General features: G+C 49.3%; 5 protein-coding genes across 10 annotated transcripts; 2 read left to right on the top strand and 3 right to left on the bottom strand.

Moving 5' to 3' along the window:
- Positions 1 to 3,156: 3,156 nt before the first annotated feature.
- Positions 3,157 to 7,428, bottom strand: LOC115080857 (zinc finger protein 629-like). Its single transcript, XM_029585308.1, has 2 exons — positions 7,307 to 7,428; positions 3,157 to 6,145 (listed from the first exon to the last, which is right to left on the bottom strand). The coding sequence occupies exon 2, from the start codon at positions 6,104 to 6,106 to the stop codon at positions 4,670 to 4,672; it is 1,437 nt and encodes a 478-aa protein (XP_029441168.1). The 5' UTR covers positions 6,107 to 6,145; positions 7,307 to 7,428; the 3' UTR covers positions 3,157 to 4,669.
- Positions 7,429 to 14,340: 6,912 nt separating this feature from the next.
- On the top strand, positions 14,341 to 25,395 carry LOC115080286 (zinc finger protein 497-like; the record flags this gene model as incomplete). The annotated part of the gene is made up of 3 exons (XM_029584436.1): positions 14,341 to 14,443; positions 19,977 to 20,300; positions 23,708 to 25,395. Coding segments are annotated over exons 2-3 (1,794 nt in total), but the record flags the coding sequence as incomplete, so codon positions are not given.
- Positions 25,396 to 42,097: 16,702 nt separating this feature from the next.
- Positions 42,098 to 107,404, top strand: LOC115080850 (coiled-coil domain-containing protein 106-like). 5 transcript variants are annotated; one of them, XM_029585297.1, is made up of 7 exons: positions 42,121 to 42,677; positions 101,843 to 101,941; positions 102,347 to 102,457; positions 102,650 to 102,757; positions 102,950 to 103,126; positions 105,038 to 105,247; positions 106,356 to 107,404. In XM_029585297.1, the coding sequence occupies exons 3-7, from the start codon at positions 102,427 to 102,429 to the stop codon at positions 106,670 to 106,672; spliced, it is 843 nt and encodes a 280-aa protein (XP_029441157.1). In that variant the 5' UTR covers positions 42,121 to 42,677; positions 101,843 to 101,941; positions 102,347 to 102,426; the 3' UTR covers positions 106,673 to 107,404. The 5 variants fall into 5 exon arrangements, with proteins under 5 accessions (XP_029441155.1, XP_029441157.1, XP_029441159.1 ...); XM_029585299.1 differs by lacking the exon at positions 42,121 to 42,677 and adding an exon at positions 100,069 to 100,300 and having other exon boundaries at positions 105,041 to 105,247; XM_029585296.1 differs by lacking the exon at positions 42,121 to 42,677 and adding an exon at positions 100,070 to 100,300.
- Positions 70,946 to 75,478, bottom strand: LOC115080852 (endothelial zinc finger protein induced by tumor necrosis factor alpha-like). Of its 2 annotated transcripts, none has more exons than XM_029585300.1 (2): positions 75,382 to 75,478; positions 70,946 to 73,570 (listed from the first exon to the last, which is right to left on the bottom strand). In XM_029585300.1, exon 2 carries the CDS (start codon positions 73,470 to 73,472, stop codon positions 71,295 to 71,297), a length of 2,178 nt encoding a protein of 725 aa, XP_029441160.1. In that variant the 5' UTR covers positions 73,473 to 73,570; positions 75,382 to 75,478; the 3' UTR covers positions 70,946 to 71,294. The 2 variants fall into 2 exon arrangements, with proteins under 2 accessions (XP_029441160.1, XP_029441161.1); XM_029585301.1 differs by having other exon boundaries at positions 75,369 to 75,459.
- Positions 81,140 to 86,246, bottom strand: LOC115080853 (zinc finger and BTB domain-containing protein 17-like). Its single transcript, XM_029585302.1, is given in 3 exon segments — positions 81,140 to 81,821; positions 81,823 to 83,285; positions 85,697 to 86,246. Coding segments are annotated over 2 exon segments (1,593 nt in total). The 5' UTR covers positions 83,239 to 83,285; positions 85,697 to 86,246; the 3' UTR covers positions 81,140 to 81,644.
- Positions 107,405 to 142,515: the final 35,111 nt, after the last annotated feature.

Here is a 142,515-nt window from a genome sequence, read left to right as displayed (position 1 = left end):
CCTTATGAGCAATGTCTGTACTGTAGTGGAAGGGGTCTTCTGCAACCACCATTTCCCGGAATCCATAGCATTGGTAAAAACTCCCCTGTTGTCCTGTCATCCTTTCCATCTGAGAAAGCACTAAATTCCTCTCTCTAGGGTCCATCCAACTGTAAAGGGACCGTAATCTTCTCCTGCCCTCTATGGAGAGTGGCCATTTCACCTGAGAATTGCCCCCATTGCATCTATGGACTAAAACAGCAACCATCCTACTTTATACAGCTTTTCTAGGAAATGCAGGCATTACTAAGTGCCAGAGATGCAATGGGAACAAAGCATAGAAACACAGAATATCACCGTAGATAAGGATTGTAAGACCCACCTGGACTGCCCAATTTTATTTAGTTTGCAATGCCATAGACCTCAGTCAGATGTCCCTATGTCTGCGTCAGCACAGCACAACCATGTCCCTTCCACTGCGATGGAGGGATTCTCCCCGGGTCGATACATTGGAGGGGACTTTTTAGCACATGGGGGCCAATGTAATAAAGTGCACCCAGCCTAGTGGGGGTGGACGCGTGTTTTAGATGAACGTCCATAACTCCTGATGCAATAAGGGCATCAGTGTGTCCAAAACGTACATCCAAACTCGCACGTAGCTAATAGCGCTCATCACATGTAAATTCCAGGTAGACGAGGCTATTAACTATTAGTCCGTGATCCACGCTCGCCCAATGTGCCCTTGTTAATGTGGCAAATTTAACACCAGCCCCGGAGCTGGCATTAAGCCTTGCTGCATGTCAAGGGCTCACAAAAAAAAAAAAAAATCCTGCTTTCTGTGGTACCTCCGACTTAGTATCACACCGATACTAAGTCGGAGGAACCACAGAAAGCTGTATCATGACAAAACGAAAAGGGGGAAAAAAATTCTGGGTGCACAATTTATATGCTCCAGGCTATGTATATTGTGCCAGTAGTGGGATAAAATGAATGCTCGTACTGAGCGCCTGTTTTCCTAATCTGCACACAGCCTGATGTGTGCAGATTAGCCTGATGAAATGGACGTGCTAGGGATGACAATTTCCCCTAGCATGGCCTTTTTAACACGGCAGCACATGGTACCTATTGCACCAGGCGCCCCCAGGGGCTGCGGCTGTGCGCGCACTAGGAAAACGGGCTCTCAGCATGAGCGCCCGTTTTGCCATACGCTCTGATTGCGTCGGCCCCATGGTGTGGCACAGGACGGGGGAGAGATTCCAGGAAAACAGGCTGGCGCAACCGGAATGATTCCTTGCCGGCCAGAAAACATTTTGCTACCTGCTAACCCAAGAACAGCCCTGATAATTAAAAAAAAAGCAAAAAAGGCTGAGAATTGGTTTGTATCCTGTTCCGACATTGGTTACCTGGAGTGCTTGCCATAGTTATATCACCTCCAACTTCCCAGAGGCCTGAAAGAAGCCACTTTCGGGGCTTAAGAGCACAGGGTTTTGCCAGTTTAGTATATGAGATTACAATGTCCCTTCAAACAACAGCTCACACTCCTCATGAGAAAGGTGCTGCAGATTTTCCAAGATTTATGTTGGAGATTCAGGTGATCAGATTTGCAGATGACACAAAATTATTCAGAGTAGTTAAATCTCAAGTGGATTGTGATAAATTGCAGGAGGACCTTGTGAGGCTGGAAGATTGGGCATCCAAATGGCAGATCATTTAAGGTGGATAAGTGCAAGGTGATGCATATAGGGAAAAATAACCCTTGCTGTAGTTACACGATGTTAGGTTCTATCTTAGGAGTTATCACCCAGGAAAGAGATCTAGGTGTCATAGTGGATAATACATTGAAATTGTCAACTCAGTGTGCTGTGGCGATCAAAAAAGCAAACAGAATATTAGGAATAATTTGGAAAAGAATGGCAAATAAAACGGAGGATGTCATAATGCCTCTATATCGCTCCATGGTGAGACCGCACCTTGAATACTGTGTGCAGTTCTGGTCGCCGCATCTCAAAAAAGATATAGTTGCACTGGAGAAAGTGCAGAGAAGGGCGACCAAAATGATAAAGGGGATGGAACAGCTCCCCTGTGAGGAAAGGCTGAAGAGGTTAGGGCTGTTCAGCTTGGAGAAGAGGCGGCTGAGGGGGGGATATGATAGAGGTCTACAAAATCATGAAAGTTCTTGAACAAGTTAATGTAAATCAGTTATTTACTCTCTCAAATAGAAGGACCAGGGGGGAACTCCATGAAGTTAGCAAGTAGCACATTTAAAACAAATCAAAGAACATTCTTTTTCACTCAGTGCATAGTTAAGCACTGGAATTCATTGCCAGAGGATGTGGTTAGTGAAGTTAGTGTAGCTGTGTTTAAAAAAGGATTGGATAAGTTCTTGGAGGAGAAGTCCATTACCTGCTATTAAGTTCACTTAGAGAATAGCCACTGCCATTAGCAATGGTTACATGGAATAGACTTAGTTTTTGGGTACTTGCCAGGTTCTTATGGCCTGGATTGGCCACTGTTGGAAACAGGATGCTGGGCTTGATGGACCTTTGGTCTGACCCAGTATGGCATGTTCTTATGTTAAATGAGGCTTTCAGGTGTGGAACATGCCAGAGACTCCAGGAAATGGTAAAAACAAAACAAAACCTCAGAAGACTGGGGACTTGGGAGGAATGCAGATGGCAAATGGTGGCTCGGGGGGTGGGGATTAATTCACCTCCTAGAGCCTGTTCCGAACTGCCCCCCCCCCCCCTTGCTGCAAGCTCACAACGCCCCTCTCTGGAAGGACCGAGCGCCGAGGCCAAAGCATTCCTTACCCACCTACCTAGAAGCCTCGGCGAGTACGAAATGCAGGGGCAACAGCAGCGGGGGCTCCCAAGTCCCATCGTGCAATCAGGCATGGCATGGACCCGCTCTGCCCTCCTGCAGGTCACCGAAGGGAGAAGGGGGTCAGCACAGCCCGAGAGGATATGCCCCCTCCCCCGCCCCATGACGTTCCATCTGAGAAATGGTTTGGGAAGGGTAAACCCTCCCTTCTTGGCCCTTCCGCTTCCCCTGTAGGGTTGACATCACCACACCCAGCCGCTGGTTCTTGAACAGGACTGCAGATTTTATTGGGGTTTTTATACAGCTCGCTACACGCCACCCAGCCCGGCAGCCCTGACCCTCCCCCCCCCCCCGGCGGGTCCTGGTCTCGTGCCCGCCCGCGCCCCCCTCTGCTCCCGGGAGCCGGGCTCTTGAGGCTCATGCAACACCTCCGGCAGTCCTGCTCACGTGGCAGGGAGCAGATCAGGCGAGGTACGGAAGGGGGCTCAGTTGAAGGTGATGGCGAGGGAGGGAGACGTGCTTGCTTATGAATTTTTCTGCCAGCTCTCTCTTATTGGAAATAAAATAGAGGGGGAGGTATAATCCAATAAGAGGGTGGGAGGGGGACGGGACATGTGCCAGGGGAGCGCCTAGCTGGAGTGAGGTACATCTGTATAGACTTTTCAGTTCCATGATGTGCGGTGAAGCCAGAGAGGACTCTTATCCATGGGTCACCCTCCGACTGCACCCAAGTCCTTTGAAACACGGCTTGCTCTGCCTCTTGCAGACTGGATCTGCTTTATTTAGTGGTCTCAAGCAAAGAAACCCCCCAGAATAATATTCTTGCTACACAGTAAATGACACAGTTACTGCAGAGTGGAAATAGAGCTGGAAGCTCAGGCTGATGTCATTACAGAATGACTGGCCTGCCGCTGTCCAGTGAGGTAAACACATCCTTAGCTTCAAATGCTGTCTTCTCACTGCAGTAACCACATGGTGGAATACAGATTTCTAGCTAGCAAACTGGGACAGATGGGAGCTGGGAGCTGCAGGGCAATCACACACATAGCCATCCTTGCTCTTGTACTGCAACTGTACTGGTCCCTTTGCTACCCTTAACAGATCCCCGGCTACCTTGGAAAGCATGATGAAGATTTTAGTCAAATGCAGGAATCAATCGATGGCTTATAGCCAGCCAATTAAAAGCATCCTGTGGACAAAACTCAGTTCACATCCATTTCATTAAAACAAGGACTGATCTCCTTTATGACCGGGGTGGCATCTGTCTGAGCCAAACAGGGTGTGCCACAGTACGGTGTCCCGGCTCTCTCATCCGTGGCCTGCGCCGCATCCGAAGCCCAACCAAGCTCTTCCCGGCGTGAGATACTGCAGAGCTAACCAAACTTCTTAATATCAAGCTGTGTTTTCCCCCCAGCCTGCAACAAATGTTTCAGGAAGGGAGTCCCGGGCTTTGCTGCTTGATGGCATGCATTCTTTGCGGGATACAATGCCATTTCTTTAGGACTAGAGGTAACCAAACAAGACGGGTTTTGACACAGAGAGAACCTGTCCGGGCCTTACGCCACGCAGGCTCCTGCACTTCCTGATTTTCCTGCAGGGCCAGTGTACCCATGGGTGTAAAACCCAGGACTGGATCAGGCTGTCCCAAAACTGCGTTAGCCCAGCGTGTAAACTAGATGAGGACATGGCTGTTACACTGAGCTCCCATGCTTTGGACATGAAAGAACACAGCTTGGTCTTCCCCCAACCACATAGGCTCTGCAGGATCTCTCTAGGGGCGAAATCACGGGAGAGAGAGGGGGGGGGGGAACGTCTCCATCCAATATCGGGAGGGAGGTTGGGGGGAGAAGACTTTCTGACGGCACCGAGTTCATTCCGTGTTGTCCTCCGCCGGCGTGTCCTTGGTGGTGTCGCTCCAGTCGCTGCTGTCCCCTGCTTCCCGCTGGTAGAAGGTCTCCCGGATGTGCTTGCGCTTGATGTGCCGGCGGAGCGTGTTGCGCTCGGTGAAGCGCAGGTGGCAGAGTTCGCACTGGTAGGGCTTCTCGCCCGTGTGCACCCGCTGGTGGCGCAGCAGCTCCCCGGACTCCCGGAAGCCCTTCAGGCAGATGGCGCAGCGGAAGGGCCGCTCCCCGGTGTGGATGTGCTTGTGCCGCTGCAGGTGCGAGGAGCGCTTGAAGGTCTTCCCGCAGGCCTTGCACTCGAAGGGCTTGTGCTCCGAGTGCGTGATGCTGTGCCGCTCCAGGTCGGAGAGGTACAGGAAAGTCCGGAAGCAGACCAGGCAGTAGTGCAGCTTCCTGGGGCCGGGCGGCGGCGAGGAGGAGAGCAGCGGAGGCGGGGGGGCCTCTTCCGGGGAGCACTGGGGCTTCGCCCCTGCTGGGTTCTCCAGGTCTTTCTTCAGCACGGTGTAGGGCATGCCCTTGTCGTCGATCAGGAGGAACTGGCCTTCCCCCGTCGCCTCCTCTGAACTGCCCTGAGGCTGAACTGCTAAGGCCCCAGGATCAGGCGTGCGGGCCAGGGGGCGGCTGCTGCTGATGGAAGAGACCATGGATTGCTGCTGGGAAAGGGACTTCTCGGGGAAATGTCCGAAGCTAGTGGTCGCCTTTATGCAGTATGGGCCTCTGACCATTAACCCAGGGGACTGGGGGCTCCTGGAATACCTCTTCAGCGGCATCCGCCTGGGAACCCTCTGCCCGAGGATGGAATCTTCTAGGCCATCCTCAAGCGGCGGGCTCAGAGTCCTCCCACTGCTGGACTCTGGCACTGGATCCCTCCCCGTTGTCAGCATAGAATTAAGTAGTGGTCCCCAAGTGGTTCGCCTCAGAGGTTTAGGGAGGGGGTCTCTGGCTGACGCACTGAACTCGCTTCTGCTTGCTGGCCCCCTGTTGGTCAAAGTCTCTGGGCTTCCGGTCTCCTCGCGCTGGTGGGTGCCGCTGCCATGGTTGAAGAACGGCGGAGCGGGTCTGGCCCCGCGACGGAAAGAGGCCAGCTTGGCCAACGGCTGAGCGCGCAGGCCACCGCCGTCCTGCTGACTGACCCCTTGGTTCTTTGGCCAAAAGTGGAGGCGGCCACTGCCTCTGCCGTCCTCGATGCCGCTGCCGCCTCCATCCCACCGACCTTCCGGCTTCACGGCGTTTGGGCTTTCCGAGCTGCAGCTGCCGTCCAGCGCCAGGCCCAAGGCTCCCTGCTTCTCCTCTCTCTCTGGGCAGTAGCCGATGCCACCAAAGGTTGTACCAAAACTCCTTCCGCCGCCCGACTGCTCTGCCTTCTGGGGCTGGAGGCAGACGGCGTTCCGATTGGCTGATTCCATTGGGGTTTGCTGCAGCTCAAGTCGTCTAGTCGTACATTGCTGCCAAAACAACAAAGTTGCATACAGTTACGCTTATAGGCACAGGCTGGATGTGTGCACATCCTGATAGAATGCACAAATACCGGCTCCCTTCCCGGGAAACCCTCCCCCAGCTGTCTTTCCCGTACTTTGTATCTTTATATAGCAAACTGGAGCTATTATTAGAGACCTCAGTATTAAAGGTGGACAGGTAAGCCTATAACTAGAGTTTGCCAGGAAAGGCAGAAGAAACAAACGGACAAAGATACTGAAAAGATTGACAGTGCTCGGTTTACAATGTCTAATGCACAGACAAGCTAATATATTTTATCTACTTATAATGTCACTGCGGTTTCAAGAGCTCAGCGAAACAGCAAAATGCAGAGAGCGCAGGGGCTGAAAATACCAGAGGGAGACTCCAGCAAAATGCAGAGAGCGCAGGGGCTGGAAATATCAGAGGGAGACTCCAGCAAAATGCAGAGAGCGCAGGGGCTGAAAATACCAGAGGGAGACTCCAGCAAAATGCAGAGAGCGCAGGGGCTGAAAATACCAGAGGGAGACTCCAGCAAAATGCAGAGAGCGCAGGGTCTGGAAATACCATGGAGAGACTCCAGCAAAATGTAGAGAGAGCAGGGTCTGAAAATACCAGAGGGAGACTCCAGCAAAATGCAGAGAGCGCAGGGACTGGAAATACCATGGAGAGACTCCAGCAAAATGTAGAGAGAGCAGGGTCTGAAAATACCAGAGGGAGACTCCAGCAAAATGCAGAGAGCGCAGGGGCTGAAAATACCAGAGGGAGACTCCAGCAAAATGCAGAGAGCGCAGGGGCTGAAAATACCAGAGGGAGACTCCAGCAAAATGCACAGAGCGTAGGGGCTGGGATAGTGGCAGAGGTGGCCACATAAGCCCTCCCCTGCAGTCTGCTCTCATCCCAGGGATGCATCTGGTTTGTGAACAGAAACGGGAGGGAAGCACCAATTTTCACCGGTACCAAAATCAATAAATTACGGTCTGCAGTCATCTGCCCATGAAAAATTGAAATGCAAAAAACCCCCCCAAATATAAAGTCCTTAGCTTTTTGAGTAAAGCCAGGTGAGATTCCCCCTGCTTCAATGTAACTAGTGAAGCAGCAGAAAGCTTCTGGCTAAATGCAAACATTCAAAGCAAGAGCGAGCTGAATACCTTTCTTTCATTGTGATCCCAATGCAGCTGCTACCCAGGCTGGGTGGGAGGCAGCCGGTGGGGCTGGAATGGCAGTCCGGCAGGAAACCTCTGGCTCTACCTCTGGCTCCCTGCTGGATGCCTGGAACAAAGGAGCCTGGGCTCCCAGCGGGGCACTAGGACCGCAGGGGCGCTTCCGCCCAGCCAACCCGCTCACAAGAAGCCCGCTGGGTCCTATCGCCAGCGCCAGGTCAGCCCGCCCCTCCTCCCCAGGGCTGGTGGGAGGGGAGAAGCTGCCACCTCATTCTAGGTTGACTGAACAGGCTGATCCAGTCCTGGTTTCGCTCTCAACCGCTCCCCCCCCGCTGCATGTTGGGTAGCATAGTTCTGATTTTCTCAATTGATTTTTCCCCCAGCCTGAAGAAAATCTGAATTCCAACAGCCTGCCTGCACTGCAGTGCACGGGGAGGGAACAATGGGACCTGGATCGGCTTGGTCCATGGACCTGAGGTGAGGGGCAGGTTGTCACTCTACTGCCAACCAGCTACCTCACCCCAACACGAAGCCAGCCACCAGGGCTGACCATAGGAGGGTGAGGGGTCCAGGGTGAATAAACCGCAGTGGGGCACTGGAAGGAGAGTGCTGGGGATGTGACTATTATGGTGGTTCAGGACCCCCTTTCCAAAGTGTGGGACCCAGGGTGGTCACCCCATTTTACCACCCCCTTAAGAGAGCTCTGTCGGCCGCCAAGGAGACTCCAGTAAAATGCAGAGAGCACAGGGGCTGAAAATACCAGAGGGAGACTCCAGCAAAATGCAGAGAGCGCAGGGGCTGGAAATACAAGAGGGAGTCTCCAGCAAAATGCAGAGAGCGCAGGAGCTGAAAATACCAGAGGGAGACTCCAGCAAAATGCAGAGAGCGCAGGGGCTGAAAATACCAGAGGGAGACTCCAGCAAAATGCAGAGAGCGCAGGGGCTGAAAATACCAGAGGGAGACTCCAGCAAAATGCAGAGAGCGCAGGGGCTGGAAATACCAAAGGGAGACTCCAGCAAAATGCAGAGAGCGCAGGGGCTGAAAATACCAGAGGGAGACTCCAGCAAAATGCAGAGAGTGCAGAGGCTGAAAATACCAGAGGGAGACTCCAGCAAAATGCAGAGAGCGCAGGGGCTGAAAATACCAGAGGGAGACTCCAGCAAAATGCAGAGAGCGCAGGGGCTGAAAATACCAGAGGGAGACTCCAGCAAAATGCAGAGAGCGCAGGGGCTGGAAATACCAAAGGGAGACTCCAGCAAAATGCAGAGAGCGCAGGGGCTGAAAATACCAGAGGGAGACTCCAGCAAAATGCAGAGAGCGCAGGGGCTGGAAATACAAGAGGGAGTCTCCAGCAAAATGCAGAGAGTGTAGGGGCTGGAAATACCAGAGGGAGACTCCAGCAAAATGCAGAGAGTGCAGGGGCTGGAAATACCAGAGGGAGACTCCAGCAAAATGCAGAGAGTGTAGGGGCTGGAAATACCAGAGGGAGACTCCAGCAAAATGCAGAGAGCGCAGGGGCTGAAAATACCAGAGGGAGACTCCAGCAAAATGCAGAGTGGCTGAATATGCTAGAGAGTCTGCTATGTTTAGATTTATGTCAGCCTATCTCTTTTCTGAGTCCTACATGCCTTCCTGATCCGAAGGCCTCTGGGGAAGGAACCTGTAACTGGCAGATCCACTTCCATAGGTTTGGGGGAGATGGATCCTCCTCTCTCCATGATTCAGGATTCTCCTGCTCTCCTCCATTCTACCCTCCCTGCCCCAGTTTTTCAGAGATTATATTTCCCAGGACCTCTAGCATCCACCTTCTGAATTAAAATTCCTGGAGCTTCCAGGCAGGGAGGGAGACTGTCAGCTAAGCTAAATTGCAGGGTTGACTTGGCTTTTTTTCTGCTTCTGTCTCTGTGCACTTTTTGCCTTCTGAAATCTCATGGCTCGTGCCAACAAAGATGAATGCCCCCTGCCCCCCATCTGTTAGGGTTTGATAGTCTCGGGGTGGTGGTGGAGGTGTCCGGGAGGGCACAGAGTCTAACAGGATAAAGATCCTGCAATAGACTAAATGCACGATAGAATCTTTATGGGTAGAAATCCCAGGTGTGTTGCAGAAGAGTATAGCGATGGGAGTATACTACCATCCACCTGGCCAAAATGATGAGACAGACAGTGAAATGCTAAGAGAAATTAGGGAAGCTAACCAAATTGGTAGTGCGGTAATAATGGGAGATTTCAATTACCCCAATATTGACTGGGTAAATGTAATGTCAGGACATGCTTGAGAGATAAAGTTCCTGGATGGAATAGATGACAGTTTTATGGAGCAATTGGTTCAGGAAGCGACGAGAGAGGGAGCAATTTTAGATCTAATTCTCATTGGAGCACAGGATTTGGTGAGAGAGGTAACGGTGATGGGGCCGCTTGGCAATAGTGATCATAATATGGTCAAATTTGAATTAATGACTAGAAGTGGGACAGTAAGTAAATCCACGGCTCTTGTGCTAAACTTTCAAAAGAGAAACTTTGATAAAATGAGAAAAAGAGTTAAAAAAACCTGAAAGGTGCAGCTACAAGGGTTAAAAGTGTGCAACAGGCGTAGACATTGTTAAAAAAAATACCATCCTAGAAGCGCAGTCCAGATGTATTCCATGCATTAAGAAAGATGGAAGAAAGGACAAACGATTGCCAGAATGGCTAAAAATTGAGGTGAAAAAAGCTATTTTAGCCAAAAGATCTTCATTCAAAAATTGGAAGAAGGATCCAACAGAAGAAAATAGGATACTGCATAAGCGTTACCAAGTTAAATGTAAGACATTGATAAGACAGGCTAAGAGAGAATTTGAAAAGAAGTTGGCCGTAGAGGCAAAAACTCAAAGTAAAAACTTTTAAAAATATATCCGAAGCAGAAAGCCTGTGAGGGAGTCAGTTGGACCGTTAAATGATCGAGGGGTTAAAGGGGCACTTAGGGAAGATAAGGCCATTGCAGAAAAACTAAATGAATTCTTTACTTTGGTGTTTACTGAGGAGGATGTTGCGGAGATACATGCTCAGGAGACAGTTTTCAAGATGAACTGAACCAAATCACAGTGAACCTGGAAGATGTGGTAGGCCTGATTGACAAACTGAAGAGTAGTAAATCACCTGGACCAGATGGTATACATCCCAGGGTTCTAAAATAACTACAAAATGAAATTTCAGATCTATTTCAATTAATTTGTAACCTATCATTAAAATCATCCGTTGTACCTGAAGACTGGAGGGTGGCCAATGTAACCCAGATATTTAAAAAGGGATCCAGGGGCAATCCGGGAAACTATAGACCGATGAACCTGACTTCAGGGCCGGGAAAAATCGTGGAAACTGTTATAAAGAATAAAATCACAGAGCATATAGAAAGATGTGATTTGATGGGACACAGCGAACATGGATTTACCTCAGGGAAGTCTTGCCTAACAAATCTTCTACATTTGTTTTGAAGGGGTTAATAAACATGTGACCAAAGATGAACAGGTAGATGTGCTATATTTGGATTTTCAGAAGGCGTTTGACAAAGTCCCGCATGAGAGGCTTCTAAGAAAACTAAAAAGTCATGGGATAGGAAGCAATGTCATTTTGTGAATTGCAAGTTGGTTAAAAGACAAGAGAGTAGGATTAAATGGTCAATTTTCTCAGTGGAAAAGGGTAAACAGTGGAGTGCCTCAGGGATCTGTACTTGGACTGGTGCTTTTTAATATATTTATAAATGATCTGGAAAGGAATACAACGAGGGAAGTTATCAAATTTGCAGATGACAAATTATTCAGAGTAGTTAAATCACAAGTGGATTGTGATACATTACAGGAGGACCTTGCAAGACTGGTAAATTGGGCATCCAACTGGCAGATTAAATTTAATGTGGATAAGTGCAAGGTGATGCATTATAGGGAAAAATAACCCTTGCTGTAGTTACACAATGTTAGGATCCATATTAGGAGCTATCACCTAGGAAAAAGATCTGGGTGTCATAGTGGATAACACATTGAAATTGTCGGCTCAGTGCTGCAGCAGTCAAAAAAGCAAACAGAATGTTGGGAATTATTAGGAAGGGAATGGTGAATAAAACGGAAAATGTCATAATGCCTCTGTATCGCTCCATGGTGAGACCGCACCTTGAATACTGTGTACAATGCTGGTTGCCGCATCTCAAAAAAGATATAATTGCGATGGAGAAGGTACAGAGAAGGGCTACCAAAATGATAAAGGGGATGGAACAGCTCCCCTATGAGGAAAGGCTGAAGAGGTTAGGGCTGTTCAGCTTGGAGAAGAGACGGCTGAGGGGGGATATGATAGAGCTGTTTAAAATCATGAGAGGTCTAGAACGGGTAGATGTGAATCGGTTATTTACACTTTCGAATAATAGAAGGACTAGGGGGCACTCCATTAAAACAAATCGGAGAAAATTTTTTTTCACTCAGCGCACAATTAAGCTCTGGAATTCATTGCCAGAAGATGTGGTTAGTGCAGTTAGTGTAACTGGGTTTAAAAAAGGTTTGGATAAGTTCCTAGATGAAAAATCCATAAATCATTATTAATCAATAAAGAATAGTAGCTTGAGATCTATTTAATGTTTGGGTAATTGCCAGGTACTTGTGACTTGGATTGGCCACTGTTGGACACAGGATGCTGGGCTTGAGGACCCTTGGTCTGACTCAGTATGGCACGTTCTTATGTTCTTATGTATGTTTTGCCTGGGGGAGGGAATGGGGGTGCATAGGGATCATTGCTTCTTCAGCATGCAGGCTGCCAGTGCTCTCCCCTAAGGAAGAAAAGGGGTGGGGAGCTTCTGTGGCCAAGCGGGGGGGGGGGGGGGGGGGGGGGGGGGGCTATACAGGCCGATCAATTCCTGCTCTTCTCCCATTGCATGTAGGGAGTTGTAGTTCTGATATATATAATTTCCCCCACCCCTAAGAAAAGTGCAAGGGACAATGCAAGAATTGGTTCGATCTATTCGGATCCATCCAGGATAAGGGGACCACATTGGTCTCCCATCTTTGTGAGATTCAAAGCCGATCTGTGGAAGATGTTATGCAGTTAAGGGACAGAGGAGGGGAGGCCTCAAAATTTACTAGAAAGGGAGACTGTGGTGCCTGTGATCTGTGGCAACTTACACCCAGATGCTCAGTTTTTTTGTTTTGGGTTCTGGGGGATATTTACTCCGACCCCCAGCTAAGACATGGCTGCTCCATAATGCCCGACTTGGGTTTGCTTCCATGTACCGGATTAAAAAACTTTTTTTTTTTTTGCCCCTAACACGGTTTACTGCACAGTAGCAAGGGATGAGGAAGTTCAGAATGTGTTCTGGGTAAGAACTGATGCCTTGGGCCAATGCTTGTGTGTGCGCAGCTGCTCCAGGACACCCAGCTACAAAACGGTCTCAGTTTACCACATCAAATTAATTTGCTGAATATGGTTATTTTTCTTATTTTTAAAAAGTTGAGTACTGCAGAGAGAAAACAGAATTTGGACTTGGACCTTTGCACATTGTGGAGTCATCAAACATCTGGACAGCTGATGTCCAAGTGACATTATAAGCCAAATTCCTCCCTTTGTACAGAGTTTAAGCTATTTCAGTTTTTACAGCTGCACTTTTTTTTTTTTTTGCATTATTTTAAGCCCCTGCGCGCTCTGCATTTTGCTGGAGTCTCCCTCTGGTATTTCCAGCTCCTGCGCTCTCTGCATTTTGCTGGAGTCTCCCCCTGGTATTTTCAGCCCCTGTGCTCTCTGCATTTTGCTGGAGTCTCCCTCTGGTATTTCCAGCTCCTGCGCTCTCTGCATTTTGCTGGAGTCTCCCCCTGGTATTTCCAGCCCCTGCGCTCTCTGCATTTTGCAGGAGCCTCCCCCTGGTATTTTCAGTCCCTGCGCTCTCTGCATTTTGCTGGAGTCTCCTCTGGTATTTCCAGTCCCTGCGCTCTCTCTGCATTTTGCTGGAGTCTCCCTCTGACATTTCCAGCCCCTGCGCTCTCTGCATTTTGCTGGAGTCTCCCCCTGGTATTTCCAGCCCCTGCGCTCTCTGCATTTTGCTGGAGTCTCCCCCTGGTATTTTCAGTCCCTGCGCTCTCTGCATTTTGCTGTAGTCTCCCCCTGGTATTTCCAGCCCCTGCGCTCTCTGCATTTTGCTGGAGTCTCCCTCTGGTATTTTCAGTCCCTTCGCTCTCTGCATTTTGCTGGAGTCTCCCTCTGGTATCTCCAGCCCCTGCTCTCTGCATTTTGCTGGAGTCTCCCTCTGGTATTTTCAGCCCCTGCTCTCTGCATTTTGCTGGAGTCTCCCTCTGGTATTTCCAGCCCCTGCGCTCTCTGCATTTTGCTGGAGTCTCCCCCTGGTATTTCCAGCCCCTGCGCTCTCTGCATTTTGCTGGAGTCTCCCCCTGGTATTTTCAGTCCCTGCGCTCTCTGCATTTTGCTGTAGTCTCCCCCTGGTATTTCCAGCCCCTGCGCTCTCTGCATTTTGCTGTAGTCTCCCTCTGGTATTTTCAGTCCCTTCGCTCTCTGCATTTTGCTGGAGTCTCCCTCTGGTATTTCCAGCCCCTGCGCTCTCTGCATTTTGCTGGAGTCTCCCCACTGGTATTTTCAGTCCCTGCATCCTTTGCATTTTGCTGGAGTCTCCCCCCTGGTATTTTCAGTCCCTGCATCCTTTGCATTTTGCTGGAGTCTCCCCTCTGGTATTTTCAGTCCCTGCATCCTTTGCATTTTGCTGGAGTCTCCCCTCTGGTATTTTCAGTCCCTGCATCCTTTGCATTTTGTTGGGGGTCTCCTCTGGTATTGTCAATCCCCCGCCCCTAGACCAGTCTCCTGGAAAAGCAACATTGAAGCAGAGAACGTCCTGCAGAAACCCTTAGTCTGTGAGCTCGGAGGGCGGCAGGAGAAGGGGGGAGTTGGCTTGCGAGAGGCCAGTGCCGTGTGTTACTCGGGAACCAAGCTCGCAGCAGCAAGTTGCTGGTGGTGGAAATATCCTGTCACTCTTTTCCTGTGGCTGCAAGGGGAAAAAAAAAAAAAAAAACAGCTCAGGAGGGGGCGGAGGGAAAGCAGGAGAGAAAATAAAGCCTGGAGGAGGAAGCCCCAGCTGCTGACAGCCAGCTAGGAAAGGGCATGCAGGTAAATAATCAGTGAGCACCCAGGGACAGGCACTGCTAATGGATGGGGGGGAGGGCATCTCTGGGTTGTTTGCTTTCCCTTGCACTGTGCTTTGGACACAATGCTTAAGTGTTCCTCATTGCACTGCTAATATTTGGGAGACAGGTTGTGTGTGGGGCTGCCAAAGAGTGAACCGGTCCCTGGGGCTTCTTGAGGGTCTCGGGGATTGCAAAGCTTTTGGTGGGTGTCCTGCTGCAGTTGTTAGGGATTTCCATCTGGCATATGTGCCCTGGGGTGTGCTGTTTTTTTTTTGTTTTTTTTTGGGGGGGGGGAATGCCAGAGGCTAAATAATGAAAGAGGCGGCATGGGCTGGAGACTGCAGCAAAATGCAGAGAGCGCAGAGGCTGGAAATATTAGAGGGAGACTCCAGCTAAATGCAGAGAGCACAGGGGCTGGAAATACCAGAGTGAGACTCCAGCAAAATGCAGAGAGCGCAGGGGCTGGAAATACCAGAGGAGACTCCGGCAAAATGCAGAGAGCACAGGGGCTGGAAATACCATAGAGAGACTCCAGCAAAATGCAGAGAGCGCAGAGGCTGGAAATATTAGAGGGAGACTCCAGCAAAATGCAGAGAGCGCAGGGGCTGAAAATACCAGAGGAGACTCCAGCAAAATGCAGAGAGTGCAGGGGCTGGAAATACCATAGAGAGACTCCAGCAAAATGCAGAGAGCACAGGGGCTGGAAATACCATAGAGAGACTCCAGCAAAATGCAGAGAGCACAGGGGCTGGAAATACCATAGAGAGACTCCAGCAAAATGCAGAGAGCGCAGAGGCTGGAAATATTAGAGGGAGACTCCAGCAAAATGCAGAGAGCGCAGGGGCTGAAAATACCAGAGGAGACTCCAGCAAAATGCAGAGAGCGCAGGGGCTGGAAATACCATAGAGAGACTCCAGCAAAATGCAGAGAGCACAGGGGCTGGAAATACCATAGAGAGACTCCAGCAAAATGCAGAGAGCGCAGGGGCTGGAAATACCAGGGGAGACTCCTGCAAAATGCAGAGAGCGCAGGGACTGCAAATACCAGAGGAGACTCCAGCAAAATGCAGAGAGCGCAGGGGCTGGAAATACCAGGGGAGACTCCAGCAAAATACAGAGAGCGCAGGGGCTGGAAATACCAGAGGAGACTCCAGCAAAATGCAGAGAGCGCAGGGGCTGGAAATACCAGAGGGAGACTCCAGCAAAATGCAGAGAGCGCAGGGACTGGCAATACCGGAGGGAGACTCCAGCAAAATGCAGAGAGCGCAGGGGCTGGAAATACCAGGGGAGACTCCTGCAAAATGCAGAGAGCGCAGGGACTGCAAATACCAGAGGAGACTCCAGCAAAATGCAGAGAGCGCAGGGGCTGGAAATACCAGGGGAGACTCCAGCAAAATACAGAGAGCGCAGGGGCTGGAAATACCAGAGGAGACTCCAGCAAAATGCAGAGAGCGCAGGGGCTGGAAATACCAGAGGGAGACTCCAGCAAAATGCAGAGAGCGCAGGGACTGGCAATACCGGAGGGAGACTCCAGCAAAATGCAGAGAGCGCAGGGGCTGGAAATACCAGAGGGAGACTCCGGCATTATGAAGACGGAGAGCACAGTATCCCTGAGATGAGGATGCAGCGAGGATCTTCCCTATCCCTACTCTTCTTTGGTCTGGCACTGAGCCTGCTGAGTATTCTTATTTCCTCTCTGGGCGTGATGAATTTTCATCTTCGTTGCAGAGATGCTCTCGCCTCTTCTCGTTTTGGATGACTTTAAGCTTTACAGCTCCTGAGATCACCCTTTAACGAAGCGCTCTGGGCAGCGAAGGGGTTATCGGGTGTTGTCAGGATGATGTTTTACCTGGGTGAATTCCCGTTAAAAGAATGCCCAGGTACCATTGAAAATGCTCTCTCCGACTTGGGGCCGCAGCGGAAAGGAGCTCGGGCCGGAAGGCAGATACCAGTAGTTAGGGCTGGGTGAAGGTGCACTAGCGCAGCGTAGGTTACCCAGAGAGAAAAGGCCCAGCGAAGCTACCCCAGGAGGCATGAATCGATTTCGGAAAACCCCTGAAACACCACAAAAGAAAATGCAAGCCGTCGATCAGCTCGCAGGCTCCCCCCCCCCGGTCTCCTCTAGTTTGGAATGGCAGATTGACCCGATAACAGTCGGATGTCCAAAGAGGAAGATTGCTCCGTGCCCCGTAGAGTGAGGCGTAAGAATCAGCCTGCGGGCCGAAGGAGGCGTGGGCCTTTGAGAAAAGAGATGGTGCTTCCCGACCTGCCGGCATGGGCCTTCAGGCATCCCCGGGAGCGTCAGCCGATCCCGGTCCTCCAAAAGCGCTGCAGTGCGGAAGTCCAAGGAAAGCTGCTGGAGGAAGCCCACGGGGATCAACCCTAGGAATGGTTACGGCCAGGCGGGCTGGGGAGAGACTGGTCATGGCTACAGGGGGACAGGGCACGATGGGCAAGAGGGTTTGCAGCCGGCACGGGAAGGAAACCGGTCGAGCGGATAAATGCAGACCCTCTACCACAGGGCTCGTCGCTGGGATGTCGGAAGGGCTGCGCAGAGGAAGGCACGAGAAGCTGGACGCTGTGCGAACACTATAGCATCTCTGTCCCAGAGCAGCACTGGGATCACGACCCCGAGAGAGACGCGCAGAGAATGAAGACGTTGGGATCACCCGGGACATCCCCATTCCCACCGATAACAAGAAACCCAGAGACAGCGGTAAAGCAGAAAATCACAAGGATAGCATCGCTGATAGGCGGGTCGGTACCAAGCGGCTGTTCTGTGGATCGTATGGAGAGAGAGAGAGAGAGAAGATCCTCAAGTAGCAAGAGATGCAATCAGAGACCAAGAAAATGTGGCAGAAAGATACAGAAATATCCCTAATTGTATTGGGCCCCACCAGCCTGATTAAGAAAAACTTCCAGACACATCCAGACCCCTCACCTGTCCATTCCACACCCTGTGAGCTCCAGGCGGAGGCGCTCTTTAGCACAGAGCAAGTATTAAGAAGAGCGATAGCAGTGCATTTGGGCCTGCCCCGGCTTGCGAGTGAAGTTTGCCCCCCCTGGCAAGGTTTGCACAAAAGTAGCCCGCTTTGTGATGCTTTCCTGCGGGAGCGCGCAATCCAGCGAGCGGACAAGCCCACGGGAGAGATCCGCGGTGCATCTTAGGCCGCTAAGGGAACTCAGGAGAGGCTCTGTCGGGGTGGCTGAAGGGGACTCGTTCGAGAGCTCTCGGGTGATGGGAGGAGGGAGCTCCCGGGGGATTGCAGGAGGCGCGCAGGTCATCCGTACCGGTGGTAGCAGAGAGGAGGCCGGAAACTACTGGCCGGATAGCACAGACGAAGGAAAGGAGGGGGAAGCAGCTATAATCCAGCGGGTTGCAGGATCCGAGGCAGGAACGTTTTTACCACCCGGAGATTGTGTCAAGCAAAGCTGCTCGATTTTTGTTTTCTGGATAGGGCGATACGAGAATTAGATCAAGGACATGCGCTGGATGCGGCCTACTTGATTTTCAGCAAAGCTTTCTGACACTGTCCGGCCTAGGAGGCTCATTACTAAACCGAGCAGCCTGGAGGTGGACTGGGTCAGTAAATGGTGGCGTGGCATTCGACAGAGGTGGGGTGGGAAATGGAAGTCACTCAGAGGAGAGAGAGGCGATAAGTGGAGTGCCTCAGGGGACCGGTTCTGTGCAATATTCTGGTGAGCGACATTGCGGAGGGGTTAGCAGGGAAGCGTTTGTCTTTTGGAGAGTGATGCTAAGATCTCCAGCAACAAGTACCTGGAAAGTACCCAGACATTAAATAGATCTCATGCCACTAATGCCAGCAACAAGCAGTGGCTGTTCCCTATTGATTAACAGCAGTTTATGGTCTTCAGCAGAAATGTATCCAAACATTTTTTAAACCCAGCTACACTAGCTGCCTTATCCTCATCTTTTGGCAACTAATTCCAGAGCTTAATTGTGCGTTGAGTGAAAAAGAACTTTCTCTGATTAGTCTTAAATGTGCTACTTGCTAACTTCATGGAGTGCCCCCTAGTCCTTCCATTATCTGAGAGAGTAAATAACTGATTCACATCTACTCGTTCAAGACCTCTCATGATCTTAAACACCTCTATCATATCCCCCCCCTCAGCCGTCTCTTCTCCAAGCTGAACAGCCCTAACCTCTTTAGCCTTTTCCCAGTGTGCACAGACCGCGGGGTGATCATGTCCGATGGCCTCCAGGTGGCGACGCAGTGCGACAAGGCGGTGGGCCAGAGCCGGAGGGATGCAGGGGTGCGCAGGGAAAGGCATAACCGGCAGCCGGAACACCGAGTCCAATTCTGGAGGCCGTACCTCCGACGGCTAGAGGCGGTCTAGAGAGAGGCTACCAAAACAGTGGCAGGGTCTGTGCTTTCCATGAGATGAGTCTTCGGGACCTTAAGCTGTGGAAACCTGCAGGAGAGGAGCATGATGGAGACATTCAGGTCTACCTCAGACCCAAGAAGCCCAAGTGTTCCTTGGCGGGGAAGGTGCATCATGGCATGAAACCCCAAGGAGGAAGACGTCGGGGGAACGTGGCCAAATCTTTGTGGAGCAGCCCTTTGGGGCAGAGGCAGTGGAGGCAGCGACAGAATTCTCACGGAGGCCCGAGATGGAGCACAGAGGGTCCCGGCGCGCTGAGAGCTGCAGGGGAAAGTAGTGACGGTCGCCGCTAACAGAGTGGCAGGAACAACGGCGTCCACTGGCGAGTTGCCAAGCCCCCCCCCCCCCCCACGTCTCTCTTAAGTTTGTTCCGGATCATTTCCCCTTCGCATGTCTTCATGCTCTCGGCTGCTCCTCTGCCACCCTCTTACCGCTCTTTCCCGGTTCTCCTTCACACCAGGGGTGGGGGATTTTGGATGTAACCGCTCGCCTGTCCAAACCCAAGCTTAAGGCGAATTACATTTTCAGGTGCAATAGGTAGGTCCCTGCCCCAGAGGGCTTACAGTCTAAAAGGCAGTGATTTACTAAGGCTCTTCACCCAGTCTGTATCTATGGGTAAAATCAGGCCCGAAGTTTGTACCTGAGGCAACGTAGGGGAAAGAGACTCGCCCGCGGCCACGAGGAGCGTTAGTGGGAGGGGTGGGATTTGAACTCTGGTTCTCAGCCTGCTGCTCTTAACTGCTTGGCTACTCCTGCTCTCCTCTCCCCTTAGCCCTGTCGTTTTGCCCGCTGTTTGGTGGAGCTGACGGTCCAGGACCCGGCACGGTGGGGGAGGGGAGTGGTCCTGGTTCGGGAGCAGAGGGCACAGGAGAGTGAGTGGGTGGCGTGCGGGGAGGATCTTTTAGCAGCATACCAGTAGGCTTGGCTGGCCGTGGTTTGATATTGCAACTGCCAGCTTCGCCAGTGCCCCACAGCGAAAGAGAGCCTGGGATGGCACCCCCCCCCCCCCCCCGTTATCCTAACTGCGAAGCGCCCAGCTTTCTGGGATAGCTTTTGGTCAGCTCTTCTCGGGGGTAACGTCTGTCTGTCTGTCTGTCTCTTCTTTTCTTGCAGACTCTACTCTTGGGCAGAGTGGTGGGCAGAGCAAGGCAGGAGACCGATGCGAGCGGGCACCCTTCGCCTCCCAAATGTGACCCCAGAGTGGGAGGGAGCTTGATGGCAGGGGTCTAAACTCCCCTCCCCCCCCCCCCCCCCCCGAACCTGGATTTGCTTTTGCCCCTGCCGAAGTGGAGTAGGGGCAGGAAGAGAGAGGGAGACACCCCCCTCCCCCGATGGAGAGAAACAGCAGCTGTGGGCTCGGAATGACGCTCCCGCCCTGCCTCCGCGGCAGCGACGCGGGCCAGAGGCAGGCAGATGGGTCCCAGCGCGACTGGAAAGGTACGTGAAACGGAGCCCCCCCGCCCCCGCCCCGTGTTGTTATAGCTGGGAAAGGCTAAAGTCGGCCTTCTGTGGTACATTTTGCCACAAGGGGAGACCTTGGTTTGATGTATGTCGCTCCCCTTGTTGGCGGGGACTGGGGGGGGGATGCTGCAGTGGTAGCACTCACAACCCATGCGGGGGGGGGGGGGAAGAGGTGTGAGGAAGGAGTCCTAGCCGTCGTGCAGCGGTGCCACCCAGTGGCACACGCATGTGGTCATCAATATCTTGGCTAGTAGGCTACAAAGAAAAGGCTGGACACACAGGGGTCCATTTCAGCCGCTGTGTGGCTCAGCTAAGTTAGCCCGGGTATGTCCTAAACCAGTCAGGTTTAGGACAGCCCTGCAGCCCGGCCAGAGCTAGCCGGGTAGGTTAGTCAGCTAACTCCAAACACTGGAGTTTGTACCTGAGGCAATGTAGGGGAAAGAGATTCGCCCAAGGTCACGAGGAGCGTTAGTGGGAGGGGTGGGATTTGAACTCTGGTTCTCAGCCTGCTGCTCTTAACTGCTTGGCTACTCCTGCTCTCCTCTCCCCTTAACCCTGCCGCTTTGCCCGCTCCTCCTCTCCCCTTAACTCCAAATATTGGAGTTGACCGGTTAACTTAACCGGCTGGCTCTGCTCCTCCTCGGAAACGCCTCGTCCCTGCCCCCGGAATGCCCCCAGGTTATCCGGCTGGAACTTAGCTGGATAAGGGCCAAATACAGCCGGGTTAGCCACTGTAATGGAATTGTTTCTGACTGCTCCGGCTGAGGATGGGTGTGGAGGTTGGGCCATGTGGATTCAGAGTTCTCACCCAGACACAGGACTAGTCTGAAGGCCACAGGCCGACCTCCGACTGGCTCCTATTTACCATTTTGCACTGGGAAATGCTTACGAACAGGCAAGAATCTGTTTACTGTACTTATGCCAGTTGTTCCATGGTGAGAAAGTAAGCAGTTAACTTATACTAAAAGCCAGAGGGAGAGTGAAGGCCACACAGCTGCACCTGAACTTGATAAGAACTCAGAGGGAGAGGCCATCGCTGCCTTTCCCAAGCATTTAGTGTAGAAGGAGAAATAACCGCTAGAGAGAGAGAGCGAGCCCTGGATGTGATAGCACAGGCTAATCCTTCGGAAACATGCAAGCATTTTAGGTATCTATGTAGCAATTGTTATTGTCTACCGTAACTTCTGTCCTCCTATTGCTCAAATAAACTTTCTTTCTTACCTGGAACCATGAGGTACTGAATCCAAGTTTGTGTGTGGCTACTTGTGTGGGCATAAGCCCCCCCCCCAGGTCTAATCCCAATAATTGGGGGTGCTTGCATTGGGTAACCCCCGAGGCAGGCCTGTGTGCATGCAGGCGATGAGCCCCTCAGGTAGCCCCCAATATAGACCTCCGAGCCCCTGGGAAGAATGCCAGTGTGCACTGTCTGAAGCCAGAGCAGCCATTTAGGCGGATAACTATGATGTTATCCGTCCGAATGGCTTTTGAATATCGACCTCATAGCAAATACCTTCCCCCCACGTTAAAAAAATGCTTTATATATTCTTTTAGGGGTCAGTCATATAGAACATCCTGTGTCACCTACCCCACAGAGGTCAGCTCCAGCAGCGTTTCGGCTTGGCTGGTCCCATTTCAGGGCCGAAGCCCCTCCGCACCTCACGCGCGTACGGATAAAACGAAAGAGGAAACAGTCCCCATCAGTCCAGGCCAGCCAGCCTTTCTTTGCGCGATTTCTCACTCCGCTTCTTTTTTTTGCCTTGGCACAGGCGTTGGCAGGACTGCTGTACTGTGTGGGGTTTGTTTCCTCCTTTTCTGTTTAATCGCTTTTCCCCGTGCTTGTTTTCTGAATCGTAGCACCCTGTTCTGACCAGAACACACTTTCTCCTTGCATAAAATCAATCACTATTCTTCTCTGTCTATACAGATGTCTAAAATAATGTAGAATATAGATTAGCATAATGATTAGATATCTATACAAGTGTTCCTCTGGTCCATAACTGATATACATTTAAAAAATGAACAAAAGTAACAACAACGTATATGGTTGTATACTATTAAGTAATTAACAGAAAGCATAAGGAAACTTAGCAAAACTCTCTGTAAACTACATTGACAGTGTATTAGATGTCTCCCGTTGCCAGCTGCCTCAGGACTCCATCTCATGGTGGCTGAAGGGGCCTGCAGGATGGCCACCATGGATTCCATGCCGCGGCAGCCAAAAAGGGAGAGGGTTGCCAAGTATTCCATCCCACATCAGCTGAAGAAAGGGGTCTAGGGATGGTTGAAGAAGAGGGCCTGTGTTTGTGTGTGTGTGTGTGTGTGTGTGTGTATGTAAATGTGTATGAGGGAGCCTCTGTGTATGTGTGTGTGGGGGGGGAGCCTATATTTTTGTGTTTATGTATCTCTGTGTATATGGGTGGGGAGAGCTTGTGTGTGTGTGTGTGTGTGTGTGTGTGTGTGTGTGTGTGTGAGCCTGTATATATGTGTGTGTGTGTGTAAATGTGTATGAGGGAGCCTATATTTTTGTGCGTATGTATCTGTGTGTGTGTATGGGTGGGGAGAGCTTGTGTGTGTGTAAGAGAGCCTGTGTATATGTGTGTGTGTGTAAATGTGTAAATGTGTATGAGGGAGCCTATGTGTGTGTGTGTGTGTGTGAGCCTATATTTTTGTATGTATGTATCTGTGTGTGTGTGTGTGTGTGTGTAAGAGAGCCTGTGTATATGTATGTGTGTGTGTGCCTGACAGAGGGCTTTGCAAATAGAGTGTATAGTGAAAAGTGTTCTACATTGCTCCGGTTGTCTGATTCCCAGCTGATATAAATGTTCAAAACCAAACACAAGTGCAAAAAATCAGTATTGTTTTAATGTAGCGACAAGTTACGAGAAGAGCCTTTGTGGGTGAGAGAGCAGGTGTGTCCGTATGGGAGCCTAACAGAACAGCGCTCTGCAGACGGACCATATTGCCTTGGCGCAGTGCACCTGTCATGGTTCTGGGCGCCACCTGGTAGCCACAGGCAGGCATGACAGTGTGACTGACAGAACCGACTGACCCACACAAGCCTTTGATTAATGTATATACCGTACACAGATATAGATAGATAGATAAGACCTGAAGGCTTGTGTCGGTCAGTGATGTCGTCATGCTCCCACAGCTATAGGCAGGCATAGGCATACACAAGCTTGCACAAGTGCACAAAAGCTCCCACACGCGCACACACCGGCTCGCACACTCCTACACACGGACAGAGGCAGACACAGGCTGTTATAGACCAGACTTCCCAAGCAATGCCAGGCACTTTTTGCTAGTGTACATATCTATATATATATTTTTTTTAAATATAGATTATTATAATAGAGTTTTTAATGAGTTTTCTTTCTTTGCAGAAGGAGCTGCCGATGGTGAGGACCAGGGCTGCTTGGGATCAGCTCTGGAGGAAGAAGGGACAGAGATTTACATCCTCTCTGATCAGGAGGGTGGCAGCGGTGAGGAAGAGGCCCTGGACCATTTGGAGTTTGTGCTGGGGGAACGTCCCCTGCAGGCCTCCAGGGCAGCGGAGGACAACCCCAGACCGGCACACCAGCACCACCATCGGCGCCACTATGAATGCGAGGCCTGCGGGCGCCGCTTCTCCGACCCGTCCAACCTGCGCCGCCACCGGCACATCCACACGGGCAGGCGGCCGTACCCCTGCGAGACCTGCGGGGCCACCTTCCGCCAGAAGTCGCAGCTGGAGCGGCACCGGCTGGTGCACACGGGCGAGCGGCCCTTCCAGTGCGCCTTCTGCCCCAAGGGCTTCCGGGACTCCACCGAGCTGCGGGTTCACTACCGGGTGCACACTGGGGAGCGCCCCTACCGCTGTGCCGAGTGCCAGCGCACCTTCTCTCGGGTCTGCTACCTGAAGAGGCACCGGGAGAAACACCGGGCCCTGCCCGAGCCCACCTCGGACCTGGCACGGGTTACCCCAGCTCCCACCGCCCCTCCCGGCGGGGGCTTCCCCTGCACCTTCTGCAGCCGCAGCTTTGGGTGCAAGAAGCAGCTGGAGCTGCACCGGCGCGGGCTGCACCTGCGGACCGGCCCCTCCGGGCAGCGGCTGTACGAGTGCGGCGACTGCCGCAAGCTTTTCAACAACTCCTCCAACCTGCGGAAGCACGCGGTGATCCACACGGGGGCCAAGCCTTTCCGCTGCACCGTCTGCGGGCAGCGCTTCCGGCAGGCCACGCACCTGGAGCGGCACTACCTTATCCACACGGGGGAGCGGCCTTTCCCCTGCCCGGTCTGCGGGAAAGGGTTTCGGGACACCAGCGACCTGCTGAAGCACCAGCGGGTGCACACGGGCGAGAAACCTTACCAGTGCCCCATCTGCCAGAAACGATTCAAGCACCTGCACAACGCCCGGGTGCACCACCAGCGCCATGCGGCCGCTTCTGCCGCCGAAGGGGAGGCTGAGGAAGCGGCGCCAGCCGAGCCACAGGGTGGCACCGGAGAGGAACGTCGTCATGCGATGGAAACACGCCCCGGGGAGCAGCACCCAGCTGCGATCCAGGTGACCGGGCCACGGTGGCCCGATTCGATCCACGCTGCCGCCGGGGCGCGCTGCCCAGACGGGTACCCTGGCAGCGGGGTGCAGGGCACGGCCCCCGCCCCTGAGGCTACCGAGAGACTCCGTTGCCCGGCGCCCCCTCCCCGGGGGAAAGAGGAGCAGCCGCCGTCCGAGCCGCTGAGGTGCAACTTCTGCCGCAAGGCCTTTGCCCGCATCTCCGGCCTGCGCCGGCACGCCCTCATCCACACGGGCCACCGGCCCTTCGACTGCCACCTGTGCGGCAAGACCTTCCGGCAGCTCTCGCACCTGGAGCGGCACAAGCGCATCCACACCGGGGAGCGGCGCTACCGCTGCACCACCTGCCAGAAGGCCTTCCGGGAGTCCAGCGACCTGCTGCGCCACCAGCAGGTGCACACCCGGGAGAAATGCTTCCGCTGCCCCCTCTGCCTGAAGACCTACACCCAGCTGCGCTACCTGAAGATGCACCGGCTCAAGCACGGCCTGAGCCCAGAGGAGGGGGAAGAGGAGGAGGAGGAGGAGGAGGTGGTGGTGGGGGGGGGACGACAGTAGGGGGATGCCGGCTGCCCTTCCCCGGCCTGGACGCAGCCACCCCGGCCCCCGCCGTCTTCCGGAGAACCGCAGGACTGAAAGAATCCCTGGAGGGGATCGAAAGGGTTTTATGGCAAAATAGACTTGGTGAAAGTGATGCTGGGAGGAATAAAAGCCTCAGAAACAGTATTAAGGGATTTGGGAGGGGGGCATTAAAATGCATTGGTATCTCCAAGCTTCTTTTTCCTGTTGGGTGGAGTGGAACCAATACTGTGAATGATTTGCTCATGAGTTGTTAACGCTTTGTTGAAGAGATTTGCAGAGAGTTGGGGGAGGGGGGGGGACGAGACGACTCGACCGAGTAGAAAATGCCTGGCGGCCATTGCCAGACCTGGCTTACAGCCGTCCCCGATGCATCTGTGGACTTCTGGTTCCTGCTTTGCCCCGAGAAACCTAAAACTACCGATCCATAGATGGGCCCCCCCCAAGGGAGGTAGAACCACAACTGGCTCAGCCCGGACCCTGCCACTGCTCAGGTTGCGATGCAAAGGAGGCGTAAATTGCGAAGCAAAACTTTTTCAAACACTTGAATTTCCCATGGTGGCGGCTTGCCAAAGGCAAGGAAAAATAAAACTATTACTTCTAGATGTTTCTAATGCAGTGACCGTGTGGACTCTGTGTGGAGGGGGTGGGGGGAAGGTACCCTGACACACTCTGAGGACGCACTTTATGTGGTACCATGGAGAGGGTTGGATGCCCCATCCAGGGGCATGAGACAGAAGGAACGGATGTACCTTCTGCCTCCCAGCGAAACTCAAACGGTCTGGCCTAAATATCCGTAGCTCAGGAGAGTGGGGAGAGGGGGAAAATGCTAATCATCTTGGCCTGTCCGCGATTGGGTGGTCACCTTTCCTCTTTGCCAGATGCACTTTGAGACGGGGTCGGAAACTTCATAAAAGAAGGCCCTGGAAGGGCTGCTGTTTCTCTGGTAACCCGGAAACTAATATCATCTCCCTCCAGGTCCAGGGTAGTTGGCCACCCTAGGAACTGGTCGCCAAACAGACCCATGACAAATCTTCCCCTGACTGTGAAGCTTCTGCAGGGCAGCCAGGGGCGTCCATTTTATGTGCTAGGAGCGGCCATATTGTGGGCCAGCAGCAGAGGAGTGATGTCAGTGGGTTCCACGTCTGCCCTCATGGAAATTAGCAGGGATGGGCTGACATCACTGACTGCTCTGCCAATATTTATTGCTCAGTATGGCTGTTTCTGGTCACTTTCATGTCATACTTGAGGAACCACTTGAGGCTGAATGTCAGATGGACATTTTTATCTGACTGAACCAGTGACCTTTTTTGTTTTGTTGTGAATTTTTGCTGTGGTAGCTCTCCTAGAAAAAGTGTTAAGAGATCTGTGTCACAAGATGAGTCTTGCTGGTGGGACTGGTTTTTAGCAGCGATGGAGGCAGAACAATCTCGGCACAGAACAGGGGAGGCCAAGAGGAACCATCCAGCTTTCAGAGTCCGTCGGCTTTCAAACTCCCAGTGAATGAGCAATCACTTGTTTGTGGTGACCCAGGGGAAGGTAAAAAAAAAAGTCCCCTTTTCCTAGCGTGTAGACAGATGGACTCAGGACTAGTGGGTTATGCTCCCCTGCCAGCAGATGGCGATGGAGCAAGCTGACGTCACAGAATATATAACCCTGCAGTGACCCCAGCCTGCCAGTATTCTCCGTCTCCAGCAGATGTGGTCGTGCATCTCCCTATGGGGATTGCTTTGAGCTTTTTGAAAGGAGACATTTGAAATTCTAAATTCATGAAAAGAAATTCCCACACTCCTGCGGTGATACCTAAAGGTCCCTCCCCCAGTTGGGAATTCCTGAGGTGATTTCTGTGGTCCCTCAGAGGTGGGCCTTGGTCCTGGGTTTCCCGGCATGAACTTAGCTGCTAGTTCAGCTGAAAGGCAGAGGGTGCAGGAGGCCGAGCACGGCGGTGACGGCAGATGCCCTCTCCCCCTGCAGCCGGAAACCATCTCTGTACTCAGCCGGTAAGTGCTGAGCTCAGGTAAGGTTAAAAAAAAAAAAAATAGAAAAGTTTTACCTTTGAAACGGAGACAGTTTAGAGGGGTTTCAGAACTTCCTCTGGTCTCCATGCTTGACGCACCGTCCCGACATTCATTCCCGCTCCCGTTGGAGTTGGGGAACTGGGCAGCCTGGCGGGATGGGCTAGGCCCCGCACTTAGGCTTTTTTCTTACACGCTGCGTGGTAGGCCACAGCGGCGGTTTTCGTGCGCTCCCGTGCGTGCTCTGCTGCCCTCTACAGGCCGTCGGTGTGTGCAGTGCGGTGTGTTCGGTTTTGGGTGCGCCTTTTTACGCACACAAGTTTTAAACTGTTCGCATGCTTAGCTTGGCGCACAGGTTGTGCGTGCGCCTTGCTGCACTTCCTTCTGTGGCACTTATTTTTTGTGCACATGGCCTTTTTGAGTGTGAGCCATCCAGATGCACGTTTACCACCACGATGGCACCAGTAAACAAGAAGCCTAAGCGTCTTCCTGTCTGTGTGGCCTGTCATATTAGGGCTTCTCAGCCTGACCTGGCTTCTAACCTGTGTCAGCGCTGCTCAGAGCTCAGGGACAGTTGTCTTCCTCAGATTTTGCTAAGCCTGCCTCCTCGGACGCCAGATCTTGGTTCTCCCTTGACTGGCTCTTCTGCTGGCGAGGGCAGTTCTGTGGGACCGGCTTCAGTTCCTTCTGGGCTTGGTCTGGACCCAGCTGCTTTTTCTTGGGTGGAATTATTTCAAGCTTTACAAGCCTTTCTTCAGGCGCAGTCCTCCGTTTCCCCCATTCCTGTCTGGTCGGACCCTCACCCGGTGGCTCCTCCCTCTTCCAGTCCTATGCGTAAGTGCCGGGGCTCGCCCCCAGCTCCCTGCGGGTGTTCCCGACAGGAATCCGGAGGCACCGATGATGAGGTTGATCCTAAATCTGTGGAAGATGGGGAAATTCCTCCAGGATTGGAGCCGTATCGAACCATGTTTAGATTCTTTCATAGGGATGAACTGCCGGCCTGTTGGGTATCTCTGGCTCGGATGCCATGTTGGAGCCGAGGAAGAATCCTATTTTGGTTTCCTTACGTAAAGCCTCTTGTTTTTTCCCGGTGATGGATGCCATTCAGGAATTGATTGATCTGGAATGGGATGCCCCAGAGGCAAATTTCAAAGGGGGTTGAACTTTGGAAGGCCGGTACCCCCTGGATCCGGCTGTGAGAGAGCGTTTGCGTTTTCCCAAAGTGTATGCTCTGGTACGTGCGGTGTCTAAGTGGATGACTATCCGCGTAGAGGGAGGCGTGGCCTTGAAGGATGTACATAATAGAAGGATTGAGGCTATTCTTAAGCAAACCTTTGAGGCAGTGGCAATGAATTTACAGATTGCCTCTTGTTGCGCCCTAGTGGCATGATCTTGTCTGCTTCTCTCTCAGGAGATTGATGAATCTCTTCTCCATTTTGGTCGCCCTTCTCTGTACCTTCTCCATCGCAATTATATCTTTTTTGAGATGCGACGACCAGAATTGTACACAGTATTCAAGGTGCGGTCTCACCATGGAGCGATACAGAGGCATTATGACATTTTCCGTTCTATTAACCATTCCCTTTCTAATAATGCCCAACATTCTGTTTGCTTTATTGACTGCTGCAGCACACTGAGCCGACAATTTCAATGTGTTATCCACTATGACGCCTAGATCTCTTTCTTGGGTTGTAGCACCTAATATGGAACCTAATATTGTGTAACTATGGCATTGGTTATTTTTCCCTATATGTATCACCTTGCACTTATCCACATTAAATTTCATCTGCCATTTGGACACCCAATCTTCCAGTCTCACAAAGTCCTCCTGCAATCTATCACAATCTGCTTGTGATTTAACTACTTTAATAATATTGTATCATTTGCAAATTTGATTACCTCACTTGTATTCCTTTCCAGATCGTTTATTAATATTGAAAAGCACCAGTCCAAGTACAGATCTCTGAGGTACTCCACTCTTTACCCTTTTCCACTGAGAAAATTGTCCATTTAATCCTACTCTTTGTTTCTGTCTTTTAACCAGTTTGTAATCCATTAAAGGACACCGCCTCCTATCCCATGACTTTTTAGTTTTCGTAGAAGCCTCTCATGAGGGACTTTGTCAAACGCCTTCTGAAAATCCAAATACACTACATCTACCGGTTCACCTTTATCCACATGTTTATTAACCCCTTCAAAAAATGAAGCAGATTTGTTAGGCAAGACTTGCCTTGGGTAAAGCCATGTTGACTGTGTTCCATTAAACCATGTCTTTCTATATGCTCTACGATTTTGATCTTTAAAATAGTTTCCACTATTTTTCCCAGCACTGAAGTCAAGCTTACCGGTCTACAGTTTCCTGGATTGCCCCTGGAGCCCTTTTTAAATATTGGGGTTACATTGGCCACTCTCTAGTCTTCAGGTACAATGGTTGAATTTAATGATGGGTTACAATAGACCTGAAATTTCATTTTTTAGTTCCTTCAGAACCCTGGGGTGCATACCATTCAGTTCAGGTGATTTGCTACTCTTAATAGTTTGTCAATCTGGCCTACTACATCTTCCAGATTCACAGTGTTTTGGTTCAGTTCATCTGAATCATCACCTTTGAAAACCATCTCCGGAACAGGTATCTCCCCAACATCCTCATTAGTAAACACGGAAGCAAACAATTAATTTAGTCTTTCTGTAATGGCCTTATCTTCCCTAAGAGCCCCTTTAACCCCTCAGTCATCTAATGGTCCAACCGACTCTCTCACAGGTTTCTTGCTTCGGATATATTTTTTAAAGTTTTTATTAAGAGTTTTTGCCTCTACAGCCAACTTCATTTCAAATTCTCTCTTCGCCTGTCTTATCAATGTTTTACACTTAACTTGACAATCCTTATGCTTTTTCCTATTTTCTTCATATAGATCCTCCCAATTTTTGAAGGATGATTTTTTTGGCTAAAATAGCTTCTTTCACCTTGCCTTTTAACCATGCCGGTAATCGTTTTGCCTTCCTTCCACCTTTCTTAATGCGTGGAATATATCTGGACTGCGCATCTAGGATTGTATTTTTAAACAATGTCCACGCCTGTTGTACACTTTTAACCTTTGCAGCTGCACCTTTCAGTTTTTTTTAACTGTTTTCCTCATTTTATCAAAGTTTCCCTTTTGAAAATGTAGTGTTAGAGCTGTAGATTTACTTATTGTCCCCCTTCCAGTCATTAGTTCAAATTTGATCATGTTATGATCACTATTGCCAAGTGGCTCCACTACCGTTACCTCTCTCACCAAATCCTGCATTCCACTAAGAATTAAATCTAAAATAGCTCCCTCTCTCGTTGGTTCCTGAACCAATTGCTCCATGAAGCAGTCGTTTATTCCATCCAGGAATTTTATGTCTCTAGCATGTCCTGATGTTACATTTACCCAGTCAATATTGGGGTAATTGAAATCTCTCATTATTATTGCACTGCCAAATTGGTTAGCTTCCCTGATCTCTCTTACACATGGGATTTCTACCCATAGAGATTCTACTGAGCATTTAGTCTCTTGTATGATATTTATCCTGTTGGACTTTATACCCTCACGGACATAGAGTGCCACACCCCCACCAAGTTGCTCCTCCCTATCATTGCAATATAATTTGTACCCTGGAATAGCACTGTCCCATTGGTTATCTTCCTTCCACCAGGTCTCTGTGATGCCAATTATGTCAATCTCATCATTTGCTGCTATACACTCTAACTGTCCCATCTTACTTCTTAGACTTCTGGCATTGGCATACAGACATTTAAAAGTGCGTTTTTTGTTTGTATTAACAGCCTTCTTTTCAGTTGATTATGGATAATTTGGAATTCTTTACCTAAGGTGATTTTTTACATATAGGCACATGGGCTACTTTTGCATTTATTGGAACCTCTCTGTTGAGATGCCCTAACTCTCCTGTTTCATTAGTATCCTTCAAAGATACATTCCTCCAAACCATGAGTGACTGTCGGCTTTCCCCCTTGTTCTAGTTTAAAAGCTGCTCTATCTCCTTTTTGAAAGTTAGTGCCAGCAGCTTGGTTCCACTCTGGTTAAGGTGGAGCCCATCCTTTCGGAAGAGACTCCCCCTTCCCCAAAAGGTTCCCCAGTTCCTAACAAAACTGAATCCCTCTTCCTCGCACCATCTCATCCATGCATTGAGACTCCGGAGCTCTGCCTGCCTCTGGGGACCTGCACATGGAACAGGGAGCATTTCAGAGAATGCTACTCTGGAGGTTCTGGATTTAAGCTTTCTACCTAAGAGCCTAAATTTGGCTTCCAGAACCTCCCTCCCACATTGTCCTATGTCGTTGGTGCCCACATGTACCACGACAGCCAGCTCCTCCCCAGCACTGTCTATAATCCTATCTAGGTGACGCGTGAGGTCCGCCACCTTCGCCCCAGGCAGGCAAGTTATCAGGTGGTCCTCACGACCACAAGTCACCCTGCTATCTACATTCCTAATAATTGAATCACCAACTATGACGGTCAACCTAACCCTTCCCTCCTGGGCAGTAGCCCTGGGAGACTTGTCCTCGGTGTGAGAGGACAATAAATCACCTGGAGAGCAGGTCCTTGCTACAGGATCACTTCCTGCCACACAGGGATAATGCTCTCCAACTGGGAGACCTTTCTAATCCAAGGCAGCACCAGGACTGCCAGACTGGATTTGGGACTTGGCTACTATGTCCCTGAAGGTCTAATCAATGTACCTTTTTGTCTGCCTCAGCTCCTCCAGGTCTGCCACTCTAGCCTCCAGAGATTGGACTTGTTCTCTGAGAGCCAGGAGCTCTTTACATTAGGTGCACACATATGATCTCTCACTGGCAGGTAAAAAATCATACATGTGACACTCAATGCAAAAGACTGGAAAGACCCCTCTTGTTGCTAGACTGCTGCCTTTATCTTCATTTTGTTGAGTTCCTAGTTAAGTTTAGGTTGCTAAGGGAGTTGGAATTATAGTGCTTTAAATGTATAGGTGTATTCACTAATTAATCTGCTAGTGATCTACAGGGGGATGATTAAACTCTCAATAAGGGCTGGTGCAATAGTATGATTTAGAAAACAGCCGGATTGATTTTTACTGAGAAAGTGTCTCTTGCCCAAAAATCAAGGGTTGAGCTAGGAGTGGGTGGGAGGGAAAGACAGACACTAGAATTAACTCCCTCTGGCTTGTTTATTATCTCAGAAATACCCAAACTCTAAAAAATATATCCCACTAATAAACCTCTCTCCAAACTTTTTTAAGAGAAGCGCCTGGTGACACACAAGGTGATCTCCCTATTGCAGGAGCTCGGTTGAGTGATGAACCTGGCCAAGAACAGTCTTCAGCCATCCCAGTCATTGGAATATCTGGGGGTCCAGTTCGACATGGGACAGGACACAGTTTTCCTACCAGAGGTTTGGATTCAGAAATTGATGTCTCAAGTGTGTCAGTTGGTGAAAACCATACACTTGACGGTATGGTCCTACCTACAGGTGCTCGGCTTGATGGTGGAAACCCTGGATGTGGTGCTGTGGACGAGGGCGCATATGCGTCCTCTTCAGCGCTCTCTGCTGCCTCGTTGGAACCTGCAGTCTTGGGACTATGCGGTTCAGCTCCACTTGCCGATGGAAATCTGCTCCCGCCTCCAGTGGTGATTGCAGGAGGATCATCTGAGAAAGGGAGTTCCCTTGTTCTCTCCGGCCTGGTTGGTACTCATGACAGATTCGAGTCTCCACAGTTGGAGGGCTCATTGTCTGGAGTTAACGGCCCAAGGACATTGGAATGCTGAAGAGTCCTGCTGGAACATCAATCACCTGGAAGCCCAGGCAGTACGGCTGGTATGCTTGCAGTTCAGCCACAGGCTGTGGGTTCAAATGGTTCGTGTGATGTTAGACAACGTGATGACAGTGGCCTACATCAATTGCCAGGTAGGAACCAAGAGCCAGCAAGTGTCACAGGAAATAGACCAGCTTATAGAATGGGCGGAAGGTTATCTGCGGATGATCTTGGCCTTTCACATTGCAGGAAAAGACAATGTAAGAGCGGACTTTCTAAGCAGGGAGAGTCTGGACCCAGGAGAGTGGGTGTTATCAGCCAAGGCATTTCAGCTGATTGTGGATCTCTGGGGTCTTCCGTTCCTAGACCAGAAGGTGACTGGTCTTGCAATGCGAAGGTTCTTCGATTCTACAGTCGCAGGAGAAATCCGAGGTCTCAGGGAATGATGCTCTTGTACAGGTCTGGCCGAAAAACAGGTTGCTTTATGCCTTTCTTCCATGGCCCTTGCTGGGCAGGATAATTTGCAAAATCGAAGGCCACAGGAGGCTAGTGCTCCTGGTGGCACCGGACTGGCCCAGATGTTCGTGGTATGTGGATTTGCGAAGACTCCTGGTGGAGACCCTCCTTCGCCTTCCACCGCACATAGATCTGTTACAACAGGGACCTGTTCTTCACGAGGATCCAACTTGGTTCTGTCTTACAGTTTGGCCCTTGAGAGGGCTCACCTGTTGAAGTGTGGTTATTCCTCTGCAGTGACTGCCACCTTATTCCGTGTTCACACATTCTTCACTTCCTTGGCTTATGTGCAGGTTTGGAGAGTTTTTGAGGCCTGTTCAGTTGAGATCCCACTCATTCTGGACTTTTTGCAGGATGGGTTGAATAAAGGATTGACCCTTAATTCCTTGAAGGTGCAGGTTACGGCTCTTACCTGTTTCAAGGGCCAGGTGAATGGTGGTTCATTTTCATCTCACCCTAATGTGATCCTTTTTTTGAAGGGAGTGTGGCATCTTAGTCCTCCCTTGAGGTTACCAGGTCCCTTGTGGAGTCTTAACTTGGTGCTGGATTTTTTGACCGGGCCTCTGTTCTGACCCCTGCGTAGCCTTTCCTTGCAGTTGTTGACCTTGAAGACAGTGTTCCTGGTGGCTATATGTTCAGCGCATCAGATTTCTGAACTGCAGGCCTTGTTTTGCCGAGAGCCATTCCTTTGGATGACTCCAGGGGGGGGTTACAGCTGTGTACTGTTCCATCCTTCTTGCTCAAGGTGGTCTCGGACTTTCATTTGAATCAGTCCATCTCCTTGCCGTCCCTGGATAAGGTCAGGGATCCGGAGGAGTATAATCTCCTGTGTTCCTTGGATGTCAAGAGTCTTGTGCGGTATCTGGAGGTTTCTGAACCTTTTCGAAAGACGGATCGCCTGTTTGTCCTTCATGGTCGAAGGAAGCAGGGCGAACCAGCTTTGCGGGCTAATATAGCTTGCTGGATTAAGGAGGTAGTCACGGCTGCGTATGTAGATGCTGGAAAGCCGTTGCTTACTCAAGTTAGGGTTCATTCCACTAGGGCTCAGGCAGTGTCATGGGCAGAAGTTAGTCTGTTGTCTCTTGTCGATATCTGCCGAGCGGCGACGTGGTCCTCCTTACACACTTTTTCCAGGTTTTATCGTCTGGATGTGCAGGCTTGGGAGGATGCAGCCTTTTCACATGTGGTGTTGACTGGACCGCGGGCAGCTTCCCACCCTGTTGGGGAGTAGCTTTCGTTCATCCCACTGGTCCTGAGTCCATCTGTCTACATGCTAGGAAAGGAGAAATTACTACTTACCTGATAATTTCGTTTTCCTTAGTGTAGACAGATGAACTGTTATGCCCGTCGGTCGCAGACGGCTGCAACCACTTCTGCTCACCTCTTTCTTCTCTTCCCTGACTCCATGGGGTAGATTGGCACCTCCGCTAGCTACCTACGACCTGCCTACCGCTTCCAGGCCTCCCGGGTCGGCACGGACGCCGCCGACCGCCATCTTGCCATCAGGTCCCTCTAGGCGCGCGCATACAGGCCGGTCTTAGCCACGTCATGGCGGGAACCTCGGGGGCGTCCCCTTCCGATGATGTCAGGATCTGTGGATATTTAAACCTGCTGGCCATCTCTGAAGACGATTTGGCAAAAAGTCTCATCCTTGCTATTTCCGCCTCGCTTCCTGAGGACCCTGTGTTCTAGATTCCAGTTCCGACGTGGACGTCTCAGGTACCAGCTCCTCGGGGGTCTCTCTCTCGTCCTGGCTATCCGCTCCTCGGAGGGCCTGACACCTGGAACTCCGTCTGCTCCGTTCCCCGGGGCTTCCTGGAGCCAACTTGCTTTTTTGTGAGTACTCCGCCTTGCGGATCACTTCCTACCTACCAAGTGCTATCGGGTGTACCCCACGCTGCGGGCCATTACCATCGCTACAATGAACTCCCTCAGAAGTGCCTGCTCTACTACACTATTGAAGACCTCACAGGCGCTTCCCGCCTTGTGGACTGCTATTAAACTGACCGAGGACCCTCACTGGTGTACCCCGCACTGCGGGCCATTACCACTTCCACCTTGGGCCTCGACTGTGCTCCTCGCTCTGCGGGCCGCTATCACCTCTTCTGAGGACTTCATCTGTATATCCTACTCTGCGAGCTTTTACCATCTCTACCGATGACATTATTGGTGTACCCCGCCCCGCGGGCCACTACCACCTCTATCAAGGCCTCTTCGGTGTACCCCGCTTTGCGGGCCACTACCATCTCTACAAGAGACCTCTCCGTTGTACCCGCTTCACGGACTACTACCAGCGCTATGGAGGTATTCCCTCAGGGCACTACCTATCCCATCGACCCTGTACCTCAGGGTCTGTGTGACCATCTCTCTCTGGCACCTCCCACTCCATGGGTAGTGCCTCTATCTCTGGCACCTCCCTACTCCATGGGTAGTGCCTCTATCTCTGGCACCTCCCTACTCCATGGGAAGTGCCTCTATCTCTTTAATAAAGACTCTATTCCTTCTGTGCCTTCCTTAGCTGAAACCTAGCCTCCCGGCAGTGAGGCTCACAGGGCTCCTCCCCGTGGGCAGTAACACCTCTCACTTCGGCCCAGGGTTCACACACCATCTGATATCTCAGAATCCTAACATGGACTCAGCTTCCTGCCCTTGGCTGCCTCATGAGTGTGTCAGTAGTCTGCCTGTGGGGCTCTGGGTCCACTGGTAAGTGGTCATCCAGTCCCTAGCTTGAGGTACCTAGAATCTTAAGTGAGTTCAGTGTTTATGGTTGGTTGAGTACAGTTCTGGTTACCTATTTTTAATCCTGGTTTTTAATCAAGATTTTTGCTAGTCTGTCCACAGTTGGCTTTTGAAGAGAATACTGGCAGGCTGGGGTCACTGCAGGGTTATGTATACTGTGACGTCAGCTTGCTCTGTCTCCATCTGCTGGCAGGGGAGCATAACCCACTGGTCCCAAGTCCATCTGTCTACACTAAGGAAAACAAAATTATCAGGTAAGTAACTTCTCCACGACAGCTCCACTAAATCTCTAATCCAAGGGCAAAAGCAATGCCTTCTTTACCCCTCACTCCCCCACCCCTGAGGATCCTCTGTGCCCATCCAGGCTTTACCCCTCACTCCCCCACCACTGAGGATCCTTTCTGTCTATCTTCTATGGGATTTTTTTTATTATTATGTCACCTTTCATGACTGGTCAGGCACTTGAAAGTGGATTACAGTCAAGTACTGTAGGTATTTCCCTTTCTTCAGTGGGCTTATACTCTTGGGTTGTACCTGAGGCAGCAGTTTGCCCAAGATCACAAGGAGTGACAACAGGATTTGAACCCTGGCTTCCCTCTTTTACAGCCTGCTGCTCTAACCTCTAGGCTGCTACTCCTCCACTCCATGTCTTGCTTTCTATCTATAAAGATTTATATTCCGCTACATTAAAAAAATGTTCAACGTGAATTACAGACTGGTACACGCATACATATAGAAAAATACAGGGGACAGTTGTAAATACACAAATGCAAAATAAAACAAAACATGACATAAAAACACAGTAAATTCAAGCTGCTAAGGTGACATTTGAAGATCAAGAGACAGTGGTGATTTTATTTATTTATTTATTTATTTAGACATTTTATATACCATCAATCATTCCAACTGAAGATCACAACTGTTTACAAAAGTAACATTCATGCTATAGATCAACCCAAACAATAGCTCAACACAATTGGGAGTAATTTAAATCGACGGTGATGTTCTAGCACATTTTTCACAAAAGGTCTATGGTGATGTTCTAGTACATTTTCGCTAAAGGTGTGGGACATTGGGCTGGAAGTACAGAAAATCTGTTTCAGTAATTTACAGAGTGTCATTGCATTGCCATTCGCTACTTTTATCCTCTCGTTACTAATTAATGTCTTTTCACTATTATTGCAGACTCTGCGTTCTGCTACTTTAAGTTAGGTTATACGCATTTTTTAATAACCATGTTTTTAGCTCACGTTTGAATCTCTTTCCTTCTGACATCGGTCGTATTGTCTCAGGTAGAGAATTCCAGAGTTTTGGGCCCGCTATGGAAAACACACGATCTCTTATTTGCGGCAGATGTGTTTTCTGTATTGTAGGCACAGTCAGCAGGCCTGTATTTTGCGATCTTAAAGTTCGCTGTGGCGTGCATGGCAGTAGTGTCATGCCTATCAGCCCAGGGTTCTTGGAGTGGCAGATTTTAAATATTAATGTTAATACTTTGCAATATTTGCGGGGTTGTACTGGTAGCCAGGGTAGTGCTATTGGTGATGGTGTGATGTGATCAAATTTCCTTGTTCTTATTAATAGTCTTGCTGCAGCATTTTGTAGTAAACTGTAGGGGTTTTTTATTAGACAATTAGGAAGTCCGAGTAATAGGGAGTTACAGTAGTCTATGTCTGAGAAGATGAGCGTTTGCAGAACCGTACGGAAGTCTTCAAACGTTAGTAAAGGTTTCAGTCTATGGAGTATGCACAGCTTAGCATAGCTTGTATTAATTAATTTCTGTGCATTTTCATTGTGAGGTTTTCATCTAACTGGATTCCTAAGTCCCGTCCTTGATCAGAGGCTGTGATTTGAAAATGAGCCAGGGCTAGGGGGCGGAGGTTTAACTGTAGAGGAGTTTCTCCTTAACCAAATGATTTCAGTTTCTTTTGTGTTTAGTGTTAGTTCTTGGCTGTATGGCCTTCGTGTGTGTCAAGAGTGTCAGTGCCGTATTTTCAAATGATTTGGCAAGTGGAAGGTAGAACTGAATGTCATCGAAGGTGGCGATTCCTAGTTCTGCCAGTAATTTGCACAGAGGAAGCATCTAAATGTTGAATAGGGTAGCCGAGAGTGCTGAACCCTGGGGGACACCTGTATTGATAGGGAAGGTGTCAGAGATGTCGATATATTGGAATGTGATCATGCGAAGGGCTCCGGGCAACGCGTTCCATAAGCGAGGGCTGCAACCGAGAAGGCTTTCTCTCTTGTAGCTGTAAGGTGTGCTATTCGAGCTGGAGGAACTTCCAATAAGTATTTGTTGACTGACCTTAAGGTTCTGGGCGGCCTATAGATTCGTAATATGGTAGTAACCCATGGGGCCATGTCACTGTTTAGTAACTTCTGGATGAGAGATGCTACTTTGTAATGGAAAAGCCAGTATACCAGGAGCCAGTGCAGTGCTTTTAACTCAGGACTGATGTGATTGCGTGGCTTTGTTTCTGTTAATACTGTTTTTGGACTTCATACATTCATTTTTTACCTGACTGGCCTCTTCTGCTGAACCTCCAGTCCAAACAGAACTTGTTCCATTCCTGCATTTACAACTGGGGAGGAGGAGGCAGGTCTGAGGCTAAAGTGCCATGGCCCTTCATACTAGGGTTGAACCCTAGTGGACCAATTTTGGCCTGCATATCTTCCTGACAAAAAGCTAACGGGTACAACAGAGTCACACATTTGCATATGTACTAAGTGAGGCCTTTCCTAAACTGTGAATCTGGGGTCCCCCACTGGGTTCTATCAGAACATTAAGCAAAGGCCACTACCTACAGATTATTATTATTTTACTTAATTCAGCAAAATTTCTTTGCTAGAGTGCTAAGAGGGTCTCCTAAGAGTGCCCAGTAAACCCAAATGGGCTGATCCTCTCCAGGTTTTGCCACATTAAAGGAACGGAGCTATAGTTTTACAGATGGAGAAATACCCAAACTACAATTTCTTGCATGCGATGGGGGCAAAACGAGGCCCTGCATCAGCCTGTTCTGGTTGGTCTGGGTGAGACAGCCACACTTAAGCCCTCTGTATCTATTTACTGACCAACAGAAAGCTTCAAAAAGAGAAAGGAAACTTTGCAATAAATAATAGTAAGCGAACATACATAATCCAAGGGGAATGAGTGGATGTGGGCAAAAGTGGGAATATCCTCAGCAGGAGACCAAAAGCTTCTTGGGTCTAGAATCTAGACTCAAGATAAAACTCCACTGTGACCAAGTAACCAGGAAATCCCCAATGTTAAATAAACAGGGCAGTAGGACATGGGTTTGTAAAATACTTTAATCAGCCTTAAATCTGCACCAGGCTTCACCCTTCTCACCTTAAAAGTCCTTGACAGATTACATTCACACACACACGTAGTTTTGGTTATGCCTCACAGACAGCATGAAAAGACTTTGTGAGCGTCCACAAGGGGATATCTCCAGAAAAGGAGAAAGGTCTGACATGGGCCTTAAAAATACATCGAGGAGAGAGACAGGGCCAAGAGACAGATGATCAAAGTGCGGCATTCCAGCAGCCTGTGGAAAACTGGATTCTTCGCAGTTTGTGATATAATTTATCGGACCAAGAATAATTCTAAACAAGGGGACCTATTTGGTCTAGAAAGCTGAAGTACTGCAACCTCTTTCAATCATTCTCAAATTAGTCTAAATATCATGACAACCTACAAAGCACCCAAATAAAAGGGCATTATTTGGACACTTGAGTGATAGAGTTGCCACCTGGCAGGCTGATCCAATTCAGGTTTTCCTCCCCAGCTGCAGCTATGGGAGGAAAACCAATTTCTGTAGAACAAGCAGGAAACTACAAATCCAATAGATGTAATGGGGACAAAAGTGGAATGGGCTCGGCCTGTTAGGTAGCCACTGTAGAGAGAGAGAGAGCTGGTGACTCTGGGGCATTAAGTTCATCAAGGGCAGGCTGATCCAGCACTAGTTTTGCCTCTTTCCCCCCCCCCCCTTTTGTGGCTGTGTGTAGTAATTTGCTTTTTCATTTTCTTGAAGGAACTACAAGTCCCAGACACCTGATGCCAAAACCAGGATCAGCTCAATACCTCCTGAAGACATGATGCTATGCAGTTCAGAACTACGAAGTGACCCAGTTCAAGAAGGGAGGCACTTAGCTAGTCCTGTTTTTTGAACTTCCATCCCAATGCATGGGGACATTTGTACTTTTTGCTTCAGTGTTTTACAAATCAGTACAGTGGGTACCAAAAGTGCATCAGGATGGAGGGCTGTCAGAAATCCAGGACTGGCCAAATATCTTCTTCCTTGAACTGGTTCACCTTAGATTAGAACATAAGAAATTGCCATGCTGGGTCAGACTCTCTGTTTCCTGTCTTTTAACCAGCTTGTAATCCACAAAAGGACATCGCCTCCTATCCGATGACTTTTTAGTTTTCGTAGAAGCCTCTGATGAGGGACTTTGTCAAACGCCTTCTGAAAATCCAAGTACACTACATCTACCGGTTCACCTTTATCCACATGTTTATTAACCCCTTCAAAAAAAATGAAGCAGATTTGTTAGGCAAGACTTCCCTTGGGTAAATCCGTGTTGACTATGTTCCATTAAATCATGTCTTTCTATATGCTTTACGATTTTGATCTTGAGAAAAGTTTCCACTATTTTTCCAGGCACTGAAGTCAGGCTCACTGGTCTATAATTACCCAGACCGCCCCTGGAGCCTTTTTTAAATATTGGGGTTACATTAGCCACCCTCCAGTCTTCAGGTGCAATGGATGATTTTAATGATAGGTTACAAATTTTAACTAATAGATCAGAAATTTAGGTTTAATGTTTGTATTTCAGAGAGACTTAGTGACCCGGTGGCTGGAGAGATTTTTTTTTTTTTTTACACCAGTCCTGGTGTTCTTTATGATCTCTTCCTGCCGCCATACCATCCTGGTGCATTCTGAGACCTGTGATGACCATAATAACATAGAACTGCAAATCCCACAATGAAGTGTGGGGCGTAAGGTTAACAAATATGAAAACAGGCTTAGCCAGGTGTCTTCCTCCAGAAGCAGGGTAACTTGAGAACTCTGCACACGTTTTATTGACAAGTTTAAATTTTAGGAATGGGGAAGAAAATGCAAAAAGGCGAACTGGAACTAGAAGCACTGAATTCTGTGCACCGCCGGACAAATGCCCGAGGTGCATCTGGTTGCTACGGCAACCAGGCGGGGAAGATGTTTATCTGTGGAGCCAACAGAAAATTACGAGTAGCCCGGGAAGAGAAGTAAAACAGATCCCAGGCTCAAATGGGAATAAAAATAATTTTATAGACAGATAGGGAGCGAGCGAGAGAGAAATAATCCTCTGTGGCGGTCAACTGACGTTGCTTCCGTTTCCGGTTTACTTTTTCTGTGGGACAAATAATCCAGAATCATTATTTTATTTTAATTAGTACCCATCCCCGCCACCTTTTAAAATATTTTCCTTTTAACAATAATAAAAATAATAATAATAATAGTTGCCTCGCTCTATGTGCCGAACATTTTCTTTCCGCTTCCGGTCAAGATCCCCGCCCCCTGCGTTTCCGGCTTCCAGCCGGAGCATCACTTCCGGCCTGGCCTCTGCCGCTCTCAGCTTTTTTCACTCCCCCCCCCCCTTCTTTTTCCTTCTCTCCCCCGCCCTCCAACAAAAACCACTGGTGCAACTTCCTCTTCCGAAAATAATTCATCCCCTCCATAACCAAACAAAATCAAAGAAACGAAATAAAAAGAAAGCCAGCAACAAAAAAAAGAGATCCGAAGGAGGATTCGGCATTCAGTCCCACCTTGGGCCCCTCTAAGTTATCCTGATCGTTTTTGGAGGGATAAAGACAGACGAGGAGGGGAGATCAAGTGTAATATTATTATTATTTGGAAGGATTTTTATCTCCTTTCCACCTGGATTTCTAATTGTGTGTGGGGGAAAGTTTTAGTCAATGCCTTTCTTTTCCTGTTTAACAGGAATTTCTCCCTCACCCCCAGATCTGGCCTTTTAGTCCCCCATCAGCCTTAAGATCCTGTTCTGGTAGAAGACAAATTGGATTATTATTTTTTTGTCGTGCTTGTATTTTTTTCCCAAAACAATCTCTCCCTCCACCCAAGACTTATTTTTGTTCACCTGCTAAAGATTGTCAGGATGCTCTGAAGTCCGATCTGGGTAAGTTGGGGACTTTGCTGCCCTGTATTTGTGGGTTTGGAGTGGGGGTCCTTACTTGCCTGAAGCTTTTGTTCTTTCTTTGGAGGGAGGGAGGCTCCTCTACAGGTTCCCCGGAGAAAAATATTTTCTTTGCTGTCTGTCTTTAATTCATATCAGTATGTGTGTGTATATATGTATAGTGTGTGTGATTACTATAAATGTACTTTTATGTGATTTTGTTTATATGAATTTATTTTTATCCGCTCTGAGCAGATATTTTGAAAATAATCTGTGTATGTGTGATATATTTATGTATATGTGTCAAAAATAAGAAAGTACTCTAAATTTAAAGTAAAAAAAATGTCAGCACTTCTTTTTTTTTTTTTTTTTTTTTTACTCAACACATAAGCTCTGGAATTAGTTGTCGGAGAATGTGGTGAAAGTTATTAGTGTAGCTGCATTTAAAAAAAGTTTGCATAAGTTCCTGGAGGAAAAGGCCATTAACCATTATTAAGGTAGAGTTGCAGGAATCCATTTCTTATTCTTGGAATAAGCAGTTTGGAATCTATCTACCCCTTGGGATCCTGCCAGGTACTTGTGTTCTAAATATCAAATCACAAAGCATATAGAAAGACATGGTTTAATGGCGCAAAGTCAGCATGGCTTTACCCAAGGCAAGTCTTGCCTCACAAATCTACTGCACTTTTTTGAAGGAGTTAATAAACATGTGGATAAAGGTGAACCGGTAGATGTAGTGTACTTGTTTTTTCAGAAGACAAAGTTCCTCATGAGAGGCGTCTAGGAAAAGTAAAAAGTCATGGTATAGGTGGCGATGTCCTTTCGTGGATTACAAACTGGCTAAAAGACAGGAAACAGTAGGGTTAAATGGACTATTTTCTCAGTGGAAGGAAGTGAGCAGTGGAGTGCCTCAGGGATCTGTATTGGGACCCATGCTTTTCAATATATTTATAAATTATCTGGAAAGAAATATGAAGAGTGAGGGAATCAAATTTGCAGATGATACAAAATTGTTCAGAGTAGTTAAATCACAAGCAGATTGTGATAAATTGCAGGAAGACCTTGTGAGACTGGAAAATTGGGCATCCAAATGGCAGATGAAATTTAATGTGGATAAGTGCAAGGTGATGCATATAGGGAAAAATAACCCATGTCATAGTTACACAATGTTGGGTTCCATATTAGGTGCTACAACCCAAGAAAGAGATCTAGGTGTCATAGTGGATAACACATTGAAATCGCAAACAGAATATTGGGAATTATTAAAAAGGGAATGGTGAATAAAACAGAAAATGTCATAATGCCTCTGTATCGCTCCATGGTGAGATCCCACCTTGAATACTGTGTACAATTCTGGTCGCCGCATCTCAAAAAAGATATAATTGCGATGGAGAAGGTATAGAGAAGGGTGTCCAAAATAAGGGGAATGGAACAGCTCCCCTATGAGGAAAGACTAAAGAGGTTAGGACTTTTCAGCTTTGAGAAGAGACGGCTGAGGGGGGGATATGATAGTGTTTAAAATCATGAGAGGTCTAGAATGGGTAAATGTGAATCGGTTATTTAGTCTTTCAGATAATAGACTAGGGGGCACTCCATGAAGTTAGCATGTGGCACATTTAAAACTAATTGGAGAAAGCTCTTTTTCACTCAACGCACAACTAAACTCTGGAATTTGTTGCCAGAGGATGTAGTTAGTGCAGTTAGTATAGCTGTGTTTAAAAAAGGATTGGATAAGTTCTTGGAGGAGAAGTCCATTACCTGCTATTAAGTTCACTTAGAGAATAGCCACTGCCATTAGCAATGGTAACATGGAATAGACTTAGTTTTTGGGTACTTGCCAGGTTCTTATGGCCTGGATTGGCCACTGTTGGAAACAGGATGCTGGGCTTGATGGACCCTTGGTCTGACCCATTATGGCATGTTCTTATGTTCACTGTATAGAGGAGGGGTAATTTCTTGAAGAAATAAGGGATTCATGACCTTGAACCTGGTTGGTTTCTGAAGTTCTGTTTTGCGGAAACCCATAGTAATATATGAAAATCACAAATAAAGGGCCAGCGCACTGGCACAGTGGTAGTGTCTTCTCACTGCCATATGGAACAATCTGGGTTTGATTCTTGCCTCAGGTCTTCTATGCTCCAGAATGGCCAGAGATACCTCAGAAGTGGCACTTGCGTCCCCTGGAGGGGGAGAGGGAACTCACAGTGAAACCTAGTGGCCGGATTCAGGACCCGTGATTGCAGAATCCTGAAAGGAGCCCTGGAACTTGGCTCCTGGCCTGAGGACTGTTGTTGCACTGACTGGACTAAGTATGGCTGGGGGTGGAGGAAATGCCCAGGTAGCTGTGAATGAAGGAGCAGACTGATCTGGAAATATAAAGATTAATAGGAAATTATCATCCTTCCCTTACCTCCTACTAAAAAAAGAGAAAAATAATAGTCCTAAATGTATATTTTCCCTTAAAAGTAGGGATGCTGGGCACCAAAGACAGTCGATGTGAAAATCAAATCAAGTTGTTAGTGAAATATAAAAGTTCAGATACTCTTTCGGATAATAGAAGGACTAGGGGGCACTCCATGAAGTTAGCATGAGGCACATTTAAAACTATCGGAGAAAATTCTTTTTTACTCAACGCACAATTAAACTCTGGAATTTGTTGCCAGAGGATGTGGTTAGTGCAGTTAGTATAGCTGGGTTTAAAAAAGGATTGGATAAGTTCTTGGAGGAGAAGTCCATTACCTGCTATTAAGTTCACTTAGAGAATAGCCACTGCCATTAGCAACGGTGACATGGAATAGACTTAGTTTTTGGGTACTTGCCAGGTTCTTATGGCCTGGATTGGCCACTGTTGGAAACAGGATGCTGGGCTTGATGGACCCTTGGTCTGACCCAGTATGGCATGTTCTTATGTTCTTAGGTGTAGTGGGTAGGCTGAATGGTGGTTATTATGTCATAGAATACACAACACACTTATTTATAAGTATAGACGTTTTACTTATAATTCTGAGAATAAACAATGAAAGCATACAAGATTAGATTTTGCATTAAGAATATATACAAAGATACTTCCCTTTACAGTTTCCAATGTGAATCTTATATATCTTGGAAAATGGGAAACCCAGCGCTGGAGTTCAGGAACAGGTCATCAGTCACTTTAATATCCAACAAGGTTTTCCTCTGATCTAACCAGTCTGTCTTTTTATGCTAAGGTTCTTGACCTATGTCCCATTTTCTTCTCTGGGCATCTCCCATAGGTTCTTGTCATTTGTTGAGGCCTCAACCTTCTGTGCTGATCATATCAGCAATAGTTAGATGTGGTTAGGTTGCTGATGTTCTGTTTTCTTGACATCTGCACAATTAGCCTCATGAGTAACTGCTCGTTATGTGGAGTCATGGGAAAGGGCATTGTTGCTTAACGGTCCCGTATATTAGAACAGTCTCTCTAATTCAATAAAGCCTAGAGGCTACACATTCTTTCACAAAAGCATTGACATCTTTTTTGTTTCAAGGAGCCTTCCTGTGTGAAGTGTAGCCGACTGTTTGATCAGTAGGTTTGTAGAGTAATGAAGTCTCTTCCCAAATAATAGTGCAATGCTGTCTTAATTTTAATTTGTCATACTACATTATTTTGTTTATATGATATTTCATTACTTATTTTTACACATATGCCTTTGTTCCCTGCTTTGAACCTTAGATAAATTTAGGTTACAAATATCTTAATAAATACTGCAGAGCCTTCAACCAGCTACTGGAGCACATTCACCTAAGCGGACTGTTGTTCGGCGGTGTGAAAAGATGCGGGAAGTGCATCCGCTTACGGTTTTCCTGTGCTGGACAATATTTTTAACATACTTGCATCTTTTCACCTCGACATCGAAATGTGGTCCGCCTTGGTGAATAAATGCCTGTACCTGGTGAAGGCACTGCAGCATCCCATGAATACACGGCTCGGACCAGCGGCTGATCCACGTTTTGCTAAGATCAAACTCGGATGAGGGGAAGTATTTGATACTCCTAGTGTGGAAAAAATTAAGGCATTATTTAGTTAATGTGAAGAACTTTGTAACGCAATAGAAATTAGTGGAACAAAGATAATCACTAATATAGCTAGTGTAATTGCTTGACATAAGGCCTATACGTTCTGAGAATATATATGCCATTTTTCTTAGCTTGCTTGTAATAAGAAACAAGTCATGAGATGAGATATAGTAACAAATAGATCGAGCTGAAGGCATTTCAAGGAGACCCCGTTGGGAAGATCTGAGCACACAAGACAGCATGTAAATCCGAAGTGTAAAATTGACCCAACTAGAGGACTTTAAGCTCAAGAGTTGCAAATCAACATTGCAATCTTATTTGATTTTCTGTTGAATCGGTGACCAGTGTAATGAGCTAAGTATGGGCGTAATGTGTTCACGGATTGATTTAGCCGTTACTATGCATGCAGTGGAATTTTGTGCGATTTGCAGCATTCAAAGAACAGTTGATGGTAAAACCAAGGAACACCGAGTTGCAATGATCTAGCTGTGTAAGAACGGGAGCCTGCAGAACAGCACGGAAATGTTTCAGCCTCCATCTGAAGTTTATAGAAAACTGTCTGGATCCGTGATTTTACACTGAGAGCTTTGCATCGATAATGACGTCTACATTCCGGACATAGGTTGCCAGATTGAGAGAATTGCCTTCAAATGCAGATGGTGCAGCATGCACTGGAAACCGGGCCAGCAGTAGTAGTTCAGCTTTCGCAATATTAAGCATGAGCTTGTTAGAAGAGAAATATATACTGTGTGCTTATTAAATAGGCTCCTCCGGTTGTTGCCCAAATTGTCAGAAATATTTTACATTCCTATACTCCCATAGACCCAAAATGGGAGAAGAGCATTAGTAAATAGGCCCCAAAGTTTGTTAGGAATGGAGGGAAAGTTTGTCCCTCCTCCTACCCCTGCACCATTATATATTTTTAGCTTTTTTACCCTCTTTCTTTTTGTCTGTTTTTTGGTTTTTGGGGTTTTTTTTGTTTTTGCTAGGTTTACTTTTTTGTTAATTTTGTTTTTGCTTTTTTGCTTGTTGTATTGAATAATGTTTTCTTTTTTTCTGCTTTTGTTTTCCCTCTGCTCTTTTTCCTCCCTGCCTATTCCTCTCCCTTTCCTCTGGTTCCAGGCCAGTGTTAGATTTTAGGCAACCCGGTAATCTGGCACCTTGGATCTTTCCAGCCATGTTACGTATGTGTGTGTGTATGTGTCTCTGTCTCTCCTCTTGGTTAAACCGTAAGTTATTTCTACTCTGTGCTTATATGCAAGTAATGGCTTGCTTTACCACGCTGTGAGCATCTGTAGCGTGGCAGTGGAAGAGGAAGACTGGGAGCCCCGCTGTTGATCATTCTAGAAATGCTTTTTGAACAAGAATGTTACCTTTCGAGTGATATTTCCTGCCCGATTGTTTTTAAAGTGGGGGTTTCATTCTTGGCAGGTATTTAATGTCTGAAGTGTTTTTAAAAGCTCCTGATCCGGGGGGGGGGGGGTGCCTCTGTGCTGATCATCATTGGCGTTTCTCCCTCCTCCTCCTCCTCCTTCCCCCCCCCCAAAATACATTTGCTGTCACCTGATAAATGTGAAGTGCACTACTGCTGGCAGAACCCCCAGAGGCTCAGCAAGAGAAGAGAAATTCACTACTGGGGAAGGGGAAAGAGGGGGGGTGGTGTGTTTTGGGTTTATTCCAAGAATTAAAACAGAAAACAGGCCGGAAGGTAAGAGCTAGTAAGGATACCTGGGAATAAGACTAGAAACGAAAGCAGCTGAAAGAGCTCGGAGGTATGCACGCATTTCCGGCTTTTCCCCTTCCTACAGTGGGGGTGAAAGTCATTAGACGGGGATCGCCCCCAGCATTTTCAGCTGCCTTTCACCGGTGCAATGAGACTTGTACAGTCCGAGAGGCCTCGTGTCTGTCCTGCCCCAATCCAAAAGCCATCCCGGGCTCCCCCCTCCCTCCCTCTCTCACTTCTTTTGCTACTGGCAGTGCCTGAAATGTACTGTGCCCCGTGGGTAAGAACCCAGAAATGAACCTTTGCCCAGCGCCATAGCCAGGCCTTCCTCCAGCTATTGAAACTCTGCAGCAACAGGAAAGAAAAGAAATGAGCAGGATAAATAAACACATTGAAGTCTCTCCGGTTTGCAGCCCACTGAGAGTCACAATGTTCATGGGTTCAGCATTGAAGGAGGCGGGGAAACATCAGTTTATCGGGGAACCTGGCCTCCTGCTGCAGAATGGCTTTGGGGGGAAAAGGAACGAGGCAGCCTTCCACCAGCCCGAGCCCTTGAAAGAAAAGGCGCTTGCCATAAACCCTCTGTGCGCCCTCTCCGGCCATGTCGCACTGCACCCCGAGTGACGAGGCAGCGAGGGGCTTAGCCAGCTCTCTCCCGATCCAGCAAGAGGGGGGGGGGCGCAGATGACAGCTGGAGCGTTTCTCTCGGGTGACCCTCTTTTGTCTTTAAATAATCAGATTTCTTAAGCATATAGAATCCTCCCCTCTGTCCTAGCAAGTGGGTGCACGGATTCGAGACATCCCCCTGCCCTGTGGAGCTTAGTCGGTACTCGGTGGCGACATGAAATCCAAGGGTGTCCAAGGCCAAGCCTCTGAGCTGTCACGTTCCCCCCCCCCCCCCCCCCCCCAACCTCTCCCTTTGTCCCAAATAATTTCCACTGTCCAGCTGTGGACCTCTCCGTTTGGCTGCTAGCTCCCTGTTTGCTAATAATAACAGTGGGAACAGACTGGAGAGCATGAGCATGGGGGTCACTCTCTGGCGGTGTCTGCTAATTATCTAACTATATCGGGGGTGAGGGGAGGACATGTTGAGCTTCGTATAACCATTAGCATTCTCCTTTATTTAAAAAAAATAGTGATTAACTGATGGGGGTGAGTCATTAGTGAGAAATGAGGCAATCATTCCTACAGGAGGGAAGACTTTAATTGTAACACAGAACACATCTGATCTTCCTCTGCCATTGTTAGCGGGTGGAGGCAGAACCGCATCGGGCTTGGCTGGAACCCTAACCTCAGCAGTGTGGCCACATTGGGCCTCCCAGGAAGGGCAGCCATGACTCACTGAGACGGGCTGTTTAGGACAGCGGCCTTGCAGATGTTGGTAGCCATGTGGACCGCTGCAAAGCTTGGCAGGAAGTCATGGTAGGAGGGGCCTAGGTGTCGGATTAGGCCACGGGGTCTTCTGCAAATCCTAACTTGCGGAACGGCCTCCCAGCGGAGGTGGGGGAGGCCAGCACTGGGGCAGATTTTGGGTGCTTGAGAGCGGGGCTGAAAAGACCCGGGGGATGAGGGAGCCGGCGTTCGTTTTTAGGACTGGGAACGGAGACAGGCATGAGCCGGGATTCTCAGAGCAGAGGCGCGCACATGGCCAGCACCTTGAAAGCTCATTCTCGGCGAGCTGATTCCCTTAAAGTTACAGGCCTGTCAGTGTGCCGGTTTCCTAGCGCCACGCCTCTTTTCTTTGGGTCTTATTCCCAGCTCTCCTTTTTAGTGTTTGTAAACACCTTCAGAGAGTTCTGCACCCCCCCCCCCCTTCCATATGCACATTTTACCATGTCTGTCCATCCTGCCTCCCCTCCAGGTCTGGCTTGGAGAGCCCGATGGTGATCAGCACAGCAGCATTCCCTGTTCCTCCAAACGTTCCCTTACGATTAGTCACGAAGGGTGCAGGAGGCTGGACGTTCACAATCTTGGCAAGGTCACGTCCACCCTAGGGACATGAAAGAAGGCTAAATTACTAGGGCGGGGGAGAAGGTGGTTAGGCAGAGTCTGAAGAGCCGGTGCTAGACTAACGGATGCCCTGTGCTGTCTTCTCTTGTTCCTGTGCAGGAGAACTCGGGTGGCAGGCGGACGCCGGGCCGGAAATGGAAGCCAACGTCCCGGGCGAGGAAGGCATCCACTTTCAGAGCTACCCTTTTGACTTCCTGGAGTTCCTCAACCACCAGCGCTTCGAGCCGTTGGACCTGTACGGCCACCAGGAGCACGCCAAGGCCGTGGCCTCGCTGCCCTGCCCGCCTTCCCAGTACGATTACAGCCTCCAGCCCAACCACTTGGCCTTTGCCGGCACTTCCAAGCCCAAGGACTTCAAAGCTCAGGGCCCGGCGGCAGTGTCGTCTGCGTCCTCCGCGGCCGCCGCGACCGGGGTCACCTCGCTGGTGAAGAAAACGGAGCCCCCTCAGTACACGGCTCCCCCGCCGCCGCTCCCCACCGCCCAGCCCCTCTTTGACGCCACTGGGGTCTTCAATCCCCCGCAGTGGGGCATCGTGGACCTGTCGGGGCACCAGCACCTCTTTAGCAGCCTGAAGCGGGCCCAGCCCGTGCCGATCGCCGTGCCCGTGCAGCCGGCGGAGGCGCCCCCGCCTCCCCCGCCTCCCCCCCCGCCCCCCGCCGAGGGACCCAAGGAGGACAAAGCTTACCTGCGGCAGCTCAAGAACTTCCTGGGCCAGCGCTACCCGTGCAGCGTGTGCCACAAGAGTTTCCAGCAGTCCTCTCGCCTGATGCAGCACATGCTGGTGCACAGCCGGGAGCGGCCCTACGAGTGCACGGCCTGCGGGCGCACCTACAACCACGTGTCGAGCCTCATCCGCCACCGGCGCTGCCACAAGGACGAGCCGCCGGCAGCAGCAGCCGCCGCCGGGGAGGGGGAGGCCCTGGCAGCCCCGCCGCAGCCACCGCCCTGCCTCCCAGAGGGGCCCTTCACCTGCGGCCTGTGCTGGAAGGTGTTCAAGAAGCAGTGCCACCTTCAGCAGCACCAGATCATCCACACCGGGGAGAAGCCGTACAGCTGCTTGGTGTGCGCCAAGAGCTTCAACCGGCGGGAGAGCCTGAAGCGTCACGTGAGAACCCACACTGGAGAGCAGCCGCCGCCGCCGCCATCACTGCCGCTGCCTGCTCATCAGCCAGAGCCCGGGCCCAGCACCGGAGGGGAGCCGCCCGTCTATCCCACCCCGCAGATCCCGGCCGGCGGGCCAGCTGCGACCTGCAAGGAGCCCCCGGCGAGGAACGAGGCGGGGAGCCCGGCGGTGTCCGGCGCCGGCAAGAGCTTCTGCTGCGGGGTGTGCGGCCGGGGCTTTGGCCGGCGGGAGACGCTGAAGCGGCACGGCCGCATCCACACCGGGGAGAAGCCTCACCAGTGCGCCGTCTGCGGCAAGCGCTTCCGCGAGTCCTTCCACCTGGCCAAGCACCACGTGGTGCACACCCGGGAGCGGCCCTACCGCTGCGAGCTCTGCGGCAAGGTCTTCGGCTACCCGCAGAGCCTGACCCGCCATCGCCAGATCCACCGGCCCCCCCAGCCTCTCTCGGTCCCAGGAGCTCCCCCGCCGCTGCCTGGCTATGGCTGCACCGACTGCGGCCAGCGCTTCCCGGACACCTTCCAGCTGATGGGCCACAAGGAGCTGCACATGCCCGAGAAGCCCTACGCCTGCGATGCCTGCCCCAAGACCTTCGGCTTCATTGAGAACCTCATGTGGCACAAGCTGGTGCACCAGGCAGCTCCAGAGCGTCTCTTCCCGCAGCCAGAGAATGGGCTCCCCGGGGACGTGGCGGCGGCAGCGGCCACGGAGGAGCCCCCCCTGGTGCCCAGCGGCGAGCGCTTTTCCTGTGCCACCTGCGGCCAGAGCTTCAAGCACTTCCTGGCCCTGGTCACCCACAAGTATGTGCACCTGGTGCGGCGCACCCTGGCCTGCCCGGTGTGCGGCCAGAGCTTTGCTGGCGCCTACGACCTGCTGCTGCACCGGCGCACGCACCTGCAGAAGCGCAGCTTCGCCTGCTCGGTGTGCGGGAAGCGCTTCTGGGAGGCGGCCCTGCTGATGCGCCACCAGCGCTGCCACACCGAGGAGCGGCCCTACCGCTGTGCCGTCTGCGGCCGGGGCTTCCTGCGCTCCTGGTACCTGCGGCAGCACCGGGTGGTGCACACCGGCGAGCGGGCGTACAAGTGTGCCCTGTGCGCCAAGCGCTTTGCCCAGTCCTCGAGCCTGGCCGAACACCAGCGGCTGCACACCGTGCCCCGGCCCCAGTGCTGTCAAACCTGTGGCAAGACCTTCCGCTACCGCTCCAACCTGCTGGAGCACCAGCGGGTGCACCTGGGAGAGAAGGTGTACCGTTGTGAACTCTGCTCCAAAAGCTTCTTCTACCTGTCCTCCATCCTCCGGCACCAGCGCTCCCACTCTGCCCGCCGTGACTTGCGCTGCTCCAGCTGCCTCAAGCTGTTCAAGGACCCGGGCTACTTCAGCAAGCACGTGCAGGCCCACCAGGGCGGGCGGCCCTTCAAGTGCGGGGCCTGCGGCGAGGGCTTCCCGAATACCTACGGCCTGAAAAAACACCGGCGGGCCCACAGGATGGAGAGGCTGGCGGCGGCTGCTGCTGCTGCTGCCGCCAGCACCGGGCAGGAGAGCTCCTGAGCTGCTCCGGGCAGAGAAGCAGAATCTGGCCTGTGGGAGACTGTCTCATCTCCTCCAGCATCCCTGGTGTCGGGGACTGATGGGTTCCAGGGCTAGGACGGCCACCGATGAAGGATGATGGGACGTGACTGTGCTTGAAAGAAGTCACCATATACCTACATACCCACCCCCCCTATAGGCTACCCCTTGGAATTATAATGAATTTGCACCAGGGCTGTAGTGACTCTCTTTGTTTTTAATACATTTCCTCAACATGGACTCGATGAATTGTTTTGAACATTTTTAATGGGAGAGGGGGGGGGGGGGGGGGAGGGCACGGGAAGGAGGGCAGATCCAGCATGAGCTCCCGCAGGCCCGTAGGTTTCTAAAGGACTCAGCGCATTGCAGTGGGACTTCGGCGTGAAGGCTGCCACCCGCCCGTCTCCGCACCGCTACGGTCAGAAGAAGCCTCTTTGCAACCAAAGATATGCAGGGCCGGTGCCAGGACTGGGGAAGGGGGGGGGGGGGGGCGGCATGCAGTTAGATGTTGAACAACAGATCAAGTGTTGGCGTGCCCCTCACCCCCACTTCCAGTGAGGTCCCGAGCATGCCTGGGGCAGGGGAATGTTGGCTCTGGCGGGTGGTACATTTGGCAGCGGTGGGAATGGGATGAGGGGGGGGGGGCCGACGTGCCAGGGACAGCCCACTCCCCTCTGACCATGTTCGGTTTCTCTTATTTTTCTATATATTTTGTTTGTTTAAAGCCTGGAGCCCCATACGTCCTTGTCGTCCCCACCCCCCATCCCTGGTCACTCTGAGCTCATGGACTTAGTAAGGGCCTGTCTATGCGTTAATCATCGCCAGTAACAAGATAGTATTAGAAACCTCTCCCCCCACCTGTATATGTCCGGGCTATGATGAGAACAAGGGCCTTGGCACCATCAGGCAGCAGTCATGGATTTCTGGACAGCCGAACTGTGCATGCAGCCCCCTCAGGGGTGGAAAGACTGGGGCCCACGTGTGATGCCTGATGTGTATGGCAGTGTCTGAGGGGAGAAGGAACAGTTTTGTTGCCTAGTATTATGTTATATTTATTATATTTTTAAGATATATGTATTAAATACATAAAAATCACATGACTGATCACGGAGTCACTGGAGGTCTGCATGCGAACCCTGCCTTGATTTGTCCTGTGCTGGGCCGAGCGGACATTGTTGTCCAATGCAAAAAAATTCTCGTGCAGGCCCTTCTCTGTGTGTCCCCCGTTCCTCCCTTCCCGCCCCTCCCTATCGGCCAGGTCCCCTCTTTCTCCTCAGCACACCTCTCCCCTTCACTGGCCTACTCAGAAGCTTCTCTGCCTACCTCACCTTGAGAAGTCACAAAAGCTTTGAAGATGTTGTCCTGATTTTGAAAAATAGAGTTTTCTGACAATAAGCAGGCTTATTTAGCCATGCTGTCCTGGGTGACGTCATCCGGCATCATGGGGCAGAGCTGTCTTTCCTAGATCGCAGAGCTTTCCACTTGTGCGGCTTCACCGCTAGTCTTGTGCGAGTCTCCTCAGTTCTTTTTCTTCTGCACTTCACAATGGATGCACGGACGACTCCTCTTTTCTCAAAAAAAAAAACAAAAAACATAAACAACCAAAACCAAACAGCACTTTTAAGTGCTACGATACAGAAAATACTGGGGTTTAAGCATTGCCACTGTGGGAAGATAATGTCAGTGACCGATAGACACAATTATTATTATTTGTGTCTCAGTCCTGACCACGACCAGGCGGCCTGTTGAGATTGTGAGAGAATGCCCCCAGAGCGCAACAGCAGAGGGCGGCCAAGATCTTGAGACTTCAGGAGGCATCGGGATCCTATGCCCCTTCAGCCCCAAGGATGGTAGAGCCGCTCATTCATCATCAGGGCCTAAGTCCCATCGCCCAGAGCAGGCGCAACGTGCCTCGCCAGCAGTAGCAAGAACGCCAGAGACCCTAAACACAGCTGCAGCCTGTTAAAAAGGCAAAGCCGCCTCAAAAAGCCCTGAGACCCCAGGCGTCGCATTCAACGCAAACGACGCATCCAGGAGCGTCGAGAAGCCAGACAGCATCGGGTGGTCTGATGCACAAAGCAGCGATCAATCTGACACATGTAAAGACATCGACATAACTGGCTTGTTGAAAAATCCAACAAGCCAATGCAAAATATTATGTTGCACTGGCCGGCTCATAGGGAAGCATCCACTTCGACTCAGCTGACACAGAATAAATTTCGAAGCATACTGCTCAGTGGGAAAGACCTTCAGTTGGGGATTCTCCTCGTGAGCACCTACTAAACCTAGAGGCTTTATCGAAATATATCCTCAAAATGAACAAACCGGTGCAAACTAGAAAACATGTCTCACCACCTAGATCTTTTCTTGAGCTATTGGATAAGGGAACAAGATGTTGTATCACCAAATCCACATCTCATCCTCTCCTTCCCCTACTTTTGACCGTCGCAGGACCTCTCTTTTACTGATTTCAAACGTTACTCTAATTCACCTCTACAAGAACTCCTGAAGGGTAAGTGGAAACCTCCAATGGGGGAACCCCCACCTTCCAACCACAAACAGAAAGATGCAATCCCTACTTCGGGACGTAGAGATTCCTGGTCCTACTAGTCTCAGGTTTCATCCCTGAAGCTGCAGCTTCCAACAAGTGATCCTCAAGCATCTAACTATAGACTTTCAGCGAATAAGACAATGTCTCAGATCTCTTCCATCCTGAAGAAGTTCTTTGCCGGCATGCCTTCACAGCATCCTCATTCTACTGAAATATCGGAGGTAGAACATTCACCTCCATTGAGGCAACAGTCTCCTTCTTATAAAGGGGCCAGCCCACATCCTCGTTTTTCCCCCCAAGCAGGACGTACAGCTGGTGGATTCACCTCCAACTTCACCACCAAGAAGTGCTACAGGAATCCCCTCAACCCACTTGTGGAACCTCCGGAGCTCCCTTCACCTCCGAAGTATCTCACACTTTCCAAATTTTTGGAAAAGGTGGGCGCACTACTGAAGGTTGAAACCCGTAAACCCCCTGATCCGAGGGCAGAAACCATAGGCACCTTAATCTTAGAAGTCCCATTGGAACTGGTAGCTCTCCCATTACATTCCCTTCTTGATTCAGTCATGGATAAGTTGTAGGAGGCCCCAAATAATACAGTAACAACCTCCAAGAAACTGGACCTGAAGTTCAGAATGCGAAAATTTCCCATTATAATATGGTACAGATTCCGCACACCTCAGTAGTAGTCAAATCTGCTACGAAGAAAGCGAAAAAGACAAGACTGCACTCAAACACCCCCCGGGCAAAGGTAACTTTTGATAGACGAGTTTGGATGAAAACGTTTTCAAGGTGCTATGCTTAATGCATTGGTGCATTTAATAGCACCAATTTTATATCACCCAATATCTTTACAAGTGCCTACAAAATCTAAAACCTTTCGTCTCATCTGGCCATGAAGATCAAGGAACACTGCAACCTTTCTTAGATCTGCAGGAAGGCTTGTGCCATCTTTAAAGAAGTGTATGAAACATTTGATACTTCAGCTCAGATCTCAGCGTCTTTGATTGTAGCAAGAAGAATAGCTTGGCTATGCGCCAGCGCCATCAGGGAATGACGTACATGATAAATTGGCCAATCTGCCTTGTAAAGGGGATAACCTTTTTGGTGAGAAACTAAGAGAAACAGTTTCGCAAATAAAAGAGCAAAAGATGGTAGTGCAATCAATAACATCTCACACGAATGCTCCGTACACAGCCAAAGAAATAATATCCCCAGTACAAGAGATTTTTACCAGCAAAGGCAGTTTAGGCAGTACCATCCTTATAGACTGCTGCAATACCAACAGCCAAGACCTCAGAGACAGAACCCGCAACAGAGAAACCGGCAAAGAGGCCAAAAGCCCCAGCCACAACAAAAGACACAACCTCAAAAACAACAGATTTTTTTTGAGTCAGAATCGGCCACAACAGCTGTTACAGATTGGGGGCAGGATATGTTCTTTTCCCCCCAAGCCTGGTCCAACATCACAACCGATCAGTGGGTTCTCAACATTGTGTCTCAGGGGTACAAGCTGGAATTTTCTCAATTCCCTTCAACACCTCACCTAGTAGCATCAATGAAAGAATTATCCCAAATTCACCTACTACATCAGGAAGTGCAGACTCTGCTTTGGCAAGGGGCAGTCCGTGCCCTCCTGCTGCCTCTCATCAACAGGGGATACTACTCACATTACTTCCTCATCCCCAAAAAATCTGGAGGTCTCCGATCCATACTAGACCTCCGGTCTCTCAACAAATCAATCAAGAGACAGAAGTTCAAAATGATGTCTCTGAAATCAATCCTATCTTTTCTCCAACCCAACAATTGGATGTGTTCTCTGGACCTAAAGGACGCATACACTCATCCCCATTCACATTTCGTATTGGAGTCACCTCTGTTTCTGGGTTGCAAATCAACATTACCAATACAAGGTGCTCCCGTTTGCACTCTCCTCTGCCCCGAGAGTCTTCACAAAATGTCTAGCAGTAGTTGTGGCCCATTTACGAAGAAATTGAATTAAGATTTTCCCATATCTCGACGATTGGCTCATAGTGTCTCCAGATCCGCAGTGTCTTCATCAACATTTACTCCAGACAATCCAAAATCTGTAAGGTCTGGGGTTTATCATAAATTCCGAAAAATCTCACCTTGATTCTTGTTAAGTTCTTTAATTTATAGGAGCAAAGATTCACATGCCATTGTGCAGGGTGTTTCTTCCTCAGGACAGGGCAAAGACACTACATGTCCTTTGCACAACGTTTCTTCGTCAGACTTACAAATGTTCGCCATGTTCTGGTATTATTGGGACATATGGCAGCAGCAATTCATGTAGTTCCTCGCACTCGTCTACACATGCAACGATCACAGTGGGACTTGAAGTCGCAGTGGAATAAGCACAAACCCATGTCAAAGAGGATTCGAATCACATCCTCTATGAAAAAGGGACCATATCCTGGTGGCTAAGGCCCTCAATACCCACAATCTGAGCACCTGTCAGATACCCCAATCAATTCTAAAAACAGACACCGCCAAGAAGGGCTGGGGAGCCCATCTCCACCTAAAAACACAAGGAGTTTTGGACTGGGAAAAAAGTAAATCCCCAATAAATCTTTTGGAGTTAAGGGCAATAAGAAGTGCAGTCATCACCTTTGCCCCAACCGTTTGAGGGTAGTCTGTATTGATCCATACGGACAATCATGTAGCCATGTTCTATATAAACAAGGAAGGAGCATCCGGTTCCAGGACATTGTGCAAGGAAGCAGTCTGGATTTGGGAATGGGCAGAAAAGAACACATTCTTTCAAGCATCCTGTCTTCCGGGACTAGCAAACATGGAAGCGGACAGACTCAGCAGCATCTTCCAACCGCACGAGTGGCCCCTAGACCAGATAGTGGCGGAGGACCTTTTTGCCCGCTGGGGAACACCATGCATAGATCTGTTTGCATCGGAACACAATGCAAAACTGATTAATTTCTGCTCGATTCTGCCCAACGACTATCCACGACGCATTTCTGATCCCTTGGTCAAGAGGACTCATGTATGCATATCCTCCGATTCCACTAATTTCTCAAACAATACAGAAGTGTATCTCAGATGAAGCAAACATGATTCTCATTGCTCCAGCATGGCCATGGCAACCGTGGTATGCCTATCTGTTACAACTCTCCACACAGACCCCGATAATGCTGGGCGACTGGTCTCGCACACTAACGCAGGAGAATGGAACCCTCGTTCATCTGATGCATTTGTCCCTGCAACTAATGGCATGGAAGTTGAGTGGGAAGTTCTTAAACATCTCCAACTTCTGCCTCCATGTCACGGATATCCTAACAGTGTCTAGAAAGCCACCTACAAAAAGGAACTATGCTTTTAAATGGAAAAGGTACTCTTAACTAGGGCAGCCAGCGGGCTCTAGAACTCTTTACTAGCTCTACGGTGACTTACTACAGTACTTATTCACTTTCTACATCAGGCCTTTCAGTCATAGTAGCTTATCACACTTCAAAGCAGAGCACCTCCATTTCATCACGTCCTCTGTTTAAAGGGTTTATTATGCGTCCACCCACCAGTAAAGAAACCTCCTGTACTGTGGGATGTAAATATTGTCTTGGAAAAGCTAATGGAAGCTCCATTTGAAGCGATGGAATCTGCTTCCTTGAAATCTCTCACTTGGAAAGTACTTTTCCTAGTCGCCATCACCTCCACTAGGAGAATAAGTGAACTTCAAGTAGTAGTGAACTATGCCCCATACTTGCAGTTTTACCATGATAAAGTCTTACCTGCGTACTCACCCGACCTTTCTCCAAAAGGTAGTGTCAGCATTCCGCTTAAACCAAGCAATCTCATTACCCATTTCCTTCCCAAAGCCTCATACGAATAAAAGGGAAAAACTCCTTCACGCATTAGACTGCAAAAGGACTCTCGCCTGTTACGTGACAAAGACTCGAGCAATTAGGCAAACTTCCCAGCTTTTCATCTCGCTTAATCCAAATAACCTGGGAAAAGCAGTAAGGTCACTCTCCAACTGGATAACCCAATATATTCAGTTTTGCTACACTGCGCACGCTACTGTGCTAACGGATGTAGTTACAGAGCACCAGGTACGAGCGACCGCAGCCTCGTTAGTGCACCTACATAATGTTCTAGTTCAGGACATTTGAAAAGCAGCAACCTGGTCAATCCATTCTTACCTTCACATCTCACTACTGTCTAGATCAACCATCAGCGGCAGACAGTGCCTTGGGATCAGCAGTAGTGCATCACTTCCAAAGAACTTAGCTCTCCACCAGACACTCAGGTTGCTAATACGGTTTTTGACAGAGACTGCTCAAGGCAACCCTCAGCTTGGGAATCCCAGGACAGCATGGCTAATTCATCCTGCTTATCGACCGAAAAAAAAGCAAGTTTGCTTACCGCCAACGGTGTTTTCCGTAGATAGCAGGATGATTTAGCCATGCTACCCCTCCCTGGACAGCCAGTTCTAGTGTTTTTTCTACACTATGTTGATCAGCCTTACCAAGAACTGAAGACTCGCAGGAGATGCGAGGGAAGAGCCGCACAAGTGGAAAGCTCTGCGCCGGATGACTAAATCATTCTATCTACAGAAAACACCGTTTGCGGTAAGCAAACTTGCTTTTATCTGAGTGACTATGAATTATTACAAAGGGGGCGGGGGCTGCTCGGAAGGGGTTCCAACATCGATCACTATTACCTGAGACCATGCCAAGAAGATGCCCTCTTGGCCCATTAGAAATAACCAGATTTCCCGTCCCTGCTCCCCAGCGTGGATGGGGCAGCTCCTCATCTTATGTGCCAATGAACCTAGCATATGTACACGTACTCCTATCGTAAACCATTTTCACAATAAAGACATGGTTCCTCTTTTTCAATCAAAGAGCCGTATCCGCTCCTGACGCTGCTGTTTTTACCTGTGCTTGTAACTCAGGCAGGCCTGCACCCCACAGAGGGCCGCCTGGAGGCTGGTTTGCTTTTTTTTTTTCCTATAGGCAAAGACTTGGGCCCTTGGTATGATACAAGCTGGATGTTTTGGTGCAGGGCCTCCACATTTAACCATCGCCTTAACCGGGGCATTCACATCAAGATTGTTGGCTGCATGGCTATAAACGAATCACTGCATTTGCCCATGGACCTGCTGCGCAGAACTGTACCACACGGGGCACCAGTGGTTGCCTCCTTGCCCAGGTCTGCCTGGCATTACCAGGCTGATCCAGTCCTTTGCTGTTGGCACCCTTCTGGCTGTAGGGTGGCAACTTACAAATCATCCACAAAAACAATCACTGAACAGGTTTGAATACAAAATGTCCATGCTAGGAACAAATGTAAATTCAATGGAGACCAGAGTTTTGCCATAGACTGCATTCAGTTTTTGTGTGACTTAAGCCTGATTCATGGCATAGGAGTGTAATCATTTGGTCTCATTGATTTGCAGCAGCCATGAGAATATTTTTTGATTTTGGAAATAAAAGTATTTTTTTTTGTAAGGCAGGAGGCTTAGATATTCTAGGAATGGAGTAGCAGCCTAGTGCTTAGAGCAGTAGACTATGAACCAGGGAGGCCAGCATTCAAATCTCACTGCTGCTCCGTATGACCTTGGGCAAGTCACTTCACCCAGCATTACCTCAGCTACGCTTGTGAGCCCTCTGGGGGACAGGGAAATAACCTAAAAGTACCTGAATGTAATCTGCTTTGAAGTGGCTGAAAGGTGGAATATAAATCAAATAATAAAATCCCTAAATGGTGCAGTTGATCTTAGTGAAAGTGTCCAGGAGGAATTTGATACTTGCCCATTACAGGAGGGTGAATCTCTACAGACATCTCTGATTCAGGAGGGTCCAAGCAGGGCAGATCTTCCTCTTGTTTGTAAATGTGAATCGGTTATTTACTCTTTCGGATAATAGAAGGACTAGGGGGCACTCCATGAAGTTAGCAAGTAGCACGATTACAACTAATCGGAGAAAGGAAAATTGGTTCTTACCTGCTAATTTTCATTCCTGTAGTACCATGGATCAATCCAGACCCTGGGTTATGTCACCAATCCAGCAGAGGGAGGCAGAGAAAACATTCTAATGACTCTGACGTATACCCTGGAGCACCACCTGCAGTCAATCAGTATTGACCAGTATCAAAGCAGAAATTTAAACTACTAACATTAACTAGCTATCTAAACAGGAGAACGAATTTCCAACTCACAAATCCTAAATGGAAGCAGAATCCCCCCAAAAAATCTTGGGAATAAACAAGAAAATATTAAGAAAAATAGACAGCATGAAAAGGCGGTTTAAACACCCAAACAGTGAACGAGCGGACTCTCCGAAAAGATAAATATAATACACAGACAAAGGGTGGGCGTCTGGACTGATCCATGGTACTACAGGAACGAAAATTAGCAGGTAAGAACCAATTTTCCTTTCCCTGTACGTACCTGGATCAGTCCAGACCCTGGGAGGTACCAGAGCTGATTCAATTAGGGTGGGACCCAGAGAGTCCTGCTCAGAGAACACTCTCTCTGAAGGCTGCCGAACTTGGAGCGTGAACATCCAAGTGGTAATGACGAGCAAAAGTATGCAATGACGAGCAAAAGTATGCAATGACTTCCAAGTCGCTGCTTTACAAATCTCCTGAGGAGAAACTGACAGACATTCTGCCCAAGAGGTAGCCTGTGACCTAGTAGAATGAACTCTCAACCCTTCAGGAAGGTCACGACGAGCTAGAAGATAAGCTGAACGAATTGTCTCTCTTAACCAACGAGCAATCGTAGCCTTCGAGGGCTACTCCAACTTTGCGAGGGCCACGCCACAAAACAAACAAATGATCAGACAATCGAAAATTGTTTGTAACTTCAAGATAACGCAATAGAGCTCGTTGTACATCCAATTTTTTAAGATCCCTAGAGGAAGGATCCAAACGATCTAAACACGGAAAAGCCGGAAGCTCTATGGACTGATTTAAATGGAAAGAAGATACTACCTTAGGTAAAAAAAGATGGTACAGTCCGTAATGAAATTCCTGTATCAGAAATTCTAAGAAAAGACTCTCTGCAAGATAAGGCCTGCAACTCTGAAATTCTACGAGCTGAAGAAATGGCCACAAGAAACACCACCTTCAATGTGAGATCCTTCAAAGTCACATGATTAAGGGGTTCAAAGGGAGCTGAACACAGAGCCCTAAGAACCAAATTCAAACTCCAAGCAGGACAAGGATTCCGAAATGGAGGACGTAGATGTTGCGCACCTTTGAGAAAACGCACTACATCCGGATGCGCAGCCAAGGATAATCCCTGAACCTTACCACGAAAACATCCAAGGGCTGCCACTTGTACCCATAAGGAACTACAGGACAAACCCTTGGCTAATCCATCTTGAAAAAAAGATAAAATATTGGATACAGAAGAGTGAACTGGATCTACTTGATGTCATTACACCAAGATTCAAAAACCTTCCACACCCTTGCATAAGCCAAAGATGTAGAAGGTTTTCTAGAACGCAATAAAGTAGTCACTACAGCATCTGAATAACCTTTATTCTTTAACAGACGCCTCTCAAAAGCCATGCCACTAGAGAGAAGCGTTCGACCTCTTCCAAACAAACCGGACCCTGAGACAGAAGGCACGGAAGATCTCGAAATCGAAGGGGACCGTGCAGTGCTAGTCTGACCAGGTCTGCGAACCACGGACGGCGTGGCCACTCCGGAGCCACTAAGACAATGTTGACTTGTTGAACTTCTATCAGACGCAGAACCTTGCTGATCAGAGGCCAGGGAGGGAACACGTAGAGAAGAACATCCCTTGGCCAAGGACGTACCAGAGCATCTACTCCTTCCTCTCCTCTTTCCCTCCTGCGGCTGAAGAACAGAGGGGCTTTGGCATTCTGAAATGTGGCCATGAGATCCATTGCCGGAGTGGACCATCTGTTGCTTATCATTTAATAGGCTTCCTCGCACAGTTCCCACTTGCCTGGGTCGAGATGATGCCGACTGAAAAAGTCAGCTTGAATGTTGTCCACCCCGGCAATGTGTAAGGCTGCGATGCTGAGCAGATGTTGCTCCGCCCAGGCGATCAGCTGTTGATGTACGCTACCATGGTTGCATTGTCGGAAAGAACCCGTACCGACTTCCCGCAAAGGAGAGGTTGAAGAGCAATTAAGGCTAAACTCTGGTCTCTAAAAGATTGATCAACCACTGCGCTTCCTCTTCGGACCACTGACCCTGAACAGATGTATTCTGACATACCGCTCCCCAGCCTGAAAGACTGGCGTTGGTAGTGACCACAGTCCATTCCGGAATCTCTAGCGGTACACGTCGTTGCAGATTCGCTGTCTGTAACCACCAATCTAGGCTGGAACGAACAGTCTCTGTAAGAGGAAGGTGGTATAGTTCTGAAACCAGATTCCAGCGTGAAAGCAATGCAGACTGAAGTGGTCTCATGTGCGCAAAGGCCCAGGGAACCAACTCCAGAGTAGAGGTCATTGAACCTAAAACTATCAAGTAATCCCGCACACAAGGAATAGGAATAGACTGTAAGTTTCGAATTTGTGATTGAAGCTTGAGAAGGCGATGCTCCAGAAGGAACACTATCCCTTGAAGAGTGTCGAACCATGCACCCAAAAACTCCAGAGATTGGGAAGGTAATAGGTGACTCTTGTCTTTGTTGATCACCCAGCATAGAGACTGCAAAAGGCTGATTACCCTGTTGATTGTATAACAACAAAGAGATTCCGACTTCGCTCGAATCAACCAGTCGTCCAGGTACGGATGTACCAACAGGCCCTCCTTCCTGAGTTGAGCGGCCACCACAACCATTATCTTGGTAAATGTTCTGGGAGCTGTGGCTAATCCAAATGGGAGAGCCCTGAATTGATAATGTTGCCCTAGAATGCAAAACCTGAGAAACTTCTGATGATCGGATCAAATGCCGATATGAAGATAAGCTTCGGTGTGGTCGAGAGATGCTAGAAATTCTCCTCTGTGAACCGAAGCTATGACAGAGTGAAGAGTCTCCATCCGGAACTATGGAATCCTTAGACAACGGTTGACCCTTTTGAGATCGAGAATGGGACGAAAGGTTCCTTCCTTTTTGGGAACGAAGAAAATTGAATGACGACCTTTCCGATGATCTGATGTTGGAACTGGACTATAGCTCCTAGGTCGCTTAAACGCTGTAGCAAGTCTTGGATAGAACCCATTGATCCAACATACATCTGGCCCATTCTCCGTAAAACAGAGACAGCCTGCCCCCTATGACGGGAACCGGAGAAAGGACCGGCCTTATCTCATTGGACAGACTTTGTGCCTCCTGAGACTTGGGAAGTTCCAGGTCTACCAAAGCGGCGGCCACGAAAGGACCGAGACCAATTCTGTTGTCTACCTGAAGACTGTTTAGCTGGAGGAGCCGACGGACGAGAAGAACGAAATCTTTTGTTAGACCGAAAACGAGAGCGAGATGAAAAAGAGCTTCTAGGTCTAGGACGGTCCTCTGGCAATTTGTGAATCTTATTTTCCCCTAGGGACAAAATTAAATCTTCCAATTCCTTACCAAATAATAATTTTCCCTTAAAGGGTAAAGCCCCTAATTGAGCTTTGGAGGATGCGTCTGCGGACCAATTCCTCAACCAGAGAAGTCTGCGAGCCGATACAGAAGCAACGATAGAGCGAGCCGAGATCCTAATGAGATCATATAAAGCATCTGCACTATAAGCAACTGTAGCTTCCAGTCTACCAGCCTGAGCAACTTCCTCTTCAGAGAGGGAAGAATTGTTTTGTAAAGCCTGGACCCATCTTAGAAACATAGAAACATAGAAATGACGGCAGAAGAAGACCAAACGGCCCATCCAGTCTGCCCAGCAAGCTCGCAAAGCCAAGCTACTACAATTGGCCACCCGCACACCAAGAGCAGAAACCTCAAAAATTCGCTTAAGCCGAACCTCCAGCTTACGATCTTGGAGATCTTTAAGAGCCGTAGCCCCAGTTACTGGAATAGTTGTTTTCTTAGTGACGGCTGAAACAGCGGCATCCACCTTAAGAAATGTTCAAATTTCCAAAGCTTCCTCGGGTAATGGGTACAATTTTTCCATGGCTCGTGCTACCTTAAGCCCCAACTCAGGAGTATCCCACACCCGGTATATAAGGTCAGTGAGAGAAAGATGAAATGATGTCGTGGGACCTTTAAGGCCAGCAACACGGGGTCAACGCCACCCATCCGAGAATCCTTCACTGGAGCCTCGAGACCCAATTTCAGTAAAATTGCTGGAATTAAGGGACTAACTTCCTCTCTTCTAAACAGGCGGACTACTTTGGTGTCATCCCCATCCACAACATGAGGGTCTGAACTAATACTCAAAGCAGCGTCTTCATTTAAATCCCCCTCCAGCAAGGACTTGTCCGGGATAGGTAAGAGCCATGCTCAGAATTATCTGAAGAAGAAAAAATTGTCTGATCCGGACCTGGACGAAGGGGACACTTCGAAGCTGACCCCACTCCCAAATCCATGGAACTAGCCCTTTTAGAGGAACGTGGCTTTAACCTCTGTTCAGATGAGAGACTCTTATGTCTCTTATGAAATTTCTTAGATTTGTAAGCTTTGCAAAGAAAACGAAGAAAATCCCCTGAAAAGGCAGGAGAAGAGGAAGAAGAATCTGAGATCTCCTCCAGGCTTTCAGCCGATAAATATGGCCCTGTTTCGCGCGGCTTGTCCCCCCCAGGGACCGCCGGCTGCGGCGACAGCGGAGGCGGGTCAGAAGCACCCGGAATAGCTTGTTGTGTCGTCACTCAACGTAGACAGGAGTGCCTCAGTTCAGCACTGCAGCGAAATGAGTCCGGGGCAGGAGAGCAGCTGGGCCGAGGTTTTGGGGCCGAGCGAAGTGGCCAAGTCCCTTTAGTTATCGGAAAACTTGATGAGCCTTCCCCCCCACGGGGAGACAGGATGAACAGAGACTCTCCCTGGAGAGACGAGCAAGTGCATCTCCACAAGCACAGCAGGCCGCGCCGTGCGACATTATAAAGAAAAAACGGCGCAAAATAAAAAGTATGAAATAAACTAAAAGAAACCCCGGTGAAAAACAAAGGCACGGGCCCACCGAACACCAAAAGGTAAGTAAACAACGATTCAGCTGTGAAGAATTATTTTTATTTTTATTTTTTACCTGACCGAAACGCCGCAGCCTCCAGGAGCTGCTCCAAGTAGGGTGAGTGAGCCGGACCCCCCTCGGTATCACCCCTGCCAGGAGTGGTTGCTGGGTTCAAAACCTCCCCAACTCCGGCAGCCTCAAAAACCAGGAGGGATAGTCCTCCCAGGACTTGGCAACCTCCCGGGAGGCAGTGAAACGGCTGTGAAGAAAAATAAAACCTTTTTTTTTTTTTTTTTTTTTAATAACTTAAATGAAAAGAACAGGCTCTCTTCAAAAGAAAAAGAAAGTCTTCAAAAAATTAACTCCTAAACTACCTGACTAAAAAATAACAAACTACCACAGATTGCAGGGGTTAGGAACCTCCACCTCTGCTGGGAGACCGAGAAATACTGATGGACTGCAGGTGGTGCTCCAGGGTATACGTCAGAGTCATTAGAATGACTTCTCTGCCTCCCTCTGCTGGGTTGGTGACATAACCCAGGGTCTGGACTGATCCAGGTACGTACAGGGAAAGTTCTTTAGTACAGCGCACAATTAAGCTCTGGAATTCATTGCCGGAGGATGTGGTTAGTGCAGTTAGTGTAGCTGGGTTTAAAAAAGATTTGGATAAAGTTCTTGGAGGAGAAGTCCATTCTCTGCTATTAAGCAAGTTGACTTAGAAAATAGCCACTGCTATTACTAGCAACAGTAACATGGAATAGACTTAGTTTTTGGGTACTTGCCAGGTTCTTATGGCCTGGATTGGCCACTGTTGGAAACAGGATGCTGGGCTTGATGGACCCTTGCTGGGACCCAGTATGGCAAGTTTTTACGATATTGTTTCCAAAGATCCATGGACTAGACAGTGTAACAGGTGGTCACTTACCTGGAAAGAGATGGGAACAATATCCTGGCTGGGAGGGCACTGGATGTATAGAACTTCCCAGCGTTTCAAAAATCACATTTCTGCCCCGGGGACCCAGGCGATGACTTTTATAATGAAATCCAGATTCCGAGTTGAGATCGGTTCCTTTAGAAGCCGAGTGGCTCTGGATTTTGTCTCCTCTCAGCCATCGGTCTCACACACACACACAAAAAAAAAAAAGTGCAGTCTATGGCAAAACTGTGCTGGTCTCCATTGACTTTACATTTCTTGCTCGCATGGACTGTTTGGGCTTGAAAGTGCTTTGTTTTGGGAGATATTTACATTTTGCTCACTTTTGTGTCCGGGGAACCTACAAATCACTGCAGGAGGGGAGCTTGAGGTTGGACCTGACTCAGCAGCGCTTGCATTGGTTATCCTGAGAGAGATTGTGCCTGGCACCCACACTACCCTGCTTTTCCTAATTGCATTTTACAAAATAATTCTATATATTTTTTACTGTACTGTTTTGTTTTTCTTGGCACAATCTGACAGAGGGTGGCAGCTTGAAGAGTCAAAAAGCCGCCCTGTTGCTTTTTGCTGCCAAGGTAGAGCGGCATCATCTCAAACTGCACCCCCTCTGTGCCAGCTCCGCTGCATAATAAACAACCAGATGGAAATCTTGAGAGGGGGGGGGGAGTGTTAAATAAATAACATTTTTAATTCACTTGTTTTCCATCGAAAAGTGTTGTATGAGTGCTAGACCTGCCTGCTCAGTGGCTTGCAGCTCCACAAAAGCAGAGTCCTGCCCTGCCCCAGACGTCGCTGAGCCAGCCCGAACGCAGCTTGACCTTCAGCAGCCACTGCCACTCTGCAGGACCCTTCTCCTTCTAAAAGAGTAATTGAGCACCTGTTGCTTTGGGCTGCAAAAACCTCAAGCCGTCCTCTGGGGGAATCTGCTTAAAACAGTTCCAGTCCTAGAACAGTGGAGACGGCCTGTGGTTATTCTGCAGCTTGCAAAAAGTTGGCATCTTTGGCTCCAGAACTGGGTTTGCAGCAAGCCCTTCCCTTCTCTCCCCCCCCCCCAGAAATAATGTGGAGCCCGGTGGCACGTTACAGACTGAGGAGATTCAGCGAGGCCTACGTCTCCGCGCTGACTCTGCCAAAGTGGACTATGGTTCACAAAAGGTTGGTGAATCTCACGCCTGGAAGATGCCACCATGTGAGTTTTATCCCCTGAATCTGTCTTGCCAAATTATTTGAGAGTGGTTCAGCATCAAAGGAGGCTGATCTATACTGTGGGCGAGCCCGGTCGTCCACTCACCTTTGGGATCTTGGACAGAAACCAGCCCCAACTCTTGCTGTCTTATCGTCCTGCCGTTTGTTCCGGGGAAAGCTTAGATCATCCACCTGATTACACATTTCATCCCCCCCCCCCCAGTTCCAAGGGGCCCGTTTGTAACCACCGGGCCCCCTCCTGCCCAGTATCAGACGTTTTGAGGGGAAAAATATTCACCCGCCACAGGCTTCCAGTCTCGGTCATCCCTCCCCTTCAATTTTCAATCTTCTCTCCTACAGCCAGTTACAATCGCTGGCTGAGAGAGGAGACGTGCAAGTTTAATTACTTAAAAGCCCATCAACCCCCACCTCCACCAGCACCTCTCGTGGGTTTTGGTGACCGCCTTCCCCCAGATCGGTGGGCAAAGCAAAAAGGGCTTCCTTGCGTTTGCTTCCTCTAGAAGGAGCAGGCAGGGGGAACCACAGCCGGGTCTGGTTTCAAGATCTCCACCCTGCATCTGCCTATGCTGCCTCGCTTCCATACTCGGGGTAGGGATCCAGAAGACAAGGCCCCTGTGTGGCTCTTGGCCAGAGTCCGCCAGCCATGCCCCTTTGGTGTACCATAAGCCCTTATCGGATGCATGGGGGCGTGAAGCAGACTCCGCATCGCTGGGCGCCTTCGGCCACCGTACGCATCCTGGAGTGCCTTATCGCAATTGACAGCAGTTTGGACCTCTCTCTAGCAGCAAAAGCATTTTGAGTAGGGAGGGCACGGACAGGAATTGACCAGGTTAGACCGTTTCCCCCACTGTCCACCTACCCCCCCCCCCCCCCCAATCGCTGGAACAAAAACGACACAGGACAAGTGAAATGCCTTTGTGCAATTAAATATAATTACCATCGCCTTGTTCTTTGCACAGTTATTAACATTTTTTTTACTTTAATCCCCCCCCCCCCATATAAAAAAATTTTTTTTAAACTAAAATAAAACAAAAGAAGAACAGAATTCAATATTGGCTGTCAAAGAGCAAGTCTTCACTATACTGAAGTTTCAAAGAATTTGATTTCCTGACGTTGAGGGGCCAGAAACGGCCACGGGTTACAGCAGGGGGGGGGGGGGGGGGGGCGGTGAGGCAGAGTTTGGAAAGGCTCAATGGGCAGTGATAAAACTGAGCGACGAGTCGTGGCAGAGCGGGGGATCAGAACTGGGGCACAGGGAGGGCCAACGCAGTGCTTTACTGAGGTGGTGGGGGCCTGGGGTGACTGGCAGCTCAGGACTCCAATTCCCAGGATGCTGTAGGGGGGTCATGTCAGCCCACAACCGTGACCTTGCAGCGTTCGGGGAAGAGCCCTGCCGCACGGCCCTCGGCCGAGGACGGTTGCTGCACTGAATGAGCCAACAAGCCGAGGTACAGGGGACACAAAAATTACAGGAAGAGGCAGATCCCCCAAGAAGTCTAGACTTAATGCAGCTGGCTTGAAATCCGTACTGGAACACGTGCTAGCGTGACCTCTGAACAAACGTGTGTGCGTGTGAGCACGTGCCGCAGGGATAGAGGCTACACATCGGGAGAAACACGAGGCAACTCCCAATCTCCTCCCCTTTCCACAGAACAAATAAAGCTTCCCCGCTGCCTTCCCGTAACCCACCAATTCTCTATACAACCCACGATGGCCTAACAGGTGTGGGTGTCCGTCACCCCCCCCCCCCCCCCCCCATCATCCCCATCCCATTATGGTCCAAGCAACTCAGCCTTAATCCGGGGTGTCCTTCGGCAGGAAGGAGGTTCAAGCCCCTTTCCTATAGATCAGATGCTCTTAATCTGCCAGTGGAAGTACTGGTTTCCTGTGGACCTCTGGTTTCTCCAATATCCTGCTTGGAAAGTGTTCCTTCCGTGCCGTTCATTTCTGTGCGATTCCTAAGGCTGGCATCTGACGGGAGTGGCTCCCTCAAAATTGAATGAGATGAGAGCGAAAAGGCAAAAAAAAAAAAAAGGACTACAGTCAAACCAAACCCCCCCCCCCCCCTGGCTACGCTGCCCCCTCCCCACCCCTGCTCAGTCACTGTGGCTTGTTGGACACAGACTCCAACCTCCACCCCTAATTCTCAGGTGCATCTTTAGCCTGCATGTACACCTAACTGCCTGGGCAACCACTTTTCTTAAATGGAGGATCACCCTCCCTCTAGACGTCAGCGACAACCCCCCTCGTAAAGTAGCAACATTTCTCCACCACTAGCCAGAGTCATCCAACCTTCCCGTCTGCAGCCTGGGAGGGCCATCCCTGTAGTACTTAAAACGCCGGGCCTTCCCTTAAAAAACAAAAAAAAGGGGGGGGTGACCGGAAAAAGGTGTAGTGTGGGCCCCCCCTCAGCCAAGAGGGCCATGGACAGCCCTCATGTGCTGGGTGGCCTGGTGCTTCTCCTGGAAGGCCTTGCCACACACGGAGCAGCGGTGGGGCCGCTCCCCGGAGTGGACACGCTTGTGCTTGGAGAAGTTGGAAGAGTTGTTGAACCTCTTGTAGCAGACGCCACACTGGAAGGGCTTCTCGCCGGTGTGGATCCGCTGGTGGGTGGAGAGCGCAGAGGACTGGGTGAAACTCTTCCCGCAGACCCCGCAGTGGAAGGGCCTCTCCCCCGTGTGCACCCGCAGGTGCTCCTTCAGGTCCGTCGCCCTCTTGAAGCGTTTTGAGCACACAAAGCATATGTAAGGCTTGCCTTCCTCCGGGCCCAGCTGAGGGATCAAAAGCTCTTTAAGTTTCTTTGAGATCTTGCTGGCTTCTGGACACTCCAGAGTCCCTTGGGTCCCTGATCTCTCCTCCGCCATCTTCCTGGGAGGAGTGCAGATTTTCTTGGTACCTACCAGATTCTTCTGACTGTTGCATCTCTGCTGTCGGGCGTGGATGGATCCCTCATTACCACCAGTCGCTGGGTTGCCAGGAAGGCAAAAGAAAATCCTCTTGACTTTCTCCCCACTTGACGTTTTCCTTGCCAAAGCATTGCCCTCTACAAGGGATATTGCTTTTTCCTTACACTGGAGCCTGCACTTTGCTTGGTCTCTTTGGGTCGATGGGAACTGCCAACTCTTGTTGGCCACTTGCCAATCTGTCGTTTCATGGCTGTTATCCTGCTTCTTTGGGTCATGCGGGGCAGGAGGCCACGGGCAGGCACCATTCCCCTGTCTGTTTGTCAGGGAAACATTCAGCTGTTGCCCGAGGTGACCTTCCAAGATGTCCTTGGACGTACACTTCCAGTCCTCTGCTGAGCTGCCAAATCTCCGCTCCTCCTTGGCTGCTGGATACCCAGGACTTCTCCTAGCACTATATTTGAACTCTGTACCCCGGGATCTCCATGCTGGTCCCCTCCCCTGGTAACTCCCTTTGTCTCTTATAAGCCACTTGGGAAACAATGCATTATGGGACACGGACACCAGCTCCACACTGGAGAAGTCACCGTGTCCTTGAGTTGAGATCTTTCTCGCCCCCGTCCCATCTCCTTTATCTGTTAACTCTTTCAGCAGTGCGCTGTCCAAATCGGGAGCCTGGCCTTTGAGAGAAGACAAAGGAGCAGCTTGTAGGTGTGACCCTCCTATGTTTTTGCTCCGAAGGGGCTGCTTCTGTTGGGGAGCATCCCTCCCTGGTCTTTCCGGGATTTGGTGGTGTCGCAGAACCTTCCGGAACACGTGAATGCGCTGGTGCTTCTTGAAGTTGGAGCAGTTGTTGAAACTCTTGCCGCAGGTATCACAGCGAAAGGGCTTCTCCCCGGTGTGGATCCGCACGTGGCCCGTCAGCACGGAGGACTGGGTGAAGCTCTTGCCGCACACGCCACAGCGGTACGGGCGCTCCCCCGTGTGGATCCGCTCGTGGTCCCTCAGGTCTGACGAACGCTTGAAAGTCTTTGCGCAGAAGGAGCAGCCATGAGGCTTCTCTGCCGAGCTGCCCACCATGGACAGCCTCGCTTCCTCCTCCTCCTCCCGGCCGTGCAGTCGCCAATGCTTCACAAAGCTTGAGGCATCCTTGAAGACCTTCCCACAGGCACTGCAGCGGTAGGGATGGTCTCCAGCGTGGGTTCGCAAATGAATGACCAGCGAGGATGCCTGCATGAAGGCACTGGTGCAGTGGCTGCAGCGGTAAGGGCGCTCCCCCGTGTGCACGTTGTAGTGGTCCTTCAGGCTGGACGAGCACCGAAATTTTTGGCCACATATTTGGCACTGGCAGTGGCTCTGGGCACTGTGGGTCTGCTCGTGGAACATCAGCTCTGAGACGTAGCGGAAGGCTGCCAGGCAGAAGGTACAACAAAACTCGCCATTGCCACCAGCAGAGATAGGCGACACGGGCCAGTCTCCAGCTTCGGCTAGTTCCGCCTTTACCTTCACCACCTGGATCTCAATGACCTCCTCTTTCTCCTGACTCTTGGGCTGCTGTCGCCTTGTAGCTGGTGGACCCACCCCGTCCTTCTGCGGCCCATGCAGCTTGGCTTGGCTTTCAGGGCCTCTGGAAGTGGTTCGGAGACTGGCTCCCTTGTCTTTGTCGCTATACCTGCTGTGCATGCTATAGTCATTGACCAAATGGTGTTCTTCTGTCCACCCAAGACCATCTAAGGAGTTTGACAGAGGGAAAGACCTGCGTCATGTACCGCATCAGTTTCCTGAGGAGCAGAGACAAAAAGGCAGAAAAAAAACAGGAGGTCATTCATGGGACCGGAGCTTCAGTCACTTTACATATATGTGAGGTTAGAGAGGGCTGGGCGTATCTATTTACTACACGAGAGGGATAAGGCCCCCTGAAACCCCCTCCCAGTTTATCATCATCTGTCCAGGCTACAGACTGTACCTATAATATTCACATCCCCATTACCAGCACGCTTTAAATCATAAAACTGGCCAGACTGGCACGATCCCCTATAAACTCAAATGCAGGTAGTCAGTTGGCTTCTGATATGCTTCCAGTTTTACTGTTAACTTGGGCTGATTACTGCCCCTGCTTTTCCCCTTCTGTCCCTCAGCAGTTCCTGTATCTTGGTTATTGCCCCTACCTCTCTCTCTCCCCCCCCCCCCAAACAGTTCCTGTATCTCTGATTATTGCCCCTGCTTTTCCCCAGCCTGAACCCCCCCTCTCTCTCCCCTCAGCAGTTCCTGTATCTCTGGTTATTGCCCCTGCTTTTCCCCAGCCTGACCCCCTCTCTCTCCCTTCAGCAGTTCCTGTATCTCTGATTATTGCCCCTGCTTTTCCCCAGCCTGACCCCCCCTCTCTCTCCCCTCAGCAGTTCCTGTATCTCTGGTTATTGCCCCTGCTTTTCCCCAGCCTGACCCCCTCTCTCTCCCCCCTCAGCAGTTCCTGTATCTCTGGTTATTGCCCCTGCTTTTCCCCAGCCTGACCCCCTCTCTCTCCCCTCAGCAGTTCCTGTATCTCTGCTTATTGCCCCTGCTTTTCCCCTATCCTTCTCCCTCTGTCCCCCCTCAGCAGTTCCTGTATCTCTGGTTATTGCCCCTGCTTTTCCCCAGCCTGGCCCTCTCTCCCCCCTCAGCAGTTCCTGTATCTCTGCTTATTGCCCCTGCTTTTCATCTCCCTGCCCCCCCCCTCTCTCTCTCTCCCCCCTCAGCAGTTCCTGTATCTCTGGTTATTGCCCCTGCTTTTCCCCAGCCTGACCCCCTCTCTCTCCCCTCAGCAGTTCCTGTATCTCTGCTTATTGCCCCTGCTTTTCCCCTATCCTTCTCCCTCTCTCCCCCCTCAGCAGTTCCTGTATCTCTGGTTATTGCCCCTGCTTTTCCCCAGCCTGGCCCTCTCTCTCCCTTCAGCAGTTCTTTCTCTGTTTAAGGAAGAATTGCTGCTATTAAAGCATGCAGGGAAACAAGGCATGGGTCACTGGCTTCCCCAGAGCAGACACGCCACCATCCAAGCAGAAATCCTGCTCGAGTAGTATCCAGAGTATAATTAAAGGTACAATTACATTTTACACCATCTTCACAACTAGGAACCCAAAGCAGTCTACATCACAGATGAAAATACAATAAAACAAATCAATGCAAAATATTCCCTAATGTACACTACACATTAAAAACATAAAATCATATCCAGCACACATCCCCAGAACTACTTCTCCCCGTCCACGTTCTGAACGCAAGCGTCTTTTGTTCTTTAATCCAGGCAAATCCGGGAGTAGCGAAAGGAGAATCAGTCTTTGCCCAGAGATTTGCAAAGGGAGGAGGAGGAGAAAGCACCAGAAAGCAAACTGGCCCAGTCACAGCAACAATTACAAAGAGACCACAGCCAGGCAGCGCTCCGGGCCGCCGCAAGCAGAACCCCATGCTTCTGCACTCAGAACCAACACGAAATTCTTTATAGTGCTGCTAAGCATATGCAGCGCTATGCGGACACCTCCCCCAACCATAGAGAGAGAAGCCGGAAAGTAAAAACTTGTCCTCCCCCTGCCCATGCATGCTCACCCCTTTCTTTTACCTGGCCCAGTCTCCCCAGCTTGCAGCGGCCAGGAAGGAAGTGGTGGAGGAGGATCCCTCCCCCCCTTCCTGAGAGAGAGGAGTTTCTCTCCTCCCAAGCCCCCCTCTCTGTCTCTCCTCCCCACCCCCCCCCCACCACAGGCAAACTTTCAGGCCAGCGCAGGCCGGCGGCAGCTCCTTTGTAAGGGCTCGGCCATCTTTAAAAGGCGCGTCCCACGCTTTCCAACCTTCCCTTTAAGAGAGGGATAAAGCGAAACCAAGGAATTAAAAGAGGTTGGACGGCGGGGGCCCGAAACTGCAGCCCAAAAAAACAGAAGGATAGCAAGGCTTGCACAGTCCCTGTCACATTAATCCCAGCCCAACCCTGGAGATGTTTGGTCCCAAGATTGGGGATGATTTTCTTGGCATCTTTTTCTTTTTCCAGGCTGCTTTTATATCTCCGATTGTCCCGCTTACAGCACCATTCCGCTGTAATCATTTCCTTAATAAAGGAGATTCCCTCAAGTCTCTTTGGCCCTGGGTGTTTGTCTTGCTTAGATTGTAAGCTCTAGGAGCAGGGAATGTGGCTTACGTGGGTTGTTGGGTTTTTTTTTGCACGGTCCTATAGAAGTATTAAGTAGTACTGGCATTGACAGTTTTACAGGGATTGCCAAAGTAATACACAACTATCCAAATAAACCAAAACTATTAGCACATGAAAATAAAGTACATGGGAAAGTAACTGGTCTGGCGATCCTGGTACCAATCCATATTGGCTCTAGTCCGTTATAGAGCCACCTGGTTACTGGAGCCCCACTCCAGGCTTTGGACCTGATCCCCCCCCCCCCCCCCCCCATGGCCTGGTGCATTCTGGGATTTGCAGTCCCTGCTTCTGTCATCCCCCAAGTATTTTGCAGGGAATGGGGGGGGGGGGGGGTGAGGGAGGATTATTGTCAGAGATAGTTGAAGCTCTCTGCTTCAACGGCAGGGGAGAAGAAAAACTGATACTTCACGCATATCCAGCATAGCTCTCTGCTTCAACGGCAGGGGAGAAGAAAAACTGATACTTCACGCATATCCAGCATAGCTCTCTGCTTCAACAGCAGGGGAGAAGAAAAAAGGATTCGCACTCACAAAGCGGGGAGTAGCTGGCTTGTTACGGCGGTTACTACCCCAAACCAAATAAGCCTGATACTTCACTTTCAATGCATATCCTGCTTCAACGGCAGGGGAGAAGAAAAACTGATACTTCACGCATATCCAGCATAGCTCTCTGCTTCAACGGCAGGGGAGAAGAAAAACTGATACTACAAACATATCCAGCATAGCTCCCTGCTTCAACAGCAGGGGAGAAGAAAAACAACCAATAAGGGCTGAACAACACAGTCTGGGTAAAACAAATAAGCATGGGTGTAGCTTGCTTATTGCGGCGGTTACTACCCCTACTACCCATAACTAATCAAGCTTGATATTTCACTTGGTTGCAGCTCCATCACTGCTCTCTACATTAATGGTGGGGGTGGAAGGGAAATAGAACCAAAGAGCTAAGAGAAACAGATAAGTATGAGAAAAAAATGTGAAGCTTGCTGGGCAGACTGGATGGGACGTTTGGTCTTCTTCTGCCGTCATTTCTATGTTTCTATGTTTCTATAGTGCTTCTTTCTCTCTTAAACATTTTTTTAAATAAATCATTCATTGTAAATAAAGAGATGTAAACAAACAAACCAAAAAAAAAAATTAAAGTGATGCCTTTCTTGACTAGCTTTTAGGAGTTTCACCACAATATAAATAGAGGTATCTCAAACAGGGCGATACAGAAAACCCAGCGGGAGAGCCGGCGAGCGCCCGCTCTCCCGACGTGCGCCCAGGCCCCTCTCCTGGGTGCGCGATTCAGAAAAAAAAAAAATTCAAATGAGGGCCCGCGGTAAAAGGAGGCTGTCAGCGGGTTTGACAGCCGATGCTCAATTTTACCGGCGTCGGTTCTCGAACCCGCTGACTGCCACGGGTTCGGAAAACAGACACTGGCAAAATTGAGCGTCCGTCTTCTAACCTGCGGGCAGATTTTACTTTTTTTTTTTACTTTTTAATTTTTTTTTACTTTTGGGGCCTCTGAATTAATATCGCTATGATATTGTCGGAGGGTGTACAGAAAAGCATTTTTTCTACTTTTCTGTACACTTCCCTGGTGCCGGCTGAAATTAACGCCTAGGCGTTAATTTCTGAGAGTAAAATGTGCGGCATGGCTGTTAATGTGGATAAAGGTGAACCGGTAGATATAGTATACTTGGATTTTCAGAAGGCATTTGACAAAGTTCCTCATGAGAGGCTTCTAGGAAAAGTAAAAAGTCATGGGATAGGTGGCGATGTCCTTTCGTGGATTGCAAACTGGCTAAAAGACAGGAAACAGAGAGTAGGATTAAATGGACAATTTTCTCAGTGGAAGGGAGTGGACAGTGGAGTGCCTCAGGGATCTGTATTGAAGGAGTTAATAAACATGTGGATAAAGATGAACCGGTAGATATAGTATACTTGGATTTTCAGAAGGCATTTGACAAAGTTCCTCATGAGAGGCTTCTAGGAAAAGTAAAAAGTCATGGGATAGGTGGCGATGTCCTTTCGTGGATTGCAAACTGGCTAAAAGACAGGAAACAGAGAGTAGGATTAAATAGACAATTTTCTCAGTGGAAGGGAGTGGACAGTGGAGTGCCTCAGGGATCTGTATTGGGACCCTTACTTTTCAATATATTTATAAATGATCTGGAAAGAAATATGACGAGTGAGATAATCAAATTTGCAGATGACACAAAATTGTTCAGAGTAGTTAAATCACAAGCAGATTTCATTACCCATGAAAATCTTCTCCATTACGGGTACCTCCCCAACATCCTCTTCAGTAAACACCGAAGCAAAGAAATCATTTAATCTTTCCGCGATGGCCTTATCTTCTCTAAGTGCCCCTTTAACCCCTCGATCATCTAACGGTCCAACTGACTCCCTCACAGGCTTTCTGCTTCGGATATATTTTAAAAAGTTTTTATTGTGAGTTTTTGCTTCTACAGCCAACTTCTTTTCATATTCTCTCTTAGCCTGTCTTATCAATATAGGGGATCTCTGAAAGAGTGATGGGAATTGCAAGGGCTAGATAAATTAAATGAATGGGTAGACTAGATAGGCCACGTGGTCTTTTTCTGCCATCATGTTTCTATGTTTCTCTTACTGGTTGCCCAGCTTTCCCATGTGCTTGTGCTCCCCGCTCACAAACACTGACCAATAGAAGAGCTTTCCCTGCTGGCTGTGCTTTCTCTCACAAACTCTGACCAACAGAAGAGCCCCTCCAGCTGCCTGTCCTGTTTTTACTAGGCAGCCACTGAAGTCAGTGACCTCACTTTCCTGCCGGCTGTGCTCCCTCACAAACTCTGACCAATAGAAGAGCTCTTCCAGAAGTCTGCCTAGTTTACTAGCCAGACACAGAGGTCAGCAACCTCATTTTTCAGCCCGTTGTGCTCCCTCTCACAAACTCTGACCAACCAGAAGAGCTTTCACAGCTGGCTATGCTCTCTGTCACAAACTTGACCAATAGAAGAGTTCTCTCTGCCAGCTGTTCTCCATCCCACAGCCTCAAATGCAAATTGCAGGATAGACAGCAGGCACTGCCTGCATGGGACCACACTACCAATTGCTCTGCCTCTTTTACAGGCTGATACAGTAAAGGGCGTGGAGCGCACTGTTAGCCCCCGGTTGGACGTGCGTTTTCCACGCGCTATTTTTACCCCTTATACAGTAAGGAGTAATAGCGCGTGGAAAACGCACGTCCAACCCCCCCTGAAACTAATAGCGCCCACAACCTGCAAATGCATGTTGAATCAAATCACGGTGAACCTAGAAGATGTGGTAGGCCTGATTGACAAACTGAAGAGTAGTAAATCACCTGGACCAGATGGTATACACCCCAGAGTTCTGAAGGTACTAAAAAATGAAATTTCAGACCTATTAGTAAAAATTTGTAACCTATCATTAAAATCATCCATTGTACCTGAAGACTGGAGGATAGCAAATGTAACCCCAATATTTAAAAAGGGCTCCAGGGGCGATCCGGGAAACTACAGACCGGTTAGCCTGACTTCAGTGCCAGGAAAAATAGTGAAAAGTGTTCTAAACATCAAAATCACAGAACATATAGAAAGACATGGTTTAATGGAACAAAGTCAGCATGGCTTTACCCAGGGCAAGTCTTGCCTCACAAATCTGCTTCACTTTTTTGAAGGAGTTAATAAACATGTGGATAAAGGTGAACCGGTAGATATAGTATACTTGGATTTTCAGAAGGCATTTGACAAAGTTCCTCATGAGAGGCTTCTAGGAAAAGTAAAAAGTCATGGGATAGGTGGCGATGTCCTTTCGTGGATTGCAAACTGGCTAAAAGACAGGAAACAGAGAGTAGGATTAAATGGACAATTTTCTCAGTGGAAGGGAGTGGACAGTGGAGTGCCTCAGGGATCTGTATTGGGACCCTTACTTTTCAATATATTTATAAATGATCTGGAAAGAAATATGACGAGTGAGATAATCAAATTTGCAGATGACACAAAATTGTTCAGAGTAGTTAAATCACAAGCAGATTGTGATAAATTGCAGGAAGACCTTGTGAGACTGGAAAATTGGGCATCCAAATGGCAGATGAAATTTAATGTGAATAAGTGCAAGGTGATGCATATAGGGAAAAATAACCCATGCTATAGTTACACAATGTTGGTTCCATATTAGGTGCTACAACCCAAGAAAGAGATCTAGGCGTCATAGTGGATAACACATTGAAATCGTCGGCTCAGTGTGCTGCGGCAGTCAAAAAAGCAAACAGAATGTTAGGAATTATTAGAAAGGGAATGATGAATAAAACGGAAAATGTCATAATGCCTCTGTATCGCTCCATGGTGAGACCGTACCTTGAATACTGTGTACAATTCTGATCGCCGCATCTCAAAAAAGATATAATTGTGATGGAGAAGGTACAGAGAAGGGCTACCAAAATGATAAGGGAAATGGAACAGCTCCCCTATGAGGAAAGACTAAAGAGGTTAGGACTTTTCAGCTTGGAGAAGACGGCTGAGGGGGGATAGGATAGAGGTGTTTAAAATCATGAGAGGTCTAGAACGGGTAGATGTGAATCAGTTATTTACTCTTTCGGATAGTAGAAAGTCTAGGGGGCACTCCATGAAGTTAGCATGGGGCACATTTAAAACTAATCGGAGAAAGTTCTTTTTCACTCAACGCACAATTAAACTCTGGAATTTGTTGCCAGAGGATGTGGTTAGTGCAGTTAGTATAGCTGTGTTTAAAAAAGGATTGGATAAGTTCTTGGAGGAGAAGTCCATTACCTGCTATTAAGTTCACTTAGAGAATAGCCACTGCCATTAGCAATGGTTACATGGAATAGACTTAGTTTTTGGGTACTTGCCAGGTTCTTATGGCCTGGATTGGCCACTGTTGGAAACAGGATGCTGGTCTGACCCAGTATGGCATTTTCTTATGTTCTTATGTTCTTATTTATCCTATGCTTTCTTGAATTCAGATACCATGTTTGCCTCCACTGTGAGGCCGTTCCATGCATTCACTACCCTGTCTGTAAAGAAATATTTCCTAAGATTACTGCCGAGCAAACACACTGGAGAGGCACATGACTTGAGAATTCTCGCTTAAGACAGGTTCATTACTCTGTCGCATGTTGGCTTAACATCTTGCAAGAATCTAAAGACTGATAATCAGAGACATCAAATCGTCAATAAAAACAGCAAAGTTTATTGATTCCTCTACAAATAAACAGGACCACGTGCTTTATGGTGGTGGTAGTGGGGGGGGGGGGGGTGGATAGAGAATTGGAGGGGGGGGGGAGTGTGGAGGGAAATAGTCGAGGAAAAGAAGTTGGTAAAGGAGGCAGATAATGTTGGAAATTCTATCAACTTTAAAACACAAATAACATTCTTGTGTCTGGACCTTCCTCATCCTGCTTCTGTGACTCTGAAATGGGGGATTCCTGGCTTTAGTGAATGCCCCTTCTCCATGGTCCACGATAAAGGGGTCAACAACACATGGCATCCCTCAATGGAGAAGGCCAGGCTGCTGCTCTAGAAGGAAGGCGTCATGGCGTCAGAGGGAGTTAGGAGAGATCTAAAGAAGGCCATGTTTTTCAAAAGGTATCTTCCATGATCCTGTAATGTTGCTTTATTAAATTAGTATTTAGCATACGGTAATAGAAAAATAGAAACCACCTGTCAGTGTTCTGTAAGGTTAAAGGTCCGAGGGGCAAATGGGTGCACTCTCCTCTGTCGGTGGGGCAGGCGTGTCAAGGTGCTTGCGGCGGGCATGACGCTGCAGCGTGTTGCGTTCCCCAAAGCGCATGTGGCAGACCTCGCACTGGTAGGGCCGCTCCCCCGTGTGCACCCGCTGGTGGTGGGCCAGCTCGCCCTGCGTCTCGGAAGCTGCGCTGGCAGATGGGGCAGCGGTGGGGCTTGGCGCCTGCATGGGTATACTTGTGGCGTTCCAGGTGAGAGGTGCGCTTGAAGGCCTTGCCGCACTCCTGGCAGATGTGTGGCTTTTGCTCCGAGTGGGTGATGCTATGCCGCTGCAGGTAGGAGAGGTATTCAAAAACTCGGGAGCACACCGGGCAGCTGTACAACTTCCTGGGCGCTGCTGGGGCCTCCACCCAGTGGTTGGCTGCCTCCATCCCTGACCCTGCTGCCCTCGGGCCCGAAGACTTTGACTCCCGTAGAAACACAGTATAGGGCAGCCCTTTGCTGTCAATGAGCAGAAACCTGCCAGGCTGCTCTCCACGTTCAGGTATTGTTGGGGAACGGACATTAGACCTTGTGGTCCCCACTGCACCTGTGCCGCCCTGGTCTCCACTGTCCCTTTGGGATTTCTCCTTATAAAGTCTGATGGGCTGTATCCCTCCCATCTTCTGACTGATGAAATTTAGCCTGTCCGCACTCACGCTTCTCCTTGTCCCCTGACTCCCAGCAGGTTTGTGCTCCTGTGCCATCCTGGAGGAGTCCTCACAAGATAAATGGGCTATGCTGTCCTTCCTCAACAGCAAGGCTTGCCTGTTGACTCGGACACCCTGGTAGGCCTCACCTGCAGAAACCAAAGTTTCTTTGGCACTTTGAATTGCCATTTTGCCCTCACCATGATAAAGAGAGCTCTCCAAGGAGGCGACAGGATGCCTAGAACTGCTTGGCTGACCACTGCCCCCTACAAAGAGGGCTGACTGGTTCATGGCACAGTGGCCATTTAAGGTTTTCAGCAGGGCAGGGTGGCGGGAGATGGGTGGTGGGCCTTTAATGGCAGCAGCATTGGCTCCTAATGCCAGCACCCGCGAATTGGTTTTCTGGGGCAGAAATCGGCATGCCGGGCTTCTGACCTGACCTGGCCAATGTTTCATCTCCATGTTTTGCGTCCTTCCAAAGACTGGAACTTTGACAGAGTCTGTACCCCGGCTGTACTTAGAAACATCTATCTTTCCTCTGAGTATTGGGGTTTCTGGGCTTCCTGCTGCTCGCTTCCTTGTAGCACTAGAGGGGCAAGACAAGACACCTATGTGTTCTACCCCTGGCTTCCTTTCATCTGTGTACTTTGCATCCCAGCTGAGGGTAACCCCGCAGGCTGTTGTGTACCTGGCCTGTGCCAACATGCCATTTGGCTTCCCAGGGTGCCCTGCCACATTCTGGCGGGTCATAGAATCTTCAGACACCTTCGCTGTCATGTCACTGGCAGGTTCCACTACAGAGTTCGCTGGATGAGGCATCGTTACCTCGCTGGCTGCAAGCTTGCAATCCAACCCAGCTACTGGCCTCTTGCTCTGCAGTTCCTGTGTGTCAAGATCCATTCAGTAGGAATCAGAAGATCACTGGCATTTCTGCACTTTCAGTGCACCTAGGATTAATGAACAAATAGCAATATGTTTATTTAGTGAGGGGAAAAAAAAATATAAGCCCCGTTCAAGAAACAGATTTAATCTGTTTTCCTGCTACCTGCTTTCTAATCTGCAGGCAGCTTCAGAAAGTCACCTGCCCCTCACCACCTGAGAGGTAAAGCCTCTATTTGGCTTTCCCCTTCAAGGTGGTGGGTTCTCTGCTAAGCTACCCAATGCAAGTTCTTAATGCTTCATCCAATGCATTCTGCACAAGATGCTGAATGGTCTATATTGAAGAGAAGCATGAAATCATCATACTCGAGCATCCCACCCAGACATTGTTGTAGACTACTCAAGCAGGTTTTGACAACCTAGGCCAAACCTTTTAGGAGCGAAGGAAAAAAAGAATGGATGTATTTTTATTTTTCCTTTTTATTTCAAAAAATGTATATTCTGCTTATATCTAAAAGTCAAAATTACATACATAATAAAAACATATGTAACAAGAACATAAACAGTGTACACAAAAGACTAAAAGCAATAAAAAAAATATAAAAAGAAATTGAAAATGTGAACAATAAAATATAATAATAATAAGCATAAAAAGGGTAAAAATAAAAAACAGCTCAGAAAAAGCTGATTGCTTTGATTGAACATGTCCCTAGATTGGTTATTAAGTTAGACTAGCTTCTTCCCTGTCTTCCTAGAAGTCGTTTTGTTTCATGTTTTTTGCTTTGACTTTCTTTGCTCTCCCCTCCTGCATTTCTCCCCCTTGCTGTTGCATCCCTTCCACCAAGCTCTCTTCCCCTTTCTATTCCTCCTGCCTCTAATGTAGCCCCCAAGTGGCTCTGACGGTGGCTAATTGGCCATGGCTGCGGCAGCACCTCCACAGCCCTGGACCCTGCCACCGCAGCAGCTCCTCCAGTCCCAGCCTCAGCGATGGCTCCCTTGGCCCAGCAGTGGTTCTTGCTCTGTGGCTCCATGGCACTAAATTTAAGCTCCTGGGCGATCTAGTACCTAGGATTTGGGGATTTTTCCAGCCCTGAACCCACTGTATTAACATAGTGATATACTGCCATATCACTATAGCTTAAGATGAAGGGGGAGACCAATAATCCACAGTGTGCAACCTTCTACAGCTGAGTCTCTTGTGGATCCCTAGTGGTGATCCAAGATAAGGCCAACAGGAAACAATTCCTGTGCCCTAGCGGAAGAACTGCCACTCGTGCTCCCAAATTGGTCTCACTTTGGACTAGTGGCGAAAATCTTAGGTTCTCTCACAAACTACTGTTTTGACTTTTTCAATTTTTTTAAACCAAGTTATAGTCACTTACCTTCTCTCCAGTTAATACTCCTTATCTCCCCTCCCCACGCACAAACTTGCTAAGATCTGCAACTCATTTCTTCTGAGTAACAGGTCATATGCTTTTGGTTATGGGGAAGGGGGCATAGATCTTACCCTCATTTTCTCTTGCCCTCCCCTCTTGCCTTCCCCTGATTGATTGCCCTGGAAGAAGGGCAGAATCCTCTGAGGCTGGACCACCATTGCAGCCACTTGTAATATGCAGGGATCCCCACTTACCCCAAACAGTCAAGAGCACTCTGACCCACACTGGCTCATGCCTCTTCTCTCTATATACCAATGTCTGTGAACAGACACAACCACTAATTTTTAAAGGAGATGACGGCCTGGCTTTCCTAAATGGTAATCCACCACAGAGGTGGCTGCAAGGATGCACAATTAAGCTAAACAGTGGTATGGCAAGGAAACAAGTATAGCTAGGTTTTAAAAAAATGGTTTGGACACACTTCTTGAGAACAGGTCTATGAACAATTATTAGGCAGACAGGCAGGCAGGTGGGTGTGTGTGTGTGTGTGTGTGTTGGGGGGGGGGGGGGGGGTTTGCTACCTCTTACGTCTCGAATTGCACAACAGGGAAGGGATCACCTCATTGGGATCTGAGGGGTATTTCCAAGTGACCCAGACTGGAGATAGGAAGGCTGGGCTTGATGGGCCATAAATCCCATCCAGCACAGCACTTCCAATGCCCTTAGGATCTATTACAAATCTAAAAGCTTTGGGAATTTTTTTGGAAACAAAAAGGATTTGTACTGATCCAGCTCTTTTTCTAATAAAAGGCTGCAGCAAGAGTTCCTCCATGCCTGCAAAGCGCTTTGGATAAAGTTAGCAGGAAAGGCGTGGCATGAAACCAATAGCAAGCTTCCCTGTATGGACACTGAGCAATGCAGCCACAGTCTCTCTCTCATGCACACACCCCCCCATATATACAGTATGCATTCAGAAATACACACAAAGAAAGCAAGCCACATGCACACGAACCTGAGAAAGGCTGCACAGAGCAGAAAAGCTGCATTGCTGTTTGACTTTCTATTCCATTTCAGCCATGCTCTGATTAATTAAGAGTATTTACCATTCTGTCTGTCAGTGCCTCCTCTTCTCTCTCGGGGGCTCTTCATCTCTCACTCTCCCCCGGGTACAACGGGGAAGCAGTCTTCTGGGTCCATTTCCTATGCTGTTCTTGTTTTCTCTATCTCCCCCACCCCCTCCCTTTTAACAAAGAAAAATGTTGCAGAGGGCAGGGAGGGGAAGAAAGCATGGGGGACCAACAAAAGCTGAGAATTTCTTACTGCTGCTTGGAGTAAAGGAGGCAGAGACATGGGGAGAGAGGCTGGCATCGGAAGCAGAAGGGGAAAAGTTGGCTTTCATGCCATCTTGCCTGTTTTGGGTGTCCCCCAGAAAAAGGGAAATCTTTGCAAGCTTCTGAAGACAAGTGCTTTTGTCCCCCTGTCTTGTTGTTTTTTTTTTTTTGGGGGGGGGGGGAGCAATGCATGTGTTGTGGGTCTTTAAAGTGCGGTAGAGGGAGGGGAGGAGATGCAAAGCTGCTCGCCCACCCACCCCTTGTTCCTTCCTGTTGGCAATCACTGCCCCCTTTTTTTTTCCCAGGAGCTGCTGCAGGAGGGGTGGGAGGCAGTGTTGCAGGGAAAATGCTCCGGCTGGCAACCGGTGCCCCAGCTAGAGACAGGGAGGAAAAAGGCAGGGGCACTCGCAGGAGACAGACAGACCGACACAGCAGAGAGGAAAAAGAAACAGGCTTTTTTTTTTTTTTGCCAGAACAGGCTGATCCAAGTCTTGGGTTTTACTCAGCCGCCTCAGTGCATGCATAAACTTGTAGTTCTGAGTTCCCTAGTACCTAACCCCCACCCGAAAGGGGTGCAGTGGCCGCAGTGGATTTATCTGAATCTCGGTATGTGCAGCCTCCTGCCGCGGACTTTACAGTCAGATTTCGGAACGATGCCGTAAATAGGAACCCCACCCCTTAAGATCCACAAGTATGTGCATGCGACCAGGACTGGATCTGCAAGATCCTGCCAAAATAACAATGGAAACACCTATATAGATCTCACTTGAAAGGATAGCAGATGTGTCTACATGAAATTGCATATCAATGTCAATTCATAAAAGAATGACCATCATACCAAGACTTTGATAGGCTTATCATGCTAGGTTGCAATTTTGCCCATATCAAGTGCTTATATTTTTAATCATCAGTCATTCTTGGTTTAGTGAGGGACCTCCTCTCACTACAAGTGTACCCCAAACACTTTAATCTCCTTTTTGGTTTAATTTAAAAAAAAAATGTTTATGCACTTAAGATCATTTATATAATTTGGACAACAACACATCTTTAAAGTTGTCTTCAAAAAAGTAAATGGGATGCTGATTGAGAGATGTTCCCACAATGTTGACTGTTAAACTCCTGACATTGCAATGTTTCGGAAGATAAAAGAATCTTCCTTCCTCAGGGGAGAGATGAATCGTTGTTGGAAATAATTTCAGCAAAATCCCATATTTTCAAGTGAGATCTATATAGGTTTTGAGTATAGGAATTCTTACACTTCTGGGTTTCATTGTTTAGAGAAACATAAAAATGGAGCCAACCGGGTACTCTCCCATGCGTGGAGACAAGATACAGAAAAAGACAGATCCCAGCACACCCGAACATGCTGGTCCAGTCCTGGTTTTTGCCTCCCATTGCCTACAGGGAGTTGCAGTTCTTCTGATGGGTACTACAAATCCCAGCATGCAGGAGGGGGTAAAAGCAGAGACTGGATCAGCCTGTTGGGTTGATCTGGGGTGAGGCAGCCACCTTAGTATAGGCTCTAGCAAAAAAACCCCAAACAAAAACACAGAACATAAGGGCTAAAAAAGGATTTTAAGGTCCATCTAAGTCTGCCAAATTGCATTCTAAGTGCGGTATCACAGACCCCTTTCTCTCTCCACCAGTTAACTTCTGGCTTTCCCTTCCTTTCTTCACAGCCAGGAATCCTGCAATCATATTTCAAGCTTTCTTGAAACCCATTATTGCAGGGCTTCCCAAACCTGTCATGGGGACCTTACAGCCAGCTGATGTTTCAGGATATCCACAATGAATATGCATGAGATAAATGTGCATACCATGGAGACCCGCTATATGTAAATTTATTTCATGCATATTCATTGTGGATATCCTGAAAATCAGACTGGCTGTGAGAACTCAGAACAGGTTTGGGATAGCCCTGCTTTATTGTATTCAGCCTTCATCTCCTTCCTTGGAAAGCCATTCCATGCTTCCACCACTCTTTGCAAAATATTTCCTGATGCTGATCCTGAATCTACCTCCCAGGACCTTCATACTGTGACTTATTCTAGTGCATTTTTTACGCTCTCAATACAATGTTTGGTTCTAGTGTTTGATTCAAATCTTTGGGTGTATCTGAATGTCTCTATTATATATTCCCTGTTTCTCCTCTCCTCTAAGCTAGGGTGTTCATATGTAAGTCTGCAGGTCTTGTCTCGTAGGACCTTTTGGTGTACTGTAGACCTTGTACCCTTCAGAGAAGCCTGCCTGGTGGAGACAAACATCAGAGGCCAAATTCAGGAAAGCCTGGGATAAGCCCAGAGGATTTGTAGTCACAAAGAAGCAAGGGGGAAAGCCTACAGCAACACCCCAGGAATGATATTGGGCAGACCAGAATAGGCCCTATGGACCTTGTCTGCCATCACATTCTGTGTTAGCTTTACTCACCAAGGGACAGAGTTTCTGAGAACAGAATTTAGGCCACTCATGGCTTTAATGCATTACTCACACCCACTCACTCAGTGCATTCTGGGATCTGTAGTGTTGATTTCAAACAAGTGAGGCGGGGACTACAAATACTGCATTGCACTGGGGATATAGGGGTAAACCTCTCCCCTCCCATACCCCTAAAAAAAAAAACCCCCCAAACCCAAGACTACCCATCAGCAACCTCACTTAACTTCCCCAGTTTTCATTCCCTCCTCTCAAATTGCAGGAGACATTGCTACCCCCTGTGCTTTATGTCTTAAAACAATAGTTCTCAACCTAATCCTGGGGACACACCTAGCCAGGTTTTCAGAACAATGAATATGCATGAAATATATTTGCATGCACTGCTTCCATTGCATGCAGATTTATCTCTTGCATATTTTTTGTGGATATCCTGAAAACCTGACTGGCTAGGTGTGTCATCAGGACTGGGCAGAGAACCCCTGTCAGAGCACTGTAGACACAAGTGTCCTACATCAGAGGTTCCCAAACTTGTCCTGGGGGACCCACCCCCCCAGCACATTATGTTTTTAGGATCTCCACAATGAATATGCATGAAATACATTTGTATGCACATATCTCATGCATATTCATGATGCAAGTCTTGATCCTCTGTCCTAGAGAAAGGACCAGGAGGCCCAAATTAATTACTGCTCATGCCCTTAGACACCCAGTGTGACTGATATCAGCACTTGGCAGGCTGGTGGAGAGGATGGGGAAGACATCTGGTTTCATAGGGCTTTAGAGATAATGGGTCAGGTAGCTGGGGGGGCGAAGACTGACACACCTCCAGGGAGGAAGGAACCATTCTCCAGTCTAGTGGGGGGAAGAGGGAAATTAAGTTACTGCAGCTTCATGGGGCGCGGGCTCCTGGTGCAAAAGGAGGAAAGGGGAGCGAGGAAGAGAAGGAACCATTTGCAGGTCCTGGGAAAAGGAGGAGGGGAAACTGGAAAGAACCATTTTTACCCCCTCGGGGGGAGGGGGGGGGAAGAGGAAGGGAGCGGAAGGAACCATCTCCCGCCCGGAAGAAGGGGGCAGCTGAGAAAAAGATAAAAAAAAAAAATAGACAGGATGAGAGAAGGGACACGTGATCTCTTTCTCCCCTCCCTTCCTCCCCTCGAGTCTCCCCCCCACTCTTCAAGCGCGAGCCGTGCGGTTAGTGACGGTTGGGGGGGGGGGCACCGAATGAAAAAGTGGCGCGCGCCTGCGCAGGCCTCCTACCCGCCTTCTTCTCGCGCGCGCAGAGCACGTGGCCCATTCTTTTTCACAGACGCTCGCGCCCCCCGCAAAGGCGCGGGAACTGGCGTTAAGAACCGCGATAGTTCGGTAGAAGGGAAGGGGATGGAGGATGTCCTCCCCAACCATCATCCCCCCGCGTCTGAGGGCGCAGGCTTCCGTTGCTTCGCCTTCTAAAGAAAATCGTTCCAGCTGCCCTGTATGTGGGGCGCTGGGCGGTCAGGTGTTTCTTTTTTTTAATGGCGCTTGTGCCTGGGGGTAGGATGGTGGTCGGCTGCTTGCGTTGGGGGGGTTGATGCAGGCCCTGGTTTAATCTCTCCCGCTTTTCCCCATTGCACCTGTGGGCTTGTAATGCCGGTTTCTTTCCGCAGGCAGGAACCGCACACACCATAGCTGCAGCAGAGCGAAAGCCTGCCCTGGACCTGGGGCTGGCGGCAGGCCCTGTCTGTGGATGGTTGAGATAATCCCTGATCGGGGTCAGTGCAGGGTCGGGGGGGGGGTTGGGTCACCACCAGAATGTGTCCTATTGTACCACTTAATATCAAGGCGGTATTTCACCATTGGTATCACAGTCTTCCCTGCCTCCCTGGTTTGTTTGTTTTTTCTCTCTCCAGGGGCACACGGGTGACAGAATACAGGATAGAATAGGGTACATTAAGATTTCCCCATAGTTTAGCCTGCCGGTTTTGTGTTGACCGCTTGATTCTTTAGTTTCCATGTACCCGCTGACTCCTGCATTGCGGTAATATTTCTTGGTAGAAAGGTCCTCCTGTGGAAGTTAGTGTGGGCCACCTGCGACTCTCTTTAATAGTCATCTACCCCCTCCTGTGCCATAATTTGCAGGAGTAATGTCTCACCTATGGAGAGCACAAGTCAAGGAGATAGCACAGGTCACTCTGACTTCACAGCCATCAATCACAAGCTCTCTCTGGCAATCAGGATTTTGCTTACCCACTTACTGGTGGGGAAAGAGGGTCTTCACTCTGATTCAAGTGCCCCAATTGCTTGACTGAATGGTGCCACTTGCAAACTGTTACGTTGGAGCCTAAAAATGTTTCCCAACTTTCAAGTTTGAAAAACCTTTGACAACTCAATAATGTTCTCTCTTTTTTAATGAGGCAGGTTTATTTACCTTGGTTCTATTTACCTTGGTCATTCTTTTGTTATCTCAGTGTTAATCTCTCTTTTGCCTTCTCTTCATTCCAAGTTGCATTTTATCCCTGTTTTATTGTAACTGCTACCTTATTCTTCTATCACATGTTAATGTTTTTAAGTTATTAAGTATTTATTCTGTTGTCACACCTTGTTATTTGTAAACCGGCATGATGCGACTCCCATCGCGAATGCCGGTATATAAGAAATTTAAATAAATAAAATAAATAAATAAATGTCCTTCTTCCTTTATCATATCTACCAGCCTTGCCCTGCCACATCTCTGTCCAACTAGTGCCTCCTTCCTCTCCCCCATCTATCTCTTAAATGAGAGTTGGTTGAGGGAGCAGTAACTGAGTCTTAATAATTGACCTTGGATAATGGGGGGGGGGGGGGGTTGCTAAATGGAGCTCTTCAGGTATCCTCCTTTGCCAGGCATCTCGAATCACATCACCCAAGCTAACACTATACCCCCAGCACCTTTAGTGCTAAACCAGCATCAGTTTGCCACCTTCATAACACTGCCCTCATCAATTCGATACTTGCACAGGGACAAGGAACAGATCGCCAACATGCCATCATTAATAACAGCCGCCAGCAGCTGATATTTGAATGTGAAGATATGTGCTACAAAGCTTTCTAGGGCAGCACTAGCTACAAGTAAAATGGCATTGCAATAGGACATTACACAACCTTTTGTTTTCAGCCAAGTTGGCTCTGTGGTAGCCAATGACCAAAGCCTTTTACCAGCAAGCTGGACAAGTATGATTGAATCAACCATCTATGTAGCCTCTCATAACTCTTGCTCGCTGTCAAAACAACAGAGTGGAGTATATAGGGGACTCATAACTTGAGCTAATATCACTTTGACTTAATGCTAACATCCATATTATAATCATCTGTCTGTTAAATTTATAATTTTACAGAGATTTTTTAAATACATATACTAACAGTGCCTGGCATTGCTCAGGTTGTCTTGTTCATAACAGATATACTTCTTAAAATTGATATATGTATGTGGGGGAACCTGTGTGTGTGTATGTGACAGTGTGTGGGAGGCTGGCAGACAGTACACTTTCCACTGTTCAGGTTGTCATCTTCTGGCCACAGACAGACATGACAGTGTGACCAACCCACACAAGCCTTTTTTTATACATATGTATGTATATTTGAATTTAAAAACTGTAGAACTTAACTTAGAAAGACACCCTGACACAGGTCTATGTTTCAGAATTCATGAGGTTTCCTACATCAGAGGATCACACCACTTTCTCTATTGACACCATTCCTATAAGTCAACTAATAGACAGATGGCTTCAAACACCTCCAATACCTCGTAATAACATTTCACAAGCTGTACTGCTTGCTACTTCCCACGCCTCTGCTAGACTCTTACTAGGGGCAAGGAAATTTGACCACATCAACCCCTCGTTGATAGCACTGCACTGGCTTCCTGTACAATTCAGAATTCATTATAAAGTATTAACCCTCATTTTTCAATCTCATCAACAATAATAACCCATGCTTATTAGGAGTGTCACTTCAACATTACACACCACAGAGAACCTTAAGATCACAAAACCAAAGGACTTCTAAAGGTGCCGTCTATTCGGAACACGCACCAAACGCAAATAAAGAGAACAAATGTTTTCCATAATGGGCCCCAAGTTATGGAACTGTCTTCCAGAGTCATTACATCAAATAAGAGAAATAAAGAGTTTCAAGCGTGAACTGAAAGCATGCCCCTTTAGAAATGCATACGACTTAACATAAAATCCCAAGAGGCCGATAACTTCACTGTCAGTACCAGAGACAATGTTAGCGGAGCGAGCAATAAGGACCGAACAACGTAAAGTGCATTATTAGAATCTGCATTTGCTGTTGCGTCAAATTTAGAAAATGTATGCATATTTACTAGATTATATATTTGCCGATGTGTTGGCCTAGAATATGTATGGATATGAACGAGAATATTCGTCTGCTGTTGTGTTGATCTAGAGTAGGAAAGCTGACAAAGTTTGTGAATGTCGACCAAGAATTTTAAAGCTGACTTTGTAAACCGTTGTGATCTTCTTTTGGAACGACGGTATATAAAACACCTAAATAAATACATTTAACCAACCATGCCCATCATCTATTACTGAGCTCTTAAATCAGAGTACCATTCCATTTCCATATTTAGACCCAGCAGTTGCCCTCTTTTATAATTATAAATCGAAAATTATTCTCTCTCATTGAATGAGAAACCCATTGGGAAACGCTGCACCAGGGGAAAAATGTGGCATAAAGTCCTGCGAGAAAAGATCAGTACTTTTCAATGTCAGCTTCAGTACTATAGGAGACTGAAGCTGATACTGAAAAATGCATCAACAGCTATTAATCGTCTTACAATTCCTGCACTCTTATACACCTTTGGAATGGTAAACTGGCCCCATAAATAGCTTGAACAATTGGATTTAAGAACAAGAAAGCTCCTCCAAGCCCATCAGGTAATCTAAAAGAATCAGAATATGCTGAGATTGTACATCCCTAGACTTGAAGGCAGTATGTGTGTTCTTGAAATTGATTACACATACAGAGCTACCATCATAAGCCTGTAGACATATTTAATGGTATTAAAGGACCCAAATAGTGCTGAAATATGAAAGTGAACAAGCATCATTGGATGGAGGGAGGAGGAATAGCCTAGTGGGCTACGACCCAGGAGACCAGCGTTCCAAGTCCTGCTATCGCTTCTTGTGACCTTGGGCAAGTCACTTTACCCTCCATTGCCTCAGGTACAAAACTCAGATTGTAAGCCCTCTGGGGATAGAGAAATACCTACAGTACCTGAATGTAAACCAATGTGATATTTCAGATTGAATGTTGGTATATAAAAATAATAAAATGACTGAGAATCCACCAGTGCACCAGGGGAAAGAAACAACAGAATGCAAAGTGATAATAAAAAAAAACAACTATAAAGAATCAGACCAGCAAAGTACCTGATTCACTAGGATTTTCCCATAGACACAAAAATGGGAGAAAAGCCTTAATCTGGCCCAAAGAGAGATAACTGGCAGAAACACAAATACAATGGGAAGGACAAAGAGTTATTTCAGAAACCCCATTAGATCAAGATTTGACACAGCAGTGGATGAGAGTGATAATTGCATCACAAAATAGTAGACTGCCGACAGAAATAGTCTCAGTTATATTGAGCATCATTGGTCTGATTAAGAAGAATTTCCAAATGCACCTTAATATGAAGCCAATAAATATACCTATGAACTCCAGAAGGAGGCGGCCTTTGGCACAATGCAAGTATTAAGAAGGGCATTAGCAGTAAAGTTGAGAGACTGAGATCATTCCCAACCTACCCTGGCAATTATAAATGAGGCTCATCCTTGTCAAGGTATGCACAAAATAAATCCATTTGCAGAAACCAGGGCCAGATGTGTGACTGCCAGCCAGCCTGTAAGGCCACCAGCAGACACATATTTGGACCCACAGCCAATAAAAAGCTCAATGCTAGAAAATTGGACATTGTTGTAAAGGAGAAAACACAAAAACAGCATAGCTGATAGAAGTGCCAGTACCAAGCAACTATTCTGTGGATCCTATGGAGAGAGAAGATCTTTAAGTACCAAGAGATGCAATCAGAGACCAAGAAAATATGGCAGAAAGAGACTGAAATAGTCTCGATAATATTGGGTGGCACTGGCCTGATTAAGAAGAATTTCCAAGCTCACCTTGCTATCGGGCCGATACAGTAAAAGTCACGGGAGAGCGGGCAAACGCCCGCTCTCCTGTGCGCGCAATACAGTAAATACATTTATTTAAATTAGGCCCGGCGGTAAAAAGAGGCAGCTGTCAGCGGGTTTGACAGCCGACGCTCAATTTTGCCGGCGTTGGTTCTCGAGCCCGCTGACAGCCATGAGTTCGGAAACCGGACGCCGGCAAAATTGAGCGTCCGGTTTTCAAGCCGTGGGCCTATTTCAATTTTTTTTTTTTTTTACTTTTTTAAACTTTTGGGACCTCCGACTTAATATCGCTATGATATTAAGTCGGAGGGTGCACAGAAAAGCAGTTTTTACTGCTTTTCTGTGCACTTTCCCGGTGCCCGAAGAAATTAGCGCAGGCGCTATTAGGTTCGGGGGGGGGGGGGGGGGGGATTGGCCATGCGTTTTGGACGCGCTATTACCCCTTACTGAATAAGGGGTAAAGCTAGTGCGTTGAAAACACGGGTCCAAATGCCGGCTAACAGTGCGCTCCGTCAGAGCACACTGTACTGTATCGGCCTGTATGTTATCTCTCTCTCTATATATATATATTACAGCCTATGACGTCCAGAAGGAGGCGCCTTTTGGCTTAATGCAAGTACTAAGAAGGGCATTAGCAATACATTTGAGAGATTGGGATAAGCCCATATGATCCCTAGTGATGAAGAAGTGAGAGGAAAGCTGGAGATCAAGTGGGGTCTATGGTATTGCACCAAGAATGAGAGTGGGCAGAGACTAGATGGGCCCTATAGTCCTTGTCTGCCATCATTTTCTGGGTGTTCAACTAATCTGATTTCTCCATTGACTGAAAACGCCTATTTAATTAATGGGGCACTAGTCCCATGAATTAATTCGTAGCGCAGGAGTGCAATTAGTGACAGGCAGAACCTCTTAAAAATTATTTCTCAGGAACGCTGGGCTGAAATTAAGGATGGGTCAAAATGGCGCAAAGTTGGTTTGCTGTTCAGCAGCTGTGAAGTGGCGCACCTTTTGCCTAGAGAGGTTTTATTTCCCGCAGCTTCTGAATGGGAAAGTCAATTTTGCCAAAACCTTTGTGCAAGCATAAAGTTTCGCCAAAGTGTGCTATGGGATCCTTACGCTTAGCAGCAAATGGCCTAAGATGCTTTCTGTAGAAAGAAACGGTGCGAAAAACCCGAAAAGTGCACCCATCGGGCATGCATTTCCGACGCCAGCACCGTATCTTTACGTTTTCTGCTGAGAACAAAAACGTCATTGGATTTAGTAACTTAGCATGCCCAGGCGCTGAGATCAACCAAACACTGACACAGATAAGAGGCAATATCCTACAAACGATCGCACTTCTGTGGCTGGCAGCTGACGTACAGCTTTGGCAGTGGCAGACTGGATCTTTTCTGTCATCTGCAATGTTCCTTTTGTGGAAACGTTCTTTTGCTATGGCATCCTGAAGTCTCCAAACAAACGTGTAAGCTGTTCGGTCATGCTGTGCGGGTCATAGCTGGATGAATCTTGCTCTGGGGAGCGAGGCAATGCATTTTTTGACCCCGTGCATAATGGAAGCCTGCACCCTCGGGGAGTTGCCTGCCGCATCCCTTCGTTCCATCCCTTGGGCCATCCCGAGCGTAGTCTGCCACTGTCACTGAATGGAGGTAGGCCTGAGCTGAAAGCACTCAGGTGGCACTAAGGTAGCCCTCCTGCAAGGAATGACGTTTAAAGGAATGTTCCCCCTCTTCAGAAGGGATGTATTTATGGGGTTTATATAGCGCCCTATCCCGGGTGCTTTGCCAAAAAAGTACAAAAATAATGAAACCGTCCAAACCAAAACCTATGCCAAACCAGTAAGGCAAAAGCTACACAAACCTCTGCTGTGAAGGTCTGTGGACTTTAAGAACATAAGAGCTGTCATTCTGCATCAGACCAAAGGTCCATCAAGCCCAGCGTCCTATCTCTGACAGTGGGCAATCCTTCTTACTCATAACCAGGCCAAGTGTTCTTGTAACATTCCATTAAATGCATCCCCCTCCCTCCCTCCTCATGCTCCCTGTGGCCCTCCTGGCACCTTCCCCCCTACTTTTCTCTTGACACCCCTTTCCCTCGCTCCTTCCTTGTCCCTTTCCTGACACTCCATCTCCTGCTCTGCCTCTCTCATAGTCCCTCCATCTCCCGTTCTCTTTCCCCTGGTGTCTCCCTATCCCTTTTCCTTCCCTGCCTCTAGTGGCAGCCTCACCCTCTCCCATGTTTCTTTCCAAGTCATTCCCTGTTTCTCTCCTACCCATTTCCTCTCCACGCTTCCTATCCCATGTGCACCCCCTCCTGTATCTCCCCCTCCTCCCACTTCTTCTCGGTCCTCTATCCTATTTTCTTTATCGACATCCCAGCGCATCTGTGTGTATATTTACTTCATAATTACCCACATGACTATTGACAGGGGTAATTATTGGGTGGGGTTCTCCCAGACAGCAGCAGCGCTTGCTAATGACGCCCGTGGTGGCTGGTGGGTAATAAAGGGTTTGAAGAGCACATTACCCAGAATGTAATGATGGGGGCTGGCACAGATATTTATAGTTACACGGTGGTGGTTTATAATGGAGCTATTTCTTTCTGGATTCGTCTCTACACGATGCAATGCTGCAGAGCTTGGAACCGAGCTGACACGAGGGCTTACCACCCCGAGGCTGGGCAGCCACCTGCAGGCTCTCGCAACCCCATGCAGAATCCCTGAAGTCATGCACAGACCCTCGTACGCTACAATCCTAGCGAGGACGCAACGATGCACTAACAGTTATACGCCCACGTGCACCCACACTGCACTCATAGCACAAAGGCACTGTACAGTCATACACAGACAATACAATCATGCACAGATACATGCAGCCACCGAGAAATACACAGGCAGTCGGACATGCACGCAAATTCATGCAGTTAAATAACGTCCAAAACCCGCAGACGGGTGCACGCTGCACATACACTAGAACTGTCTCGACCGATGCCCCCTAAAACACACGTCAGCAGTGCCTCGCATGTATTTTCAGCTCAAGTAAAACCAGCAAAACCAGGCAGAGATAATAGCTTTGTAAGGCTCATAAATGTTTCCAGATACAAACGTTTGAGACTGTGCTAAGGTACTTTCTAGCAGACATGAACATCTGAAGTCAGGACCAAGGTGGGCGCCAAACTCATGTTCATCATCCTCTTTGGATAATTCTTTGTGCTGGTTTAATACAAGGTGCCACAGTTTGCAGAGAAGCCCTGTTTACTTTAGGATGGAGACCTCAACTACGACAATCCTTCACAGAATGGATAAAGAAGAGCCTTCCAGTAGAGGGAGTGGGCCAAAAATGGGATTGGAATTCAAGAAAGTATGGAGTGAGCATAGAGGAGCCTCAGCAGTGGGGAAGAAAGAGGTAAAGCCTAGGAGGGGCACAGAGGATCCTCGGGGGTGGTGGAGTGAGGGGTAAAGCCTGGGAGGGGCACAGAGGATCCTCGGGGGGGGGGGGGTGGAGTGAGGGGTAAAGCCTGGGAGGGGCACAGAGGATCCTCGGGGGTGGTGGAGTGAGGGGGTAAAGCCTGGGAGGGGCACAGAGGATCCTCGGGGGTGGTGGAGTGAGGGGGTAAAGCCTGGGAGGGGCACAGAGGATCCTCAGGGTTGGGGGAGTGAGGGATAAAGCCTTGGAGGGGCACAGAGGATCCTCAGGGGTGGGGGAGTGAGGGGTAAAGCCCAGGAGGGGCACAGAGGATCCTCAGGGGTGGAGAAATGAGGGGTAAAGCCTGGGATGGGCACAAAGGATCCTCAGAGGTGGGGGAGTGAGGGGTAAAGCCTGGGAGGGGCACAGAGGATCCTCAGGGCTGGGGGAGTGAGGAGTAAAGCCTGGGATGGGGACAGGATCCTCAGGGGTGGGGGAGTGAGGGGTAAAGCCTGGGAGGGGCACAGAGGATCCTCAGGGGTGGGGGAGTGAGGGGTAAAGCCTGGGATGGGCACAGAGGATCCTCAGGGGTGGGGGAGTGAGGGGTAAAGCCTGGGAGGGGCACAGAGGATCCTCAGGGGTGTGAGAGTGAGGGGTAAGCCTGGGATGGGCACAGAGGATCCTCAGGGGTGGGGGAGTGAGGGGTAAAGCCTGGGAGGGGCACAGAGGATCCTCAGGGGTGGGGGAGTGAGGGGTAAAGCCTGGGCACAGAGGATCCTCATCTGTGACATGAGTAGCCAACTTTAATGTCACTGTGGTCTCTAAGTAGTGCAATCTCTCTGCATTTTATTAGAGTCTCCAGCAAACAGGACAAAGTTTAGGGATGTGTTTTTGTGTCGGAACACATCCTGATTTTCTTAAGGGATTCTCTCCATGCAGTACTTGTGTTTGGGGTTTTTTTTTTAGTCTAGTAGTTGCTTGCTTCTCCTCAGGCTTCCAACTCAATTGGACTAACCTCTTTTGGGCTACAGCCTCATAGTACCAGTTAATGACGGTAGATAAAGACCAAAATGGTTCATCCATTTTGCCGGCAAGTTGCTTTAGTTAGTAACTGCCACTCTGTGCAAGCTCCCCCCATGCAGAGATGTAAGCTTTGGATTTAACCCAGGTTACCCCATGTCTTCGTTTCCGTCCTCTAGTCACTGGTGATTTTCCGTGCTTATCTCTCGCCTTTTTTCCTTCCATTGCTGTTCTTCACCATCTCTTATGGGAGGGCATTCCATGCGCCCACCACCTTCTCTGTGAAGAAATATTGCCTGTCAGTTGTTCCTGAATCTTCTTCATTTGTAACATTTGTGTGGACGTCCCTCACCCAACTCCTCTTGGCCATGGCAGTGACGGTCTTCAAGCAGAGGTCACAGGCCACGGCTTCTCCTCAGACCCTGGCTAATATCGACTTTGACCGTTGAGCAGTTGGTTAAGATGGCATCCCGAGGTGAAGGGCAAAGTCCAGGCCTGGGAGTCAAACCCAGGTCCTACTGTATGACGGCGCATAGCACGTGCCAGCGAGCTGGCTCCGTCAGTCACTTTTAACTGGAAGCCACAAAGCAAGCATTGTTTCAAGCCAGGGTCTTTCAGCGTCGGTGCACAGGGAGGCAAGAAAAGTGGAGGTTAGAGTAAGAGGGAGACTTGGTAACTCCGGAAGGAACAGCTGTGGCCAGATGTTTGAAGGCTGCTCCCTAAGATGCCCGGAAGAGGGACTCTGAGGATGAAGCAGAAAGAAAGGTTGGGGAGAGGTAGCACTGGAGACCTGTGCTTCTAGGAAGGACTTCTGTCTTTTGAGCACAACACAGCTCTCGGGCTACTGGAGGTGAGGGGGACGAGGAGCTCAAGGTATCAAGCACAGCCCCTCCTCCCCCACGTTTTTGTAGTCTTCCCTGCTTATTTAGCTATTTCCCTCATTTCCAATAGGGCCTAAGCTCTGGAAAGCTTTTTACAGTCCAGTGAAAAGTTCTCCCCCTGCAAACTTGATTGTGGGCCTCCCCTTATTTGTACTTCTCCAAGTGGAAGCAGCAACCCTTTGCAACACAGGGCTTAGGAATTGCAGGACGGCCCCTGGAAGAGCAGGAAGGGAGCGTCTCAAAAGTACTTGGCTCCTCCTCCTCCAGAAAGTGAGGGACCTTTCTTGCAGCCTGGCAGCCCCGTTTCTGCCTTCCCCTGCCACCCTGGAGCCTCCTCTGGTGGCAACTGGAAAGCCTGGGTGGCAAACATAAAAGTGGAGGGGGGAGGGTTCCCTGAGCTTGAGATGAGTCAAGAATGCTGAGCTGCTCCCTGCCCGGAAAGGGAAATGCACCGGGGGTTGGATGTAGCTGTGGGTGAGTTCTTTATTTTTTAATTCTTCTATTGGTGCTGTTTTGCATTCAGTTGCTTTCTTTTGTTGACCACCCACCCACATCCTTCTTGTGTTATTATTGCAAATGCAAGAACAGCCTGGATCGTTTGGGCACAATCCCCCCGCCATCCAAGCTGTCAACAACAAAAGTCTTCCTAGCCAGCATTATTCTCTCTTGCATCGGATGTCTCTTCTCTCTTTTTATTTATTTAGTTTGCTGCTGATTTTCAGAAACAGGTGTGTGTATATCAACATAATATATGCATGCATCCATGCCAGGATCATAATTACCTCTGGTGGAAGGGACCTGAAAGACTGGAGGAGAGAGAGATTGAGAATCCATTTTATCCTTGTTTTATTTCATGGACATATATGCATATTTTTTTCTCCTCTTCTGATCAGCGCGTTGCATTCGTTTCCGGTGCGATCTCCAGCCCCTTTCCCCATTAAGCCTGATTTTAGCTTTTGCTGGCTTGCCCTGTACTGGAAAGGTAGATGTGCTCTCTTCCTCTTTGCCTTGACTCTTCTTGATGTTGGGTTTGGAAAGGGGGTTGGCGGTGTCGAAGCGAAAGTGGGTTTGACTGGAAGGAGATTGGGGGAAGGGGGTCAGATTTGACAGCTTCAAGCCCCATAGGCTGATGCTCCTAAAGGGGAGCGTATGGTACTTCCGGGAGGGGTAGGAGGAGGCAGTGAATGGGAACTCAACTGTTTCACTCACACACCCCTCAAACAAGATTGTTCAGGTTTGTATTGCCTGTACGCCTAGGGCTGGGAGATCTGAGGGTCTGATCTTGAGCAGCTGAAGGGATGGGGGTCGGCTGTGTGTGATGTCATGTGAGTGTTTTGATAGGGCCATGTGGAGACCGTTATGGATCCATAGGGTACCGTGCAGGTGACAGTTTGGTGCATTTTGCAAGCTACATGGGAGATGTCTCACTGAATTTGAGTGCCCATCCCCAAATGCCATCTGGGTGCAGGCTTTGCAGGAAATACAGTGGAGATCAACCAGGTATATAGGTGAAACTTTGCAAGATGTTCATGGTAGATTTAGGGACCAGGCGGGTGAGGGTTGCCCTAATAGCTGTCACTCTATGGCCAATCCTAAGGCCATAGAGAAGCCTTAGGATTGGGAGCTCTTGTGCTCCATGGGGGAGCCTCAAGCCTGGGATTTGTCATGGGGCACAGGGGAGTTGCTAGGCTGGGTACTGTGGTGATCCCCCCAAGGATTCAGGTGAGCTTTGGTCCTGGCAGCTGTTGTGCTTTCCAGGCATGCAGGGGAGTTGCAGGGCTGGGATCTGGAGTGGTCCTTAGGGCAGCAGGGGAAGCTCAGGGCTGGGGTCTGTCATGGTGCCCGAGGACGCCAGGGACCCGTTGTGGAGCCCAGGAAAGCCTCACAGTTGTGGCTTGGGATGCTCCGCCACCTATTGCTTTATGTGCTGTGTGAATCATACCCTGGCTTGCATTACAAAAAGCCCAGGAGAAGGCAGAGCTGTTCCTGGTAAATCTCAGGTTTTGCTTTTTATAGGGTGAAAATCCACAGGTAAGCAGACCTGCTCCGGAAGAAATCCTTCAGGTAGTGGTGAGATCGCTCTCTAGAAGGCTGCTCTTTCTTCACAGTTTACAGGTATTGTCCATCTCTTAAGAGAGAGAGAGAGTGTGTGTGGGTGTGTTTTTGGTTTTAAAAGCAGTTGTGGTGGTGGTGGTATCCTTCCTCCCTAGACTCACGCTCTCATTCAGTCAGAGCCTCCTTTTCTCTCCCCCAAAAAACAACATTGTATTCTGTAATGCTGGAAAAAGCCCTTTCTGTGTGGGTGGATTCTCCATTGCTGCTGCCAGCGAGGGCCTCGGAGATGGCACTGAAGTGTTTTGGGTTTGTTTTCCCCCCTTCTGGGTCTCCCCTTTGTGAATTGGGCTGTAAAGACGAATGTGACGTTGTCTCCACCGTGCGTGGTGGCAGTGGTGGGATATTGACGTGTTCCTTGCTCTCTTCATCTACTTTTTTTTTTCCCCCTTTCCCCCTCCCGTGCAGCCCCGCTGTGGAACACGTGGCAACCGAGGCCGGCCGGCAGAGCCCGCTCCGCGCCGGAGTCGCGCTGGACACGAGGTGCCATGGCCGGCCGGAACCATCAGAGACGAAGCAGTAAGATAACATGTTTGCATCCTGCCGACAGTGATTTGCACTCGCAGCTTTACAGAAATATCTGTCTGTGTGTGTGTGTGTGTGTGTTGATTATTTATGCGCATAGACGCTGCACGTATCGGGGCCACCTGGGGTCCCACCCCGCTTCCTGGCCTCTCTTCTCTGGGAAATCTCCCTTTCTTTTCTCTGCAGTGAAGAAGGATGAGGAGCCATATGAGATCTCCATCCCCTTCCAGGAAGCCCCGCACACAGAGCCTCAGGTCTATTACAGACTTAGCCCACCCCAGAACAACTTTGAAGGTGAGGAGGGGGAGGGGGGCTTGATGAGGGGAGATGGAAGATCGGAGGAGACAGCTATGCAGAGGGAGAGGGCGCCAGGACATGCGGCCTGGCTGGCCCCCTCACACTGGATTTTGTGCAGGGGAGGCGGGGGGCGCTGCCACACCCCTGGCCATGGCGAGGCTGAATGTTGGGCATTTGCTGTGCTTACAGAGCTCCCAGAGACCAATGCCCCCACCTTCGCATTGATGAACAGCATGAAGACGCAGCTGCACATGGCCATGGAGAGGAACTCCTGGCTCCAGAAGCGCATTGAGGACCTGGAGGAGGAGAGGGACTTCCTGCGCTGCCAGCTGGACAAATTTATATCGTCCACCAAGAGCGAGGCAGGTGAGCTACCTCTCCCAGCAGTGCCCTGTCCCAGTGCCAGGGGGGGGGGGGGAGGCTGCATCACTGTGAGCTTCCTCCCAGCAGTGCCCTGTCCCAGTGCCAGGGGGGGGGGGAGGCTGCAGCACTGTGAGCTTCCTCCCAGCAGTGCCCTGTCCCAGTGCCGGGGGGGCGGGGGGCTGCAGCACTGTGAGCTTCCTCCCAGCAGTGCCGGGGGGGGGGGGGGGGAGGCTGCATCACTTGTGAGCTTCCTCCCAGCAGTGCCCTGTCCCAGTGCCAGGGGGGGGGGGGGGGCTGCAGCACTGTGAGCTTCCTCCCAGCAGTGCCCTGTCCCAGTGCCAGGGGAGGGGGGGGGGGGGGCTGCAGCACTGTGAGCTTCCTCCCAGCAGTGCCCTGTCCCAGTGCCAGGGGGGGGGGGAAGGCTGCAGCACTGTGAGCTTCCTCCCAGCAGTGCCGGGGGGGGGGGGCTGCATCACTGTGAGCTTCCTCCCAGCAGTGCCCTGTCCCAGTGCCGGGGGGGGGGGGGGAGGCTGCAGCAGTGTGAGCTTCGTCCCAGCAGTGCCCGGTGCCGGGGGGGGGGGGGGGAGGGCTGCATCACTGTGAGCTTCCTCCCACATGCCGGTCCGGGGGGGGGGGGGGGGGGGGAGGGCTGCATCACTGTGAGCTTCCTCCCAGCAGTGCCGGGGGGGGGGGGGGGAGGCGGCTGCATCACTGTGAGCTTCCTCTCAGCGTGCCCTGTCCCAGTGCCAGGGGGGGGGGAGGCTGCATCACTGTGAGCTTCCTCTCAGCAGTGCCCTGTCCCAGTGCCGGGGAGGGGGGGGCTGCAGCACTGTGAGCTTCCTCCCAGCAGTGCCGGGGGGGGGGGGGAGGCTGCATCACTGTGAGCTTCCTCCCAGCAGTGCCGGGGGGGGGGGGAGGCTGCATCACTGTGAGCTTCCTCTCAGCAGTGCCCTGTCCCAGTGCCAGGGGGGGGGGAGGCTGCATCACTGTGAGCTTCCTCTCAGCAGTGCCCTGTCCCAGTGCCGGGGAGGGGGGGGGCTGCAGCACTGTGAGCTTCCTCCCAGCAGTGCCGGGGGGGGGGGGGGGAGGCTGCATCACTGTGAGCTTCCTCCCAGCAGTGCCCTGTCCCAGTGCCAGGGGGGGGTGGCCTGCAGCACTGTGAGCTTCATCCCAGCAGTGCCGGGGGGGGGGGGGGAGGCTGCATCACTGTGAGCTTCCTCCCAGCAGTGCCCTGTCCCAGTGCCGGGGGGGGTGGCCTGCAGCAGTGTGAGCTTCCTCCCAGCAGTGCCCTGTCCCAGTGCCGGGGGGGGGGGGGTTGCTGCAACACTGTGAGCTTCCTCCCAGCAGTGCCCTGTCCCAGTGCTGGGGGGGGGGCTGCAGCACTGTGAGCTTCATCCCAGCAGTGCCGGGGGGGGGGGGGGGGGAGGCTGCATCACTGTGAGCTTCCTCCTCCCAGCAGTGCCCTGTCCCAGTGCCGGGGGGGGGGGGGGTTGCTGCAGCACTGTGAGTTTCCTCCCAGCAGTGCCCTGTCCCAGTGCCGGGGGGGGGGGGGGGTTGCTGCAGCACTGTGAGCTTCCTCCCAGCAGTGCCCTGTCCCAGTGCCGGGGGGGGGGGTTGCTGCAGCACTGTGAGCTTCCTCCAGCAGTGCCCTGTCCCAGTGCCGGGGGGGGGGGGGGGTTGCTGCAACACTGTGAGCTTCCTCCCAGCAGTGCCCTGTCCCAGTGCTGGGGGGGGGGGGCTGCAGCACTGTGAGCTTCCTCCCAGCAGTGCCCGGGGGGGGGGGGGAGGCTGCATCACTGTGAGCTTCCTCCCAGCAGTGCCCTGTCACAGCACCAGACTGGCACATCAGCAATACCAGCCACAGTTCAGGTTCCTTGCTTGCAAACCCCCTTGGCACATGTCCCCCTCTTTCAGAAGAACACGCAAGAACTAAGCAGATACCACGAAGGTCAGAGGTGGCTGAAAGTCGCAACGGAGACCTGACGGACAATGACAGCATGCTGTCCTCTCTCAGTGGCATCTCAGAAGAAGGGAGCGCTATGGCAGATCGAAAGAAGCAGAGGCAAAAGGCAGGCTTCAGTCGGCGGCGGTTCCTGAAGGCAAAAGGAAAAGAGAGACAGAGGGGTAAGACACTAGGATAAATAAATAAATAAATAGGACAGCCAGCCTGGGCAGGGAGGGGAAGAGTAGTCCAAAGTTAGGCCAGAGATAGGGAAGAGGCACAAGGAACACAGCAGGATATGAGGGGAAAACTGCACTCATGGGAAATGTGGGGGGTACATGGAGAGTGAAGGGTAGAGCCTGGGATGGGCTCAGAGGATCCTCAGGGGTGGGGGAGTGAGGGGAAAAGCCTGGGAGGGGCTCAGAGGATCCTCAGGGGTGGGGGAGTGAGGGGTAAAGCCCGGGAGGGGCACAGAGGATCCTCAGGGGTGGGGGAGTGAGGGGAAAAGCCTGGGAGGGGCACAGAGGATCCTCAGGGGGGGGGGGGAGTGAGGGGTAAAGCCCGGGAGGGGGCACAGAGGATCCTCAGGGGTGGGGGAGTGAGGGGTAAAGCCTGGGAGGGGCACAGAGGATCCTCAGGAGTGGTGGAGTGAGGGGTAAAGCCTGGGAGGGGCACAGAGGATCCTCAGGGGTGGGGGAGTGAGGGGTAAAGCCTGAGAGGGGCACAGAGGATCCTCAGGGGTGGGGGAGTGAGGGGAAAAGCCCGGGAGGGGCACAGAGGATCCTCAGGGGTGGGGGAGTGAGGGTAAAGCCCGGGAGGGGCACAGAGGATCCTCAGGGGTGGGGGGAGTGAGGGGTGAAGCCCGGGAGGGGCACAGAGGATCCTCAGGGGTGGGGGAGTGAAGGGTAAAGCCCGGGAGGGGACACAGAGGATCCTCAGGGGTGGGGGAGTGAGGGGTGAAGCCCGGGAGGGGCACAGAGGATCCTCATTGGGGGGTGAGGGTTGAGGGTTCAAGCTTGGGATGGGTACAGAGGATCCTGGGCGGTGAAAGGGTGTAATGTGTGATGCCGAAGTCTTTGGGTATTCTTCCTGGAAAGGGGTCCGCCAGTCTGGGGCCTGGAGATCTCTCTGTACCATCACCCTCTACATTTAGGGAAGCATTTTCCTGTATTCTCTGAAATTCCTAGGGGCGGAGTGCATGGGCCTTTCAGAAACCACTCTGGGCCTTTTTCCCTCTCCTCTCCTCTCCCTTCTATTGCTTCATGTCTTCTCCTCCACCTCCTTGCACAGTGAAAGATGCGGAGGGCGTGCTCTGCCGGTACAAGAAGATCCTGACCACCTTCCAGAAGCTGCAGAGCATGAGCCGGGCCTTCGAGCACCACCGGGTGGACCGCAACACGGTGGCCCTGACCACGCCCATCGCCGAGCTGCTGATCGTGGCCCCCGAGAAGCTGGCCGAGGTGGGGGAGTTTGACCCCGGCAAGGAGCGGCTGCTGGAGTACTCCCGCCGCTGCTTCCTGGCGCTGGACGAGGAGACGCTCAAGAAGGTGCAGGCCCTGAAGAAGAGCAAACTGCTGCTCCCCATCACCTACCGCTTTAAGCGGTGAATGGGGGCCACAGCGGGCGGCCCCCACGTTGCAGGAGCACAGATTTTTTTTAACAGGTTTTATGTTTTATTAATATGATCAGGTTTCCGGGGACGATGATGGTGGTTATTATTGGGGGAGGGGGCGGAGGGAGGCAGGTTTGAGGTGCGCTACCAGTTTCCTATCTATCCCCCCCCACGCTCTTATTTTAATAAGAGGACTGCATTTGTCTCGACTTGCTCCCTGTGCAGATGTCCTGCTCTAGCTTCTCCCTGGGATTATCGACTTGGGTGGCTGTGCTCTCAAGGCAAGTTCTCACCCCCTCTTCTCCTCCCCTTGTCCATCCCTCAAGGATGGTCCACAAACCAAACCCGTCTGTTGAAGCTCGACGGTCACCCCATCCTTGTCCACCCCCCCCCCCCGCCAATATTTTGAAACCTGTCCTCCCGCTGATGACCTCACTGCTGGAATGCTTGGACACACCGAGCAGCTGTGAGGTCATCAGCCTGCGACGTATCTCTCTGCCCAGAAAGCAGTAGGAGCTGTAACCCTGGGTGGGCCATACCCAGGACACAGGGGTTTTTTTGATCGTTTTTATCCCGGCTGGCCCTTTTTTTTTTGGGAGGGGGGGGGGATTTTCTTTTTATGTTCTCCCTCTTTTCTGCGTTGAAATACTGCGATATTGAAATTGATGAGAATGAAATCAATTTATTAAACAGAGTTTAAATAAAGATTTGCAATAGTAATATTTCTCTTGTGTGCTTGTGGGGTTCTTTGGTTAAATTGTCTGCTGTTTAGATTTGGGTGGGAGTGGGGGATTGTTGGGTTTTTTTGCATTTCAGTTGCACTTCCAACCTGACCAGATGGAAATAAAGGTTAACAAATGGAGCAAATGCTTCCTTCCTTGGCTGACAATAGAAACCACACTCTTTATCTTGACCTGGGTAACCAGGCCAGGTAGACTCAGTCCTGGCTTTACCTCTGCTCTCCATCCCTTCTTTCTTCATGTGGGTATCATACACAGCCCCATGCAGGCATCACACTGATACATGTAAAGCATGAATACAGCACAGACAGCTGAACAGCAGATCTCCATTAGAGCCCCATGAAGGAGCCACACTAATACACGTAAAGCATGAATACAGCACAGACAGCTGAAGAGCAGATCTTCATCAGAGCCCCATGCAGGTCTTGCACTGATACACGTAAAGCATGAATACAGCACAGACAGTTGAAGAGCAGATCTTCATCAGCGCCCCATGCAGGTGTCACACTGATACTCGTAAAGCATGAATACAGCACAGACAGCGGAAGAGCAGATCTTCATCAGCGCCCCATGCAGGTGTCACACTGATACTCGTAAAGCATGAATACAGCACAGACAGCGGAAGAGCAGATCTTCATCAGCGCCCCATGCAGGTGTCACACTGATACTCGTAAAGCATGAATACAGCACAGACAGCGGAAGAGCAGATCTTCATCAGAGCCCCATGCAGGTGTCACACTGATACACATAAAGCATGAATACAGCACAGACAGCTGAAGAGCAGATCTTCATCAGAGCCCCATGCAGGTGTCACACTGATACACATAAAGCATGAATAAAGCACAGACAGCTCAGCACAGACAGTTGAAGAGCAGATTTTCATCAGCGCCCCATGCAGGTGTCACACTGATACAGGTAAAGCATGAATACAGCACAGACAGCGGAAGAGCAGATCTTCATCAGAACCCCATGCAGGCGTCACACTGATACTTGTAAATGAAATGGTTAAAGTGGTCTAATCTTTTAATAAAGATGGTTCGGGTAAAATATATTGTTGAGTTAATAGAATGGGGGACCCAAGAGGTAGTGAGAGTTGCTTGGTACGAGATAAACTGCAGGAATATATTTCTCTCTCCTGACCAGTGATGCATTTAGGATTTTGCCGCCGCTAGGCACTGTTGATACTAATGGGGCAACACCTCTTACCTCTCCCAGACAAGGGACAACAAAGCCAAAAGCATAAGTCACAGCCTTCTCTACTGCTCCCTCCCCTTCCATGTCCCTGAATGCCAAGAGGAAGAGAGCTGGGTTAGGGAGCAGAGTGGCTTTTCTTTGCTCCCTGCTGGGTGCTGGAGCCTTATCTCTCTCCTCCTGTTCCTTGCACTGAACAGAAAGGGAGAGGCTGGAATAGCCAGGAGAGCAGTTTCTTTTGCTCTGTGCCTTCCAGCATTACCCATCTACTCTGGTTCTCGGCACTGAGAAGGGAGGGGATGGAGCAGAAACCAGAGGGCTATTCTCTGCTAAGTGAGATTCAGCCCAGCTGAGCGGCAGCAACTCTTCAGCTGGCCTGCTGCCCCCCAGAGCTTTGCCACACTAGGCACAGGCCTGTTGGCAAATCCAGGCCTGCTCCTGACTTGTGCTTAAAGGAAGACAGCTCCTGGCCGCCCACAAGATTGATTAAGCTCTCCCAGTGAAGGGGAGGAAGTCAGGAATGTGTATGTATTCACTCTTGCTAACTTGCATTAATTAGATCACTTCCCAGCTGCTTGCCTGTGTGAGAAAGACTGTATAAAAAAACCCTGCAGCATTCCATGTAATTAGGGAGGTAGTGTTTAAACTGACTTCCCGTGGGCACTGCACAAGTATCACAGAGAACCTATCTGTCTCCTGGATGTTGTTGTACTGTTTATAGTTTTTTCCATCACAGATGGTGCATTGGCCAAGAATTGACAGGCCGATTCAGTAAAAGTCGCGGGAGAGCGGGCGAGCCTCCTGTGCGCGAGATTCAGTATTTAAATGAGGGCCCACGGTAAAAAGAGGCGCTAGGGACACTAGCGCGTCCCTAGCGCCTCTTTTCTGACAGGAGCGGCGGCTGTCAGCGGGTTTGACAGCCGCCGCTCAATTTTGCCGGCGTCGGTTCTCAAACCTGCCGACAGCCACGGGCTCGGAAACCGGACGCCGGCAAAATTGAGCGTCCGTTTTTCGAGCCGCGGGCTGATTTAACTTTTTTTTTTTTAAATTATTTTTTAATTAATTATTTTTTACTTTGGGACCTCCTTCCCCGGCGCCGGCAGAAATTAACGCCGACCTTTGGGTAGGCGCTAATTTCTGAAAGTAAAATGTGCGGCTTGGCTGCACATTTTGCTTAGTGAATCGCGCGGGAATAACTAATAGGGCCATCAACAGGCATTTGCATGTTGCGGCCGCTATTAGGTTCGGGGGGGTTGGACGCGCGTTTTCGACCCCTTACTGAATAAGGGGTAACGCTAGCGCGTCTAAAACGTGCGTCCAAACGTGGGTTAACAGTGCGCTCCACTGGTCAAGTGCCCCTTCTCTCCATCTGGATGAAAACATATCCCTCTGGAGGAATTTGGTTTCTTTGTTTATTGCCGTCTTTTCCTTGCCGGAATTGGGGTTTGTGCTGCACGGGCTTGGGAGTCCTCCCAGGGAAATGTTATTGCTACACCCGCCAGGGATTCCCGCACTAGTCTGGAGACTGGCACGGCCCTGGGTGAGGCACTGTTGGGTTTAAAGATTTGGCACAGCCTGGAAGTTAGGCTGGGATAATTGCAGTCTGCTAAGTCCCTGGTTGTGGGGGGGGTGGGGGGGTGGAGAATAAGGATTCCTGCCTGGGAGGTCCCGGATGACGTGCGTTTGTGTCTATGATACGAAAGAGCGCGTGTTCAGTATGGGGGGGGTGGGGACTTACCCAGTAGAGAAATCCTGGAGCCCCCCCCAGTAAAAATGCCGGCTCACTGTATGCGTAAAAGTTATGGAGCAGAAACAGTGCGGTACATGTCTGGCTGGCAGCATGGCGTGCCACTAAGGGGAAATTTCCGGCAGAAGGTACCTTTTGATTTAGAGAAACTGAGGCAGTGAAAGGAGTTTGTACTGTTTGCATGAGAACCTTTCTTTATCTATCTCCACTGTGGTCCAATGGTTTGCAGAGACAGATAAAAGGAAATGATAGTCTGTAAAGACCTCCCTTCATGGGGAATTAGAAAAGAAAATGCAAATACTGCAAGGAGCTAGTGCAGCAAGGTAAGGAACTACAGCAGGGGCACCAGGTGCTCCCTGAATGTGGCAGCATCCAACCCACAGCTCCTGGATACAAGGAAATAACGCCTGTTATGGGGCGGGATGTCTTAGATGTTCCTGCAAACCAGGGCAATTTATATCCTGAATTGCACCCCCAGCTGGAGGGCCTCCTAGAGTCCCCTTCTGCTCACCATGACTCCACGCCCAGTCCCGAGAGGTCGGAATTTTCCAGAAGTAGTAGTAGTCCTATTTCTACGGTTAGCCTCAAGCCCAGAAGAGAAGAGGGTACTCCGATCAAAAACTACATTCCAGATTGGCCGGAGGAATAGCAGAGGGGAAAAGGGGGTAGCAGAAAGAACCAGACGAGAAAAAAGGAGTATACTTTATGAGGGTAGTCCCTAATGGTACCAGAGGAGCCCAGTCAGTCCCGGTACCTTGGACAAAGAAGGTACTGGTGACTGTAGTCAAGGAATTCCCTGATCCCCACCTGAATCCAAAGAAATGAGATGCTGAGATGCGGCGTATTTTAGATGCCTATACGCCCACTTAGTTGGATATAAAACACCTTTTGCATATACTCCTTCCCCCCGAACACAAAAGGAAGGTGCTAGAACATATAGCTCTTCTAGTGTACGACCCCGAAGGGGCAACTCAGTTCCCGGACAGTCAGGAGGCAGTCAACTCAGTTCCCGGACAGTCATTTAAGGCAAGGTCTGAGGGGCAGACCTTGCCTTAAATGGAACGTCATCAGTCCGTACATATTAGACACGAATGGCCGTGGGGATTGCCAAATGATGAAGGGAGCAGGGGTGCTAGCGGATGGTCCGAAGGGAACCCCAGAGCAGCTTCTTAACTCCCTCCAGACCAGAGGGACAAATAGCAATTAACCCTCCTGCTAGTAACCTCAAGACCTCAGACTAACAGACAGATAGAAATACAAATAGGAGCCACGAAGGTGCCACTTGCTTCATCTTACAAGCCCAAGCTGTTCTCCAATTACCTCTCTCCAGAAAAAAAAAAAAAAGAGGTGACTGTGGTTGGAGTAGAAAACACCGCCCAAGTTTTGGCCTGCAGCAAACCCCTGGGAGTTCATTTTGGACGACAGGAATTACAGCACTCTTTCCTGGTATCCCCTACAGTTCAGGTTAATTAGTTGGGATGGGAATTTATTTTGTAAATTGGGATGCTCCCTTTACTGCGCCTCCCAAGGCATTCACGTAGAGGTATCCGAAAGGTCTTCTTGTGTTCCAGAGGTACCGTGCGGCCAATGCAATACACCGCGCTCACACGAGCCCACTGTTTAACCCGCTGTCGGACGCGGGTTACATAGGCGCTAAGCCACCCACTAATGCAATAGGGGGATTAGCGCCTATTTCACGCGCGTCCGACGCGGAGCGAATGAGTTAGCGCTCATCACGTGCAAATGCACGTGAATGAGGCTATTACTCATTCACTCTGGATGCAAAAAGAGAACTGTGCGTCTCAGACGCACGTTTATCGCTCAGCTATTAACGCCTGCCTGGAGCAGGCGTTAATAGCTGAGCGCACGTAGAAGAAGTTCAGAAAAGCAGAAAAAAAAACTTCTTTTCGGTACTTCTTCAATAAAAAAAAAATACAACAAAAAAAAAATACCTCGGCAGACCGCCGAGGTAGGAAGACCGACGCCGGTAAACTTGGTGCCAGTTTTCATAACCGGCCGTCTGCCAGTAGTGAAAATGGACGCTGAGTGTACCGGCGTCGGTCTTCATAACCGGCAGCCGCTGCGGTTATGAAGACCGACGCCTCCTTGCTAGCGACCCTAGCGCCTCCTTGCTAGCGCAACCCCCTAATTTGCATATTGCATGGCGCCTCCCCCCCCCCCCCCCTTGCGGGCACCGTGCATGCGCTCAGAAAGCGGGCGCTGAAAAGTCAGCGCCCGCTTTCCGCCAAATGTATTGCATCGGCCCCAGTGTTTGCTATAGGAGCTAGAAGCAGGGAATGAAGGAGCAGTGAGAACATTCAGGAGTCCCAAGGAAATGCACCAATTAACAGGGGAAGTGCAGGAAATGTTAACTAGAATACCAGAGTCTCAGGAAATAACTGTATGGGTACCCTGCAGGTAAATCCCGTAGTGATTCCCCTCCAAAAGAAGACAGAAAAAATAGAGGAAGCCCAATTTCATTTAAAACCGGAAGCAAAAGAGGGAATTCGCTCGGTCATCCAAGATTTAGTGGCGCAGGGTGTCCTCTGGCACATTGCACCAGTCCAGCTACTTCCATACTGCTGCGTCCGTCGGTCGCAGACGGCTGCGACCGCTCTGCCTCACCTCTTTTCTCCCCTTTTCCTCCTCCTTGGGCAAGATGGCTGCCTCCGGTGCTGAGTTCCGAAACCTTCGGCGTCTCCAACTCAGCATGGGCGTTCCAGTCCGCCATGCTTCTTCCTGTGGCCTCCTAGGGCGCGCGCACGTTGCCTACGCTCAAATACACGTCATGGCGGGAACCTCGGAGGCGTCCCCACCGCATGACGTAGATACCTCCGGGTATTTAAAGCCTCCACTCGCTACCACCTTTGAGTTAGCAAGGACTTCAGTTCAAGCTTCTCTGACCGCTCTAAGCTGCTCGCTTATTTATTTATGTATTTATTTATTTGACAGATTTTATATACCGTTGTCTGGAGCAAGCCTTCACAACGGTTTACAGCGATAACAACAGTTTACATCAAACAGGGTCAAAACTGGTTACATTTTAACAGGAAAATCTTGAACAGTTGTTTATGTCAGAAACTATGTACATGATAATAGCAAATTTACATGGGCGTGAATTGAAATGCGGGAAATACGGGAGGTATGTGGGAGGGTGGTGAGGGAGGGAAGGGAGAGGACGGTAAACTAAGAGTGGACACATATGGCAAAAAATATCAGATATTATGAGGATGGTGGAAACAGCTTTAGGGATAAAGATACTAGGACAAGGATCCTTCGTAAGGAGCGAGATCCCCGGAGGGTAGCGAGATCCCCGGAGGGTAGCGAGGCTTAGACGCCTCGCTACCCTCCGGGGATCTCGCTCCTTACGAAGGTCTAGACACCCGCTCCTTGGGTCTCTCACTTCCAACCACCCTCCGGGGCTTCTACTAACTAAGACAACCGCTTCTCAGGGTCTTCCTCTCCTTTCTATTTCAGGATTCTGGACTATCAGGTACTCGCTCCTCGAGGGCCTACCAGTCTGTGTGTCCTGCATCTCAGACCTTCGGTCCCACCTTCTTCATCACCAGGAAGACACTGCACTACGCTCCTGTGAATACCTCTACGATCCGGTGCTCCAACTCTACCCACCAGCTTCGGCCTTGCCCGCACCGTGAGTTGTTAGCTATCCTGAACATCCGGGTGAGACTTCTACAACTGAGACTGTTGAACGTACAGGTACCTTGCGGACTTCAGTGCCTTTCCTTCCTGCATCATACCATCTATCATTTGCAGTATAATAAAGATTTCCTCCAGCCAGTATCTGCTGCTTGAGGTTAGCCAATCGCTGTGGTTCCCCACGGGGCCCCTCCTCATGGGAGGAGTCATCTCCACAGCGACTAAGGGTCCACTATACCCCAAACAAAACATATTGCTAACTCCATGGACTTGGCTCAGCTCGTGGCCTTACAGGCCATTCCTGGCCTAGCCCAGCGGATCATGGAACAAGTCTTTGGAGAGCCTAGCTACTGCCTTCAGTCAGTTACATGCTCAACTGAATTCTTCAGCAACTCCTGTGAAAGAAATGCTGTCTTCAGTGGTGACCCTCAAGATCGCTCATTTGCATGCCCACTACACCATCGTTACCTGGCTTACCCCCACAATACGCCTCCTTCCAGGATGTTTTTTCAAAACAAGCAGCAGATGTACTTCCTCCACACAGAGTATTTGACTGCGCCATAAATCTGAAGCCTAATTCAGAACCTCCCAAAGGAAGAGTCTACCCTCTTTCAGTGGCTGAGACTAAGGCCATGTCCAGCTACTTACAAGAGAACTTGCAGAAAGGATTCATCAGACCCTCCAAATCTCCTGCTGGTGTAGGTTTCTTTTTCGCAGGGAAGAAAGCTGGCACCTTACGCTCCTGCATCGATTACAGGGCTTTGCATGAGATTACCATCAAGGACAGGTATCCCCTGCCCTTAATATCCGAACTGTTCGACAGGCTCCAAGGAGCCAAGATATTCTCTAAATTGGACCTTAAAGGAGCTTACAACTTGGTGCGTATTCATGAAGGAGGCGCATGGAAGACTGCTTTTAACACCCGTGATGGACACTTCGAATATCTCGTCATGCCCTTCGGTTTGAGTAATGCACCTGCAGTCTTTCAAAATATGATGAACGACATCTTATGGGACTTACTTTATCAATGTGTAGTGGTATATCTCGATGATATATTGATCTTCTCTCAAGATCTGCAAACTCATCAGGAGGATGTCAAGAAAGTTTTAAGATGTCTGCGTGAGTACCACCTATATGCAAAGCTTGAAAAGTGCGAATTCCACAAGGAGTCTGTACCCTTCCTGGGGTACATTGTTTCTAAGAATGGGTTTCAGATGGACCCCAAGAAATTAGAAAGTATCCAAGACTGACCCCCAACCTACTGGTCTGAAGGCTCTGTGCCGCTTTTTGGGCTTCACCAATTACTATCGTTCCTTCATTGAAAACTATTCATCATTGACAGTCCCTCTAACTGCTATGACCAAGAAGGGAGCCAATCCCGCCAATTGGTCTCCAGAAGCCATGGACGCTCAAAGAGGCTTTTCAAAAGAAGCCGTGCCTCCGCCATCCTGACCCACATCGTCCATTCATCATCAAGGTCGACGCATCAGACGTTGGTGTGGGAGCGGTTTTAAGCCAGTATAGCGAATCCAATGTGCTCCATCCTTGCTCCTTCTTCTCAAGGCGGTTCTCGCCTACAGAAAGAAATTATGGAATCAGGGACAAAGAGCTACTCACAATCAAGCTGGCCTTCGAAGAGTGGTGTCCTTGGCTGGAAGGCATACAACACCAAATAGTAGTGTACACCGATCATAAGAATTTGGAGTACCTCAGACATGCTCGACGACTCAATCACCGTCAAGCAAGATGGTCCCTGTTCTTTAACAGATTCGATTTCCTGCTGAAATATTGTCCGGGAGAGAAGAACACTCAGACTGATGCCTTGTCAGGATGTGCCAGATGAACCCCGTCACATCATTGAACCCGGTAGAGTGGTTCTTGCAGCCACTCATATGGTACCAACCACGAAGACGGTGGTGGCCAAAAATCTAAGGAAAAAGCTGTTGAAGTGGGTGCATGATTCCCATCTGGAATTTGTTGCCAGAGAAGGTAGTTAGTGCAGTTAGTGTAGCTGGGTTCAAAAAAGGTTTGGATAAGTTCTTGGAGGAGAAGTCCATTAATGGCTATTAATCAATTATACTTAGGGAATAGCCACTTCTATTAATTGCATCAGTAGCATGGGTTCTTCTTAGTGTTTAGGTAATTGCCAGGTTCTTGTGGCCTGGTTTTTGGCCTCTGTTGGAAACAGGATGCTGGGCTTGATGGACCCTTGGTCTGTCCCAGCATGGCAATTTCTTATGTTCTTATCTGGCCGGCCATCCGGGACAGAGTCGTACCCTAGCTATGTTACAACGGTACTATTGGTGGCCACCCATGAAAAAGGATGTGCAAGCTTATGTGGGTTCCTGTGCTGTCTGTGCCAAGCAGAAACCTCCAGTCGGACATCCTTGGTGTCTGTTACAACCTCTACCATCGCCGGATGAACCCTGGACACATATAGCAACCAATTTCGTGGTAGACCTGCCACCGTCCAATGGAAACAACAGCATTTGGGTCACAGTTGACCGCTTCTCCAAAATGGCACATTTTGTAGCGTTACCAGGATTACCCTCTGCTACAGAATTAGCAAAACTCTTCATTAAACACATCTTCTGCCTTCATAGGATGCCTAAGCATATCCTATCCGACAAAGGAGTACAATTTACTGCGAAGTTTTGGAGAGCTCTATGTCAAAAATTTGACATCGCCTTGGATTTAACCTCCGCTTACCATCCTCAGTCTAACGGTCAGACTGAGAGAATGAATAGGACACTGAAACAATTTATACATTCCTATGTCAATTCCAGACAGAACGATTAGGCTGAATTATTGCCCTGGGCAGAATTTGCCATCAACTCACACCCTGCTACTTCTACAGGATCTTCTCCCTTCCAGCTCGTCTACAGAAGACAACCTCTGCCAATTCCATTATCAGTGGCTTCTCCTGCCACACAGGCTACTGCAGCAGAGCTATCTCAACTGTGGAAGCAAACAAAGGAGTTACTACACAAAGCAGGACAGAAGGCAAAAAGAACTTACGATGCCCATCATCGAAAGGCACCACAGTTTCAGCCTGGAGACAGTCTGGTTAAGTACCATGTATCTTCGCCTAAAACTTCCTTCAGCACATTTTGCTTCTCGCTATGTTGGACCCTTTGCTATCCTTCGGCGATTAGGGAATCTGACGTACAGTTTGAAACTACCTCCATCAATGAAGATACACAATGCATTCCATGTGTCTCTGTTAAAACCCCTGATGCTCTCCGAGTTCTCCAAAAAGACCCCAGAACCAACTAGTCTGGACATTGAGGATGACATTGAATATGCCGTGGATGACATCTTGGATATCCGTAAGAGAGGCAAGACATGGGAGTATCTCATCTCCTGGGAGAACTATGGACCAGAGGAGAACTCATGGGAACCGCTGGCTAACATCACAGATAAAGACATGATATGTCAATTCCACCTGGCACACCCATGGAAACCCAGACCTACCTGGAAGAGGTCTTGGAGGGGGCCCTTTGAAGGGGGGTACTGTTGCGTCCATCGGTCGCAGACGGCTGTGACCGCTCTTCCTTACCTCTTTTCTACCCCTATCCTCCTCCTTGGGCAAGATGGCTGCCTCCGGTGCCGTGCCGAAATCCTCGGCATCTCCAACTCAGCATGGGTATTCCAGTCTGCCATGCTTCTTCCCGTGGCCTCCTAGGGTGCCCGTGCGCACGTTGCCTACGCTCAAATACACGTCATGGCGGGAACCTCGGGAGTGTCCCCACCGCATGACGTAGAAACCTCTGGGTATTTAAAGCCTCCACTTGCTACCACCTTTGAGTTAGCAAGGACTTCGGTTCAAGCTTCTCTGACCGCTCTAAGCTGCTCTCTTAGACGCCTTACTACCCTCCGGGAATCTCGCTCCTTACAAAGCTCTAGACACCCGCTCCTCGGGGGTCCCTCGCTTCCAACCACCCTTCAGGGCTTCTACTAACTAAGACAACCGCTCCTCAGGAGTCTTACTCACTTTCTATTTTAGGATTCTGGGCCTACCAGTCTGTGTGTCCTGCACCTCGGACCCTCGGTCCCACCTTCTTCATCACCAGGAAGACGCCGCACTACGCTCCCGTGAGTATCTCTACGATTCGGTGCTCCAACTCCACCCACCCACCAGCCTAGGCCGTGCCCACACCGCGGGCTGTTAGCTATCTTGAACATCCGGGTGAGACTTCTACATCTGAGACTGTTGAACGTATAGGCACCTTGTGGACTTCAGTGCCTTTCCTTCCTGCATCGTACCATCTATCTACAGCAGTACAATAAAGCTTTCCATCTACAAGTTTCTGCTCTCTGAGGTTAGCCAATCGCTGTGGTTCCCCATGGGGCCCCTCCCCATGGGAGGAGTCATTTCCACAGTGACTAAGGGTCCACAATGCCCCAAACACAACACTTCCCTATCCCCTCTCCACCCCGATCCCTACCTATCTACCCAAAATTGTTTTATTTCTCTACTTACTGCTCCTCTGGAGCAGAAGTATTTTCTGCTGTCCTGGCCAGCCTCCGTCCTGCCCTGCTCCTCCCTTCCCAGACTATGACCCCCAGCCCTCCTCTTTGGAGAGGCCTGGCACTTCTTACGCGCATGGCCAGGCCTGTTCTAAAATGCGCGCGGTGCGTGCAAGGCCCAGCCACACACGTAACCCCTGTTTTTTACGCGCCCAGGCCTTTGAATATTTGAGCTATATATTTGTTGTCCTTTTAATTTGGCCCATTGTTGTTCCACTTCATCATTTTCTCCTCTAGGTACGTCTCTATTTTGACAAAGTCCATATTTGTGACATTCAAAACTTGGGTCTTCATGTGACTTCTCTGTATCCTATTTGTGATGTCAAACCAAACCGTCCGATCACTTGTACTCAGGTGGGCACCCACCCGGACATTAGAGACATTTTCCCCGTTAGTGAGCACTAGGTTGAGGATCGCACCCTCTCTCGTGGGTTCCATTACCATTTGTTTGAGCAGAGCCCCTTGGAGGTCATCCGTTATCTCTTTACTTCTCATAGATTCCGCAGAAGGGATGATCCAACATACATCCAGGAGATTAAAATCTCCAACAAGCAACACTTCTCCCTTTTTTCCCACCTTTTGGTTGTCTTTAACCAGATCTCTGTCCAGTTCTTCTGTTTGAGTCAGAGGCCTGCAGACCACACCCATGTAAATGGAAGCGCCATCTTCTTTTTTTAGGATGGCCTGTAATGCTTCTTCCCTACTCCATGTCCCTTGCATTTCAATCACTTGGATATTGCTTCTGACATAAAGAGCTACTCCTCCCCCTTTCCTGTCATCTCTGTCCTTCCTTAATAAGTTATAGCCAGGGTTGGCCATATCCCAGTCATGTGACTCCATGAACCATGTTTCTGTAACAGCAATGATGTCCAGATCCGCCTCCACCATTAGGGCCTGCAGGTCTGGATTTTATTGCCCAGTTTACGAGTATTTGTGCTCATAGCTTTCCAGCTTCTCTCCTTCAGGTTATTGCTCTTCTTGGACTTCTTTTGGGTCTTATTCAGCTGACTTTTGTTTTCCCCTTCACCCATTTCCTTGAGATCTGGGGGGTGACATTCCAATTTCCTTCTGCCACCCCCGTCGTCTAAGTTAAATGCTTTATGACATAGGGTTTGAATTTATCACCTAGGATCTTTTTTCCTGCCACAGACAGATGTAAGCCATCTTTGACATAGAGCCTTTTACTGTTCCATACACGGCCCCAGCCCCCAATATATCCAAAACTTTGCTCCTTACACCAAGGTCTGAGCCATGCATTGACGTTATCTATGTGGCTTAGCCTTTCCTTCCCCTTTCCAGGAACAGGTAACAATGGTTGTGGCCATGTAACTAATCTGCTTTGCCAGAGACTGGAATTCTCTCTGTACCACTTGGATGTTGTTTCTAGCAAGGTCATCGGTTCCCAGATGGATGATAATATCAACTTTAGAGTCCTTACTTTCTTCTTTGATTGCATTGATTATCTGAATAGCATTTCTACCAGCTGATGATCCTGGAAGGCTTTTAACTATAGTGTTCCCCTCGAAAAGAGTTCCCATATTAGTGCCTCTGATGACTGAGTCACCCAGCACAAGGAGCTTTTTCTTATGGTTTTTGGTTGTATTAAGGAATTTCTGCGTGATTTGGGTTTCTTCATTCCCTTCAGATACCACTTCAGTCTCCATCACTAGAGCTTCTTCCTTATCCAATGCAGAGAAGGCATTTTGTACTTGTGTCACTTGAGAGAGTGTGTGTCTCCACATCACAGGTCTTATTCTACCTGAGCCCACTGTAATCCATTTATTCTTGGGTTTCTGTATGCTCTGTGTAAGTGGGGGAGGACATGTGGGCTGTACAGTTGTGAAGAATGGGTGTCTCCACATCACAGGTCTTATTCTACCTGAGCCCACTGTAATCCATTTATTCTTGGGTTTCTGTACGCTCTGTGTAAGTGGGGGAGGACATGTGGGCTGTACAGTTGTGAAGAATGGGTGTCTTTGGGTCACAGGTCTTATCCTACCTGAGCCCACTGTAAACCACTTCTTTCTGGGTTTCTGAATTTTCTGTGGTAATGGGGAAATGATTCCTGTATACTCTAAAGTGAGTAAGGATTCCTTAGTGATTGCTAATACTTTTTTTATTGTAGCTAATTCATTTTTAAGGTGAGCCAACTCCTTTTACATGGCAGAGAGTTCTGAACAATGGGACAAGCCCTCAGTTTCCAGATGGTTTGCCTAAGATAAAGGCTCCACCATTGTTACACTGAATAGTCCTCATTTTGCTCATTTGATTTGATAGAGAACACCTAAAGAATTAGCAAATTATCTTGTTACCAATTATGTATCCCAGCCAGACTATATTAGAAGAACAAGCCCTGCGGTGGGTGGGTAGAGGGTTAGGATGCGAGGGAATTAAACAGTTGATATTAGTTACTATAATTTTAGTTTACATGGAGTTAAAGGGATTTTATCAGATCCTCTGTATACTTAAGTGAGGATTTTTTTTTTAAATCCTCTCTTTTAGCACTGCTAACAATCAATCTCTATAATCCACACTTTCTTCCCTTCTGTGCTGCTATCTGAGCTGTCCCCTCAAAGACAAACCAACAAAGCAAATATACAAAACATAAGAACATAAGAAATTGCCTTGCTGGGTCAGACCAAGGGTCCATCAAGCCCAGCATCCTGTTTCCAACAGAGGCCAAACCAGGCCACAAGAACCTGGCAATTACCCAAACACTAAGAGGATCCCATGCTACCGATGCCAGTAATAGCAGAGGTCATTCCCCCTAAGTTAACTTGCTCTATTTCAGAGATTTAAGGCAGTAAGATATACTTAGCTTGGGAGCCCTTCTGGACAGGAAATAACCTGAAAAGAGACTGGCACTTGCCACTGCAATTCACAAGACTATCTGACTGCTATTGACTAGATAAAGTACCGCTTTTGATTTTATATTCACGATGAATCTTTATATATATATATATATATATATATATATATTTTATTTTTTTTTTTATATGCACTTAAAAACTTGTTCCCAGGCTTCACTCCATTTATTAAGAAACAAAATATACTCTCTCAGCGATGACACTCTTATTTCACAAGGAGTAATGAAGGTTGCCACTTATCTTTTAGTTGAGATAAATCTCTCTCCATATATTTCCCACTCTTTATATCCTCCTGTGGTAGCCTGTGCCTGACACTGACAGAGTTTCGGCGCTATGCACCTGCTTCAGGGGCTAGAGAGAGCTTAAATATAAAGGGGAATAATAGTCATGTGAATGAAATAGATAGAAGTCTACAAAATCATGAAAGGACTTGAACAAGTTAATGTAAATCAGTTATTTACTCTTTCGGATAATAGAAGGACCAGGGGGCACTCCATGAAGTTAGCAAGTAGCTCATTTAAAACTAATCAGAGAATACTCAATTGGAGGCCCATATGACACACTATTTTAAAGAAAACCAAAAGGAGGGCTTGTCCCCAGTAACTATTTGGGAATGCTCGAAAGCAGTCATGAGAGGCCTATGCATTGCTAGAGCTGCCCACTGCAAAAAAGAAAGAAATAAACAATGTAATTCACTGATACGGGACCTAGCATCGTTAATACGGCAACATAGTGTTTCCCGTTCAGAGACCTTATATCGTAAGCTCCTGCGCATTAAAGATCAAATACGACTTCTAGAGGACACAGCCATTAGCCATCAACTCACTTTGCTAAAGCAACACTTTTTTGAAGGGGGCAATAAAGCAGGGCGATACCTCGCCCAGAGATTGAGGGCAGCTCGAGCGCAAACGGTAATAATCAAGGGCAGCTAACAACCACATCTGCAGGTATTCGGGACTCTTTTACTGAATTTTATTCTCAGCTCTATTCACAAGGGCAGCTAACAACCACATCTGCAGGTATTCGGGACTCTTTTACTGAATTTTATTCTCAGCTCTATTCACAAAATTCCTCAATAACTGACGTGGCTATTGATGATTATTTACAGACAGTCACGCTCCCAACCCTTACTAAGGCACAGCAGGAATTCTTAGAGAAACCCATTGAGCCTACTGAGGTACTTACTGCTATAAAGAACCTTAAACCCGGTAAGGCTCCGGGATTGGATGGCTTCAGCGGCTCTTATTACAGAAGATTCGTGAAGACTGTGGTAGGCCCATTAACAAAGATGTTCAATTCCCTATTAGGTGAATCACACATATCACATGACTCCAACACAGCTGGCATTACGGTCTGGACCCCACCAAATGCGGCTCATACAGGCCAATATCACTGATTAACATAGACTTAAAGGTATTGGCCAAGGTCTTAGCTGCCAGACTTAATGGGGTGCTGCCAGGACTAGTACGTAGTGACCAGGTTGCGTTTGTTCCAGGACGGATGGCAATGGACAATGTTAGGAGGATAGTTAATATCATAGACCTGGTCCATCGTGATAATACCCCTGCTGTTCTTCTCTCACTCGATGCTGAAAAAGCATTTGACCTTGTTCACTGGTCCTTTCTATTTAAGACCTTAAGAAGTATGTCTTTTGGTGACACCTTCCTGACCTGGCTTAACAAACTATTCCAACATCCTATGGCACGGGTCAAGGCGAATGGTAGTTATGGTGATACATTTGCTATACAGCGTGGCACACGACAGGGGTGCCCACTGTCTCCTCTGTTGTTTGCCCTATTCCTTGAACCCTTTACCACCAGAGTCCGGGCAGCACCTCACATTAAAGGGATAAAAAGGGAGACTCATCACTTTAAGATCTCCCTTTTTACTGACGATGTTACGTTCACACTCATGGACCCTGATTTCTCATTGCCTGGGGTTATGACGGAATTATGTGGGTTCACCTCTGTTTCTGGTATGAAGGTCAATTATGATAAATCAGAGCTCCTTAACCTAACTTTACCCGCGCCTGTTGTTCATGCCCTAAGTCAGAAATTCCCATTTAAATGGGCAACACCATCCCTGAAATACATAGGGGTCCATTTGGGTTCTCACAATAATCAGCTTTTAACGTTAAATTATCCCCCACTAGTCACCTCCATAAAAGCGGATTTAACAAAATGGCACCAGCAACACCATTCCTGGATGGGGAGACTGGCTATACCCCGTCTGAGGCCTCGTTGTATAAAGTGATAGAGTTCAGCATAGTGTAAGAAATCAATCTCCACCAATGAGTACTTATCACAAAGTTGTGCGCAAGACATGAGAGAGCCTTGTTGAAGTACATGTTCCAATCTGGTAAATCCCAGCCTCAATCCATTTCCTCATAGTCTGGGAAAGGACAGAAGCCGGATAAACAGTATTTGAAAACAAATGGGTCATGGGTGAGTGTAGTTCCGTCCCCACCAAGTCAGACTTCCACTGATTCCACACCTTAATTGTGGTTTGTAATGCGTTTGGAAGTTGCGGTATTTGCACCCAGGTCTTGGAGGGTTGCCAAGGCAAAGCTGCTATAGGAAAATTCCCTAGCAACGATTGTTCTAGCAGCACCCATTGTGGGATATCCCCTGTGCGATGTAGAATCACTAGCGCTCGGAGTTGTGCAGCACAGAAATACCAATACAAATTAGGAAATTGCATTCCACCCCTATCTTTAGCTCTGTATTGTTACGTGGGGGGTGTTTTTGTGTGCCCTTGGGCCTCAGCCCGACCCCAAACGGATCCAGAACCGAACCGAGGGTTGGCGACGTGTCCCAGCATGGCAGAACACGGTCTTACCCTCTGCCAGGCCTGCAAGCTCCCAGAGCCAACAACAGATGATGTTGGTAGGAGAACGGTCCTCCGACTGTTCCAAGCCCTTTCGGACCTGCCGCTTGAATCGGCATGGAGCAGCAGGCTGGCCCGAGGATGAGGGCAGACGGAGGCCTTGACACGAAGACATGACACTAAGGTTGATGCGACTGCATCACAGACGAGGGTTGAAGCAAAGACATGACACCAGGGCGGATGCAACGGCATCAGAGATGAAGAACTTGACGAAGTCCAGACGAGACGAGAAGCTGGGAAGGAAGACATTGGCACTGTCTCTCAGGGCGCCCTACATAGCCCACCTTCACGGGCGGACCCAATGGGCTGGTCGCGGACCACCCTGTCCCACTGCGCGCCCTACACAGCCTAAGGAGACTGGTCACGGACCACGCGGAGAGCGGGACAAGCGCAGGGAAGGAATCCAGCTGGCAGAGGCTCCAGTGACCGGGAACAGGAACCAGACGGAATGGATTTACCCTCATGGAGGTCACCTGGAGGACTAGGAGAGCTGGAACATTGCAGGAACAGACATCAGGAAGATCAAACACCAGGACACCTGGACGGGGACCTCAGGCGATGAAGACATGGTTCTAGACACAGACGAGACGAGGAGCTCCACGAAGAAGACAAGGGCCTGTCGGAGCACTGGACAGCAGGAGCTTCCAGAGACGAAGTAACTCCGATGCAAGGCAAGGCTGACTGGAAGTTGAAGTCCTTTTATCAGCTGAACAGACTTACTGCAGTTCACCACGACAAGTTAGGCGGATTTTTAAGGACATGGAGTTTAGACATTCAGTGGTTAGATACACAGGCTTAGCTGTACACATCATCCTTTTTCCTAACACCCTGGGAACTGGAGGCGTGGACCCACTGGGATATTCCAGCATGAGGTTGAAAGGGTCAATTCCTATGTGAATACTATCAGGCGGTATGTTCCCTACACAACAAAACACGTCAGTAGGGCTTACAGTGGTGTACTTACATGCACTGGATCTTACAGTCTGCTCGACATTGGCTGGATTGCCCATCTCATGCTATACTTTGTAACGTTTCCCACACTCATAACACTCCCCCAGTACTATCAATACTTACGATCTATGTGTAGACTCACTTATTCCCCTATTGTATGGTGAATTCTATGTGGTCTTGGTTGCATGGGGGGGGGTATAAGTATTAATAAATGGTCAATTGTTTCAGATGTATATTATGGAACATGTTCTTACTGTACTTAAGCGCTTTTTTGATACGAGGTTGTAGTTACCATGTTCTAATCCTGTTTGTATTTTGCTGGATTGACAATAAAAATCACTTAGATATAAAAAAAACCAAAAAACTAATCAGAGAAAAATCTTTTTTACTCAGCGCATAGTTAAGCACTGGAATTCATTGCCAGAGGATGTGGTTAGTGCAGTTAGTGTAACTGGGTTTAAAAAAGGTTTGGATAAGTTCCTAGAGGAAAAATCCATAAACTGCTATTACAGTAATTAATAACCAATAGTAGCTTGTGATCTATCTAATGTTTGGGTAATTGCCAGGTTCTTGTGACTTGGATTGGCCACTGTTGGAAACAGGATGCTGGGCTTGATGAACCCTTGGTCTGACCCAGCATGGCATGTTCTTATGTTCTTATGAAATTTTCCTGACATACAGTTAGACTTACAAGTACTAAAAAACGTACTTTTAATCGGTGTTTCTCTTTCTTCAAGCCACTTTTGTTTTGTGTGAATAGGCGGCATTGCCTCTCTTTTTATCTGACATCAGGCCAATCACGCTCTGCTCTCTGTAGTTCACTTTCACTCCCAACTCACCCAGAAGCCACACTTTTATCTTTTTAAGAAGTTCCTCATAACGTCCTCCCTTCTCTCTTCCAATTGACGACGCGATTCCCAGAATAACCAGGCGGCTTGCCTATTCTTTGGAGTATTTCTCCTCTCAAACTATCGTGCCTGATCTCTCCAGGATTCTTTTTCACGTCCCTCTAAAATGGAGGCGTCGTGGATACCAACGTATCTGGTTATTGCATGAGATTCCATACTATGTCCTTTTTTTATTTTTCCCACTGGAATCATGATTTCTCTCAAGTTCCCACAGATTTTTCTTCTGTGATTCCTCTACAGTTTTCTTTCTTGTCCCTACTCATCCATAAACCGCTTTGTTAGAACCAGCTTTTGTCTTTAAGTAAAGTTCCCAATAATGTCCTGCGAGGGAGTCAGGTGGACTGTTAGATGATCGAGCAGTTAAAGGGGCTCTTAGGGAACACAGCCAGCATGGATTTACCCAAGGCAAGTCTTGCCTCACAAATCTGCTTCATTTTTTTGAAGGGGTTAATAAACATGTGGATAAAGGTGAACCTGTAGATTTAGTGTACTTGGATTTTCAGAAGGCGTTTGACAAAGTCCCTCATGAGAGGCTTCTAGGAAAACTCAAAAGTTATTTGATAGGAGGCGATGTCCTTTTGTGAATCGCAAAGTGGTTAAAAGACAGGAAACAGAGTAGGATTTTATTTATTTATTATTTTGTTATACCGACTTTCATGGCAAGAATCACATCAACCCGGTTTACAATTAACAATGTGAATAAGGCAGAGAGTAACATAGTAATCAATATTCAAAATTCAAACACAGTAAACAATAGCATGGATGTGAGAAAGTTACAATAAAACAGGGAGAATTAACTTGGATCTGGAAAGGGGGAGTTAACTGAACAGTAGAATCTTTACAGTGCAGCCAATTGCATCATATAATAGAGTTGTATAGCAAAAATGAATCTATATGATACAGTTGTGTAGCATGATAATATGGTGCTGGGTATGAGTGGGAAGTTGGTGGTTTCTTATTTCAATCCAATTTTTGAATAAGAGTTTGTGCTGTTGGGTGGAGGTTTTAATCAAGGCCTGGGAATGCTTTTTTTAAAAAGCCAAGTTTTCAGTCTTTTCCTAAATGTTAGTGTGCAGGGTTCTTGTCTCAAGTCAGGATTAAATGGTCAATTTTGTCAGTGGAAAAGGGTAAACAGTGAAGTGCCTCAGGGATCTGAACTTGGACCGGTGGTTTTTAATATATATATAAATGATCTGATGTGTGAGGTGATCAAATTTGCAGATGACACAAAATAATTCAGAGTAGTTAAATCACGTGAAGCAGAATTGTCTGAAATTTCAAGAAGGCTCCTCACCCAGTAAACATTTTGCTAGCAGTAATTTTTTTATAAATTCAACAGTTGCTTGGTTTTTGATTGTAAATAACTCCCTCCCTTATCATAAGGCGTGGGGATAACTTCACATGCAGCAGTTGTTACCCTTAAGAGAAGCATGGGGGTAACCTGCATGGCATGGCAGACACTACCCTAATGCTACTTGAATTTTGATCATGTGGAGGTAGAAATGAGACTTTGGCATATAAAGTGAAACAAAGGAATCTCTGCTTTTGCCCAATTTACCAATGGGCAAGCCTGCAAATTCTTGCTTGCTTCCTGATGCTGCTCATAGGGGGCACCTGGCACTTCTTTTGTCCACACTTGTCTCCTGATGTATTAAGGGAGACCTTGCAGGTTGGGAGCTGGTTGCCACAGTATAGCTTCACGTTAGGGTTGCTACTCCACGTCTGTCAAACATGACCATCAGAATTACAATGCTAGGCTTGGAATAGGGCAAAACCAGGACCCCCATCAGACTGTTTTAGTTGACCTGGGTTAAGGTGGCAACCTGTCTGGTGCATTGGTGAAGGAATAGGCCAGGCTGGTTCCTTGTTTTACTCACTGCACGCAAGGACTTAAAAAGCAAAAAAAAACTGCAGGTTTATGCACCAGCCACCATCTGCTGGAGACAGAGAACTACTGAGCTACTGCAGGTGGCACCAGGGCTTATCAAGCAGTGCAGGGAGGCTCTTCTCTGTCTCCATCTGCTGGCAGGGATGAATAAACCCAGGAGTCTGGACTGATCCGGGTACGTACAGGGAACATTGTGTTCACGGACACAATGCGTTGAAAAGAAAATCAAGCTAAGCCTCTCCTTACGGGACCAGTGCTATATGGTATAAACTAGGCCACTAATAGCTCCACCAAACATATATTTTTATTTACATAAAAGACCTATCTGGCGGTACTTCAATTTGATGTCGGGATATTTCCCTTCCTATTGTGCTAAATGACATAAGATAGCCTAGAATATTTCTCCGAAAACCTTTATTTTCTGGTTTTCCAGGGTGAACTGGGTCGAGCAGACGCATCCGCATGACCTCACAACGGGGGAGAGGGCGAGGCGGCACGTAATGGCCCAAGGGTCCACGGAGAAGCGTGAAACGCATGGCCGCCTCCCACCACGAGGCTGGAAACGCACGCGGCGGCTTCCACGAGCGCATTGAGGCTGGGCTCTGGCATCACTCCCGGAAGTGGGAACAGTAACCACGCCCCCTCCCCAAGACACCACCATCGTCACTCCAGGAATTACCCCCTGAAAAGAACAATTATAAAAAAAAAAGAAATCACACAGAAGTTCGGACGCACATGCGGCGTGAGAGCCTTCACGTTTGAAAGTGTCCCCGCTCCCTCGCCAAAGGGGGCGGGGCGCTGGGAGTATTTTTAAATGACTAAACGGCTAGGGAAGGGGGCGGGTCTGCCGGCCCTAGAGGAGCTACTAAGCTGGAAGTAGGGTGAAACTGCTTCTAGAGCCTTCTGCTTCCAAAAAAAAAAAAAAATGAGAGAGAGAGACGGTATCCTGCGGGAGGGTTCTGGACTGCCTGGGAGGATGTGGTGGCTAAACAAACTGGCAATGTTGCAGTTGTCAGGTCTTCTGGAACAGTATTGCTTTTACTCCCTCCCTCTAGGACATTCTGGGATGAGTTTTATTTCCAGGAGGGGGCATCGAGAAACCACAAATCCCAGCAGGCTCCTGGGATGGGGCAAAATCTGGACAGCCTCGATCTATTCCCCCCTCCCTCCTGATGGTCTTGTCGGGGGTTTTCCTCTGTGTCTGCTGAAAATGGAAAGCTATGGCTATAGGCTGCACTCTCCTGGGGGGGGGAGGACTTAAATTTATTGAATGTTTCATTTATTTGTCATGTCAGTCAAGCTGTGTACATGTTTTGATGTCGAATGTGCTTTTTTGGGGTAGTACTATAACGTGCGCAAAGCTTTGCAGTACGACATGGTGTTCCCACCCCCAAGGACCTTAGAAGAGTGCGGGAGAAATAGAAAGATGTTAACCCAGTACTGTACCACCACACAAGGGCTGAGAAGTATGGGGCAGAGGGCGCAGGACCTTGAAAAAGGAACTTGGATTTCACACCTTTTAAAAATGCAATGTCTTCAAAAAGCAGAAAGAAGACGGTGGGCATTTAAAAGACCACAGCTCTGGAAGGCTCTGACCTTTTTTTTTTGTAATCTTGCTTTGCTGGCCAGCATTTGTTCTTTGCTTGCAGAGCTCCCGAGACATTCACGAAAATATTGGCGCTCAAATTGCACTTGAGGGCTAATGTGGAACAGGAAAGCCAGGGCGGGGAGCCAGTGGAGGAACAGCAGGAAGTGAGAAGGGACAGAGGGAGAATGGCATGAGAGATGCATTGTGGGGGAACAGTGCAGACGTGGGGGGGGGGGGGGGGGGGGGGGGGGGGGGGGGGGAGGGCATTAAATAGCAGTGGCTCAGGCAAGCCGTGGATTAGGGTTTTGTCTATGGAGGGGGGGGGATGGCTTTAGGCCACACTGTGATTTCCTTTCTCTGTGGGCATAAAACAATACATACCTGCCAAAAGGCACATGTGTTTCGCAAAGGCTGTTAACCACCATGGTGCTTCTTCACTTGAGTGGGGAACTGCATTTCCACCTGCCGGGAAACGTGTGCTCCTGCTGCCCAAATCCCACCCACGAGGTGCCTCCGAAGACATCGCCTTGAGCGCCATCCCTGATCTCAGAACGCCAGACCTCAACGTGCAGCCAGATGACAGGGCAGTGGGGAATATCGCAGCTGCCCACAATGTGTGGCATCGTACTGGCAGTGCTCACTGACGCTAGCATGAAATGCCAAAGCAGGCCACCTTGGGATGGAGGCCCTGTGGACACATTCTGGAATCCCACCGGTGACACCGACCAATGAATGTTATGGTCCCAATACAACGGGCCAGATTGGTTTGCTGGCGCTGCTCTGCCCAGACTATTGTATTACCCATCCCTTTTGAAAGGAAACCATTTTCAGATGAAACAAAAAAAAAAACAACAAAATTTAAAAACTGCGTGAGCAAAAGAGCCCAATAAGAACTTTGCACTCTCTGCTCCCTCTAGGGTTAAAATTTAAGGACTGGGACAAAAGTCCCCAGCGGTTTTATGTGGGGTATTTTTTGCTTGCATGGTTATTTTGTTTTGTTTTGTTTTTTCTCCCCTTCTTCCAAAAATTGCAGGAACTTAAGTCTTTGGGTCGTAAGAAGCCATTTCAGAATTGTGCAAGTGGCTTCATTCCAAGTCCTCTTCCGGGAGCCATCACCTCTAGGAATGAGCTTTGGAGTCTGTGTCCCAGCTGAAGGGTTGACGTCTCCAGGCAGACGGTCTAGTCGATTCCTGGTTAGATCCCATTCTGATTTGGGCAGCTCGCAGGCCCTGGCTTACCGCGCACATGCCTCACTAATCAAATAGCCCTCTGGAGGCAATAGTTCGTGGTCACTATTGACCTGGGCCTGACGGTAACTGAAGAGCCTTCACTGCGTAAAGACCTAGGTAGCTCCATGTGAAGGGACAGAAAACCGTGATTCCATGAGAGGTGAAAAGCCAGTGCCCTGCCAATCATTAGAAGTAACGGGGGAGTTCTACTCTCTGGAAGCTATTCTGGAACGACACAGGACATGGTCATTATTGGTACATCCTCTTGTTCTGCCCATTTACCACCCAGGCCTACGGTTACCCCATCAAACCTTCTTGATGTCTGTTGGCAGGCGATTCCTGGCATCCCTGGCTTTCACTATAAAGTGTTTTCTCCATTCAGCTTCGTATAACAATCTTTTGTCCTTGAACTTTTCACTTCTGTACCTAAGTGGAATCAGCTGGAGATTCACAAAAAGAGAGCTTTTTCCCATAGTCCTCTCTTTTCCTCCAGCAGATCCTGCCTTTCGCCTTTGCATGGGTTGTTGTAACAGCTTCATTTTCCAATTTGCAGGGTTTGGGAGAACAGCAAGGATGAGCTACTTTGCCGCTGGCTACTGCACGAGGAACCCCCAGGTTCGGCTCCCTCGTGGCAGGCGTGTCCATGATCGCAGTGTGCATCATGCAGGTGGTGTTTAACCGGGGCAGCCATGCCCAGGAACGAATAACGAGCTCCACTGCCCCCAGCACCGACCCCCAGCTATCCAACTTGGGTGCTGGAGATAATACCTTCCGTGTACTACCTTGTCTAGTTCCTGCTCCCGTCACCTTTTTCACGAGCCTCTTCCTGCTGCTCTTGGTGCACAGAAAGCTCGGCCGGGGTTATGTGAAGTGGATCATCTTGTACGAGGGGGGACGCCGCAGTAGGCCGCATCTCAGGCCTGGGCGGCCGCGTCTCAGGTTCAGCGGGCCAGAGGTGAGTGGAGATCCCGGGGCACGACCCGGGATCGCAACAGTACCCCCCCTTCCTGGAGGCCGAGGTTTACCTGGGTGATCCACAGGAAACTGGCGGAGAAGGCCTTTGTCCGAGATGTTGGCGGCTGGTTCCCAGGAATTCTCTTCGGGGCCGTAGCCTTCCCAGGAAAGGAGATACTCCCACGGACGACGGTGGAATTGGACATCCAGGACGTCTTTCACAGTATACGTATCACCCTGTTCGGCGGTAGAGGTGGTCGGTTCCGGAGGCTTGGTCTGAAATGGGGAGAGGACCACTGGCTTGAGCACATTATGGATCCTCAGGGTGGAACACATTATGGATCCTCAGGGTGGACGGCAATCATAGCCGGTAGGACACTGCCCCAATACGTATTGCCACAGTGAAGGGGCCAATATAGCGGGGCGCCAACCACATGGAGGGGATGCTCAGCTGAATATTCTTGGTACTTAACCATACCTTACTCCCTGGTTGGAAGACCGGTGCCGGTCATCGGGACTTGTCAGCATACTCTTTAGATTTGGCAGCTGTCAGACGGAGCTTCTCCTGGGTGGAGTGCCAGAGGTGGCGCAGTTGTTGGGCCGTAAGTTGTACTGCAGGAGACGGCACTATCAGAGGCAACGGTAATGAAGGTCTTGGAGTCTTCCCGTAGACCAACTGAAAAGGGGACCGGTTGGTTGCAGAGTGTTTATGGCGGTTATATGAAAACTCTGCCCAGGGTAACAAGGCGACCCAATCATTTTGGAGATCCTCGACGAAGGCCCGGAGGAAAGCTTTTAGAGTTCGGTTGGTACGTTCGGCTTGGCCGTTGCCCTGGAGGTGAAAGGCGGTAGTCAGATCCAATTGCACTCCGAACTTCTTGCAAAGGGCCTTCCAATATTTCGCCGTAAACTGAGGACCACGGTCTGAAGCGATGTGCAAAGGAAGTCCGTGCAGTCGGAAGATATGCTGGGTAAAGAGATTGGCCAACTCGGGTGCTATAGGTAGTTTAGCGAGAGGCACGAAGTGAGCCATCTTTGAGAATCGGTCGACCGTGACCCAGATCACGGTCGTCCCGTCAGAGGGTGGCAATTCCACGATAAAGTCCATGGATAGGTGGGTCCAGGGCTCAGTAGGTATGGGTAGCGGCTGAAGGAGACCCCAGGGATGACCCTGCAAGGGTTTCTGCTGGGCGCAGGTAGGACATGACTGGACGTAGAACCGGACGTCTCTCTTGACCTGCGGCCACCAATAGAACTCAGTCAGAAGTTCTAGTGTCCAGGCAGTACCTGGGTGCCCTGCAGTCAGGGAATCGTGGGCCCATGCTAACACCTTTCTTCGTGAACGAGCGGGCACTGCTGTTTTGCCCGCGGGGGCCACCTTGGATGCGGCTAAAAGAACCTTGGCTGGGTCCAGGATGTATTGAGGCGGGTCGATGGTATCATCAGTCTCCGTCGTGCGGGAAAGGGCATCCGCTCGGACATTCTTAGCTGCTGGTCTGTAGCGGAGGGAAAAATTGAATCGGCTGAAAAAGAGGGACCAGCACGCCTGCCGTGGATTAAGGCGCTGGGCGCGGCACAGGTACTCTAGATTTTTATGGTCGGTGTAGACGACCACTGGGTGCTGGGCTCCCTCCAACCACTGGCACCATTCCTGGAACGCTAGCTTGATGGCCAGTAGTTCTTTGTCTCCTATGCCGTAGTTTCTCTCTGCGGGGGAGAACTTGCGTGAGAAACAGGAGCATGGCAGGGATTTAGCACTCTTGGACAACTGGCTTAAGACGGCTCCGACTGCCATGTCGGAGGCGTCAACCTCCACGATGAATTGGCGTTGAGGGTCCGGGTGCCAGAGGCAGGTGTCTTGGAGGAAGGTGTTCTTCAGATCCTGAAAGGCTCATACGACTGTGGCCGACCAATTCTTAGTGTCAGCCCCCTTCCTCGTAAGAGCTGTCAGCGGGGCCACCATGCTGGAATAGTGGGGGATAAATTGCCGGTAGAAGTTGGCAAAGCCGAGGAACCATTGCAGCGCCTTGATTCCCACAGGTTGAGGCCAATTCTTGATGGCGGCGACCTTCTCTGGGTCCATATGGAACCCTGTGGAAGATACAATGTACCCCAGAAAGGGTAATGATTCCTGTTCAAATTGGCATTTCTCCAATGTGGCATAAAGCCGATTCTCTCGCAGTTTCTGAAGTACTTGACGGACATCTTGGCGATGCGCTTCCAAGTCCTTGGAGTATATTAAGACGTCGTCAAGGTAAACAATCACTGAGGTGTGCAGCATTTCCCTGAGTACCTTGTTCATGAGGTTCTGAAACACAGCTGGGGCATTGCAGAGGCCGAAGGGCATGACGAGATATTCGTAATGGCCGTCTCTTGTGTTGAATGCGGTCTTCCACTCGTCACCGGGCCGAATTCTCACCAGATTATATGCCCCCCCCCCCGATGATCCAATTTCGTGAAGACGTTGGCTCCTTGTAGCCGATCCAATAGTTCTGGGATCAAGGGTAGCGGGTAGCAGTCACACCGCGTAATGCTGTTCAGACCACGGTAATCAAAACAGGGTCGGAGGGACCCGTCCTTCTTACCGACGAAAAAGAACCTGGCTCCGGCCGGGGAGTTGGACGGTCTGATGAACCCTTGGTCCAAGTTTTCTTTGATATAGGTGGACATGATCCCGTGACCACCTCCTTAAATCAGCAAACTATGGTAACCCACAAAGCTGGTTCACCCTGCTTCCTTCCACCCTGAAGGACAAACAAGGTGGTCCGTCTTTCAGACCAATTCTGAAACTTCCAGATACCGCACCAAAAGTCTACAACATTCAAACAACAGAGGTAGTATTCCTCCGCATCCCTGTATTTATTTGGGGAAGGCAACGAAATGGACTGATTCAAATGAAACTCCAAGACTACCTTGGGCAAGAAGGATGGAACAGTACGAAGCTGTAACGCTCCTGGAGTCATCCTGAGGAACGGTTTCAGACAATGCCTGCAGTTCAGAGATGCGACGTGCCGAGCATAGAGCCACCAGGAACAATATTTTCAAGGTTAATAAATGCAGGGAAAGACCAAGCCCTGCCAAAAATTCCAATACCAGATTAAGATTCCACAAGGGCCACCATAGAGGTGGCCAAGGTGCTTCATCCCTTTCTGAAAATAGGCCACATGCGGATGAGCCAACAGGGAGGTTCAATTCCTGGGTGCGCCTCTCTGTTATTTCGATATAATTTGTACCCCAGTATAGCACTGTCCCATTGGTTATACTCTTTCCACCAGGTCTCTGAGATGCCAATTAAGTCTATGTCATCATTCAATGTTATTCATTCTAATTCTCCCATCTTACTTCTTAGACTTCTGGCATTAGCATACAAACATTTCAAAGTGAGTTTTTTGTTTGTATTTTCAATCTGCTTTTTAATTGATAGGGATAAGTTAGAATTTTTTTAGCTCAGCGGAGTTTTTAGTTATTTTATTTATTTATTTATTTACATTTTTTATATACCGACTTTCCTCAAAAAGAAATCAAGACGGTTAACAAAAACGTCTATACAGGCACTTGGACTACTTTTCTTATAATTGGAACCTCACTGTCAGGATGCCCTAATTCTAATGCATCATTAGTATCCTTTGAAGATACCTCTCTCCGAACCATGCGCTGCTGAGCAACTGTCGGCTTTCCCCTTTGTTCTAGTTTAAAAGCTGCTCTATCTCCTTTTTAAAGGTTAGTGCCAGCAGTCTGGTTCCACCCTGGTTAAGGTGGAGCCCATCCCTTCGGAAGAGACTCCCCCTTCCCCAAAAGGTTCCCCAGTTCCTAACAAAACTGAATCCCTTTTCTTTGCACCATTGTCTCATCCACGCATTGAGACTCCAGAGCTCTGCCTGCCTCTGGTGACCTGCACGTGGAACAGGGAGCATTTCAGAGAATGCTACCCTGGAGGTTCTGGATTTAAGCTTTCTACCTAAGAGCGTAAATTTGGCTTCCAGAACCTCCCTCCCACATTTTCCTATGTCGTTGGTGCCCACATGTACCACGACAGCCGGCTCCTCCCCAGCACTGTCTAAAATCCTATTTAGGTGACGCGTGAGGTCCGCCACCTTCGCACCAGGTAGGCATGTTACCGGGCGATCCTCATGCCCACCAGCCACCCAGCTGTCTACATTCCTAATAATCGAATCACCAACTATGACGGCCGACCTAACCCTTCCCTCCTGGGCAGTAGGCCTTGGGGAGATATCCTCAGTGCGAAAGGACAATGCATCACCTGGAGAGCAGGTCCTTGCTAAAGGATTCTTTCCTGTTGCATCAGGTTGATGCTCTCCAATCATGAGACCTTCTTCCTCCAAGGCAGCACCAGGGCTGCTAGTCTGAAGTTGGGACTTGGCTACTATGTCCCTGAAGGTCTCATCTATATCCCTCTCTGTCTGCCTCAGCTCCTCCAGGTCTGCCACTCTAGCCTCCAGAGATCGGACTCGTTCTCTGAGAGCCAGGAGCTCTTTGCATCACATGCACATGTACAACTTCTCACCAGTGGGTAAAAAATCATACATGTGACACTCTATGCAAAAGACTGGGAAGCCCCCCTCTTGCTGCTGGACTGCTGCCTTCATCTCAAATTTGTTCAGTTCCTACTTAAGTTTTAGGTTGCTATGGGAGTAGGAATGTGTCTAATTAATGTGAGAGAGACTGCCCTTGTATGTGTGTGAGAGACTGCTTGTGTGTGGCCAGCACGGGAAGGAACAGCACAGCCTGGGCTGACATCAGACACTCTCAGGGTATTTAAACCCTGCATCTAGATCTACTCCTTGCCTTGCAACGAGGTTCTTTCTGCTCCCAGAGGTTGCTAGTTGCTGTTTGTCGTCCACTGGCTTCTGACTTCGGCTCGTCCACCGGCTTCTGACTTTGGCTCGCCCACTGGCTTCCGACTCTTCTCTTCCTCCGGTATCCGGTTCTGCACCGTCCAGGGGGGTCTCGCCTAAGTCCAAGCGGCTCGGGTCCTCACGGGCTCCTCCCGGGGGGACCGCGGGCTTCCAGTGGTGAAGATCCCTCTGGTCTCCTGCCCTGTGCCGCCTCCCGGCTTCGACATCCACTGTGGGCCTTCCCACAGTGCGTCATCATCTGTCCCAGCCGGCTCAAGGGTCCACGCATCCAACCAATTGGTATTTGGTACATTTTTTAAACTTTGCATTTTTAATTATTGGATATTGTTCCATTGATCAGCTGATTCAACATATTTATTATTTTTACTGGTATGGTTGATGTTTTATATTTCTTGACTGTATTTGATGTTTAAAAAGGACTGGTGATGTTTCATTTTTTCCATTGTTGCACTGCATAGAGTCTGGCTTATTGAAGTTTCCAGTTCAGTTTTTGGCCGCAACTCCAGCCGTCTGGAACCCACGACCTGCAGGAGGCGCCTGCATCCAGACCATCTTCATTCTTCAGGGAGTCTCCTAAGACCCAGTGGCCATGTCCCTATGGGCTCCTCCTGGGGGGGATCACGAGCTTCTAGGGTAAAGCCTTCATCTACACATCTTCAACAGGCCTTGCCATCCGACGGTAGAGACCGAAGAGGGATAACTTCCTTCTCGGCAGTGCTGACTCTACCTCGGAACAGGGGTCCACTCTCCGAATCGTAATATACACCGCTGAGCAAATGATCCAGACTGAGCAACCAGCCCAGGCTGTTCTTGGCTGGATCCGAAGTGGTAAGGGAGTTTGGAACTCCTGAGACATCGGCTTCCAGTGAGAGAGCAACGCCCTCTGCAAAGGTTGCATATGCGCAAAAGCCCAGGGTACCAAATCTATGGTGGAGGCCATGGAGCCCAGTATTTGGAGATAATCCCACACCATGGGAAGTGTCAGACTCTGGAAATGTTGTATCTGTGAAATGAGATTGAGCGCCAGGTCTTGGTGCAAGAAAACCTTGCCCACACTGGTGTTGAAATGAGCTCCCAAGAAATTCAGCGTTTGTGACGGTGTAAGATCGCTCTTGGCAAAATTGATCAGCCATCAGGAGAGGTCAGGAGATGCAATACCTTGTTGACCGACTGCTTGCAAAGATCCTGGGACTTCGCCGGAATGAGCCAGTCGTCCAGATAGGGATGAACTAGGACACCCTCCTTCCGCAGAGCCGCTGCCACCACTACCATTTCCTTGGTGAAGGTGCGAGGAGCAATTGCCAGACCGAATGGCAGGGCTTGAAATTGGTAATGCTGACCCAGAATCTTGAACCGGAGAAACTTCTGATGATCCTTGTGGCTGGGAACGTGGAGATAGGCCTCTGTGAGGTCCAAGGACGCCAGGAATTCCCCCCTGCGTACCACTGCTATCACTGAACGTAGAGTTTCCATCCAAAAATGCAGAACCCTTAGGGCCCGATTTACTGTCTTGAGATCCAGAATGGGTCTGATGGCGTTGTCCTTTTTGGGAACTATGAAGTAGATGGAATAGTGGCCTGCGCCTTGCTCCTTCGGCGGTACTGGGAGAATAGCTCCAAGGTCGAGTAGTCTGTTGAGCGTCTGACGCACTATTAGCTGTTTCCGTAAAGGTCCGCAGGGGGAGAAGAGGAACCTATCTCTTAAGGGCCGAGCAAACTCTAAAACATAACCGTGCTTTAGAATATCTAGGACCCACTGATCTGACGTGATCCTGACCTACTCCTCGTAAAACAGGGAGAGACGTCCCCCAACTCTGGACATTGAGAAACAGGTCTTGACTGCGAAAAACGCTGTTGTCCTCTGAAACGGGCCCTAGAGGAATTGAATGTCCGAAAATTCCTCGGACGGTCTTCTGGAAGCTTGTGTACCTTATTCTCCCCAAGGGATTTGATAATCTGCTCCAAATCTTCTCCAAACAATTTGGGGTAGATTTTCAAAAAACGCGAATAGGCGTACTTTTGCTGGCGCATCAGGCGCAAGCAAAAGTACGCTGGATTTTAGTAGATACGCACGGAGCCGCGCGTATCCACTAAAATCCTGGATCGGCGCGCGCAAGGCTATGAATTCTGTATAGCCGGCGCGCGCCGAGCCACGCAGCCTACCCCCGTTCCCTCCAAGGCCGCTCCGAAATCGGAGCAGCCTTGGAGGGAATCCTCTAACGCCCTCCCCTCACCTTCCCCTCCCTTCCTCTACCTAACCCACCCGCCCGGCCCTGTCTACACCCCCCCCCTTACCTTTCTCCGGGGATTTACGCCTCCCGGAGGGAGAAGTAAATCCCTGCGCGCCAGCGGGCCTGTTGCGCGCCGGGACGCGACCTGGGGGCGGGTACGGAGGGTGCGGCCACGCCCCCGGACCGCCCCCAAAACGCTGCCGACACGCCCCCTAAACGCCGCGACGACCGGGCCCGCCCCCGACACGCCCCCCTCGGAGAACCCCGGGACTTACGCGAGTCCCGGGGCTCTACGCGCGCCGGTAGGCCTATGTAAAATAGGCTCACCGGCACGCAGGGCCCTGCTCGCCTAAATCCGCCCGGTTTTGGGCGGATTTAGGCGAGCAGGGCTCTGAAAATCCGCCCCTTTACCCTTAAAAGGGAGAGAGCCCAGCTACGCCTTGGAAGAAGAGTCTGCTGACCAGTTCCTGAGCCAAAGGAGACGTCTTGCCGAGACTGCCGACACCATCAACCTGGCCAGGACCCTCAAGAGGTCATAAAGCGCATCCGCTGAATAAGCAATCACCGCCTCCAGGCGTTCTGTTTGCTGCGCTTCTGCAGGCGGCAACTCCTGGATACCAAGCAACTGCTGTACCCATCTCAGATCTGCTCTTTGCATTAGTGAGCTGCAGACCACTGCTCTGACTCCCAAAGCTGACACCTCAAAAATCCTCTTGAGGTATACTTCCAGTTTTCGATCTTGCAGGTCGCGCAAAGCTGTCCCACCTGTCACCGGGATAGTGGTCCTCTTGGTGACCGCCGACACTGACGTGTCTACCTTTGGAACTTTTAAGAAGTTCTAAGAATTCCTCCGGAAGAGGATATAACTTATCCATAGCTCTGTCTACTCGGAGGCTCAAATCTGGAGAATCCCATTCCCTGGAGAGCAGCTGCAACAGCATGGGATGAAAAGGAAACGTTTTTGCAGGAGGACGCGGTCCCGCTAAAACAGGATCACCTTTTGACGCCCCCGTATTTGAGCCTGAGGGGTCCTGAGGCGCATCTATATGTAACTCAGAAAGTACATGGGAAATAAGCGGTTCAAGCTCATCCCTTTTAAAAAGCCTTAAGACTCTGGGATCATCCCCCTCCATGTGCATTTATTTATTTATTTAGAGACTTTTATATACCGGTATTAGTAGGGACATCATACCGGTTCACATTTGAACAGCAGGTTTGAAAGTACATATTAATAGGGAGAAAGAACTGGGAGGGGGATAACACAAAAGCAGTGTAGAAATGTAGCTTAACAACAGGCGAACATAAAAGCTTAACAACAGGCATGCTGGACAAAGCTCCATCCAGGTCCGCAGCACCATCCTGATCCGGAGCCGGGTCCGGTAAGTTGGGAATGGAAACTACTTGAGCCCGAGTAGAACCTGAGGGAGTCTCCGAAACGTCCCGGGCACCCTCCAATCTGCTTACCTTAGGGGGAGAGGGCCCAGAAGGAACACTGTCCTGTTGAAACATGTGGGCCAGGTAAGCATTATGCATTAATAAAATAAAATCAGCCGAAAAAGCAGGTGAGGGATGGGCCCCATCTGAAGGAACAAAAGAGCTGAGTCCTGGGCTTGTCCCCGAAGTTGAGGGGTCCCCCGGGGGGGGGGGGGGTCAACCGGAGTCAAAACAGGCGGAGGCCGAACAAAATCGGCATCAGGGCTGCCCTGTGGATGCGCTGACACAGACGCATCTGCATTCAAAATGGCCACCGTTCCCGCGCTCGACGGGAACGGGGCCAACCCCCCCCCCCGAAGAAGGACGGGCTGAAAAATGACTGCTCGGTGTGCTGTCAGCCCTTGAGAATTCCTCCCCGCCAGGGAGGCATTTGGAACAAATCCCCTCGCGGGAGAACCGAATCCCAGGCTCCCTGCAGGCAGCACATTGCATCCCTCGCAGCATGGGGGAAGGGAAACAGCTGAGGCGCTGACAAAAAACTGCCCCCAAAAGCGCTCCTGGCAGCTGCCAAATGAAACAGAGCCAAAAAGTTCTCTGCGGACGACTGCAACGGCCCGGCTCACTTTCTGTATTTTTGTTTTTTTTAATTATGGCTGAGGAATGGCGCCTCTCAGCTCCCTGAACCCCAAGGGATGGCGCCTCTCAGGTCAGTCTGCCTTAGGGTAGGGGGAGCGGCTGGACCACCAGCTTACACCCCTAGGGCCAGGAACGAAGGAAAAAACCTTAATAGAAAAAGAAAACCTACCTGAGAAATAATACAAGGTTATTCTCAAGGCAGCAACACATGCAAGCTATGAGGCAGGCAAGCTTAAGAGCCTCCTATCAGTTTCCTGACCGACTAAACTTGATCCATTCAAAGAAAAAAAGCACTGAGAGAGGAAAGGAAAGAAATAAAAAATTATTCTGTAAACTTTCCTCAAAGATTTGAAAATTTAAGTGGGAACTGCAGGTTCAAACAGCCTTCATCTGCTGGAGACAGAATACTGATGGGACACGGAGGGTGCTCATGGGTAATTCCGAGCGCCTCACAAGTTTTCCTTCTGTCTCCATCTGCTGGAATGGGGTTATAACCCATGGTCTGGACTGATCCGGGTACGTACAGGGAATAAATATTTATACATTCTGGCCTCTTTATTCTTTACTTGGCTAGGGTCTGTGTGTGTTCTGCATGTCTGACTGAGGTGAGGTATTCTGCTAGCATGCAGTTTCTGTGTAGGGATCTATAGCAGCCTAGCTTGTTCTCATTCCTAATAGATGTATTGGTTGTTTTAGGGACCTGGTATAATATTTGCAGTGTTGCCTTTTCATGGATAGGATTTTTACTGTATGAGTCTGGCAGTTTAGTATATTATGGTATAGCAGGTTTGCTATAGGTTCTGAGTACATTTTTCACAAAGTTTTGAATTATTATACATTGTTACTGATGTAACATTGCGTGCTAATGTGTTGCTATTTCAGTGAGATGACACTAGATTTTAAATATTGTTTTTCTATGGTGACTGGTAAGGGAAAGTGTCCTAGTTCTGCTCTGCACCCTTTGAGGGAGCTTCTGTGAATGCAGGGCATGGGAGAACTTGAGGTGCAGGGTTTATATTGGGATTCTGTCCTATACTGTACAAACCACAGACTTCTCTCCCAAGAGACCTTTATTGATTGATGCTCTTGAATAATTTTAGTGGTAGTTTTACTAGACAGTTGAACCTGACCATTTTTTGTTGTTGTTGCATACAAGGTTCTTCTGTCTAGAGAGGCTGCTGACATCTATTCCCAGCATTTTGCGACAATGGAGCAAAATGTTTGTAGTAATGCCGCCTGCTTTATGCGCAGGGATACCCTATCTTAGGTGTGGAGAGAACCATGTGATCTCTACTGGGATTGACCTGGTTAGTTTCTCCATCACAGGTCATATAAGATGACAACCTGAGGACAGCTGGATGGGAGCATAGAATAATAATGAGATAATTTAAAATTTAATATTTCAAAGTGTGATGGCCAAGTATGTTGTTTTGCCAGGATTGTTTTGGGGAGGGAGGAAGCTATTGATTATGATGAGTTAATTAACATCACAGGGGCAGGCCTGTGCCCCTGATCTTTTACACTC

Source organism: Rhinatrema bivittatum, chromosome 19, assembly GCF_901001135.1.
Source record: "Rhinatrema bivittatum chromosome 19, aRhiBiv1.1, whole genome shotgun sequence".
In the NCBI taxonomy this organism is placed as follows: domain Eukaryota; kingdom Metazoa; phylum Chordata; class Amphibia; order Gymnophiona; family Rhinatrematidae; genus Rhinatrema; species Rhinatrema bivittatum.
This window is presented reverse-complemented; position numbering and strand designations above follow the sequence as displayed.

Bases quoted from the DNA above. Each gene is read 5' to 3' on its own strand.
- LOC115080857 (XM_029585308.1), bottom strand. From the start codon at position 6,106: ATGGAATCAGCCAATCGGAACGCCGTCTGCCTCCAGCCCCAGAAGGCA.
- LOC115080850 (XM_029585295.1), top strand. From the start codon at position 50,580: ATGGAAGCCAACGTCCCGGGCGAGGAAGGCATCCACTTTCAGAGCTAC.
- LOC115080852 (XM_029585300.1), bottom strand. From the start codon at position 73,472: ATGCACAGCAGGTATAGCGACAAAGACAAGGGAGCCAGTCTCCGAACC.